Source organism: Vicia villosa, linkage group LG1 (assembly GCF_029867415.1).
Source record: "Vicia villosa cultivar HV-30 ecotype Madison, WI linkage group LG1, Vvil1.0, whole genome shotgun sequence".
Taxonomy (NCBI): Eukaryota; Viridiplantae; Streptophyta; class Magnoliopsida; order Fabales; family Fabaceae; genus Vicia; species Vicia villosa.
In genome coordinates this window covers 123716788-123860966 of record NC_081180.1, presented here as the reverse complement: position 1 = coordinate 123860966, position 144179 = coordinate 123716788, and the positions used below count along the sequence as shown (strand labels likewise).

The following is a 144179-nucleotide window of genomic DNA, read 5'->3' as shown; positions in this document are numbered from 1 at the left end:
ATTACCCAAACACCAGTAATCGGTTACTGAGACTCAAAAACTCAAATTTGTTGTTTTTACTATGGGTAATCGACTACCCACCCTACGGTAACCGATTACTTCGAGTCTGCAACCCAAAATCACCATTTTTACCGCACCTGCATCATTCCAAACCATACCAGAACGTACCATAACGTATTGCAACATCAAACAGCATCAACAAACACAATTTGGCATGTTTATAACTCATTTCAAACATCCAATTACTACCATACACAATCAATGCAAACAATTCAACAATTCTCCCAACCCTAACATCTTGCAATCTAACCATAACCCAATTGACACAAACAACATGCTCAATCTATCCTACTATCTATAATCTCATAATAGAAGATAAACGGAAGAGTCCCCCCTTACCTGAAGGCTGATTCTTTGTTCTTCTTCGCGTCGCACTTCCTCGCTTCTCTGCTCTTTTCACGTTCAGACTTCTCTTCTCTTTTGGTTCTATTCTCACAAATCCTTCTTTTTTCCTATTTTATGAAAATAAGTTTATTATTAGCAATGGGCTTCACAATTGACACCCCCTTCTACTAAAAGCAACACTGGCCCATTAGCCTTATTTTCCATATTTCTCCAATAAATCCAATAAAATGCCAAATAATTCCAATAAATAATTTAATTTAAATTAATTAAGGGAAAACATGGGGTGTTACAGTTTATGTTATAATATGTCAAGTATGTTGAATTGTTATTGTTGTGTTTTTGCATGGATAAGGATACACTTGATTGAGAAGAATTATTAGATGCTTGAGTTTCACAAAGTGATTTTGTGTTATATATATATATATATATATATATATATATATATATATATATATATATATATGAATTGTTGTTGTATGGTAATTTAGAGAGAGGATTACGAGGTTCTTAGTGCATTATGTTAGGATCAGATAGGGGTATTAACACATTGATATTGATGATATGATCATGCATCATTTAAATTGTGTCAAGAGGCATGGTCGCTAGTTTAGAGAAGGAACTAGTGGCTTGTCTCAAGCTCAGAGAATGGGCTTGGAGCTCAAAGAGGGGGCTTATGGGTTCAGGGAGGGGACCTGGTTTTTGAGAGAACAAAATGTTGAGGTTGTACCACATGCATATGCATCAAGTTGCATAGTTGAGTTGCATTACATAATTGATTTGTATGTATAATATATGTTTGTGCGTGATTGTTGAGTTGAGAGTGAGAATATATTTTGCTATGATGTATGCATTTATCTGCAGAAGATGTATCTGTTTTATAGTCTACCTTGCAGTATGTATTGCTTACTTTCTTAATGTGATTTATCACCCCTTTGTTGTTGTTGTTGTGGTCTCTGTTCCTCTTTAGAGTACAGATAAGCAGGTAACTGAGTAGTTGCTTAGAGCTAAAGGATGGAGAGAGGATGTTCTTCCTTTTTGTTTTATGTTATTAGAATTACGTTTCTATGATCTATGATGAAAGAGTGGAATGTTATGCTCTCAGATTGATGCTTATTGTGTTGTTTTGAGGATATTTTTACCGTATTTATTGAGTTTTAATAAAGTGTTTTATAAGACTTATATGAGTTTGCAAAGCATGTTTATCTTTATAATTCCGTTGTGATGATCCCCTAAGTGAAGGTGAGCATGCGATGACATGTTTAATATCTTGTTCATTAAATTATGTGTTACAAAGTAGATAAGTTTGATTATTCTTGACATGCTTTATTTTATAATAATAGGCGTGGGGTTTTTAGGGTGTTACATATAGTGCTTTTCAGTTGGAGAAAAGAAATTTGGATACATTCCTAAAGCTAGGAAAGAGGCCCATTACAAGTTGGAGCAATTAAGAAACTCAATCCTACTAATGAGAACATCCAGAACATCATATAGGCCGAGAAACACCTTGATATAGCTCTCAATAGAGAAAAATTGTGGTGGAGTCAAAGAGGCAGAAGCTCTTGGTTAAATGAATATGATAGAAATACTAAATATTTTCACCTAAAGGTTAGCCAGAGGAAGAAGATAAATTTCATATCTAGTATCCAAGGGACAGATGGTAACATTAATAACAGGGATCTAGATTTACACCATATCTTTCTATCCTACTTCACTAACATCTTCACAAAAAACACCAACCACCATAACGACAATAGTGACATTTACCCGGTCATGGTATAAAACATCTTATTACATGGATGCCGGTTCGAAACTGCGAGATTTCACTTATTCGATTTTAAAAAATGAAATTTAACAAAAACATCTTCATATATATTGGACCAACATAATTTTCACATTTTAGTTGTTTTACCATTTTTACAAATCAATTAATAAATCAGTTAATCTATAAGCGTAAAACCCTTCTACTTGTTTTATATATTTAATTTCTTATTAAAAAAAATGATTGTTTTAATTAATTATTTTTTACTTTAAAAATAAAAAATGGATGAGTTGGGTTCTAGAAATTCAAATAGCATTAAACCGTTAACAAGGTACTAACATTAGTAGCTATATAATTGAATTTTTCCATAAAATTTGAGTCAAGTTCTTACTAATCTGATCAATTTACATTTAAAATAATTATCTTTTACTGATGATAGATCTTTCTATATATTATACTATAAATGCATGAGTGTATTGTGGACAAAATGTTATTCCGAGAAAATAAAATAAGTTAAAATAACAAGTAACAAAAAAGAAGATACTAGCTAGTAAATACAAACGAATAAAACACTGAAATCTCCTCACAGGCAACAAGAAAAGAGAAAGAAAACAAATTCGATGGTTTATTGTTTACACAAAGTAGAATGTCTTTTGTTTGTATCATTATATGAATCGGAAGTTTCGTTAGGTTATTCTTAGAATTTGTATTATTGTTTGTATTCGTATAAATCATATGTATATATTATTCTATGTCTGTTTCAATAATCATCGATGATAACAAAGTCCATGATTTGGAAATGATGACAAACTATGCATGCAACGAAACTACAAAAATGCCGTTACTTGACCCCATTTAAACAAATTTGGAATCATATAATATAAATAATAATTAATAATTTGTCACTTCAATATATATATTGTAGTATGAAGTTGAAGTGTGGTTCGTGTAAACGACAATAACATAGGCTACATGGGTGTATTATAAGTAAGGTAGTGTCTTATATTATTGTTGGTAGTGGACGACATTAAAGTTTTGAATATCTTAATCAATGGGGCCTAATGCTCTATGTTTTTCAAAAGGTAGTGGGACCTATATGAGTCATAGCATAGCATGGCTCAAGACTTACAGCAAATCATCCATATATGGAAATAATGGAATATAAATTCTCAAGTTTGAAACAATTTTTTATTTTATATGTAATTTGAGAAATGGAGTAGTTTTAACCATTGTGTATGAAAAATAATAATTTAACAACTAGCTCTTACTCAAGAAACGTGATGAAAAATAAATTGATAAAGTAGATAGGAGCCCGTGAATCTATAATATAAGAAAATTAATGGTTGTGGAAAAGTCAAAAACACCCTTATTTAGCTTTTTGCCACCACATTAAAATTGTGGTTTTTTGGTCTTTGCACCAAAAAGTTCTTAATTTTATTATTAAAATAATACCACTCTTATATTTTATTAAACTTATCAAATCTCTCTCCATTCTCTATTTTTTTTATCTTTCATCACTTTCTCACTTCTTTCTTCCACAAAAAATATTTTATTATTAATATATATTTTTTATATACGAAAAATGATATTCATGATCGAAATATTTTTTAGTCAAAAATGATATACAGAAAAAATTTATTCAAAAAATCTATTATTGATCTAAATATTTTTATATACGAAAATTTAATATTGATCCAAATATTTTTGTAAATGATACCTAAATAAAAATAATATTTGTATACCGAAAAATTATATTACTTACGAAAATTGGTATTTATAATCTAAATATTTTTTATTTAAAAATGATATATAGAAAAAAAATCTACTATTGATCTAAATATTTTTATATACGAAATTTACTATTGATCCAAATATTTTTGTAAATGATACCTAAACAAAAATATACGAGAAAAAAATCTATTATTAATCTAAATATTTTTATTTACGAAAAATGTTATTTATGATTCAAATATTTTTTATCCAAAAATGGAATAGGCCAAAAAATCTATTATTTTCTAAATATTTTTATATATGAAAATGTGATATTGATCCAAATATTTTTGTAAATGACACATAAACAAAAATAATATTTGTATATGGAAAAAAATCTATTATTTACGAAAAATGGTATTTATGATCCAAATATTTTTATTCCATAATGGTATACGGGAAAATAATTAACTATTGACCTAAATATTTTTATATACGAAATTTACAAAAATGAGGCTTGTATACGCGGAAAAAATCTATTATTGATATAAATATTTTTATATACAATGAATGATATTTATGATCAAATATTTTTGATCCAAAAATTGCATAAGGAAAAAAATATATTATTGATCTAAATATTTTAATATACGAAAATTTAATATTGATCCAAATAATTTTGTAAATGATACTTAAACAAAAATAATATTTGTATATGGAAATAAATGTATTATTTACGAAAAATGGTATTTATGACCCAAATATTTTTTATTCAAAAATGGTATACGGGAAAAAATTTATTATTGATCTAAATATTTTTATATACGAAATTTACTATTGATCCAAATATTTTTGTAAATGATACCTAAACAAAAATAATATTTGTACATGGAAATAAATCTATTATTTACGAAAAATGGTATTTATGACCCAAATATTTTTTATTCAAAAATGGTATACGGGAAAAAATTTATTATTGATTTAAATATTTTTATATACAAAATTTACTATTGATCCAAATATTTTTGTAAATGATACATAAACAAAAATGAAGTTTGTATACAGACAAAAAAATCTATTATTAATCTAAATATTTTTATATACGAGAAATGGTATTTATGATTAAATATTTTTAATCCAAAAATGGTATACGGGAGAAAATCTATTATTGATCTAAATATTTTTATATACGAAATAATCAATTAATTATCTAACTTTTTTCTTTTTTTTTTTAACATTTTTATTTAAAATAAATTATGTATCCAAATTCGTCTAACTGAAAATATTGAATATTAACGGAAACCTGAAGTTACTGATTAAAATATTTTTTATTAACAAGAACATGAAGTTAATTATCACAATATATATATTGAATATTAACGGGAACATGAAGTTACTTATCATAATATTGAATATTAACGGGAACATGAAGTTACCGATCACAATATTAAATATTAACGGGAACATGAAGTTACTGATTAAAATATTTTTTATTAACAGGGACATGAAGTTACTGATCACAATATTGAATATTAACAGAAACTTGAAGTTACTGATTAAAATATTGAATATTAACGGGAACATGAAGTTACTGATCACAGTATTGAATATTAACGGGAACATAAAGTTGCTGATTAAAATATTGAATATTAAGGGAACATGAAGTTACTGATCAAAATAGTGAATATTAACGGGAACATGAAGTTACTGATCAGCATATTAAATATTAACGGGAACCGTAAGTTACTGATTCAAATATTGAATATTAACGGGAACATGAAGTTACTGATCACAATATTAAATATTAACGGGAACATGAAGTTACTGATCACAATATTGAATATTAACGTGAACTTGAAGTTACTGACTAAAATATTTAATATTAATATGAACACGAAGTTATTGATCAAAATATTGAATATTAACGGAAACATGAAGTTACTGATCAAAATAATTTTGAAATTAACGGGAACGAAGTTACTGAGCAAAATATTAAATATTAATGGGAGCATGAAGTTACTGATCAAAATATTGATTATTAACGGGAACGTGAAGTTACAAAAGGCTATTTAGACACAATTTAATTTTGGTGATTTCAATTTTGTTCCTTATTTTTTTTAGACACAATTTAATGTTAATTGTTCTTATTTTTTTCCACAAAATGTTAATTACTTTTAATTTAATTTTTTTCTATTAAAAAATATATATGTGAAACAAATGCGCGTCCCGTACCAGAACCCGTGCGAGCGCACGGGTTTGTTACTAGTTGTATTGGAGATATGGGAAGTAGGTTAATGAGCACTCCTATAGTGCTATATGCAACATGCATAAATTATTTTATAGTAGTATATGAGCAAAAAGGTGTAATCATGGTTGTTGAGACCATGTTTATTAAAAAGTGCTTTTTACGCAATGTTTAATTAGAAGATATCAATCTAGTTTATACACCTCATTTTAAGGCAAAATAAAATATTATATGTAAGATATGATAAACTGATAAGATAGTATAAGATGTATCGAAGAGAACACAAAAGAAAAGAGAAAATGAAGAAAAATTTACAAAATCAACAACAAAACAAACCCAATGACATAAAACAAACCCAAGTTTCTAGAAAGCTCTAACCCAAAAAAGGAACCAAGCTTGATCTCAAGGTATAGCAACACCACCATCAACGTACCATAGACCACGAAAAGAAGAACCAAATCAACAAATCTCAATTTATTATTGGTTAATCCAGATGATAAAATTTTGAAGTCATCCTAAAAAAGTTCATGAGTTCCCTCTAATCTACGCAAAAACCATTTACATGTCAAAAAATACATTTTCTTCAAATTCTTTTATATTTGTCGAAGAACTAAAAAATATAACATCGTTTTTAGCCTTCTAAATGGTTCAAACTACAACATATCAAATCATGACAAAATCACCCCTAGACTTCGCCATACCACCTAAAGAGAGAAAACTCTCCAAAAAAAATACTAGGGTCCCTAGGAAGAACTATCTACCACCTCATACACTTAAAGATATTGTCATCGGTGGCGAACAAATGGGAAGTTAACTCAACCAATCCACCACTGAAAGGACAAGAGATGTCAGCTTGGTCAACAATCATCTTTCCTTTAAACAGATTATCTTTAGAAGCGAACATATCAAGTAAAAGTTTTAAAGAAAAAAAACAGCCACCTTAGATGGAGCCTAGCTACCCCAAATAAGGGGAAGTGAAATCACTAGAAGAATATGAGAGTTTGGACGAGTCAGTACTATGGAAAACACATACAATAACAGATGCGAAACACATATAATAAAGGTAGCGCGTATGTTGTTAGGTAGTGTGTGATTGTATGTTGGTTACCACAACGGGCGTGTGACCGTTGTTATAAATTAGATAGCGCGCTACTTATAACTACGGTTTACGGAAATAACCTTTCTAAAATAATGGAAAAGTCCTAGGTTTGAAACCCAGCAACGCCATTAGTGGGTTTTATTATTTTGGATCGCGCTCATCTTATAACAACTGTTGGATTAACAACCGTTGTGATATAATTTGTGCTTCTTTTAATTTTTTTAATTTTATAGAATTCTCAATTTTGCAACCTGAATATTTCTGAATCGTATCTACCAGAAACAACAATACACCTAAAATTCCATTAGGAACCAAAATTGAAATAGAGCGAAAATTGTATTACATCAATGGCATAATTCTATTAGGAACCAAACCTTGTATATTACATAAAAAATCAGAATTGAGACAAAACAACCAACAATCTACACATCATTACATCAAATTATATTATCTTGTTATCTTGGGGTCTTGTCTCATGGTGTCTTCACTTTACACACCTATAATTTTCAAATAATAATAGTTGTTAGAAATTAAATAACATCATTGGAAATTATAACAAACAATATATTATGAATGAAGAACATAAAATACTTACTTTTTAATTTTTCCATATTCCTTCTTGATGATCGTTACGAATAGCATGCACATCATCTCTATCAACTTCTTCATATGAATTAGCCACTTGTGTTGCGTAAGAAGGAGTGGCAACAATATCAAAGCTTTCATCATCACTATGAGGAATATGTTTTCCTTTGAAAATAATTGACCATTTTCCCGATAAGTCTGCAGAGTCTTTGCATAAAGACTTGTTTTGATTGAGTAGCCATGATGAATGGTTCGATCTTATAAGTTGCCTTTCCAAGGTCAAACCGTCTGAATCTTAACCCATTTGTTTGTACACCATTGTTATTGGAGACCCACTTGCATTTAAATAAAGGCACTTTGAAAGTAATAATCAATCTCAAAAATCTTCTCAATAACGCCATAGAATGCGGTGGTTGCCAAAATAGGATTCTTATCTTTCGAACTAGAAAAATACACAGATTCGGCCTCAACCATAACCCCACTATTTCGCATTGTGCTACGATTATCTTTAGCTTTTGTACAAAAGGAATAATTAGAAATCCCGTATGCTATCCAAGTTATCACAGTAAATTTTGGCATGTACGACAACCATTTAAGTGTCTCGAAGACACCACCATCATTAGAAATCCTCTTATTAAACCAACTTATGAGTTTCTTGTTATATTGTGTCAATAACCACTTGCCATACATCTGGGGATATTTTTTTCTTTATAATTGTTTTGTGCTCTTCTATGTAAGGTTCAACTACACTAAGATTATTCAATATACATAAATGGACTTCAAGAACTACATATTGAATCATTGTCTTAACATTTAAATCTTCAGTACATGTACCATCAAATTTGTCAGCATGACGGGACTTTAGAACTCCAATAGACTCTGTTTCCGACAAATAGTTTGAACAAAACTCAACAGCTTCTTTTGTGGTATACCTTTCAAAGATTGAAGCTTCCAGTCTGTGATGATTCTTTGTATATCCTTTAAATATCTTCATGTATATCTCTATAGGATACATCCACCTTAAATAAATAGGACCACAAAACCTTATTTCTATGACCACCCATTTTCTTCCTTCAGATTAAACAATTTTAACAACACAAACAATCATGTAAAACCAGTGCACTCATTATATAAAGGTGCATCTTTGGCGCTGCATAAATTATCATAAATATGTGCTTTCTAATAAGACATAAAGGATCATATCTTCTAGTCGATCATCCATATATTCATCATCTTCATCCATTTGTGACGATTCATTTCAATTATTATCCACTTCTCCATGCAGCGTCCATGTCGTATAATTTTGACATATTCCATCACAACATAGGTGATTGAATATTTCTTTTTTCGACTGTTTCTCGATATTCCCGGAAATAACACAAGGGCAATAAAAGATACCATTATTATCGGGAATATTATTTTGGATATTCAAGAACTCCTTTTTAATACACTGGACCTAATCTATCAGCTTTCATCCAACTACAATCCATAACAAATTCTAAAATTTATATAAAAGGACTATTGTGAATGGCACACTAATGTTACACACGCAAAACCTAAAGCATATGCAGTAAATCTAAATAAAACATGAAAGCACACTAATCTAAAGTATATTCAGTAATCAGGAACGATTGATTCATGAATGAAACAAGTAACCATTGATTCACCCAAAATATTCAGAAGCATTGGAGAATGGTTACGTACCAGATGTTCAAAGAGAATAGTGAAGATTTCGCTTCCAGAAATGATTCTTCGAAGAGGATGGTGAGGATTACGCTTCTAGAAATGATTTTTCGAAGAGGATGGTGAAGATTTCGCTTCCAGAAATAATTATTCGAAGATTATGGTGAATATTTCGCTTCCAGAAACGATTCTTCGAAGATGATGCTGAAGATTTCGCAATCGATGTGTTCTCATTCACTAGGGCATACTGTGTGTTATGAAAGGAATAAAGTACTTGTTAAGTTTTAATTTTGTGGGAAACAATTTCACAGCAGTTGTAAGAGTCAATCATAGTGAAATATAGAACATATAACCCCGACTTATTGTAACAACTGTAGTTGTTATAATTTCAATTTTTAAATAAAAATAAATGTTAAGGAACGCGCACTTATTTCTACTAAAAAATAGAAAAATGTTGACACTCGGATTCGAAGCTTGTCACCTAAATTATATGACAACGGTTCTTTAAAGGAGCCGTGATGAAATGTTTTTGAGTAATATAATTAAAAAAGCGAGTAAAAATGAGATATGACTACGGTGGATAAATGGTTGTGGTAATATTGTATTACCAAAGGTGTTTTCCGTAGTGGTGAGTTAGAAACATCTAACGGGGCATGATAAGAAGTGGAAACCAAGAAAAGTCCATCCCTAGTAAACTCCCAAATCCAAATATCTTTATCTAAAGAAAAGTATAACCTTGAATGAGAACAAGGAAATTAAAAACAATGGATTCCTCATGAAAGAAGAAGGGTCTTTTCCACTTGACATTCGAAGTAAGGATTTCATCTACCAACCGACCTATCTCTCTCACACTCCCCTTAAAATAGTTAGAGATTGTAACCAACCTAGCGAACCTAATCTTAATATGGATGTTCCCAAACCAAGGGTCTGCCTAAAAAGAAGTATGAAGCCATGATCCCATTTTCTTAGAATACCATCCATAAATCAATCAGGAGGATCTTCTTCTCAGACAAGGAACGGAACTTATTTCCACCAAGAGGAAGTATTTCGGAAGCCCAAAACTCTACCCCTCATCCCCCTCTAAAAGAAGAGACGGCAAAATCACCATATTTAGAAATCAAAATATCTTGTCAAAGACCACAGGCATCCGAGATAATTCATTACCTTCATTTATCCAAAAGAGCTCAATTAAATAGACGGGTGTCCCTAACCCCTAAGCCACCTTTGTTATTAGGTTTACAAGCATTTGCACAATTAGCCTTAGAGACTTTGGAGTCTCTATTCACACCTCCTTGGAGGAACTTTCTTTGGATTTGTTAACTATTCCTCTATAGCTAAATATGTAATTTCAGAAAAGACATAAAGAAGATAGGGATGAATTAAGCACATAATTGAATAGAATAACTCGCCCCTTAAGCTAACATATCGAGCTTTCAAGAATGATGTCTTTTAGATAACAGGTTAACAAAAGGATCCCAAGTTACCTCTCGGCTTAGAATAGACCCTACAGGAATTTCTAGGTATTTAAATGAGAGGGGATCAAGCTTACAATGAAGAAAGTCACCAGTGTAATAAAAAACATGGTCCACATTAACCTTAATTAGGCTACTCTTAAAAAAAATACCTGAAGGCCTGATGCTAGCTCAAAACCCCTTAGAATAACCTTGATACTCCAAAGATTCTCAGTTGATGGATCAGTTAAGATAAGAGTATAATTTGCACACTGAATATGAGAGACCACCAAATTGGAGGCTCTTACCCTAAACGCATAGAGGAGATCCAACTCTACTTCCCTATTGGTCAAACCACTTAGACCTTTATTCGTAAGAAAGAAGAAAAATGAGCTAGGGGATTTCCTTGTTTCAAACCCTTTTGAATACTTATTTCTTAGGTTGGGAATCCTTTCACCAACATTGCAAGATTCTCATCTAACACACAAGCTCTCACCCAATACCTCCACTTATCATTAAACCCAAATTTGAAAAGCATGTAATCCTAAAACTCGATTAATTGAATCATATGTTTTCTCAAAATCTACTTTGAAAATGATACGTGGACTTTTAGATCTCTTAGCCAAATCTCACATGCATTCTTGAACACAAAGTGTGTCTAAAGTGAAAATACAAGAAATAGTCTTAGAAGTAAAAATATAAAAGATGCAACACAACAACATTCATAGAATTACCTAATGGAATAATTAATAAGAACATAACGTTAGACCACCAAAAACTTATGTCTTAAACACATTTGGCATTTTAGCTTTCACCCACAAATAAAAAAGAATCTTGAGTTTATCTAGAAATTAAGAAAAGCATGGTTCTTTAGTGCCAAAAATCCACAAATTTCTCTCTTTTTAGATAACTCATATGCATGTCAACTAGATTACTTGAAAGCATTGAGTCTCCTTACTAATGGAGTGAGGACCGCTTAATTAAAAATAATTAGTGTATATTTCATTCATAAGAATGCTCGTGATCCCCAACCATTTAAGAACGCTAGACCATATCTAGCGAACAAACTCACATTCAAAAAATAAAATATGTATACACTTCTTTTTCTCGCTTATACATGAGCACCCCAACATAGTAGTTCATATTATTCCTCTCCTGACCAAGTTGTCTTTTGTCTGAATCATGTTGTTAACCATATTCCACATGAATAATGAAACTTTAAGCACTAAAGCTTTGTTTTGTAAGGGCTTCATATGGGCATAATCAATTTGGTCTTCGTGTGTCACAATATAATAACCTCTTTTCATTGAGTGGTCAGTCTTTTGGTTTGAAATCCACACTAAATGGTGAGTAACATTATCATGCAAAACAAAGTTACTTAACAAATAGAAACAATCTATTACATGATCTTCCTCACAAGTAAAGAGCATTTCTTTCACCTTCAACCTAAATCTTTGACTCTGAACCCAACCTTCTTATATCCATAATTGAAATAGTACAATTTGTCGACAACTAAAGAAGAAGTCTTAAAAAATATTCAATTCCGAGATGGATTCAAAAAGAAACTGAATCATCTTTATGGATCTAATAATTTTTCAACTCTTTTTGAACAAAATTAAGGTATCATCAATAAACTGGAGGTGGGATATTCCACAAACTAATTTTATCCCAATATCATAACTTGTGAAAAGACCAACACTAATGGAAGCATTTAACATGACATTCAAACCTTATGCCGCCAAAATGGTTAGAAACTGGGAAAGATGGTCCCCTTGTCATCAACCATTTTCCATTGTGAATTCTTCAATTAGGTTTCTAATAACAATAATTGATATTTTATATAACTAAGCACACTCCAAAATCCAATTTCTCAACTTCACGAGGACGCCCATTTTATACGCCATTGCCTCCGGATACCTTCATTATAATAAATTATAAGCCTTCCTAAAATCCAATTTTAACAAGATCGTCTCTTTTTCACCTCATAACACCTCTCACCATTCATTGCATTTAACAATGTCATCCAATATTTTTTTGCCCTTTCATAAAAGTTGACTAGACTTCAGAAATAACAGTACCTATAACTTCCTTCAGACGATTATCTAGAACTTTAGCCAACATTTTAGGCATACACCCAACCAAAGAGATTGATCTATTGGGATTATTATTTTAGGGACTAAGGTTATAAAGTTGAAATTAACACATTTTACTAGCTTGTTATTTGAATATAATTCTGACAAAAATCTCATGAAGTACATTTTTATATCTGTCCAACAATCTTTAATAACATCAAATTTTACCCCATCTGAGACTGGGATTTTGAAATTATCACAATCTCAAAATGCCTTCTTCACCTCTTCCTTTGTAAACAGGTCCACAAGTTGGGCCACTTAGGTTTCTCTAGAAACTTTAAAGCAATATTATCCACCATGTGTTTCTCAAAGTTAACTGAATCATAATGTTTACTAAAATCATTGAACCTAACTTTGTGGATACCCATCACACCTTCCACCCTAGTATCATTAACATCTATGTAATGGATGAAATTGTTCCTTTTCATACATGACACAACTCATGAAAGAATTTAGAATTGGCATCACATTTTTAGCCATAACAATTGAGGTTTTTTTCAATGCATATTGCAATTAACTTTAGAAAGAAATAACATTTGAGACGACAAATTCTCCAAATCTAAATATGATAACCCTTTTGTATTTCTCTTTTTATCTATAGATACATCAGCTGATACTTTGCATCACTCAATCTTGAACTAATATTTCAACAATATTTCATATGCCCCTTCTTCAAACTGTATTTATCAACTTTAGTTTCTCCTTTAGAATATATTATTCTTTCCACCCTCTCATATTAAAGGATTTTCATTTCTCTCTCATTAACTCTATATATCCTTTGAAATCGACTTAGCACTTCAACAAATTAAATGGCTTAGAACCCCAATTTTAAAACGAGGTTTCTTAAAAATATTTAGTTTAATTATATTTCATTATTTTACGGGTATATTTATTTATTAAATTATATTACTTATTTATAAATTATGAACCTAAAATGAATATTGATCAATTTAAGTAATAAAGCTAGATAGATTTTAATGAGATAATTAATTATATATTTGATTAATTAAATGAACTCAAATATAAGTGGATGTTAGAGAGATCCATTTGAAAATAAAAGGAAAATTAATTAGTTATCACACTATTTATAGGCTTAGACTTCATATATACTAAATATGCTATTGCATATTGTCTCTTATTGCAATCTAAATAATATACCTAAGACATATGAAATTTGTTCCAGACTGCTCCAATGGTTAGGCATAGCTCAATCCACTTCTATACCCAGAACGACCTGATAGCTCTGATCCAACCAGCTAAGGGTAAAGGGAAACTCCTTTCCTTCTGCCCCTCTGTCGAGGACGCGTCTACATCTGACCCGAAGACAATGAACCATCGCCGCCCCTGGCCAGACCTCCATCTGTGTCAGCAGCAAGATGTTTGCTCTGCCCCTCAGTTGAGGAGAACCTCACACTAGAGGAATGTACTTGGAAATAGGGAATCATGAGATACGTGGGAATCAAAAGTCACTTCCCATAGACGGTCTCGTTGTTTTGTACCATAAATAGAAATAGATGTGGTCACGAAATCTACAGTGGTGGATAGCTTCCAATGCAACGAAGCGGGGAATGTACCTGCAAGGTTAGCACTCCAACGTTCAAGTCAGTATGTGAATGAGAGAAAGAACATGTCAATTATGTTTGAAAATTGTTACTTGAAATGACGTCATTTGCATATTTAAAGGAGTCGAATAACTAACTCGTTAACTAACTACCATGAGATGCAGATGTCAGTCGGGTGCATTAGAGATATGTGATTTCCTGAGTATGTGGTTGACCCAAAATAGCCTAGAAAAATTTTAAAATATCCTAAAAATAATCGATTCTAGTCTAGAGTTTATATATCAATGCATCTCTAAAAGAAAATAATTTATTTAAGGGTCATGCTAACGAGTGCCCCAGGGGCACTCTTTAAGCATTCTAAATAAAGAAAATATTCTTTCAAAAGTTCACCATTTCAATTTTCGATGCATTAATTACGCATATTTCCAAGAAAAACTTACTTTTTAAAGCTATTAAAGAGTGCCCCTGGGGCACTTGTTAGCATTTCCCTTTATTTAAATAGACGCTTATTTGATCTGTTGTATGTAAAAAAAGAATTATCTCATTTAATGCAAAGAAATTAGATTGTTTTCAAATCAAAAATTATTTTACATAGTAAATTGTTTTGAATAGTTTCTTTAAAAAAAGTACAATAATTTTTTTAAAGTGGGCTATATTATGCTAAACAAATAAAAAAGTATCAAAAAAAGTTCTCTATACAACTAAAATATTATAATAAGTTTTGTATGATTCATACTAAAGAGATATTTAATTTCCTTGTTTTTCTTATTCGTGAAAACTAAAACACAAGTTTTTCAAATATGAATGATGAAGAATTTGTACTCGCGGGACACGCTGAGGAGAAAATAACGTAAAGGACGGTGGCCATGACAGCGCAATAAGATGCAATGGTCACTTTCTTTCTTTCGTTATTATAAAGTAATTATTTGTTGAATAAATTTAGTTCAATTTTCAAATAACCTCAAAATTGTCACTCTTTTTTTTATATGAAATCCTCAAAATTGTCATTTTCATAAAGAGAAACGAAGATAGATACAAAATCTGGAGCCAATAAGTGGTTCAATATTGCTATCATTATGAACAAAAAAAAGTGTACTAGTACGTGATATAGCAGCATACCTGCGGTTCCAAAGTCCCATCAATACGACACATATTTTTTTACCCTAAACAGTATTGCCCGGAGAAAAAAAACATCCAAAAATTTATACTATTTTGAAAAAGAAAGAGTAGATGAAAAATATATTTCAAATTGCAATAATTTTTTAATTTATATTAAAGAAATAAATACTCTTTAATCATATTTATAAAAAAAATATTTTTTTAAATACATCTTATTTATTATTAGAAATGGCAAAGAGACATGTCATCTGTTTAGACCAATTGTGCAAAAAGTCTGAAAAAAAATTGGAGCGGACATAGTTGAGACTACAGAAATAAAACATTGATTTATCTTTAAAAAAATGATGATGGGAGGGTCCGCTGGTAGTGGCAAAGTCAAGAATTTTAGACAGTTTGGACAAAAACTTTACACCATTAATTATTAATTTATTTTAATTTTCACATCCTATTTTTACTAATTTTGCTCTTAATTTTACCCTTAATTTTGTCTAAAAATCAAGTATTAAAATGGGAGAGTACAAAGAAAATAAGAGTTGAACCCAGACTCGTTGGACCTTGGAACCGCCCCTATCCGCTGCCACTGCATATAATAAATTTAAAATTGTAAAATTTTATGTTAAAAAACATAGTTGAGCGCGACGTGTATATTAGAATTTTGGTTTAAAATTGTAATTGTAGTGCGGATAAAACATACATATTTAATCATTTATTAGACTAAATACACAAATTATTAAATAAATCCCAAAAATAAAACAACAAAATTTCTTCATTTTCTATTTCTTTTTACACATAAAACTTGATTTTTTCAATAGACTGAATAATGGAATAAATGTGTCAATCAAAAAGAAAAAATCAAACTAAAACATATTCTTTTGACTAAAAGGCACCATATAATATCTATATAATTTTTTGAATTTTTTGAAATTCATATTCAACCTTTGGGAATCTTGACTCATTGAGTAATACATTATAATTGAATAACAAAGAAAAAACAAACATATAAAAAGTAATGAAAATAAGTTAATATGACCCAAATCTATAGGATTAAATGGTAACCTATGTTCATAATAATTCTTATTGAAATTCTAATTTCAAAGTTAATGAGTTAAAAACAAATGTTTCGTTTTATTATCATAATTACCTATAACCTATTGGAAATTACCACGAAGACACGTGAACAGAAGAATATTTGTATTATTGTGGGGTCATTTTCGAGAATGATTCGATCAGAGTTCACCCGTGACAAGGTAAGGTTAAATTGGTAATTATAAGGTCTAGGCGGCTGATTCAGCTTCTTCGTTTCGTAGTGGCAGCTTTGTTATTTTCATGAAAGAACAAGGGTATTTTGGGAATAATGCTAAACTTTTTAAAATATCCGCAGAAACAGACAAACTTTCCAACTTGAATCCCTCGTCCGCTAGCAACGTCGAAATTATTATAAATTAAACTTTTAAAAAGACTATCACAAGTATAATACCCTTAATACCCTTCCAAAATTTGTCTAAATATAAAAATGTTCTTAATTTTAAATTTGAATATCACTAATTCTTAGAAGATATAATTGTAAATATAAATTCTTTGTAAATATTTTTTTATATGTTTATCCTAGATTTTTATACAAAAAAAAAAAATTATTCGTTTTTTACGGCAAAATTAAATTACAATATAATTTTTAGTAGGTAGTGATGGATTTTATTTACATATTTTTCAATTGATTTTTTTTAATAATTGATTAGTTTTTGTTATATCTATATAAAGTAATCTAAGGTTACTGAAATTGGTATTTCTTGTTGCCTTGTTGATAATAGATCCTTTTCAAAAACTAGTTAAACTAGATTTAATAATATATACTCAATGTATTTATATTCACTCATTGTGATGCCTATAAATAAATTAAACCCCCATTTGAGAAGACTTGAATGTAGTATTAATCCAATTTCGTAAAGGATGGTAAGTTTTAACAAAGGAATATTTAACTATATATTATTTGTGTTATAATAATGTTGAAACAACGCATAAATTATATTTATGTTATTTTATTTGGTTAAACGAAATATATATTAATTGATTCGATTTATATTTTGAGGTCTTCACAATAATAAATCACTATGTTATAAAATAAAATAAAATAAATCAAAATTATAATTAAGATTCTTTTTTTATAAATCACTATAAATTATATTTTGAATTTACCGTAAATATTGTAGCTTTTTCATGACAAAGTGAATAATATAGTTAAGGGTTTAATGGTGATGCACTAACAGTGTAAAAAAGTTTTACACTGTCATCCAATAAGAATATATCATTCTGCCATGTCATCTCATCTCAGTAATTTAAAAATGACAGTGTGACTTGGTAGGATACATGATCGTGATTGGTTGACAATGTAAAATTTTTTTACACTGCTGTCAGTGCATGACCCGTTTTCTCTAGAGTTAAATACATAACGTTTATAATGAATTTAAAAAATATCATTTAAAAGTGGTTACCAGAACAAATAAGTTATTAAAGAGTATAATTTATCATTTATTTAAAATCTAAAAATTATATGAAAAATTAATTTTTTTTAACAGAAGCTTTTTTATGTCTAAAAATAATTCTTTTATTAAAAAAAACCTTTCATTACAAGAACATTGACACTTTTTTAGTAATGTTGTTTTTAACGTAAGCATGATTAATATTCCATTTTTCCTCAAATATAAACAACATTAAACTGAATTACATATAATCATAAATATAAATATACATCCAAAAAAAGTAAGTGAAGGGCATTTCCATAATATCAAACAATGTTAAGGGCATATATCTACCAGTACAAAAACCAATGCCTGAAAATGTACATTATATAATTTAATTACAATGCAAATCCAAAGCCTGTTTCTTGTATTCTTATGCCAACAAACACTCTCATCTTCACACACCATAAAAGGAGGAGAGTTTCCTGGTTTTTTGTCTTCCTCTACTTCCACAAACTCCATCTTTTCTTCCTTACTTCTCTTCCTCCAACAACACCAAAACTAGTGAAACAAACACTCACTAGTTTGTTTTTTAATTAATTAAGGGAACATTATTTTTCTTCTTCCCTTTTTCTTAATTTTGCTATGTCAAACATCACAAGTTGTGATAGTGGTAGCTTCTCTACAGAGAATACCAGAGATCAAGATGGAGTTAAACATCATCAACAACAAAATGAAATTCTTGGTCAATTTCATAGTCCACATTCTCATACTTCAACTACTACTACAACAAATAATAGCAATGGTTCCAACTCTAATTTACAACCACCTCTTAAGAGAAAAAGGAACCTACCAGGAAATCCAGGTAATAAAAAAATTTAATTTAATTATCTTTTTCTTTTATTTTCTTATTCATTCTTAGTTTATTGGGACATGTATTAGTTTTGCAAGAATTTATGTAATTAAATGCTAATCAAATGAAAGTTGAAACATATGTAGTATATTATTTATTTCTTCAACCTTCATATTGATTAATTTTAAAAAAAAATAGTGGTTAATAAATTTCTACTAAAATATGTTGAAAAATGATAAATTCAAATATATGTAAAATTTAATTTTTGGACAATGGCATGCTTGGTTAATTATTAATTAGAGTGTATTTAATTAAAACATTTATAGGCTCCATGAAATTAAAAGATAAGGCTTGATCTAGTATAGATTAGGAAGTCCTAATTATTCTTTAATTATAGAGAAGACAAAGATCTATGTAGTTGGGATATGTTTTAATTAAGGTAGAATATAATTAATATAGCTAAAAATAAACGATGAATTATTGGTTTGTGTAACTAGGAGAAGAAGAAAGAAAAGAAAAAAACCTCAATTATTGTCTTGCTACAATCATTGTTGTCTACTGTTGACTTTTCTTGACTTATATTTTCTTTTTTTTCTTTGTTTCACACATGTATATTTATTTTTTAATTTAATAAATGTGTTTAATTATATTTGTGAAGATCCAAGTGCTGAAGTGATAGCTTTATCACCAACAACACTAATGGCTACAAACAGATTCGTATGTGAAATATGCAACAAAGGTTTTCAAAGAGATCAAAATCTTCAACTGCACCGAAGAGGACACAACTTGCCATGGAAGCTTAAGCAGAGAACAACTAGTGAGATTATAAAGAAGGTTTATGTTTGTCCTGAACCTTCCTGTGTTCACCATAACCCTGCAAGAGCACTTGGTGATCTTACTGGTATTAAAAAGCACTTTTGTAGAAAGCACGGTGAGAAGAAGTGGAAATGTGATAAGTGTTCTAAGAAATATGCTGTTCAATCTGATTGGAAAGCTCATTCTAAAATCTGTGGTACAAGGGAATACAAATGTGACTGTGGAACCATCTTTTCTAGGTATGAAAAACTTGTAGATTTATTTGACTTTTCAATAGTGTTTTTCTTTCTTTCTTTTACTATTGCTTCTTGCACCAGTTGAATTTTCATGCAGTGGCTGTCCTTTTGATATTAAAGTGCCTGCGTGCCGTTTTGGCAGCTAAGAAAAAGATATTGTAGAGTTAATTTTCTTTGACCACACACCCTATGAACTTTCTTTCATCTCATTAGAACTCATTTTTTATTACAACTTTTTCTAGTTTAGGTTTCAATTAGTTGTTCTTATCACTACGTATATATTATTAAATTTATCATGCTTAGTCAAAGATTCCTACGTATATACATGCACTATCTTCATAAGAAATTAAACTACCTTATTATTTTTAATATACAAGTTGCGCTACTATCTCTTTTTAAATGGAAAAATCAATAATCTTCAAACTACATTCATTGATCTATGAGACAAGATTGCAATGCATGGTCTTTCGGTATGTCTCTTTGTCTCTGGTGTTAGGTAACCAAAAATGTGGGAGACAAATGATATGAAATCGTGTTGATTGTTTAGACATATTTTCTCTTGTTTGACTACTTTACTTGAAACGGCTTTGAGGATTGTCTGTCCAGAGTAAAACCTCATGTCGTCAGTCCCAGTCCATCAGTGGAAAACTCAAGTCAAGTTCACCATGCATGTTTCTCAACCGTTTTGATCTTAATATATTTATATTGGTTTATTTTTCTGCAGAAGAGACAGCTTCATTACCCACAGAGCTTTCTGTGATGCATTAGCTGAAGAGAACAACAAAGCCAACGAAGGCTCAGTACAATTATCAAACATGCAACAGCACCAACAAATTCCAAATCTTGTTTCTTCAATATTACCAATGAACCAAAACAACTCACAAATTGTTGGAGCTTCAGAGTTCAACCTTTCAGATCACAAACATCCACTATCATCACCTCACGATCTCATGTCAGTTCCTGTGAAACCCTTCAACAGCAATATATTCACTAGAAGTCTTTCATCGTCAACTTCATCTCCTTCTCTTCAACTGAGTTCAAATAACTCACTCAACAACATCTTGGAAGAAAACGGATCACTCCATTTATCTCCAGCTGCAACCTCACCTCACATGTCAGCTACTGCATTGTTACAAAAAGCTGCTCAAATGGGTGCAACCGTGAGTAATAGCAACACAGGTATGATTATGACAGATAAAACAACCGTTGCTACAAACATGATGGCTCCACCGCTGTTCGGTGTGGTGCAACAACAAGGACATTCTTTCATGAATCACTACATGCAACAGCAACAGCAACAACCTCAGTATATTAATAATAATTTCAATGCAAATGGGATGATAACCGGAGGAGGTGTTAATGGTTCGATGAATGGAGTTGACATGTTTAATGCTATATTGGATCAAAGTAAGGCTTTATCCAAGATCATTGAACAGAACAATCAAACTCAAAGCATGAACAGTGTTGTAGGAGGAGGTGCATCAAGTAATAATATTATGAATATTGGTGGAAGTAAAGGAAGTGGTGGGGGAGATGTAATGACACTGGATTTGTTGGGGATAGGAGGAGGGGGTGCACACGGTAATTTCTATGGAGGGGGTGCACACGGTACACAACAACAACAGCAACAAGCAGAAAGTGCTGCAGCAGCAGTAGCAGCAGATGAGGTTTGGAGAAATTGGTCAACCAAGAATGGAGGGTTTGAAACCTTTTCAGCAACCAGCAACATTTGAAAAGACCACCACCTGATTTGGTTGGGGAACCAAGAAATAGTTAATAATAGTAGTAATATTCAACTTTTTTAGTTAGTGGGTTGCTTTTATTTTTGTTTTTTTTTATTTTTATACTAGTATTTAACTACCCCACACCCCCCTTCTTTTCGACCATGACACATCAAATCATAGATATTAATTGGTCGATTTTGCATTTATGACAAGCTAGTCAGTGTAAGTGTAATGTTGTAGACTCTTTTGGTATATGATAAATTTGTATTCAAATGTTACAATTGGCAAATCATTAATTAAGAATTCTCTGTTCAATACATTACATATATTGGCAAATTAATACACAAATTAAAATGTACTAGTGTTGAGAACCTTCATGAAATGAGAGCCACAAAAAACTAGATAAGTGCTATGATATCCCAACCAATCACAATGCACCGCTTCATTATTTATTTTCTTATAATTGTATAGCATTTTTTGTTTTTAAGAAAGAGGTTACTACTTTAACATAAGAGTATATGTTACGTTATTTATGACATAAAGTGTTGAAAGATGGCAGTGCAAGTGCAAGGAAGGTTTGGGGTATGGAACAGAAATGGCATAGGAATAGTACGGTGTTCGAGCGACGAAGATAAACTGAAAGTGAAAGAGGCGGTAGTGTGGTCACCTGCGAAGGAATTGGCGACGAAATTTGAGCGGCGGCTTCTTGTGGGAATAGGTTCAGCTTCACTTGTAGCTTTAGGTGCAAATTTTTGTGGCATCACGAGTTTTTTGTTAGGTTTGTCTCCACAGAATGGTCGTAAGCTGAAGCTAGACGTGCTTTATCCTATCGGCGGTTACACCCGTTATATTGACACGAGAGAGGGGTTCGGTAATTTATTTTATTTACTTTATTATGTAGATTAAAAAGCTTAGTAGTGCGTTTTATTAACTTTTAATTTGGATGGTATATTAAATTAACAGAATTTATATACCCGAAGAATTGGGTTGGAGATCAGACACTGCTGTATCGAGCTGCTAAAAAAAGAGAAATGGAACTATCATTGGATCCTCCGCCGCTGAATTTACGGCCACGTTCTAATGTCACGGAACCAGTTGTTGCATTTGGTCCCCCGGGTTCCAACGGGGAACTCAATCTAAGTGTAATTGTTTCGCCAGTTGCTCAAGACTTCTCGTAAGTATATCTGTTTGTTAATTGAAATGTCGTTTCACTTTTATCATTTTTATGTGCTTGTGGAAACTTTATTGTTTTTAACTTTTACAAGGATTGAAGCATTTGGAAGCCCGCAGGAGGTGGGGGAAGCTGTAATTCGAACCATAACAGGATCTGGGCAGCGCCCGGACTTAAAGGGAACATTGATAGAATCAAGTTTAAGAGAAGACCCTGCTATAAATGCCAAATATTATGAGCTAGAATTCAAAGTTGAGAGCCCCTCTTTCCGGCGACATAATGTTTGTGTCTGCTGTGCTCGTGGTGGTAAACTTTTTACGTTAAATGCCCAGGCACCTGAATCAGCCTGGCCTGGGATGAAGTCAGATTTCTATGCAATCGCTGATTCGTTCAATCTCACAAGTTAGTGATTCGTGTAAAGCTTTAATAGAAGAAAGAGTGGTAGTTTCTTGAGCCGGGGCCAGGAGTACAAGTTAAATATATATCCAATGCTAAGGTTTTGATTTGCTTAGCTATGTTTGATCTATGTGTGATACCTGGCTGTTGCGAATTCTGAACCCAAAACGTTTGACTCAAAGGTCAACACGCTCAAATAGAAATAAACTTGTGACTTCATATATATTTACTAAATTACATGTTTCTATTCCACTTTCTGAAATAAAATACAGATCTGACATTTCTCATTACAGCTTGATTCTATCTCTTTTTTCGGCAACTATTATACACATTCAATAATTATCTACATATTCGATCTACTATACTGAAACACACCAATCTGTAAAATACTGCTAAAATATAATTACTGTACATAACAGCTCTTTATGCACAAGTAATCTGCCTACGCTTAGACGTCTTCTCGTAGTTCTCTGAAACCATTGCAGTTAAATTAGGGTCTCCATATCCAATCTCTCCGCCAAGTCTGGCAAAACATCGTATTGTAAACAAAACATAAAGACGTGGAGATATGGGACAAAATCAAAGAATAAAGAAACAAACATAACATTTCTGTCTAAGGTGACCAATTTTAAAACCCTTGTGAATCAAGTGTGTATGTGTGCGGGATAAACGAAACATATCTGAAATTTACATACTTTGGGTCAAGCACAAGTTTCTGAACTTCTTTGATTGCAGAACTTGCGGCATAGAGAGATATCTTCCCAACCTGCATAAATGTACAAAAATAAGTTCAGGAGTAAGATCTAAGTATCAGTGAAATATAATTGAAAAGCATTATTTAAAGGAGACATAAATTGTAGGCAAAGTGGTAACAAACAAAAAGAGAACTTGACAATTATGTGCAAGTCTTTTTTTTGCTGACCTCCAAAACTTGAAGCTTTGCTTCATGTTCATTAGGTAAACGGCGAACTTCCTCTGCCAACCTTACAGCCTCCCCCAGGCTTTCAGGAGATAAGAAATCAAGGCCCAATTGAACAGTTGACTGAAAATTTCAAAATATAGAGATGATCACAGGAGAATTCATAATATGTTCAGAAATATTCCGTAACAACTAAAGAGATAATGTTAACAATGATAGACACTAATCAGACGAAAACTTTCATTCTTTGGATGTGGCTCAAGTAACGGATATTAAAAACTATGAAGGTCTCCAGTTAAATTATATAAGGTGAACTCACTTGAACATTTCTTGCTTGAAAAGGGCAACCAGCAGGAACAAATACAGCTTCCCCGAAATTCTGTTCAAATGACCACGGCTCAACTCCTACATAGGAAGACAGTGATTGCGTTAGAAAGAAGATAACAATAAAATAAAAAATAATTAATTTCGGAAATTTTAGTGTACCCGCAATTTAGCACATCAGTACCAAGCTTTTCTTCACAAACAAATATTTTTTCATTAGACCTCATACAATTTTTTTAAGCCAGCAAATGTACTTTTCCATTATTTTTCTGAACAAACATTATTGAAGTGCGTAATGAAGACTGAAGACAGATACTGGCACAACAAAATGCATCAACCCTAAGACAGATACTGGCACAGCAAAATGCATCAACCCAGTAATACAGACGGGGAGAGAGCTTTCAAGTGGAAAAATCCCCCGGGAAAAATTGAGGGCATTCAAGAAAACTACACTGTCCTTGTCCTAAAAAACTGAAGACCACCAATCCTGTCCTAAAAAAATGAAATTGAGAAGGGGGTCTATACTACATTTCATTGAAAATTAATAAAATCAAAGATTATGTGCAGAAAATTATCAAAGCAAGCAAATTGCAATTAATGGTGAGGTATAGATGTATAGAAAGTGAGGATGAAATAGGAAAGCGCTACCTGACCCATGTTGGATGATTTACAAGGGAACTAAACGGTTTCTTTTTATGAGGGGTGACTTAAAAGGTTGAAGTAAGTAATAACCCCCACATTGCGCTCAATTTAAAATAGAAAGGCTAAAATAAGAGTATAGAGCATTTTGAGGGAAATCAAGAGTAAAGGAGCGGGAAAGTGACCTAAAGCTTTGGAAAGATTTTTTAAGACAGGAAGGGGATACTAAGGTTGATTTAGTATTCATGACAAGCAAGCTAGTGTAACGAAGCACTATGCAGGTTCACCTGTGTCAATCATCCAAATTCTATAATTATAAAAGTAAGATCTTACCGAATTCTTCCTTCAACTTTCTTTTATGGAGTCTGTCAAGAAAAATAGCTCCGCCATAAAGAGGCCAGGTAACCTTGAATCCAGAGGAGTACAATTATCATCAGCAATAAAATACCAATATAAGTAAACTAACTAAAGAGTTGGGAGGAAATGTCACTTTAATTGTTTTGTAAGACTTACTATATCATCTGACTTCCCAAATTCCTTCCAATGCATTTTCAAATATTCAGTCACCTTTGGAACATCCTGCCGACGAAAGACATCCCAAAGAACTCCAGGATGTGTTATCTCAGAGGTGACTCCATTTTGTCTTAATGGAATTTCACAATTGCCCATATTCCCTTCAGCACTAGAATAAACTCCATACCCTTGATCCATGGTTGAATCTTTCTGGTCTGATTCCAAATCTAGTCCATTAATTTTTGTACAAAGGGCTGAATCAGGTGAACTCCCTCTTGAACATATATGTGGATCCCCATAAGATTCTTTCCCCTCAGACTCCTTATGAGGTTTCTGCATCTTTTCAATTTTTGTTCTCTGCCAGTCCTTCAGCTTCACTTCACTTGTATGAACCAAAAGGTACACCTGTTGAAAACCAGTAAACTTAATGTCCAAAAAAAAGTATATTTGTTACTTTACTCCAACATCTTACTACTTTCCTTTTCTTTCTTCAAAAAAATCAAAACTTCAACATTTCACTCTAGAAAATATAGTAGGAAAAGGAGACATTGACAAATATATAACTTGGTACTCTACAGAGTTTGGGTATACAATCCGACTGTTTTGGCATTTGAATTTAAACGGCGCTATGTTGTTAATCCAAGATAGTGCCGCATAACACCAACCCCCTAAAATGCTATAGCACATAGCGAGATAATTGATATTGCAAAGACTACTGTTGTAAGGAAACATAAATAGTCAAAAATAGAAAAACGTACAAAATTAAAGAAACCTTCGTATTTAATAATTAAATAACCCTAAAGTACAAAGCAATAAAACTTAAACAGAGAAGAAAAACATAACATAACCAAACCAAAAGTAGGAAGAACATAATGATTATTTGTGAACAAGAACATAACCGAATGAAGAACATAATTTTACTTTTTAAATGGTATGAATTGACATTTATACCTTTGAAAAAACAAGTGTGTAAAAAGGTTTTGAGCAATTTGGCCCCGAAATCCCTAATAGTAGTTGTGATAGCGGTTTTGGGGCTGCTAGGCCATTACACCTGCTATTGTTGATAGCGGCTCGCGGGCCAAAAGCGCCGTGCAAGACCCTACCACCGCTGCCCTATTGCCAACATATCGGCACATTATAAATTGTCACTAAGGGGGCATTTGTTTGAAGAATTCAAAAATAGTTACCAGGAAAGTTATCAATCTAGGAATATAAACATGGAAGTTTAATTCCTGGGTATTTTTTAAAATAAAAGTGTTTGGCATATAATTTGATATTCCTTGGGAAATTGGTAGTTATACTTTTTTCAAAAAAGATTATGGAAATCCACATTCCCACCTTCTCGCATGAGAATAAAACAATGGGAATTACTTTCCTCGGAAGCTTTATACCTACAAATAATTTTTTTTCAACTTTATAAAAAACACGGGTATAACTTTCTAGCCATGTATTCCTCAAAATGTGATTCTTAGACTTGAAAAAGATACTCCCTATGTATAAAAAAAAACACCCCTGAGCACTTAAAATCAAAAACTGCAATAATAAATACACAACTAAGCATAAATTAACAATGAACTATCAAATTAATACAAATTAAAACACTTGAAATTTAAACCCAAATTATAATGAAGTTGCAGCTTGTAAAACAATGCGTCCCCTAAAAAATCAAAAGTGCAAGCGATAAAATGACCATTTCCATATCTTGGGTTAATGAGGATAGAGAAATATACCATGTCACGCATATTGAAGTGGAGTTTTGTCACAGAATCACCTCTGCCAAGTTCACCATTAATCCCGTAAGATATATAGATCTTGGGTCCTACATCATTCTGCAAGGAGTAATGAGGCAACTTAGCTGCAACATTAAGGAGGCCCCACTTCGAGTGAATATACTGAAGTAGAGGCAGCTTGCTGATAAATTCAGGTCTTTGGTACAAAAGAAATTCTTCAGATACTCTAGGTGAAGGCCAATCTTTCAGCTTCAATATCTGTGGCCAACCATTTTCAAGAATACGCCCCTCAGAATATCCTTTCATGAACTGACTAAGCTCAATATCAACCTGTCAAATTCAGCCATAAAGTATAGTAATTTAAAAAAATAATTATCTGGTAAACACGGCAATAGAAAGTTAACATGATTTCAACTGCCAAAAAGAGAAGATCTACAGATGTGTACCTCAGACCCATCTAAGCAATCTATGGCCTTAACCATTCTGTTATCATCTTTCATATTCGCATCTGTAGTCTCTAGAATCCCTCTCCATATGACCAATGGGTCCCAGCTTGAAATTGATGACCTATCAAATACTTGCTTAACGATAATGGGCTCACCAGTTTTCCAGTGCATTCTAAACATGCCAATCCCATCAGTTTTGAGATCTTCCGATGTTGGACAATAAAGATAATTATCATTGCTAGCCTCTCTTTGAGAATATTGGCAAAGTTTGAGAGTATTCAATCCTGTATTTAGTGGACTATCAGCATCACTCATTTTACATCCACTAACCATTTCTTCTACATTTTTTATTAATTTTGCAACCCAGTTCATCTTGAAAATCCGACTTAAATTTAAGGATGCATAACCACAACCACCATACTCCTTAGGGGGGCATGGAACACTTCCATTGTCATTGGATCTCCAGTGAGGAAACTTGCTCAATATGTTTTGATCAGTAGTTCTTGCTTGCTCTGTTTGAGGTTCGTTACTTTGATGTACAGTAGCTTCCCGAAGGTCTCGGCAACAAATAAGGCACAAATCATATGAACAACTTGGACAGCGTCGGTGATAATCAGTGATAGGTATCCTGCATAAATTGCTGCAAGAAAACAAATAGACATAAATAATTAGCTATGTACTACAAACAAATAAAGAACCTCTTTTCATGGTGCTTTGGAACCCGTAAAAACCATCAATTTCAATAAGTGTCATAGATGTACCAGCACATCTGCTCATCAGCATTCAATTTTGTCCTTGGAAGATCTATTTCAGCACCTGAGAAAGATACCAATATTTTCAAATCGTCAAATACTAGTACACTCAAAAATAAAAGTGAAATACAGTTAAATACCAATAGCAGTTCAAGGCTGCAAGCAAACCCAAATAAACTTTAAAATGCATCTTACCACGCAACTTCTTTTCAAGTTCAACTTCAAAACATTGTTCATGGTGAATCTGCTTTACCACGGGAAGCACCGATGAGAGCAACAAGTGAAGATACTGTAACTTATCCATTACAGGTATCTCACGTATCCGAACCTTAACATCAGCACAACCAGAAAATTTACTGACTGGAAAAGGAACAAGCACAGCGTACCCAAAATTTTGAAGGTGTGCATAATCAAAGGTATGCTAGTAACTCTAAAAATACCTTAATTGAATTATCATTGCGTAAGCAAATTTTACAATTGCATATACCACGGCATGCAGGACATAGCCTCTGAACTTCATCCAACGAAATGTTAGAATACCTGCAAAGAAGTAAACCATAAAACCCAGTCACCATCTGAACCAAAGCAGAGGGGTAAAAAATAACCAAAAGAAGGTATCTTCACTAAAATTCATTCGATACTCACAAAGTTGATATACAGCTATCACAATATCCTCTCCTATCACACTTAAGGCACCAAGTAACTCTATCTCTAACATTCTTCCTGCACTGATGACAAGTCTGCCCGCCAGTCTCTTGAGAAGAATCCGAGGTTCCATCAGACTCCTGCAAAGCAATTTTCAAACAACCACCTCTCAAATCAGCAACATGACAAAACCACGTACTCACTACAAACTATCTAACCAAGCATACAAAACTTACAGTAGTAGCATTGGCATCAAGACTCTCGTGCGGCATTTTCCCTGCAGATTCATCACCCGAAGCAGGTGGCGAATCATTAGAGATCCAATTCTCTTCGTAGGGAACAGCATCCTCGTCATCGTCATCAGCATGATCAGGGGAATCATCACCCTCACCAAGCTTCGAATCACGACGGGAAGAAGAGCCCCTTGTAGTGTCAGCACCCTCAGGAGTATATCGAAACTGATTCTTCGAAACCTTATCAAATAGCTTCTTCCCAGATGAAGCAGAACGGTTAGTATTAAATGCAGTAGAAAGAGGAGCATCAAAATCATCACTCTTGCTCTCCAAATAAACATCAGAGTCAGGATACGTTTTCGCTTTCTTGAGATTAGCTCTCATGGCGGAATTCGCCGCTCTTTTCTTCGCCTGAATGTAATGCTTCTCGCAAACTGTCTTATCCGGCATCGACATCGCCGTGCACCTCCATTGTTTCCCGTCCGACCTCTTGCAACGCAAATCGTCTGGAATTCCTACATTCTCATCGATGTTGTTCGATCTCGCGTGATCCATTTCCTTTTCTCACGCTCTGAACAAGAAACTCAAAATTGAATTGTGAATTGAGTGAATGAACTAAACCCTAATTGTTACCATGAACGAAGCACGATAGAGAGAGTGAGAGAAAGAAACCCTAATTTGTTGGAAGAACGTGATTGTTAGTTTTTGTTACGGTGTAAACAATGGGAAATTTTTATGTTGAGTATGCGACGTCGTTTTAGTGTTCCAATGTGCAGAATTGAGTGTGATAAGGAAGGTTGCTGTAAGTGAAAGCGTCACCATTCTTGCTCCTGTAGTATTAGGACCGTTTAGTGATTACTTAGTGGGTGTGCTTCGAGATAGAAAGGTAAAAATATAATAGAATATTTTACTTTATATTTTTAGAACAAATTTTGGATGGAAATTCTTAATAGCTTATAATTATATAGTTAATATTTGTTTCTTTATAAAAAAAAAGGGTTAAAATTCAATTGGCAAATATGATTGACATAAATGTTGTTTTAGAAAAAAGACAATTATGCTTCCAAAATGTTATTGACACACTTACATAGTGTTTCATAGAATGTTCTTATTTTATTTGAAAATATTCTAATATCCTCATTTTAAAATTTTGGTTTTATTTTTAGAATTTCACATTATTGTAATTTTGATCTTAATTCATATTTTATAGCTAAAGAACTGTGATTTTGGATTTAAAAGTAGTGTTTTTTTATTAATAATTTTCGACGTATCCATTAGCTTATGCATAATAAGTAGTTGAAGTGAACGCTAATATTTTTTTATTCAATGTGCCTAATGATTTTTACCAATGAATATTATTCATTTGTCTATAGTCAATGTTTGGTGTAGCCTGAACCTACATGCAACTTGATCTTCAACGAAATGTATCACATTTTATTAGTCTACATCTTTAAATATGAGACTTCATCTCCATTTCAAAAAGTGCTCTATAATCGCTAATATGAGACTTCATCTCCATTTTGGAGAATGCAGTGTATATCTAACCAATTAAGTCTAAAGACCAACCTCGAGATGGTCATGATTTGATAATTGAATGTAACTTGTCCACTATTATGTGTTGTATATTAGCATATTTTTTACATTCTTCGCATCCTTCAACAAAGTTCGTCTTGGTCGAAGTGGGCAAAAACACACATTGTTATTTTTAAAAGTCGTCATTTTTTTCGTGTTTTGTGAGCACCATTTTTCCTCTATGTGCTTCAGCTAACGCTAAGTAGGCTTCATTCTCTCCTAAAGGTCTAGCAAAAGTTCTATCCGGCAATTGCTTGTAAAGCTTGTCATCGAGTATGGTATAAAACAATGCTCTATATTTCAATTTCTATCATTACATGAATAATGGGGTTTACAAAGTCTAAAAAATGTGAGGTTTTACTTTTGTAATTTCTATATAATTGGTTAATCACCAATTGAGAATCCCCTTAAATTACCACATCTGGCACAACCTAAAAAGCAGGGCAATAAGCAACAATTTTTGTTTCTATTTCTCAACACTTTGAGAAAATGGCACCAATAGGGTAATGTTGAGGTCATCAACAATGGCAACAATAATAAAAACCACAACAATAATGATGGTGGTGAAATTCATTATTTCAACAATCCAAAAAAAATAACTCATTTAGGCATGACTCCAAGAAGTGTTAGGATATAGAAATAAAGATCAGGCTCCTCTAGATTATTCATATTAACCCTTTTATAGGTTTAGATCACGAGGACTTGTACATCCATCTAAAAAAGTTGTATAAAATATATGGCACCCTTGGAGTTAGCTGAAGCATAGGAAGATATTGTGTTCTTGAGACTTCTTTCGTACAATGTTAATTGATTGGGCCATTAAAAATGCCCATGGATTGTTTCTTTTTTTAGCTTTCCAATATCATATATAAACAAGGGTCTTATCCTACTCATTTCACACCAAACCTCTAAAGTTCTCTATTTTCTTTGGAATTTATCTTTCTCTCTCTCTCTCTAAAAAAAGATTTCTCGCTTGAATTGTCTTAATGCCTTTGAGTGAAATACTACTTGTGAGGAAGAACTTGTATTTGCGTCGTGTTGTTGTTGTGCCTCTCAAGAGTGCAATATTCTTGAAAAATCGAGTTTGGTTCATGAGATAAACAAGTCTTAAAATCTATATTTTGGTTATTTAGAGCTTTTCCGAAAAAGTTTTGTTTGGTTCTTAAGATTAGCTTGGCAAATCTACAATCGGTTTGTTAACTTAACATGAGTATAAGCTTTCATTTATGTGGTTGAGGATAAGCCTTTGTAAAATTTCAAGATCTGGGTATATCAAGGTTCGTGGACATAATATTTAAAAGCTTAACTTTATAGTCAAAATTTCAAGAAGATATCTTAGGGACAAAAGTAGACTAAAGTTCGCCAAACCTGGATAAATCATTGGCGTCATCTCTCTAAACCATTATCTCTTATTTTCTACGATTTACTTTACTATTTTTATCTTTCTGCTGCTCATTTTTCTCTGATCTTAAAAAGATATTAACAGAACTCATTTTCTAAGTAATAAAACCTTAAAATTAATCGCAAATTTTAAATACCACAATTCACCCACCTCCATTTTGTGCTTGAAATCACTTATCCAACAATCTCCACTTAGGAAGGAGGGGAAACCACACACACTGACTAGAAATGTTCATAAAATAGAAAATCAAAGAAAAATGCAAGATGAGACTTAAAACTTACTAATGGATGAAAATCACAAAGTAGTTTGTGACAAAGTTTCAAGAGGCAATGGCAATGGGGAGGTAAAAATAGTAAAAAGAATGGTTTAACCTCCTTTAAATATGAACTCAATAGATATTTAAAAATAAAGAGTCTATATATTCAAAGTTTAGGAACCAAGGGTCCATAAGGAGGCAAATAGAAAAATGTGTAATCACCACAACATCTAAAATAGCTCATTCTTCGCCAGAGTCATTATTGTTGTCATAGTTCACAGACAATTAGTCAAATCCTATCTCAACCTAGTTTACCATCCCCTAAAGCAAAGTTTCATGTGACATAAGCAAAGGAAGATATATGTCAGAGCAAGTCTCATCATGAATTGACAATAGTCACAGTCAGTGATTGTTGATCCAGACCGAACACTAAAATTTTCCTAAAAAAGGTTTAAATAAAATGTGTGATGTTCGAGGCGCGTGCCCCTAGACCCTCTACCTAGGCCACCTAGTTATTCTCCATCATAGGCCATAGATGCAAACACCACAAAAAGAATATTAGTATGACTAAAAGACTCCCGAAGCAAAGTTACAATTCAACTATGTTGGCCTAGACTTAGGGAACTACTGTTCCAATTTGGATTAGACCCATCAAATGAAAATATGTCCCTAAAACTATATCATAGAATCTTTAAAAAATATCACTCTAATGTCGCTAACTTGAACATGGAGTAATTGTCGGTACACAACCGAACCATCGAGTATATTACATAAACCGTAAACATAAATTGAAGAGATTAATCCTAACAATTCACATGTATAACTTACCATTATCTCAATTACATTTTTCAATTTTAATAATGGAAAAAACTAAGATACAATTCCTTAGGTGTGGTTTATATTTTTTCCAATAAAAATATGATAAGTGAATAATTTCCTCCTACATATGCAATTTCCTCCTATTTTTACTCCTTAAAGGATATTTAAATATATTTGTCATATTTTTATTGAAGAAAAGTATGAACCACGCCAATAAAATTGTATCTAAGTATTCTCCTTTGATAATTGTAATATTAAACTTTAAGAAATACATTCATGTTTACATTATTTAACTTAGATACAAAATTTGAGTTACTTTAAATAAGTCATAAAACTTGCTCGAATAAATAGTCTATTTGCATCTTATATCGTAAAGGTATTAGGATTAAGCAATTTCTCAATCCACCCCTTGATACTCTTAGGCACCTAGCGCAATTACATTTACGCCTCTTGCTTCCGGAGATACATATCAGGAAGCACCTTTTTTTGTCAATAATTTGCTTTTTTTTTTTCGGAGCTACATCTATGGAAGTATTTTAAAATGGTAAATTATGGAAAACATTCATCTTAGTTCAGTTCAGGAAAACTTCCGTAGATGTAGCTCTGGAATGTCTTAACGCCAGAATATTCCGTAGATGTACCTCAGAAAGATTTTGCTATATTTTAAACCAACTATATTTCATTCTAGAACTCCAATTTTTTATGCAACTCCCTTATTTCTTCTTCTTCACAATTACCATATTCTAACATGGTATCATAGCCATTTGGAAATCCACCTACATTAATTTAGTGATCCTTCCATGAATTTTGAAGATTGTAACAAAACAATCGTGGTAGAGATAATTTCAACCGTCGTTATGTTAAATACCAAATATACTACAAACGTGGACATGAAGCTAATTAGTGCTACTATTGTCATTTTTCGGAACCTTACAATGGTTATGAATCTTCTCATTCTAATGTTTGGAATCAATCAGGCTATCGTCCACCTCCTCAACCAAACATGATGTCACATAAACCTGGAAATTCCTTCTACAACAACCAGTACCAATAGTACAACACAGTTAGACCTCAAGCCTTGGTTTCTGGTATAAATACTTCAGGTACCTTTTACAATTAAGCCTGGTTGGTACCTTGACTTTGGGGCCACACATCATGTCATGTCACTCCTAATGCCTTCAACCCTGTTGATGTTGTCTCTTTACCAGGTCCATATTGGGTATAAACAAGGTTTATTTATTACATCATTTAGCTCTATGGCTTTTTCCTCACCTTCTTATCCTAAAATTTTCCTAAAACTAAATAATCTTTTACTTATCCCTTAAATCAACAAGTACCTTGTTATTGTAAGCCAATTTTCTAGGGAGAACTCTGTTTTCTTTGAGTTTCATGATAATGCGTGTTTTTTAAAATGTTAGGATACTTCTAAAATCTTGTTAACGGACTGTCTTGGAAGAGAGGGTCTCTACAAGTTTGACAGCCTTGCTTCTAACGCACCTTAAGTCTTGCATATTTCAAGTCACTCTTCTTCTCCTAACTCTATTATTAGTTTTGATTCTCATTTTTCTTGTAATAACAATACAACTAGTATTGCCATCGGCTCTCCTACTTTTTACCAAATTTGGCCTTGTAGGCTAGTGCATCCTCAACATGATACTCTTAAAAATGTACTTCTAACATGTAACATCAAATTACCTAATAAAAATCTAATGTTTGATGTTTAGGGATGGCAGATAGACTTCCCACTCACTCTTCCAGTACTCTATGCACTAAGCCTCTTTAACTTCTTTTTTTTGTGACTTGTGGGGACCAAATCTTGCCACATCCTCACGTGGTTTTACATACTTCCTAACTTGTGTTGGTGCATACAATAGATATACATTGATATATCCCTTAAAACTCATATCTCAAAATCTAACTACCTTTAAACACTTTAAAACCCTTGTTGAGTTACAATTGAACCACAAAATTAAAGTTATTCAAACCGATGGAGGTGGGAGTTCAATTACTTTAATCAACACCCTACTCAATTTGGCATTACTCTAAAACTCACTTTCCCTAATACTCACCATCAAAATGGGTCAGTAAAACGTAAACTAAGGCACATAGTTGAAATTGGTCTAACTTTCCTTGCCCAAGCTAATCTCCTTGTTTCCTTTTGGGATTATGCTTTCCTAACAACTACATACCTTATCAATAGGCTTCCATCATCTCTTCTATCTATTTTATTTACCTTATATTTCAATTCTTAAAATCCTTTAGGTGTGCTTGTTTTCCTGTCTTGAGACCCTACAATTCTCATAGCTTTATATGCACTCAATAAAGTGAGTTTTTATAGGATACTCTTATACACATAGAGGATACAAATTTCTTGATCCTGGTGGGAAAATATTTCTAGTCAAACTCCTCACTTCAACATAACTCATATCTCTAACCCCCTCAAACTCTACTAATATCACATCTTCTTCACCCACAAACTCGGTTAGTCCCTCATCCCCCCGGGCTCTTTCTTCTGCCCATAGAGTTTATCCTTTAAACACACACCTTATGCTAAATAGAGCCAAAGATGGAATTATACAACCAAAACTCTACCCAACCCTTTTCCTAACACATGTTGAACCAACCTCCTACAAATAAGACTTGGTGATTCCTGAATGGTTCAATGCAATGGAGGCAGAATTCAACGCTCTCTTAACGAATGACACATGGTCCTCGGTTCCTCCCCCTCACATAAATAACTTATTGGCTACAAATGGGTGTTTAAAATTAAAGAAAATTCGGATGGACCATAAATAAATATAAAGCTAGGTTGTTAGCTAAGGGCTTTAATCAAGTTGAGGGTTTTAATTATAATGAGACATTCTTACCAGGGGTTAAAATTATCACTATAAGAACTATCATCGCTCTAGCAGTCACAAAAGGTTGGACAACTCAACAATTGGACATTAACAATGTCTTCAATGGTTTTCTCAATGAAGAAGTGCATATGGTGCAATCTCATGGGTTTGAAAAAGGTAACTATACACTTGTTTCCAAACTCAACAAAGCATATTATGGTCTTAAATAGATTCGTTGGGCTTGGTTTGACAAGTTGAAAGGAGTCATGTTATTTCTTCAATTTACTGCCAGCAAGTATGATCCATCATTGTTCATGTTGCACATTCCTACACAATGCACCCTTGTATTAGTGTATGTGGATAATATCATCATCACATGCACATCAAAAGTTTTCATCCAACAGTTTATCACCAAGCTCAACCTTTCTTTTTATCTCTTGAAGACTTAGGTCGTTTTGATTATTTCTTGGGCATAGAGGTTCTTTATCTATCTAATGGTTTTCTCCTTCTCTCTCAAAGCAAATATATCAAGGATCTTCTAAGCAAAGCTCAAATGTTAAATGCTAAAGGAGTTTATTTCTCTATGACCTCTAGCACTAAGTTTTCCAAAGTTGGCTCCGCAAATGTTAGTGATCCAATTATGTTTAGATCCATTGTTGTTGCCCTCCAATATGCAACAATCACCAGGCCTAAAATTTCCTTAGCATTGAATAAAATGTGTCAATTTATGTCCAATCCTCTTGAAGACCACTGGAAAACAGTTAAGCGAATTTTGAGGTATCTCCATGGGATCCTCAATCATGGTTTATTTCTTGCTTCAACTATAACATCGCTTCTATCACCACCACTAGCTTTTGTGATGGTGACTGGGCCTATAGCCCATATGACAGGAGGTCCACACCAGGGACATGCATGTTTCTTGGCCATAATTTAGTCTCTAAGTGGGCTAAGAAACAAACACTAAGGACTAGGTTCAGTGTTGAAGCAGAGTATAGAAGTTTAACCCGTAACACTATAAAGATTCTATGGCTTCAATCCTTGCTGCATGAACTCAAGGTTACATACTAAGTGCCAAAGATTTTATGTAATAATCCCAGTGGTGTTGCTTTTTCTCACAACCTTGTGCCTCATTATAGAACAAAGCAATCGGAATTAGACATATTCTTTGTTAGAGAAAAAGTGATCAGGACAAATCTTACAGTGACATATATTTCAGCTCATGATGAATAGGCTGACATCTTGACCAAGCTTTTGTCCACTGCAAGATTTTTGACTCTCAAAGAATTGGAAGTGGTTGACATGTTCTCACTGGTCAGCGACTCTAAAATTGAAAGGGGGCCTTGTCAATTTCTCTCCATGAGAAATGCTAGCAACACTCTCTTTTCAACACTCTCCAACACTCACTTTCTTATTGGTTGAAACATGTGTGGGTCCTACCACTTTATGTGGGATTCATTTTCAATGTGAGGGACCCACACATGTTTCAACCAATAAAAGAGTGAGTGTTGAAAAGAGAGTGTTGCTAGCACTCCTCTTTCTCTCCATTCCCTAGGAATTTTGTTGGGAAAACTGTATTCAACAAAAAATATTAACTAACTATCTATCTCCTCTCAAATCTCTTATATTTCATCTTCATCGTGATAAACTTGCATAAACTATCTTAACAACAAACTATTTAAACAACGGGATATAAAATAAGTTAAAACTTTTTATATATTGCTATAAGAATATTTCATTAACTATCTTTAAGAACTTATTAAAAAAAAATTAAAATTATAAACATGTCATACGCAATTTTGATAAAATCTCATCATCACACAATTTATGTTAGTAAATAAGCCAATCCGACACATAGTTGAACATCTTCATATGCGGGTTTGCATGAGATCATTTAGTTGATAATGATTATCTTACAGGAGTGAAATATTGCCATGAACACAAACGGGACTAAATATATCTAGAGCACAGCTTCAAACATAGCATGCTCAAAATAATCTAAAATAATCTTTACAATTTTGATGTACAATAATTAGGTATAGCATTACAACAAAATTGTGGAGCCTCTTTATAAGGCTCTGCAGAAAAGAAGAAGAAAAATCAAACCAATCAAAATGCCTTTGCCTTTTTGTGTTTTTGTCTATCACTGTTTTTACCATTGCTTCCACCTTCCTTTTTTCCACCTTCTTTTTTAAAACCTTTGTGCGGTCTTTTCGATACCTGAAGAAAATAGGAATTCCTCAGCCATATACATAATAACACAAACAGAATACAAAGAAGTAACAACATAACATAAAACACTCTTTTCCATTGTAATCCCTCAAGTCGTCAACAAATTTTCATAGAGAATCATACCCCACTAGCCATCAGAGGGTCGCCGCCTTTTCTTGATTTTCTCTTGGAACCCCCTCTGCGATTATTATTTCCCATTGCATCTCTGGTAAGCTTAACCATTTCCCTTGCCTCTTTAGTTGTTTTGTCGATTAGGTAGTCTGGGACATCCCTAAGGTGTGGAGGAGGGGCGTTCTTGCTCAAAACTTTGTCATGTTTCAACAGGGCTGTTCAAATACAATTCCAATGGTTTAAGTTTAAAAATGCAAAAGTAAATGCTAACAAGATATAAAGTAACAAAATCAACCAATAACATTACCTAGGTCTCTCGGATTAGTTTCAAAGTGGGACTTCAACCTGAAAAGGAAAAACAAAGGTTTGCAGGCATGGATTAGAAAAGGAACAAAATTTAGTCACAAAGCATAACACATTCAATACCAGGGACTCACTTTTCAGAGTTCAAAATCTCATTTCTCAAATCCTGGGCTCGTGATTCACGAACAGCAATTTTAGTTACACTCTTTGCAACATCCTGCAAGACAATGGCAATCATCAACACAGTTTCCAAAGCAGCAAGTCACTCCAATTATGCTTACATATGCATAGCAAAAGCACGGAGAGTTTCAAAATATTCTCTATATATTTTTATATAAAATAAAAACAACTACAAAAACGTGCAAGATGCTAGTAAATCTCAATATTTTCTAGTGTATCTGAGACAGAAAGGACATGATATTCAATAATAAAAGTAATGTATCTTGTTTTTCTGGACACAAACTTTAATAGTGATTTTGGTAGCTAGAATATGAGAAGATATATAGTATATGTCAAGTAGTGCAACTGAGACAGAAAGGACAGTGGTATTCAATAATAAAAGTAATGTTTATTGTTTTTCTGGATACAAACTTTAAGAGTGTGTTTGGTAGCTAGATTAAGAGAAGCTATATCGGATATATCAAGTAAACTATCCTATCCTGTAACACGCCAATGTTTGTCGAGTCAATAAGATACGACAACCTTACCCAGTAGGCTTGCACTAATCCTAAACTATTAATAATCTAAATTTTACCTAGGGAGATGGATTTAAAATAAGTGACACGATTTTTCCCTTTTCACTATAGTTAGTGACCTACTTTCCCTTCTTCTCCATGACAACACACGCGGCCAGATACCTCCCACCATTTCCCCACTTCTAACACCTTGAGACAACACTGTCTGACATCACCTGCGTTGTAAGTAAGGCTCCCTCGACCACCATCTCATATCATTATCTAGTCCACCTCAAACACAAGATAGGATAACAATGATATAAAACTATCTATGGTTTATCTCATGTGCATTAAATAGGAATTTGAAGATCACATTAAGCTCATACCCTTTCCTACTCTTATTTGAATCCTAACATGGAAACCATTTGAGGCTGAAAAATATTGGAACATAATACAAGATGAGATAATTTCATTTTTTAACTAAAGGATTCTTAGTCAGAAATTTATAATAAAGAAAGAACATACTAATTCATTGAAACAGGATCTCATTGGTTGATGCATCTATGAAAAGCCTGATATTTTTGTTGAAAATGGGAAACAATAACTCACCTCAGCCCTATACCGTAAAGATTCTACTGCATTCTTGGTGAGTAATGGAAACTCGGCAATTGAGGGTGAGCCGACGTTGTTTTCATCGTCGCCAACAAAAGATCTTACTTCTTCAAAGGTCTCCATTTCATCTGAAGAAACCTATGAAAAAACAAGGAATGTCTAAATGGCCAGGATTATGTTGCTTGGATCTCAATAGTATGACCCAAAAGAGCAACACAGGCTCGAGAGCGAAAAATCTAACGAGTTTTGTAAAATTTACTCGGTGGAAAAGAAGAGCTTATTTGTCTAACAAACTCACCAAGGTGATAGAAGCACCAGAACTGTATGCTCTTCCAGTACGTCCAATTCGATGTATGTATCCTGCCACACTGCGAGGCATTTCAAAGTTTATAACCTGTTCATCAACAAGAGAAAGCATTAAGTAAATTATTTCAGTGAACATGGCAATCTCCCAATGAAACAAAAATATAAATCAGAGGATTAAATCTACCATAGTATAGTAAACAACTCTCACTATAACGCCATATGCAGATCAATGACTTCAAACATACACACCAGACAAAAACATGTTAGAAAGAGATATAACAGATGACATGCATACCGTGTATACATTTTTAAAGTCAATTCCCCTTCCTACTCCAGATTCAGAATCTAATTTTAGCTTTGGATGTTTTCTAGACTTTCGCGATCCAACAACATTTTCCTTAGGTGCTTCATCCTTCTCAGTTGACTGGCTGATATCTGCTGCAATTAGATAATCAAATAGGCCCGCATTGAATTCCTGATGAAAATAAGTTCATCAAAATCAAGTGATAAAATCTAAAACATAGATCTATAAATAAATGAACAAATAAATAATAATAATAATAATAATAATAATAATAATAATAAAATCAATTTTTAAGAAAATGCAAGGATTTGGTTTGATTTAACATTTTACCACTTTTAATTTACAAAAATGTCAAGTAAAATAAAAATGAAAATGTTTATCCAAAGCCCAAACAAAATTAACCATAAACCTCTCCCGTAGCTTCAGTAGTAGGAACATGCCATACATAGTACTAGGTTAAGTCGAAAAACCTTTGTACCTATACGAAAAGAAAGATGGAAGTGGATAAAAATTACGTACCTCGAGAATATGTAGACGGGAATTTTGAGGCAATTCAGCATTTAAAACAGCAGACTTGATCCCAAACTGGAAGGATACAGATAGGGAATATTAAAAAATGAGAGGAAAAGATGATGAAAACAAAATAACCCCACTTGCAACAATAAATGCTTATGATTGGTGGAAGCAGTGCTGTTGAGGAAACAATTAAAACCAAAAAACATAATTTTCTCAAGTCGGTCAAAACTCCATATAACATCAAGAGCGGACAAATTTATGGCAACAAAATATCCAGATTACAGAAAATGGACTTATTGACTATTACCCATTAAAATGATGCAGTTTGACAATCAATGCAAATTGTTTAAAAAAGTGTACCAAAAGCAATGCAAAACATGTAGTATTATATAAGATTTTTATTGAAAAGAACATGTAAGATCGGATGGATTAAATCTAATTGAAGCAAACAGGTGCACATACAATCAAGAATCATCTATACCAAAATTTCAAGCTGTTAAACATAGGTTCGTGAATGGTTTTATAAGTCCATTCAAAAAGCATAAAAAAAGGAGCACATACAATCAAGAATCATCTATACCAAAATTACATGTCCTCTCACATAAGAACTATTGCAAGCTTTTGGGCATTAACAAAGTCATAAGCCACTCTATATGTGTTAAAAGTCAACTTGTTTCAATGGAGAATGGGCATGATCAGGTTCAAATTCTTGACCATTTTGTCATATAATCTTTAATATCATGTCATTGGCTAACTATCCCAAGTGCATAAACCTGTTAAGAGAAGACTTTGTAATAATGTCTAGCACATACCTTTTCCAAGAAAAGTTTCAATCTGAAACTTGTATCTATGTTATTAGTGAATATCAAAACTTTCTTTTGAACTAACTCCAACTTCAACATAGCAAGGACGTAGAGCAGCTTATCATTGGCAGGACAAGAGATCTGAAGAAAAATATTCAAAGAAAATGGTAAAAAGCACATCAGCTCGAGCACATGAAAATTTTTTGAATCAGAAATCAAAAAGCATAAATGAAAGCTTATTGAAAATTAAAACTTAATTGTAAACTATTTTCCTTCTTAATTAAACCTTTCATTGCCAAAACATATGGTTCTTTTCCTGTTTATCTGATACAAAACAGTTTTCAAATATAGAAAAGACGGCGGTTTCCCTTCTCCAAAAAAAAAAAGAAGAAATGACACACTACATTTGTGTAAAAAATAAAAATTGAACGTAACCACTATTAGCATCAAAATATCAAGAAGACGCGTAAATAAATTTAAAAAATGTCTTACCCAGAACTGCTGAACATTTTTAGGGATGATCTCATCCTTGTGGTTTTCCTTTTCGGACAAAGTCAAAACTATAGCGTTGTGTAAAATCAAATTTTTTAATTTGTGAACATCGTCACTGCAGAAGAAAACATTTCATTAGAAATAATTGCAAATGGAGTGTCATTGATGTCAGATGACAAAAATCCCGCCATACTGGCTGCTATGTAGTGCCATCATAGCAGATTAAGGCGTAAAAACACACAATACTGACCAAGATTTACCATGGCAAATATTTGATAACACTGAAACGGACATGGTTCTATGGAAGACTTATCCTAAAATAATATCACATATCGGTGATTCATAAACAGCAAAAGACTAAGCTAGTATAAATGTACAGATATAGACAGTTCTTCGTTGCAACTTGCAAGTATATAATAGAACCTCCAAAATTGCAAGGAGCATACACGCTATTTGAGCAAAAAGAGTTAAAAAAATATGATAGGAGGATGAAACACAATGACACACCTTAATGTTGCAGACATAAGAAGACACTGGCAACTTCTCGGTATGTGAGGTGTTAAAGCTTTTATGTCATTTTCATACCCTTGTGATAATAGAAGATCTGCCTGAAAAGATTATTTTGGATATCAATCATGTCACTGAATATAAAACAATTGGAACAATGAACAGTTTTTCAACGTCTACTTGAATTGCATTAAAAAATTAAAGACTTGATTACAGTTTAACTCCCTCTATTATAACTAATGTGAGATTCAGGTACCCCAAATAATTTGAGTGAAGTTAATCTCTTAAACAATTTTAATGTCAATCATTAAATCTCTCCATCACTTTCCTTTTACTTAAAAGTTTCAAATTCTACTCTACTAGTAAAAATAAAATTTAAACCTTCTTACTTTCAAAACTTATTAACCAAATATCAAATTTCACTCAACAAAATTTAAAAGTTGTTTAGTTTTTTACCAAACCTTCAAAACATTTCTTAAGTTCAAAACTGTTCGCTTTATTTTGATCTAAAATCCATAATAAAACTCTCAAATAATTTTGATAGAATAAAAAATCAAAGGTTACAAGATTGGAAGAAAGCATTTGACAACAAGATAAAATTTGTTTCACTATTGAATTAATAGACTTGATTGTTTCAAAAAAAAAAAAAACATGAGCCATGAAATTCGCACTTGGTTTAATTAAACCATAGAATTCAAAAGTATAGTTGAGCTATTATTAAAAATAACCAACATTTTAAAAACTGAAAAGCTACAAAACAAATGAAAACCAACAGTAATATATCTGTCAATTTGTGTTATTGGTGGAAAAAAAAACATTGTTCATTGCTCAAACCAAACAAATGCTACGAATGGAAACAAAGAATGTATCTAACTTCACCTCATCAAGAACTAGAGTTTCAAGGGAGTCATTAATGGATGCTGGCAGAAGTATTGAGTTGGACAAACACTTAGCTAGGCAACCAGGAGTGGAAATCAAAACATCAGGAGGTCCAACCAGTGCTGCTTGCTGCAAAACCAAATTTTAGTACCTTACATCAAAATAATAAGTGTTTAATAGAGATGCACCGACAGTGTAAAAAAAATTAACACTTTCATCCAATATGTCATCTCAGTAATATAAAAATAACAGTATCACTTGGTATAATACATGGTCGTGATTAGTTAGTTGAGAGTGTAAAACTTTTTTAAATAATAAAACCATGTTCTAAAACAGATAGAATAGAATACATAATTTCGGCGTGTTCTTAAATATCCGCTATATCTTAAACTAGAAACAGTTACTACAAGAACAAAAATGATACAGAGCGTAACGAACCAAGTCAGTAGCAAGCATTTTGTTATTCAACTGCACAACTTTCAGCTGAACTCTGCATAACTCAAGGAGTGACTTAACTTCCACACATATCTGAAAATATAAAAATCACAGACAGTTGAAACACATTAAGAGAAGAAATTACTGAGAACGATAATAGAAATCGAAACTAACAAACGAACCTGTTGACAGAGTTCAGCAGTATGAACAAGAATAAAAACATTTGGTGCTAGCTTCTTCCTATCACCATTACTAGTAAAAAGCTTCTGAAGCAGAGGGAGAAGGTACGCAAGTGTTTTCCCGGAACCTGTTTGAGCTTGAGCAACCACGTCTTTACCTTCTAGAATATATGGAATCGCGTGTTGTTGAATTGGAGTAGGTTTTTCGATTTTCTTCTTCAGTAAAGCGCGAATGAGGCGTGCGTCTAACCCTAAATCTTCGAAGGTTTTTTCTTCGGGTTCTTTGGTAGCTTCTGCCATGGCGGTTTCGGTTTTCAGAGGGATTGTTTGTTCAGTCATTCGCCGGAGAGGAGTTGCTTCACTTGTAGTTTTTAGTGGAAATTAGGTTTGATTTGATTTGGGCCAACGGAATACTGATTTGGGCTTTTGAGGGAGTGATCCATTTAGCCTGGACGAAGGACATGTGCCGAACAAAAAATTGAGACAATTTCTTTATCCACCCCTACCTTCTTAGGAATCAGTAATCACTACGAAATTCCAAAAACGCCCCTATATGTCAGAAGTGCATCTCCGAAGTTATCAAAAAGGAGGATTTCGAAGATGCATCTCCGAAATTTTTTTTTTATTTAAAAAAAAAGTGTTTTCAAAGATGCATCTCCGATATCACCCTTTCGAAAATGCATCTCTAAAAACACATGCGTTTTGTAGTTTAAATAAAACAGCCTCCCCCCTTTTTATTTTACCCTAAATCACAAATTTTTCAAAACTCTAACCAATTTTTCCTACTACACTTGCACTTTTGAACTCTAAACTCCCTCTACAACATTCAAAGGCTCATTCAAAGACAACATTCAAAGGCTCGCTCTTTCAAAAGCTTCCTCTACAATTTGTAAGTTTTACAATTTTCAACTCTTGCATTGATAATCATATTATGGCTGTTACAATTAGCAAAATGTAGTATGCTTAAGCTATTATGAGTCAATGATAGTGTATAGATGATAAAAACAGGTTTTGAATGGGTTAGAAGAAGAAGTGAGTTTCTGCAAAAAATGGAGTTCGCAGGTTTTTTCGGAAGTGCACTTTCGAAAACACCTCCATGACCAGTTTCGGAAGTGCACTTCCGAAATGTAGTCAGAAATTGTTTTTTTTTTATTTTCTTAATTGCTTCGTCGTCTTACCGGTTTCAATTTTTTCAAGAAAATGTCAGGAAACCAGGCACGACTTAGACAGGGTAGGGAGACTCATACCGCATCGGCTCAACACGAGCGGGAGGCATAGCTAGCATCGACACGGGGACGGGGTCGAGTACGAGTACCTTTCCAAATGGATGAGGCGCCTGCAGGTTCCTCATTTGGATCAAGGAGTCGGTTGGCTCGGGCATCTTTCTCTCGTGAGGTGGTACGTGAGGAGGAGGAGGAGGAGGAGGTGAGACATGAGGAGGAGAAGATACCCGATGTTGACCCTCCGCAGGGGGAGGATGATGCGGAAGAGAGCTACCCGGGAGGGCCTACAGACACTTATGTGTTGATTTACTACCATGAGTACGTCGCTCGACGTGTTTGGGAGGGAGAGGTAGTTTTTTTAATTACACTTTATAATTTAACCATTTTTTTATTTAGATTTTATTCCACTTTCTCCTAACGGTTTAACTAACATTGTTTATTGTTTTTGTTTTTGTTGTGACAGGAACGGCCGGCCATAAAATCCGTGAACCATGCGCGAAAAATATTTTCTCTATTTAAACCACAGGCTCAATGGTTTAATGAAGTTGTAGCTGGGAGCGGGTTTGACGGGTTATGCATGACCGGATATAGTACCATCAGCCACGACATGCAGGGACCTTTTGTCAAGTGGTGGCACAAGGAGGCGTATTCTTTACACCTTCCTGTTGGGGAGTTGTGGACCACCTTACACGACGTGGCCTATCTGCTCCACCTACCGATCAGAGGGAGGTTACTGGACTATTCCCGGATACAAAGGGTTGAGACCATATAGCAGATGGTGGATTGTTTGGGTATGGACCCAAACATGGTGGATTATGAGTGCAGAGCAACGAGTGGGCGCATATCAGGTTCTCTAGCTTGAAAGAGGTGTATGAGAACCACTTGGTGCCGATAACGGAGTCCGAGCAGGAGGATGACGAGCTTTTTACTGAGTATCATCGTGCTTGCGCTCTGCGGTGCTGGTTCATGTTCTTGGTAGGCACTGCACTCTTTATGAACAAAAGTGCAACCTACGTCGACATGACGTATCTTCGTTACTTTATCGATCTGACTACATTTGACCAGTGGAGCTGGGGGGGCAGCCATTATGGTATACCTATACCAGAAGCTGAATGAAGCCTCCTACTGGAGGACCAGACAGTTGACTGAATTTCGCACACTCCTCACAATACGTTTCTTTTTAATTATTTCACATTTAACCGCATTGTTCACGATGACATCCGTTGGACGCCCTTCACTAATTACTGTGATGTTGTCCCATTCGACCGCATCGCATTATATTATGAATGATTGGCATGTGGGACCAACACCATGGTCAGGTATCTATCAAAGCGGTGCATGAGGGATGGGTATGTCACATGGTTATATCATGTGTCACATCCTTTGATGACACCCGACGCTCCTAGAGATCCGCCTAGGCCAACACATGAGGAGATCTTGCAGAACCAGCAGGCCGAGAATGATCATGCCACTAATCTCCTGTCGGTATGCCAGCGGATACAGATATTTGGGCAGGATGCATTGGAGAGGCAATTGTCATTGTGGAGAGGATGGTCAGTGACGCGGCCGGTGCGGCGACGTATAGGAGGCAGAGGAGGTCCCAGGGAGTTAGGGTTAGGCATACTCAGTAGCAGTTGCCTATTTATGTTTTATTCTTTAATTTTATGTATTCGGATTATTATTTTGACACTAAGCACTTACCCGTACAGTAAGTTGCAAAACCTGGGATTCGGACCCAAGTCACAGAGGCAACAACGCTGCAAGCTTACCACCAAATCATGCATGTTTAGTTGTATATAATTGCAAAGTTGTTCTATATATTAATGCTCCATTCTTTTTCAATAATATATATATGTTTAATTTTATTAATGTATTATTTAATAATTTATTAAATAAATAATTTACTAAAATATTGTATATAATTTCAAATTAATAAGTTTAGGAAATAATTTTTATAAAAAAACTGTACATATAAAATGAATAATTTTAAAAAAAAAATGGTACATATTAATATATATACTTTTATAAACTTTATTTTTTTATAAACTTCAATTTTTGTATACTAAACTAAAAAACTGTACATATTATTAAGAATTAAAAAAACGGTACAAAATGAAAGTTTTTTTTTGTTTGTTTATACATATTAATTTTTAATTTTGTTTGTTTTATGTAATATATATTAGAATCATTATAAAAAAATATATAAAAATGATTTATAACACAATTAACTTTTATTTATAACTGAATTTTTAAAAATGATTTTATTTATTGTATATATTAACTAAATAAAATAAATATAGATAATGCAATAATTATAAAAGTAATTATATTTTTCAATTATAAAACTGAGCAGTAATTAATTAAAAAAACTGAACAATAATTATATATAGATAATGCAATAATTAAAAAAATTGAGCAATAATTATATATAGATAATGCAATAATTTAAAAAACTGAGCAAATTCCTAAAAAATATTTAAAAAGTTAATTAAAAAACTAAATAAAAACATTAATTAAAAACTAGAAAGTGTTATAAAAATTCAACTTATAAAAGAATTATCAATTTATAAAAATCAAAAACTTTAAAAGTTCAATTAGAAAAAAAATTCAATTAGTATATATATATATATATATATATATATATATATATATATATATATATATATATATATATATATATATATATATATATATATACTCAACGTTTTTATTTAGTTTTTTAATTAACTTTTTAAAATGTAATCAATTTATAATATATAGAACTCCTTTGCAATTAAATACAACTAAACAAGCATGGTTTGGTGGCGAAGACTAAATTTTTTTTTAATAGGAGGAAAATCAAAACACGCTACTATTGCATGGGGGAGAAAGCTATTTAACCCTTTATTCTAATTTACGTGTTATATTTTGTCAATTCTATTATATTTTGTCGATTAATGTAAAATATGGGATTAATCCTTGTTATGAAAAAAAAAGAAAAACTCATAGCATATTTCGGAGATACATCTCTGGAATTATGGAAAATGTGAAAACGGGTGTTTTCGGAGATGCACTTTCAAAAACACCAAAAAATGGATGTTTTCAAAGATGCATCTCCGAATTCTGAAAAAATTGGAAAAAATGTGACTTCGGAGATGCATCTCCGAAGTCAGGGGTAATATAGGGTTTCCAGCAGGGTTCTCACCCCAGGGGGTGGATAAAGAAATTTTCAAAATTGAACGGTTGAGATTTAAAAGTAAAACTAGTAAGAAACCCGTGCATTCACACGGGTTCTGGTAAGCGACGCGCATTTGTCTTAGATGTATATTTAAATTAATAAATATAATTTTCTGAAAATATTATTAACATTAAATTGTGTCTAAAAAAAAGCAGAAACAAATTGAAAAGCGCCGAAATTAGAGAAATAAATAATTTTCATTAAAATTAACATAAAGAAATATTATAAAATAATATTGTTAGGATTATATGAGCAATTAATTGGTATAATTAGTATAAATAGGTTTTTAGAAAATTTATTAGAACAAAAATGAGTTATTAAAATGGGCCTGGATAAGAAGAAAGGCTCGTTGAATATCACTCCAGGTTCATAGAAGTGTTGTAAAACAAAAGACATGTGTTCCAAAGATCACACGTTTTACTCATTGTGTCCAAGGGTTTAATAAAAAATTATAACGTCCCAAAATGGTATAAAAATGATAATATGTTCATCTTTTAAATTATTGTGCACGGGTTATGGTATGCGATCCGCAATGGTTTAAGACCACAGTTGTTAAATAGCAACAAATAATTGGGAAAAAAAAGAAAATGACCACAAGATTTAATAGTTGAATATTTGGGAAAATATAAAATCATGATCTTTATTACATTTTCAATAATTCATGTGTGGAAAAAAAACTTGACGTATAGTGTTGTATTACTATGATCTCAAAAGAAGTTGAAAAAACATATTTTGACGTATTAAAAAATCAGCATTGTAAAGGCCCAAGTCTATAAATAATTGAGGGTCCAAAGAAATAATACAGTGATGTATTTTAGAGAGAAATAAATGCAAGGTGAAGGCTCAAAGTCAAGAAATTAGCGAAAACCCATCCATAGCATGAAGGCCCAAAAAAGTAAGTAAATGAAGAGACGTTTTTGGTACTCCAAAAATGTTGAGGTTAAAAATATTTAATCCACCCATCTACGTTTAAGTTTGATAGTCGTTTTCTTTTCCAAAACTACAAGTTTCTAGGTAATATTGGAAGTTGAAGCAGCCAAACCCATTCCCTTTCCCAGCATGTCAAAGGATAACGCATCTACTTCCCCAGTCGGAAGGTGGTTCAAATGTTAAAAGAGTTATCGTTCTTGGTTTCAAATATAAGATTTCCTTAGAAACCCATTACTGAAACTTTGTTGTATTGAATTTCTGCATATCCAAATCAGAGATGGATCATGAAGTGGCATGGAGAAGGATGAGGCTTGATCAGTCTTATTTGCAGTGTGAGGAAATGTGTCGATCATCTCTTCTTGTCGAGAAAAAGCATGCGACGGAAAAGGGAAAAGGAAGTTGTTTAAGAAGGTTTAAGAAGGATGGCTCTTCTATAAAACCCCATAGGCATGAAGATGTTGTCAAGGCGAAGGAGGAAAAGAGAAAAGGAGTTGTGTTAAGAAGGTTTTCATGGTCGCGAGCAACACAAGCACGATGGTGATCGTGGTAAAAAATGTGTCGTCATTGTTCTTTCTTCCGATAGTGAAAAGTAACTATTAAAATCTTTTTGGTGTTAATATGAATAGTTCAAAGTGTGTTTTACAACGATGTGGTTGAGTTTAAAAATTAGTTTGAAATGTGTTATATGATTTTGGGATGAAACTTGTAGTTATCATGTTAATATTAATAACGTAATATACATGTGTCGCACAGTTGTGATTCCGAAAGGCATGATGAAGACGAGATGGTCCAATATGATGACGAAGAAGTCAGAGAAGAAGAAATTGGAGGGGAAATAACTTTTTTTGTTAGGAAAAGGAAGATTAAGTCTGGTAGGGTTGTTAAAAGAAATGTATATGTAAGCTATTTGGTTTAGGACTCTGTTTGTATACGAAGTTATTAGGATATATAAATGAACATAACTTTTAAATTGTTATTTGCATCAACTTCCTCAGAAAGTCATTAAGAAGTGTCTAATGACTCAACATGATAGGATTCAAATTGTTGACTTTGATAATGGGGTAAACTATGATTGTGTGATGCACCGTGCAGTTAGACAATATAGTGTGGAGAGGTAAATTGGTCAAGGCTGGTACGAGTTTGCAAAGAGCAGGGACCTTAAAAGAGGAAACAAGGTTGGATTCAGCCTGAAGGCCCCTCCGACAGACAAAATAGTTGTGACTATATTGAACCAGTAAGAATCCCAAAAGAACATGGTCCATGGAAGAAGTTGCTGAAGAAAGATATGTGTGTTTCATGTTCCTATATTTATGTCTACAAAAGTGTTTTGATGTTGTTTCCTGAACTTTAAATTTTATGGTATTAAAATTAAGTTTTAATTTTGTGTGTTTTTATTATTAATATTAGAGAGTTGAGGTTGTAATTTGCAAGTACTTTAGATTTTCATATCCAACCAAGTTTTTTTAACTTTTGAAGCAATGTAACCAGGTTAATGTATTGTTGGGCTTTAATTGTGAACTTTAATACTATACTATTATGGTTTATCTTTAATTTTATGTATTTATCAAGAATTAGTCTTTCATTCAGATTACTTGTTTGCAGTTGCTAAAAACAAATGTATGTTGATTTTTAGCATGGTAGTAATAAACATCAACTATATTGAAAACCATGTTGATTGAAGAAAGTTGCAACAACAAAGGTTTGATTTGGATGTTTCACATGAAGTAGTTGTGAAAGGGTATAGTGTGTTTGAAAATAGCATGAAAAGTTATTGACTTGAGCAAGTACTTGGTTATTGTTAATTTCAACAAAAGATAGTGTTAAAAAGATTTTGTGTTCATAGTGTGTATGTTTAGAAAAGTGCACTGACAAGAAGAAAGGAAAGGTATATTTTAATAAGCGAACATGGATGACTTGTATGGAAGTTTTTGTTGGTAGTGTAGATTAATGGCATGGGTTTGTTTTTAATAGTAACACACATGTAAGAAAATCAATGAAATAATTTTTGACATGGTAAATGGAAAAATATGACACATCTGTAAAAGTCTAAAAAATATAATAGGACCAGGTAGAAGGTAAGGACATGTGAAAAGATTAGTTTGAAAAGTGGTGTAAAAGGTGGACCCCGTTTTCAAAAAATAGAAGCCAAGAAATAGTTAAATAAATGTTTTGTATGGATATTACATGTTATTTGTCTATACTACAAAGAGACTTAGGTGGACCCCGATCTCATTATGAATATGCATGGATTAGCACTGTTCACATGTGAAAGAGCAGCCAAATTGTGTAATGAAATATATTCCTTTGGGCACATAAAGACAAAAGTTTTGAAAACCAATATCTTATTCATATGGGGACACAAAGACATCTTTTATCAAAAGGAATGCTTGTTTTACTGTATCCACGTGAATGACTCATAGGTTGGTGTACAAAGATGGGTAATAAAAAGAAGGCCACCTACAATATGTTATTCAAAGTGACCATGAAAACTAAAAAAATATCACTTATAAATCTCCCCATTTATAACGCAGGTTGTGTAGAGGAAACTCAAAATGGATCTATGTGGAATTCTCAAGTACTAAAACAATATTGACTATTTTATAATCGCAAAAATAGTGTCACAGGTTATTTTTTATTGGTTTTAATTAAGAATGTTCTAATATTGTTATGAGTATACAATAAGTTCGGCCATGTTTTATTGTGTGTATCTTTTATCTTTGTAGTCGTATCCATAAATTGACCCGTCATTTGTTCAAAGCCACGGACATGAAATTTCCAAAAGTTGGACCATCATGAATAACCAAGGTGTTCACCACGAACTGATATATAACCAAATCGAGATTCACCCACTCACTATTAGTGGGTGTAGGGGTGGCAAAACGGGCTGCTCGCTCCCCTAATGCCCGGTAAAAATAAAGTGGGGCGGGCATGCCCACGAAGTTGAAACGGGCGTAAACATCTAGCTCGCCCCGCCAAGGTAGCGGATTGGCGGGCTTGGCCACTTTTTTTTTCTAATGTTTTAAGAAATTAAAAGGCTAATTTTTTTGCATTTCAATAAGAAAGCATCAAACCAACAATCAAAAAGCATAAATGGCAAAAGACTAAAACCATCAAGTATTAACCTTCAACAAGTATTCACCTAAAATAGAAGTAGAACCATCAACAAGTATTCACTTTCAACAAACCAAAATAAATATTAAGTTCAACCATCAATCAACCATTAACTTTTAACCACCAAACAACCAAAGTTTAGGTTCAACCAACCAAAACAATAATAAGTATTAAGTACAACATCAAATTTTAAGTTTAACCAACCAAAAAACCATGATAGCATTGCCTTACAAAACAAGAGTGAAGCATTTTAAATATAAATTATAATCATCAAGGTCAAGAATATTAGATGCACTCTTAGAACAAGTTGGACCCTCTTTTTCATCTTCATTGTCATCATCATTTCCATCTACATTACAAAAACAATGAAATTAATTCAATTGTTAGTAAAATAATATAAACAAATGGTAGATAACTATATTCATACTAAAAATAATTACCATCGCCAAAGGCATGCAACCAACTGCGAGAACAAAGCAATGCTTCAACATTTTCAGACAATAGTCGATTTCTATACTTGTTAAGCACTCTAGAACCAATACTAAAGGAAGATTCCGATGCAACAGTGGTAATAGGAATGCTTAACAAGTCTCGAGCCATTATTGAAAGTTCGGGAAATATTTGTCTAGTGTTCTTCCACCATTGTAGTACATCCAAATGTTTTGTGTAATCAAGATCCAAAGCTGGCTCTTCCAAATACATGTCAAGCTGACTTTGACCATTTTTTCTAGTCGTACTAGATTGTTGTCTACCCAATCTAATTTCCTAAAATTATGACAATTGAATAATAACATAAAGTTAAATGTTATTATCACACTTTCTAAATTACGACAATTGATACTTTATCTAATAAGTTACAATAATAACACAGTTGCTAAAATATATTTAAGTCGTTGAATGTAAAAAAAAAAACAATATATTTACAAACATTGTTGTTGCTATTTTTTTGTTTATTAATTATGCATAAGGCTATACCAATTAGTAAATAATGATTTCATATTATTTGGAAGAAACAAATTTGTAATTCATGAACGAAAAACTTACATCAAATAGGCCTGGCTCAGTTGACATAATTGAAGAGGTAATAGGAGGAGTATTTGAAGCATTGGAAGAAGAAATAGAATATTCTGTAAACAACTTGTACAATTTAAGATTTATGTTTTCCAACTTCAATTGACAATTTAAAGGATCAATCACTTTATAACAATATCCCAATGAGTCCAACTTCATTCTTGGATCTAAGATAGCACCAAACGCAAGAACAACACTATATTCATCCCATTACTTCTCAAACTTCAAAATCATGCTTTCAGCCATTTTTTTTAAAACTCCATCTACATCTTTTTGGTTGTCTATCAAAAGACGTTGAATTTTCCAAATTTGCAAAAAGTACAAATTGGAAGTGGGATAGCTTGTTCCGGACATCAAAGTGGTCATTTCATAAAATGGAAACAAGAACCTACTCATTTTTCATGTCTCACCCACTTTTCTTTTGAAGGATTAGCTGTATAATTTGCATCATAACAATGAAAGTTTTCATATGCACGTTGATATTTAAGAGCACTTTTAAGCATCAAATATGTTGAATTCCATCTTATAGGCACATTTGTAACCAATCCACCTGATATATCAATGTTTCCAACCATATAAATGCATTGCTTAAATTTTACCATCATACTCTCTGAACCCTTCACATGTTTGAAGCTTTCCCTAATATTTTGCAAAGCACCAGAAGCTACTTAAGACCCTCTTGCACAATTAGATTTAAGATATGCGCATAACAACGGACATGAAAGAACTCCCCTTTACATAACAACCAATTTTGCAAGGCTAATTGACTCTTCAAAGTTTGTTGCATGACATCATTTGCAGGAGTATTATCCAAAGTAATGGTAAAAACCTTCTTCTTTATTCCCTAATCTGTTAAAAACTCAGATATTCTTTTACAAAACTCAAAACCAGTGCGAGGAGGAGGCACGTGACAAAAGTTGAGGATTTTACTATTTAACTTCCAATTTTTATTAACATAATGAGCACTTAATGTAATTTAGCCCTCAGTATTAATTAATGCCCATACATCAGAAGTTAAATAAATCCTACAAGGAGTGTTGACCATTTCTATCTTAATCTTTTCCTTTTCCCTTTTGTATATTCTCACAACATCAGCCTTGGCGGTATTTCTACTGATAGGAATGTAATCAGGATTCAAGTACTGAAGCCAAGCTATAAGCTCTTCAAACTCAGCAAATTTGAAAGGAAGATCCCGCTTGATAATTAGTCGAGCACACATTTCACGAGATACCATATTATCAACCTTTCCTTGCATGTCTAATATCATCTGACCAACATCTCCATAATTTACTTTCTTACAAACATCAAGACGGCGCTTTAGAGAAGTTGTCCCATATCATTTTCCACCACATGCGTATGATGTACCACATGCATTGCATTTTTCTCTTTGCCTTCCCTCATTATCCAACCCTTCAATCACAGTAAAAAACTTCCACACTTGAGATTTCAGCTTTCTCTTAGTGTTCTTCGTTTTACTAGGTTCCCCTAACATATTACTATTAGGTTCCACCGACTCACAATCTTGTTCAACAGTTAGGTCCAAATCTACATCTTCATTCTCATCAATTGGAGCTACGAAATCCATATCCAAACTAAGTCCTAAAACACAATAAACACAAATAGAGATAATAAAAAAGTCAATAAAAATAATAACATCAATGATAATAATATTTTCACTAAAAATAAAGATAATAATAAGTCAATAAAAATAATAACAATAATTGGAGCTATGTGGTTTTTCACTATTACAGGAAATATGGTTTTTAACTATTACAGGAAATAGAAATCTTAAATATGTCTTACCACCATATTTAGTTATTCACTTCTAAATAGAAATCATATACATGCTTTACAGGAAATATAAATTTTAGTGGTTTTTCACTACTGACAACATCTAGTTTCATAAAACAAGCTTATATTTTTCAACATATACATTGAAACCAACAATGACATAAATATTCATTGTTTATTTTATTTTGATGTTTGTTAGTTTGAAGTAAAGTAGACGGGTTCTGTTAACAGTCACATTCCAGCTTATATTCTAACTTATATATATTTCAGCTTGTACAACATATATTTAAAAGTCCCAACTTATATTCTAACTTATATATATGTCAGTTTATATATTACAACACACACACACACACACACACACACACACACACATATATATATATATATATATATATATATATATATATATATATATATAACAACAACGACATGAACAATGAAAGAAAACGGCAAAAGCACTGCAGTTACCGAATCAGAGGAGATCGACGGTGAAATTGGAGGCGACGTGATGCTCGCAGTCGTACTAATGGCGTGCCGCTGAAGCAGCAATTCCAATTTGTGAATCGTCGTAGTCGCACATGAGTAGCTGTAGTAGCAGCTGTGTTGTTGTTTGTTCAGTGAGACAGAGAAATTGTTTATGTGAAATGAAATTGAGATCATGGTTAATCAGTATAGGGCTTGGAAGTTGGAACTTGGGCTGGACCATTTTATTTCTTTAGAGATGGATTTTTTTAAAATGGAATTTTTTATAAAAAAAATTAACGGGCTAGCGGGCCAACCCCGTCCCATTATCAATTCAGCCTGCGGGTTTTTCAGTTTTGGCGGGGCGGGCTAAACGGGTAGGCGGACTCAAAGTCCCAACCTGCCATATCTTGGCGGATGACGGGCCCCGACCCATTTTTCCACCCCTAAGTGGGTGGAATTGTATTGAATTTTATTACAATATACCTCCTGAAGTTCTGTTGACAGTCGGTTATTATGGTAACAACAACTATGGTATTTTATCTATTAAGGAGGTAGTGAGACCATAAGATTTATCGCGATTTCACAGTAGATATGTTCTTCATAAGGACATATATGTGTTTGACGTCATTTTTAGCTCGTTCAGCATTGATCTGCCAAAATTAGTTGAGTTGTCTTTCACTTGGCTATTTTAATTTGTGTTTCAACATATCATATACTATAACATCAACAAATAATTTATATTTGGATTGTAAAAATTGCAGGATGAATTTGCAACCGTACTGAGATACAATGGATACGAATATATTATGTTGTGTGGTGACAACGGGAAGAATTCTTCGAAGCCGCTGTTAACATTTGGAGACCCTCGACGCATGAAGTTAGGATATGGATGGAATAAGTTATGCAAAGCCAATAACTTCAAAGCCGGAGATAGACTTCAATTTAAATTTGATGTTACTTCTTTGTACAAAACATGTTATGTATATTTATATCCGTACACATAAGAAATATTTGCGTGTTTGACATGGCATTCCAAATAATGTTTATTTCAATAAGTCTTTATGGTATGAAGATAAAAGAGTTTTTGATATTCATGTTTTTCAATTGACAGTGTACATCAGTCTCAAAATTGAAACACACCGTGAACATGTACTCATAATTGTGGCAGTAGAGTATATAGAGAGGCAGGGTTTTAGTTGTGTAGTTCCAATGTTGCCTGCACAACTCATAAACTCTATGGCTGCAATGTAAACTCCAATTGCTCCTCTACATGCTCCATCAATAAAACCATATTTTGTGGTTTGTCCATTGATAGCTCATGTTATTGTTCCTATTATAGAACCTCATGAAGTTCATAACACAACATATTCATTCACTTTTTTAAGAACATATATATAAATGCAGGGTTTTAATTGTGTAGTTACAATGTTGCTTGCAAAGCCAATAAGTAAATATGACATACTTCGCACATAGTTTGGTCATATGAGGGAAACACTCCCTAATCATTTGCGGGACTCATATCGGCCATAGTTTGGTCAAAAACATCTCCATGAACAAAAGCATAAACAATCCCTAATATGTATGGATCCACCCAGTCGCTTGAGAAATCCTTATCGGTCTTTTTGGTCAAGGTTGACACAATATCAATTATCTAAGCATGTTGTGAAAATAAACAAATGAAGATGCAATATAGTTTGTAAGCTCAAACACTGTCACCCTCGAGAGAAAACACTAGCAAGAAAGAAAACCTCTAAGGAAAGAGGATATAAGATCAAACACATACTATATTCAAAACCATATAAAAAGGGAACAAGAACAAAAGAAGAATGTTGAAGCTTGGGACTCAGATGAAGAAGAAATCAAACATGCAACACCAATGCCAATGAACAAAGTTGACTGAACTTGATCTAACATTAGAACAAGAACGCTTTCAAAATAGTACGATAAAGGATGCATAAATACTCTTTTTTCAGGTTGTTAAAAAAAGGTAAAAATGACACTTTAAATTCCCTCTATACCCTATTCGAGTGTTAAGGACCGTACAATTACACCACGCCACCAACAATTGAGATCTCTTCGAAAATGGTTCAAAAAACATTTGAGCACTTTAAATAAGAGGAAATTCCATTACTGCCTAGCTTAGAGACACATATCAATCATTCCCATCGAATCGTTACCTCTTAGAAAAAGACATTTAATACACCTATTTCCAAGTTAAGGTTTCTTGGGCGGGTAAGAATATGCCTCACAAACCCTCGCCTTGCAGAGCATAAACAAGGTTTTAGGGGACAACTATTTCGGGTTGCTCGCAAGACCCAAAATAAAAAGGCTCAATAGTCAAATAGCAAAGCACTGAATGTAGAACAAATAATCCTTGACACGAATGCCATGCCAACTACCTATATCAATCTGACGTCTGGCCGTGTCTCATGCCATTCCATTCACATTCTGTTGCCAACAACTTTTCATAATTGAAGAGGAAAGCGCACAACTTCACAAATATTCAAACCCTTTCTCGTTCAAACATTACTTTCCACTCACATATTAACTTGAGTGTTAATTGTTAACCTTGTAGGTCAACATCATCTCCACCACATCAAAAATTCAGAACCACAGATCACCACAACAAATGTTGAATTTATACTTTTTTTATTCAACTATAAATTATTTATTTATTTTATTTTCGGTCAATAAAATTAGAGTTAATAAACTTTTTGGTCATTTTAAATATCTAAGACTTCCACACCAACGAAGATAAGATTGAACCTTAACAAGTAGCACCAAAGTGTACCAAAACCAATTTTTGATTGAGGACAACTTTAATGTGTATTTAATTAAACTCAATCAATTTAGGATATGCATCTAATAATAATTTTTGGCTAAAAAAAATAGAAAAATGGTGAGGTGAGGATCTAGGGATCCCAAATTCAAAAGCATTTTCCGCTCTCTCGCCCATTCTCTCGAGAATGCGTTTTAACATCTAATTCAGCTTTTACATTCACAAGCTCACTCGTTTTGGTCTCACATGAGAAAGTAGATTTTCCATCTCACACATATGGTACGTTTCTGGTTCCTTATTCTTTTTTAGTTTCTCCATTTACCATCTCTTTCTTTATACATCACTCACCACCCACCGTCACAGATACCAAATCACCGCTAGTCGGTTCGATTCTCGATAACCGTCAAGCTATCACTTCGTCGCCGGAGCTTCGTTCGCCTTGCGACACTCGCATTTCCATGTTGCCAGCGCTCAATTCGATGAAAAAGTCTAGGGTTAGGGTTTTTTCTGAGGACGATGCGAGAATTGCAACCCTCACTTCCGCCGTTGACCGGTCCGACCTAATCAACAACCACGCCGAATCGCACGTGTCAGGTAGAGTAACCTAAGTAGTGAAATTTCGTGGTTTCTGATGGTAAGTCTGTTATCTGAGTTTGGTGATTGTGTAGGTTCTGAGAGAGATAGTGGAATGGTGAGAAGTCTAGGACACGATTTCGAAGACGGGGATTTGGTTTGGGGAAAGGTGAAATCGTATCCGTGGTGGCCTGGATTCATATACAATGAGGCTTTTGCATCATCTTCAGCGCGGCTTTTGAAGAAGGAAGGGTTTGTGTTGGTGGCTTTCTTTGGTGATAGCAGTTACGGTTGGTTTGATCCAACTCAACTTATCCCCTTTGATGTGAATTTTGATGAGAAATCGAAGCAGTTAAGCTCAAAAGCTTTCTCCAATGCAGTGGAAGATGCAGTTGATGAAGCAAGTAGGAGAAGTGCTCTTGGCCTGATGTGTAGATGTAGGTATCCTGATAATTTTGCTTCAACCAGTGTTGAAGGGTACTTTTCTGTTCAAGTGCCAGATTATGACTCTGGAGTCTATTCTGAAGCTCAGATCAGGAAGGCGAAAAATGATTTTAGACCTTCCGAAACACTTCGTTTCATCAAGCTATTGTCTGTTGCTCCACATGGTGGCGATGACAGAAGCTGTAACTTTGCTAAGAGTAAGGCCGTTGTTTTTGCTTTTCGACGAGCAGTGTTTGGGCTGCATGATGAGACTCATGCTGAGGCTGTTGGAGCGGAACCAGTGCGTCATTCTAATCATCAGGCTAGTTCTCTTGTTCAGCCTGTTGTTCAGAACCGGAAGGAGAAGACTGGTTTTGGACCCCCTGAAATACTTGCTTTTATGAAGCAATTGGCCATTGCTTGTCATTGCATCGATCGCAAAAGCTGTAACTTTGTTAAGAATAAGGCTGCTGCGCTTGCTCTTCGACAATCAATGTTTAAGATGCATAAAGAGACTAATGTTGAGGCTGTTGGAGCGCAACCATTGTGCCCTTCTAACCCTAAGGCTAATCCGATTGTTCAGCAATTAAATCATCCTGCTAGTGGTATATGCTCTTTCTCATCTTCTGTTTTAATTTTGGATATCATCATATGTTTTTTTAGTGAATACCGACATTTTGCCTTCCTTACACTATCACCAATATGCTACTTCAAAGTTTTTATTAGGTTTTAATAAAGGAGTAGATTAAGATTTTGTCGGACTACTAACATTAGGCTTTTAAGAGATTATTATATACATAATGTACTAGAACCCTGTAACAAACTGTCTAACACGGTTGAAAACAGTTGTAATCACCCTAATAAATTGATTGGCATGTGTCGATCCCAGGCTTATTCTACTATAGCAAGTCATCAAAGAGGATTTATAAATAAATCTAATTTAGTGTAATGGTTCATTCAATCTAATAAGCTTAATGTTTCATTCATTCTAATAAGCATACAATTTCTAATAGATTCTAAGAGAATCATGAGCAACACTAAGTACTCTATCATGGTATCAATTGAGCCTTGCAACGATTCAGTGTATCGTCCATTAACTCAGACGCAAGGCTCACACCTATGCCACCACCAACACCCTTGATGTTACTACATTCTTCTTCCTCACATCCTTCGTTTTTTTGCTATCTATGAGAAGCTCGATGCTGAGAACTAGCTAGTATGGTGCCAGCAAGTCGAGCTAAATATCAAAGCTCACAAGCTCCATCATTATCTTGATAACAATTGCAAATATAGAATCAACTCAATCTCCAAAGAATTTGAAGTTTGTAAGCAACATGACCAACTCCTGGTTGCTTGGATTCAATCCACAATCTCCAAGGATATACTATGTCGCGTCATAGGATACAAACACTATTTTGATGTTGGCGGGGGTTTTGATCTTGGTGACAGAAGATCAACTTCTGGTGCTTGTATCTTCATGGGTCCTAGCTTGGTCTCATGGCGAGCTAAGAGACAACGTCATCTAAAGGTCTAGTACTAAAGCAGATTACATAAGCCTTGCATTTCCTACCTCAAAATGCTTTGGGTCTAATCACTTCTTACTGAGTTTGGTATCCCACACCTCATTGCTGCCATTTTGTGTGACAATGTGAGCACCATTGGCATTGCACACAATCCTGTTCTTCTTGCCGGTACCAAGCACATGGTAATGGACTTATTCTCCGTGAGAGAAAATGTGCTCAACAAGCAAGTAACTTAGAGTCACTCAAGTAACCGATCATTCTCAACGTGCTGGCATTCTCACCAAAGCTTTGCCTCCTTCAAGATTTGATGATCTTAGGTTGTGTGTGACTCTAGTCACACTCTTTTTAGCTTGAGGGGGACTATTGAAAAAGTAGATCAAGACTAACATACAACAAGCCCATAAGAGCTTACTCTAGGTCTAATGTACTGTAGTAGAACCCTGTAACAAATTGTCTGACACAGTTAGAAAGAGTTGAACCACCCTAACAAACTGACTGACATATGTCTGTCAGTCCCAGGCTTAACCTGCTATAGTAGCATGTTATAAAAAAGATCTACAAGAAGACTATAGATAAATTTAACCCAGTGTAATGATTCATTCAAATAAAATGTTTCTCATTGATTCCAAGAGAATCACGGGCAACATTGAGAATTCTAACTGATTTGGTTCGATTACGATAGGGATGTTGGTAAAATTTGGTTAGATTAGTTTTCAAGTGAAAGGCAGTATGTTCAAGTTTTTTTTTGATTTTCTTATTTAATCATCTAATCAGTTAGATCTTTATATTCTAGTAAGGATAGGAGGAAATCTTAACTATTGTAAAGAATCTCTGTTTTAGCATACAGAATTTGCGTAACTGTCTTCTTGTTTTCAGTACTTCGTATTCAAATCTATGGATACAGTTAACAGGTTGAAAACAATGTGGTAGCTTTAAATTAACCGTGGAAACAAAAAACTGAAAACTGAATTTATTTTCTCAAAGCATTCACTAAAAGGTTGCGAATTTACATTCACATTGATCGATCAAAATAGGTTTTCCCTTTCCCTTTTGTTCACGTATTAACTGCTAAAGGCTACCTTAATCTTTTAGCCTTTCTTATTTCCTCTTTCTCTTTGAGATGCCATAAGCCCATAACCATGCTATTGGAATATATACAATTTAAGAATTTGTTTTAAGTTTCAAATTGAATCAATAAATAAAAAAATGACACAACACATTATGATCATCTTATCAGTTTGATCTTTATATTCTAGTAAAACATAGGATGAAATCTTAATCATAGTAAAGAATCTCTGTTTTAGCACACAGAATTTGCTTAATTGTCATGTTGTTTTCAGTATTTCCATTCAAATCTCTGGATACAGTTAACAGATTGAAAACAATGTGGTAGTTTTTAATTAATAGTGAAAACAAAAATTGAAACTGAATATTTTCTCAAAGCATTTGCAAAAAAGGTTGTGAATTTTATATTCACATAGGATAGATCTAAATAGCTTTTCTCTTTCCTTTTTGTTCATTCACTACAAAGGTTGTGTATTTACATTCATATAGGATAAGATCAAAATAGATTTTCTTTTTTTCTTTTTGTTCTTGTGTTAACTGCCAAAGCCTATCTTAACCTTTTAGCCTGTTTTAATTCCTCTTTCTCTTTGAGATACCATATACTCATTTAAAACCATGCTATTGGAATTTATATCTATCTATATAACACTACAATTTGTTTAAGTTTCAATTTAAATCATAAATAAAAAATGATATAACAAATAAAAAAATAATATAAAATATAACACATTTTGATTATCTTTATTCAATTTTGCCCCCGAATGTGATGGGTACTCTTATGTTCACGTGCCAGACTATGACCCTGGAATCTATTCCAAAGCTCAGACCAGGAAGGAAACAGTTGCTTTCATCAAGCAGTTGGCCGTTGCTCCATACGGCGGTGATCATCAAAGCTGTAGCTTCTCTAAGAACAAGGCTGCCGTGTTTGCTCTTCGACAGGCAGTGTTTAAGCTGCATGATGGGACTGGTGTCAAAGCTTTTGAAAAGCAGTTACTGCTCCCTTCTATTTCCCAGGCTAATCGGCTTGTTCAGCCTCTGCGATATTCTGCTAGCGGCGGTATATGCTCTTTCCCATCTTCTACTTTATTTTTGGATATCATTATGTGTTTTTTTTTACAAGCTGACTTTTTTTTACAGTTTTTCAAAAATTTCTTTATTATGTTTGGTCCCCTTTAATTTTCTTCTTTAATCATCTAATAAGTAGTTAAATATTTACATAATAGTAAAGATAGAAGGAAATCTTAGTTAGTGTAACGAATCTCTGTTAGCATACACAAGTTGTGTAACTGTCACATTGTGTTTCCTATACAAATCTATGGATACATGTAACAGACTGAACAAATGTGGCAGTTTTGAATTAAAAGGTGAAAATGAACACAGAAAATCCCCCCCTCAAAGTATTCATTCACTAATGGAACCACGTAGGACACACCATAATAGATTTTTCTGTTCATTTACGTTCACTTTTAACCTTTTAAAAAAGGCTACCTTAGCATTATTAAAAAAAATGGATGGTGCTCACTACTACATCTAGTGATCACACCTTATGGAAACTCCAAAACGCCCTTCCTATACTTTGGATTTCAAAATCCGAACGCTCTTCCTATACTTTGGATTTCAAAATCCGAACGCTCCAAATCTACAACAAAATGACTTGATGACGGAGGCACCCCATTATTGTACAAAATTGGTATGGATTCCCATCTCCGTATCATAAGTTCGGATTTCAATATTCGAATTAATCCCATGACAAAAAATTTCACCTTTGACAATAAGTTAGAAAAATTGTCATTTTTAAATAAACCTTACGTTATGAGTCGTTTATAAATCAATCCAACAATAAATCATACACATTTATCATTCAATAAAAAGATCAAAATAGAATACCAAAACATCAAATACATAATGTTATAATCAATCTAACTACAATCCTTAATATAAAATTTCAAAATATACAAAATAAAATCCCATTATTATGTATATCTCGTGCCCCTGTTCTTCCTATGTCGTTGATATTGCAACACATGATGTACAATGGCCATTTGAGGAGTACCTTCCTCATATTCACATTAATAGCCACAATATGGTGACATATCAGTAATACATCAATGACATGGTATGTCCTTGTCTGTTTCTCCTCTAAGATCTCTTAATGAGTTGATCTCGGGGATCCTTTTTGCGTCTGGTGTCATGTAAGGACGTGACACTATATAAAACCATTAGATGTAGCCGTATACCATACTTCATGGACGAGAAGCTGATACACAACATACATCTTATGACTCTAAATGATCAAAGTATGCTGCAAAAATCTCATCAACAACCATGCGGAGTACAATGACATCCTCTAGTGTCATCTAAGTCCTACCGAGCTTTTCTTGGTTCAACTCCCAAATAAGTCACCGTCATATCCATTGCCTTATGTTTGGTGATTCTGGAATAGTTTAACAATTTTTCATGGATCAAAAGATGTAGAAGGCATGAAACATCAAGTGTGATCAACATCTCAACGATCAGAAGATGAAATGACGACGTCTCTGCGTGTCATCTCTCCACAAAAGCAGACAATAAGTCATGGTTAATACAAACCATAATCAGTCTTGCATAAATCCTGCAACCCATATAGCCGCATGACATCTTGAAACCATGACTCATCAGGCTGCGTCAGCTTTGCAATCTTTCTACCATGACTGATATAGTTTAATGCATCATAGTACTACAAAAAATAAATTCATTGTTAAATATTATAACACAAATGTTTAAAAGAGTAATTAAAAGATTTATGTTATTTTTCCGTCCCAAGTGTGCCTAGCAACATGGTTTGGATATAGAGGAAGCAATGAGAGGTCTGAGTGGCCTCCTAAGAAACCATATGGGGTTTCAAGGCAGAAGGGGCTTTAGGGCAACATCAGACACATGAAGTTGGGAAGACGATGAACCTGGCAAATAGACATGCCATGCCTGCCCTGTTTAGGTCTGTCTTGTAAAAGCCCGCTAAAAAATGGGAAGGGGTGGGGCGAGCTTTGTTGAGAGTGCGAGCCTAAAACCCTGCCCCACCTTGTAAAAAATGAGTGCAGGGCTGGGCGGACCCACAAGCATTGTATCTTTTAAGCTTAAAAATTACAAATTTTCATGTCAACGTATGCGTCTGCAAAATCTCGCAAAAAAATGGGGCGGGACGAGACATACATATTATAGGGTGCGTGTCTAAAATCTTGACCCATCCTACAAAAATGTGTGGACAAAACGAGCATGCCCGACGGATCGAAACCATTTTACCACCCCTAAGTCGACCTCAGTTTGCACTCTACACAACCACTCAATGGTGTTTTTAATCCAAGCATCTTATATTTTTTTACACCAAATTATCATCCACAATATCAACTAATTGTTTTCATCACTTATGTTCAACTTTTCTTTTTTAAGAATAAGAAATATTATGTGAATCAAATATCTGGAACATAACCCTAACTAGTTTTCTTTTTATCATCAAATAGGTGATATGTTGCTTTATATCCTAACTCCGTGCCAAACCTCTACCACAATTGCACCTACCCTCAATCTCGACAAAGGGATTACAAAATTCTAACAATTCAAAATTACAAACTTTAGCATATAGAACTTCAAATCTTTAATTAAATGATATAGTAATTCAAAATAAAACAACTAATTAAATGATAAATAAATTATAAATACAAATTAATTAGATGATTTGATAATTCAATTAAATGACTTGATAATTCACTCAAATGATTTGACAAACAAAAATAATTTCAAATTTTAAAAGTTTCATTGACTTTCATGCTCAAAACCATCATTATTAATTACGCCACCTGTAATGCAAAATTCAATCATTTTAAAAATTGTAACATACACAATCCATTCAAAATATTGTAAACTTTTGTTCATGCTTCAAGTTGTTGCATTTCATCCACTTGTATTTGTAAATTTACTTTGAATTTTCTTATCCAATTTTAGATTTATATCAACGCTTCAAAAACTATTGTGTAATTCAAACAATTATGAAATTGATTAGTATCTGGTTATTTGTATTAAAAGTTGACTCGAATGAAATTATAGACATATGTATGGCCAATTATCTCTAGCTAGCTATACAAGGAAAGACTCAATACTTTGTAGACTTCTTTTTTCCCAATGCAAAATATCAAACGAAGCATATTTGTATTTGTTACGAGCCCACACCAGACAATATATGACATAAACATATGATTATACAATTTGGGTTGAGCTTAACTCAACCTATAAAAATCCGCTTGCAAGGTAAGGATTGCCTCCATATTAAGGTCGCATATTGTCTAAAGGCCAACACAGTTAGGCAATAAGACATCTCCCCTGCCAACAACACCAAAGGCCAACACAATCGATGTTTGACGAGTTTGGTATGTCAGTTCAGCCAACTCCTCTTAATGAGCGACCTCATCCTTGCTTGAAAAACATATGTAGTCTTCCTCAGGAATGAAGGATTGAAACTCCCTCCTTCGTCAAGGGCCAAGACGATCCAGAAGTAAAGGAATCAATGCAACCACATTCGATGTTGTACAAACACTAGTAACACGTGTCTTGATTGAGCGTTTGATGTTGAATAGACATCCCTCCCCCTTAAGTTACCTCGACAACATGCCTAGTAACTTGGCTCTCTAGTTACGATTTTGACGACAAACATAGAGTACTTTCTACCACAGCTTGATCCAGAGAATCTCAAACTTCCACTAAAATCGAGATAGGAATGGTAACCATGATCAAACTCAAAGGGCCCCATACGCAGGATTCTCCCAAAAGCTTACATGACATCAACAACTGCAAGAAAGGGGGCAACCTTATAGCCCAAAATCATCGAAGAAGGCTACCAATTTTCTTTTCATGTAAATTTCTATATGGGACAAATCATCCAATCTATTGACATAAGACCTAATATCTGCCAAGGAATGACTATCGCGAGAACCTGTTTGAACACTGATGAGGCGTCTAAGAACATATGTTGCAAATATATGCACGAGCCACCTTAGTAAGGGGGCTAATCAGGAAGTACATGTCCTTGAAGTGCTTCACACTTTTCGAAAAAACCTCGAACATTTTGGTACTCTGCCTAAGGAAGATTAAACGTTACCCCTGAGCAGAATCAACAAAATTTTGTTGGGCTTTAAAAATGTGTAAAAGTATTAAAGACAATACACCTTTCTTGTATTAACACCAATATTAGAAAATTTTAATATAAACCTAGCTCACTGAGTATAATTATGAAGATGCGATAACTAGGTTGTTCTAAATGCACATTTCAAAGTCATTGAATGGGAGATATAAGCCTATCAAAGAAAACAGGCATTCGTGAAGAGCAATGACATAACCCTCATAATTTTTGCAAATCCTCTTATGCTCTTTGGGAGGAAACACTCCCTAGTCTGATTGGGGACACACTTCACTAAAGGCGTGATATAGGCCTCATTTGCCGATGAAGATGGAAACAATATGCTAAGTCTCATGATCCACCACTTAACAAAGTTATCTTCTGTTGCTTTTCGGGTTTCGTGTTGAAGGTTGTCCATGTGAAAAATACAAGGTCAACGCAAAGAAAAACTTCGCGTCTTACCGAAAGTAGTATATAACAATACAATTCACCAAAGCACAAATCATAAAGATTTGAAACCCATGGCTCTCCTCTATATATACCTTAATAAAACAAGCATATGTGAAAAGAAAAGAGTTCAGACTCAATCATTCCCTTGAGAAGATGAACTTGATGGCCCAGACATTGTATGGAGATTAAAGAAGGCTGCAAAAGTAAGAGAAAAGCTTTCCAAGAGTCATAGATGGCGATAAGAACATGATAACTCCAGAACTCCTTATATATTTTTTAGGGAAGGCAAACCGTTCGATCCCCGACGTTGAGAAGTGCAAACCGCATCACCAACAATTGAGATTTTGCCGTACAAAGTTCAAGAGCACTCAAAAATCCTAGTATTAAAACGAATCATTACTGTTAGACATAAGGATACATGTTGAGAGATACATGGGAAACATTGCTAATCACAAGAAGGAATTCGATGCAAAGACATCGACATCCTATCAAGACTCTTCTGTATCCTTCCACTTGATCATGAACTGAAAACAAATTTGGTAAAGCCCTTGCTCTACGACGTAGGAAAAAGAGCTTAGGGGCAATTGTTCTGGGTTGTCTGTAAGGCCAACAAAGAAGGCCTACTAAGAAGCGTTGAAGAGGAAGGCACATTGAACATGTGGACCCTTGTCTCTGCGTGGGCACACAATCATGCCCTCAATCACATCTCTCAAAGAAGGCCTACTAAGAAGCGTTGAAGAGGAAGGCACATTGAACATGTGGACCCTTGTCTCTGCGTGGGCACACAATCATGCCCTCAATCACATCTCTCAGTGTTGATATCTAAATCTAATCAAACAGTTATCCACACAAGGCATCAAGTTACACGTGAACATTTTTAACCGCCATGCTATGTAAAGATCAAATTACGCCATTTCAAATATTCAATTTATTCCCTCTCATAATACTTTTGACTTTGTAATTAACTTCGGCGTTGAAGGCCTAATCTTGCAGGCTCACCCCTTCTTCATTATAGCAGAAACTTGCTCCTATGTATGAAAACCTCGTTTCACTACTTCATTATATATTTATGATTCCCTATTAGAATATTAGAATATTATGCGTTATGTCATTTCACGCATGACTAGAGATATATTGGTAATACTAATGTCGACATTTTCATTCAAGTCACGTTTTAGTATTGATGGGCCGAATACTTATCAATTTAGTAGTTGTTTGAATTCCAGTAAAGTTGATTTGTGCCTAAGATTGGATAAGGAAACACAAGGCGATTGATTTCTGAATACAGATGTATGAATTACATCAACTCGAAATCAATATAAAAAGTTACTCCATCCGTTTTAAAATGACTGTCATTTTTGAGAAAAAAATTGTTCTAAAATGAATGTCATTTTCACTTTTCAATATAGTAATTATTATTATTTTTTCAATTGTGTCTTTTAATTATTGCTCTGCACACTACTTCCATCACATTAATAAGATTAATTTAATAAAAGTGCAATGTAATGTCACAACACTATTGCATTGTTAATCTGCGTAAAAATCTTAAAGAACGGTCATTTTAAACTGGAGGGAGTACAACTTTTTTTTACATCATAATCCTGCATGAATTCTGTGTATGTTGCCATTTTTTATATATTGTTGGATTAAATATGATTGATATTGGAGTTGATGAAAAATGACATGGCATTATGAATGAAGAAGACAATCTAAAGTTAAATTTAATTTGATTTATACAAGTTGAAAATAAATTCAACATTTTAACTTTGTGTTTATTATATTTTCAAATGGTGAGCCAATAATGAAGGTCAATGAAATTGTTTGAATTTATAATTTGTTAATTTTGTTTATCAAGTCATTTGAGTGAACTATCAAGTAATTTAAGTAGACTATCAAGTCATCTATTTAATCTGTATTTAGAATTTTGTTAACTTGTATTTTGGATTGCATTCACGTGAACTAGTTTGTAATTTGAAGTTGTGTGTGTTGAAGTTTGTAACAATAGATTGTTGTAACTTTAGATTATTGTACTCTTATGATTGAAATTATTTTAATGCTTAAGGTAGCAACATAAGTTTTATTTTTAAAAAAAGCCCCGTATTTTTTTTAATAGCAGCCACAAAAATGATTTTCATTTGTGAAAGATAATTATCATGCCAAAACATTTTTTCTCTTATCTTTAAGTCGGGGTTAATATTAGTCTCTTAACTAAAAACCAATTCATATTAGTCCTTTAGTTTAATTAACTTGCTCCAAATTAGTCTTTTGTCATCAAAATCGGGTAGTCAAAGTCAATACTTGAGTCCATCTGACATTGGCATTAATTAAGAAGTGCTCACGTATAAATTCCATCCAATTTTCGTAACGATATACCGTGAAACCAACGGCTTAACCAAGCATCTTTACAACAAAGCAAGTTTATAAGGGTTTATTAGAACATACTTCAAGAAATAACAAAAACAAAGAAGTAAATTAGGTAAAAACCTCACCTAAATTGAAACTTTACCTTAATCCCAATCAAAATCATTTTTGCACTTGTTACATCTACAATACTTGTTAAATCTATAATAGAAGATGAAAGCTTGCTAAATGTACACGATCCTATGCTGCGTGATTTCAACAAATGGCCCATGATCTATGTGCTTACTAGAGTGCAATAAGGGTGACCACCTCACCTTTGATGGATTCAAGTGTGCTTAGGGTTAGTGGAAGTGGTGAAAGCCTACTCGGGGTCGTGAGACTATCTTATTGTGTGTGTGTGTTGAAAACCTTGGTTACAGAGAATCAAGTAATTTACAGAGGATTACCTAGACCTTGGTTAGAAAGCCAAGAGACGATTTCCTAATCCTCCTGTAAACGTGGAGCTGAAGAGAGCAAGTCATCCCTCAATCGTGCGAGGAACAATTTTCCCCTTTCTCATATTGCCTGGCAATTTCTCATATGGCACCTTATAAACTGCATGTATTACACGAGACATGTCGTTTGTTTTGGGCTTAAGCTCAATGGGCAACCTCCAATATTCTTTGGGCAACCACTTTGCTTTGTACGCTTTGGGCAACCTGCTTCTTTTAAGCGCTCACCTCCCATATTTCCATCATAAATCATTTTCCTTTTAGGCCCAACAAACTATTTTAGTCCATTGTCCAAGGTCGAAGTAATTTAACTAGAGCATATTTTCGTCCTAAATACTTTGCGGTTCCCCAGAAGATACTTGGGACGAGTCCCTAAAGAAAAGTTAGAGGCGAATCCCTCTAGGAATACTTTAGGAGGCGAGATTGTTGGGTATTACTTTGATACATACCCTATTTGGCAATCATGCTTTTCGGGTTTCGAAGCATTCATTGCAATTAATTTCACGTTGTTTGGATTTGTCGTAGTTTGTCCCTTAGCTCTCACAGTTTATGTTGTCTCAGGTGTGTCAGGTTTTCGCTTGAGGCAAATCCCTTAAGGTTAGAGTTTCCTATGCTCTGTTCCTTCTGTGAAGGTCCTACGTATATTGTCTTATAGGGTGACAATGATCATTCATTGTAAATTCATTATATATTGCTTTGTACGACGACAAAGATCATTTAGTGATGGTCCAACGTGTATTGTCTTGTAGGGTGTCAAAGATTCTTCAGTGAAGGTCTATCGTATATTGCCTCATAGATACAAAGATCCTTTACTGAAGGTCTAGCATATATTGCCTTAAAAGGCAATAAGGGTCCTTTAGTGAAGGTCCAACATATATTCTCTTATAGGGCAACAAAGATTCTTCAGTGAAGGTCTATCGTACGACAATATGAATCCTTCAGTGAAGGACCAATGTGTTTTGTCTCGTAAGACGACAATGATCCTTCAATGAAAGTTCAACTTATATTGCCTCGTAGGGCGACAAGGATCTTTTAGGGAAGGTCCAACGTGTATTACCTTATAGGCGGTGAAGATCCTTCAATGAACGCCCACATGTAAATATCTAATAGTCAAGAAGGCAAAGTGCTTCATTTAAAACTCCGCCCTTACTAGGGAAAAATGAAGAATCTCAGCTTCCGTGATAAGAATGGCCAATGCAATGTGACAGAATGAAGGAGTCTCAGTTGGCGCGTGATGTAAATTGGAATGCCTATAGTATTTGTGACACTTTTTGATAAGTTCTACATTATCTTTCATCAGGGTAAGCTAACAATAGGTTGCCCTCAACTTGTGAGCGAAGGGTCACTGCTGATTTGGCTACCCCATGTTCCTAGTGGATTTCTACAAGGACCAGGATGGGCTCATTCTCCCCCATACATCTTAGTATGGGGATGATTTTCCCAGTTTATAAAGTTTCCCGAACACCACGGTGTATTTTGCTGCTAGCTTTCAAATCTTCTTCGCCTCTGACTCTTCATAAGGTAACTCGTCTGTGGTTAGGTATTATACTATGGGCGCCATCCAACTTAAGGGCTGGGCGACTTCAATGATATTTATTTATTTCGTTTTAATATTGGGAGCAACTAAATTCTCTTGTATGACCGTCTGATTATGATTGAGTTTCTTAGTGCTAGCGAGCTTTGAGAGGAAACCCGCTCGAGAGTTTTGTCCCCAGGGTACATATAATATTACTCTAAAGATTTTAAAACGATTAGATAAGTTTCGTACCTTTACGAGATATCTGATCAGTTAGGCCTGTTTCGCCTGATACTCTCCAGAGACCTTGCTTGCAATCATTTGCGAGTCACTCCTGGCTTTAAGACTCGAAGCACTCATTTCTAAGGCGAGGTTCATACCAGCGACGAAGGACTCATACTCAACTTGATTGTTGTTGACTTTGAATTTGAATTTGAATTTGAGACATTGCTCTAATAAGAGCTTGGATGGACCTTCAAACTCTATATCGACACCATTGCCCTTTAAATTCGAGGCGTTGTCCGCATGTAGTGTTAGTGATTATAAGATCTCATCGCCCACGAGTGAGCTGAATTCCACCAAGAAACCTAACAATAGAGATTTTATACTTCTTTTGGGCACGAAATGGATATTGTACTTGATTAGCTTAACTGACAAAGATACAATCTTATCTGCCATATCAGGTTTCTTCATGTTTTGGCGAATGACGTAATTGGTTTTGACCATTAGACGATGGCCCTTGAAATAGTCTGATTTCCTTGCACTGGTCACGACCACCAACACTAACTTCTCAATTTTATGATATTTCTCCTCACGAAATAGACTAGTTATTCCCCTATGTCTTTCTCTTGAACGAGTAAGCTCATCTCCCTTTCGTTGACAAATACATATCAGTACAAAGGCGTGTCCGCCTCAGGGTGCGTTAGAATGAGTTGTATCACTAAGGAGATTTCTATGAACGCCCACTCACAGTCGTTCGTCCACTCAAACTTCTTGTTCTTCTATAGAGTGACGAAGAAGTGCAACACTTTGTCACATGCACATGAAAGAAAGCGTGATAGGGCGACCAAGAAGCCGATTAAATGCTGAACCTCCTTGACGCTGGATGGGCTTCTCATGTCAATGACCGCCTAACATTTGTTAGGATTATCCTTGATCCCTTTTCTAATTACCATAAATTCCCGGAATTTTCTCGCCTGAACCTTGAAGGAGCACTTGGAAGGGTTTAGATGCATGTTGTATCTTTATACTGATTTCAAGATGTCCTCCAAGTCTTTACAATGACTTCCTATTGTCGATGTAGACCTTAAGACTGCGTCATATTTGGTCAAAGAATATCGCATCCACTAGCCTTTGATAGGTGGTGCCTGCATTTTTCAATCCAAACAACATGACATTGTAGTAGTGATTGCCATGGTTGGACATGAACATCGTCTTAGGCGCATCTTTATTTGGTTATAACAAGAGTAGGCCTCCATGAAGCTTAGAGTCATGTGATCGGAAGACCCGTCAACCAGTCAGTCAATGTTGGGTAATGGATACAAATCTTTAGTGCACGATGCGTTCAAATTAGTGAAATCGACACACATGTGCCATTTATTTGACCCCTTTCGAAACAAGACCACACCTATGTTTTTCAACTCCTCAACCTCTTCATCGATCGCCACCTTATTCTCCTCGCCTAATTTGCGCTTTCTCCGCGCCACATGCTTCACAAGGGCATACTACCTTGGCCTATTTCCCAACCAAGTTCGAAGGGGTCCATGCAAATAAATCAATGTTCCTTTTGACCATGGATATCAAATCTTCCTCTTGAGTTTCAATCAAGGAGGTACCTAACTTGGTGGTTTAGAAATCTTGTGTCTCGATATGGACCTCGTTTATATTCTCCGTGGGTGTGAAACTTTCTTTCTCGTGGTCTATCTTAGGATACAAGTTTATAGAATTTTCTTCTTACGCGTCTGGTTGTAAACGAAGAATGCGACCATCTTCGCCCTCCTTATCTTGTGGCTATCCTGATAACATTCTTGGGCGACCTCCTGATCACCTTGGATTATCCTGGCACACTTGTTGAGAAACAAATACTTCATACTTAGGTAGATATAAGGTCGATAAGGTGGCAACCAAGATATTCAAGGCAAGGCCACCCACGATGATGTTGTATGAAAATCAACGTCTACCACAAGATATTTGACCCTGATCATCTTTGCATTCTCATTTATCTCGAATACGGTCTTGAGGATTATGTGGCCCTTTACATGCACGAGTTTGCCTGAGAGCCCAATTAGCAAATCTTGTAACACCTGGATGTCATATGGATCTAATCGAAGCTTTTCAAATGCGTCATAGGATATGACATCTGTTGAGCTCATTGAGTCAATCAATACACTCTTTATAACCCAATCGTCACATTGCACCGTGACGACCGTGTGATTGTTTCCATGAGGATGTATATCTGTGGTACCCTTTACAAAGAAAATGATTCCAGGTTCTGACTTCTTTCTCGAATTGTGTGGGGGATGGCAATTACGTCATCCAATGACATGACCTGTCAAGCGTATCTCCAACTAAAGGAGCTTGATTCTCTGCCAACACGAAATCCCTATGTTATGGTGTGAATGAATGTGGCCATTCTAGTGGGTGTTACAATGCCCTCCCTTCTCATTATGTTTGGGAGATAACCGAAACGACTTGTGTGCTAAAGATGAGTGTGACCCAAGTTAGTTTTTACGAACCCCACATGGGGTGCAAATTGCACTTGCTAAATGTATAGTAGAAATGTGAAAGCCAACTCGCGTAGAATGCAAGAGGCACTGTTGCGTGACTTCAGTGGATGGCCAATGATCTTCGTGCTTACTAAAGTGCAATAAGGGTGTCCACCTAACCTTTGAGTGATCCTAGTGTGCTTAGGGTGAATGGAAATGGTGAAAGCTTACTCATGCAGGAATCGTGAGATACTCTTTCTCCATGTGTCTGTCGAAAATTCGTGATCCCCCTTTCTATCCTCAAATTATGACATTTATAGAGAATTATCTAGACATGGGCTAGAAAGCAAGGAAATAGTTTTCCCACTCCTCTCGAAAGCATGGAACAGAAGAGACAAAGTCATCCCTCAATCTTTAGGGGAATTATTTCTCCCAAGACATCTACAAAACCACATGTGTTACATTAGACATGTCGTTGGTTTTGGGCGTAAGCCCCAATTGGACGAACTCCAACGTTCTTTGGGCGACCACCTTGCTTCGCAAGCTTTGGACGACCCACTTCGTCCAAGCGCTCCCCCACCTTTATTTCCATCTGATCATTTTCTTTTTAGGCCAAGTAAACAATCCCCGTCTAGTTTCCTTCTCAGTCTCTTACGTGATGTAAATAATTTGTTGGCTCCATTCCCATCTGAATTAGTTCCAAGCAATATATAATGCCATTTTTTAGGTATAAGATCACCATCTTTTCAATATTCAATTTAGATGAGAAATTGTGAAAAATTAAAAATTAGGGTTTAAATTCAAATTCAAATTGTTAGAGAATAAAGAAGAGTAATAGCATAAAAGGAAGAAAAGAAGGTACCTGAATTTTGGAAGAAGATTGATGATTAAGACCCTAAGTTTAGTATCCATTATGCTACATAGTAAATGGATGATTGGAAGAATCTTAATTTTGTTCGACAATAGAAAAGTTATAAAGGCTAGGAAAAAAACAAGAAGTCAAAATGGAAATGCCGACGCATAAGCTATACTCCCTCTCTTTTTTATTACAAGTGAGTTTTAATTTTTAAGATTTATTGATTAATTGATATATATGTGACTTATATCTTGTGTATTTTAACGCCATTTAAATGAAATTGAATGCATCAAACTAATTTAGAGTAAGTTATTTTTAAATTAAAGAATTAATAAGATTTTTTTTTTTAATTATAAGATTAATAATCATGATCTAAAGATAAGAGATAAAAATTTATTTTGTTCTTTTTTTAAACCTTATATTTTTAGGAGAATTTATTATGACACCCTTTTTTTATCTTGACATCTTGTTTTAAATTATCATTTTTCAAAGATTTTGAAATTTTTATTGCATTTTTTTAAGCTTCTATCGAATTTTTACAAATAAACAATTTTTCTATTAAAGTTACGTTTTTTTACCAACATTTTTGAAATATCAGATAAAATATCATTTTTTTACATGCATTTTAATCGTTATTTTTTGAAAAATACAATATCCTATGTGTATTTTCATTGAAATTAAAATTTTTAAAAAATATTGATAAACGCATGTAGGATATTATATTTTTTAAAAATACCGATAAAAACATGTTTATTTCCCAATTAAAAAAAAAATCTAGACAGTGCATTTTTTTTGTTTTTTTTATTTATTTTTGGACTTTTTGACTTATGAAAATTTTCATTTGAGAGAGGAAATTTTTCAACATATTATTTTATTTAAAAAAATGGCGAGTATCAAGTTAAAATCAAAGGGTGGCGAAGCAAATTCCCATTTTGTCCTCCATTTTTAGGCCAACAAAACTAACCTATATTTTATTGGTTTAGTATGGTTGGGGTCCACTAAATAATAATTCTGAAAATCTAACCAACACTTTAGTTTGTTTGAATTTTTCGATTGAAGATCTAACATAACTTTTACACTCCTATGAATACCATATCATATCCATTCATCTTTTTTAGGTTTCTTCATGATTTTATACTATATGAGGTGCTCGTGAAGATTCAATTTCTTTCCTTCCCGGGCTTTCTTCATACCGCAATTTTAACAATAAGAGGCCACTATATATGAGAATCCAGGAAAGAAGTTCTCAAAGTCTCTCGTTCATAGATTCACATAATTTTGTCTCCCTTAAGTTTAAACCCTAACTTTCTTTTCATTTTTTCAAATATTTAATTAAAACTAAAGCTAACATGGAACTTCTTTAAAATATATTATATTGAACAAGCAATAAAAAGTTGGATACAATACACTATCTTAAGATAAAGATATATACAAAAAAAAGAAAGAGAAATTGAGTATAAAAATAGATGAAGTATACATAGATTTTAAATTAAAAATTAAGTTACAATTGTTATCATGAATTTGAAATACATTATCTTAAGATAAACATCAATGTTTTTTTAAATTTTCACATAAATTCATACAAACTGGAATCTAAATTAAATTTCACTTTTCAATTAGGTTTAAGTTTTATTTCGAAATATATTAAATATTATAGAAATTAATTAATATTTATTATGCATTAAAATTCTTAACTTATATTAATAATTGAATATTTATATTTATATTATATTTATATTAATTTGTATTTATTACGCATTAAAAATTATTTGTAATTGTATTTATTTATAATAGAAAGTTTTATTTTAAAATATACTAATAAATAATAAATATAGTAAAAATTAATTAATTAATATTTATTATGCATTAAAAATTAAATTCTAAATATCTAAAACTTATTTAATTAATTTAATTCTTCTAAATCATATTAAAAATTATATTATTTCTTATTGAAGCTTAATGTTAATTATTAAGTTAGATGTAATATAGATATATGAAAACTCATAATTGATTTATATTTATGTTCATGAATTAAAAATGAATTATTTTAAATTGAAGATCAAAATTTTAAATAAATAAAACTTAAGATAATCTTCAATTACATTACAAGCATCTTTTAAACATTGTATTTGAAGTAATTTTTAAATTAAATTTTGAAATTAATTGTATTTTAAATTATAGATTTATCTATTTAAAACAAAATTTGTAACAATATTGAAGAAGGTTCAAAGAAACTTAATAGCAGTTTTAGTGTTCCCAAAAATATTAAGTTGAAATTAAAAATTAAAAATTTTACATTTTCATACCGAACTCTTAAATTAAATATAGAAGTGATACCTATGGATATGAACTTGAGAAATAGTTTAGAAATATGTATATTAATCATTCCAATTTATTCATAATTTCTCTTTTTTCTTCTGATGGTTATGGCTATTGTGCTTTATTCTCTAGTTTCTTCGAATCATCCGGTGGCGGAGACAGAAACTTTGGGTGCCGAGAACACTTCAAAATCTGTTAAGGCTAAGGACAATGTCATGAAGCATAAGTATCTATTTAAGCATCAAAATGAAGCCAGTGACTCTTACCAATTGGCTTTTGTGAAGGAAGAGATGCCAGATGCAGGTTCTGCAGATTCAACTATAAAATCCAAAGTAGCTTCTAAAGATCAGGTTCAAGTTCAACCAAATGACAATGGTTTTGTATCAGAAGAAATTACTTTAGATTCAAAGCATAATCTTCATGAGAAGGGAAAAGATTCTTCAAAAGAAAAGACCAAGAGAACTGAACCTATAGCTGTTGCTAATAAAAGGCTTGTGGTTATGGCATTGCCTAGCTTAATTGATGAGACATCTCGTTTTATCCATCTAGATAGTAAAACTCGTCTTGATGTTAAACATGGTGGAAATGCAATACTATCAAGGCCTCGTGATGAACTTCTGATTACAATCGATGAATTAAAGAATCGTAAAGTTAGTGTTGATGGTGTGCCGAAGAAGATAAATGTTCAAAAGCGATCTGCAGATGATTTGAATTCCGAGACTTCTGCTGTTATAAAAAAGAGAAAGAGTTCAAATTTACAACCTACATTAGACCATGTAAAGAAGCCTTCAACTTCTGAAAAATCTACACATCCCTCAAACAAGGTGGATCTTTCGGCCAGTAAGCAGCCGCGCATGTGTAGAGAGCTTCTTCATGAATTGAAAACAATTGCTTTAGATCATTTTCATGGTATTAATGGAAGAACGCCTTCATTTGTTATCAAGTTCGTTTTGCGGTACAGATCTCATGTTTACCAGAAAAGTTTGGTTTTATCGTCACCATCAACAAAGAATGCTGTGGATGAAGTTCATGCTACTAATGATCATGCTAGTGCTTCACCGATAGTTAAGCCTGTAGGACAGATTATTCAGGCTGATGATTCAAGCAAAGTTGCGCGAAAAAGGGCTCTCACTAACCCCGAAGAAGAAATTGATGCGAAAAGATTGAAGAAAATCAAGGAGTTAAAGGCACCGGATGCAGAGAAGAAGCCAGCCACACTGGCTCCACCTGAGATTGATAAACCAAACTCGACCGGGGAAGTTAAGCAGCTAACTAAGCTGTTTGAACCGACTGAGCTGGCCATCTATTTTCCTCCTATGGCACCTCTTCCATCTATTGCAGAGTTGAAGGCAAGGTTTGGTCGTTTTGGGCGTATACACAAATCAAGTCTCCGTGTCTTTTCAAATTTGTCTGCTTGTCGAGTTGTTTTCATGCATAAGGACAATGCAGAAGCAGCATATAAATTTTCTGTAGCAAATCAATCCTTATTTGGAATTGCTGGTGTGAGGTATTTCCTCAGGGAATTGGAACTTTCGTCGCATAATATCTCTGAAGTTGCTAAGGCTAGTGAAGATATTGATCATGCCATTGAAACAAAGCACATTAAGGATCCTGCACAGCAACCTCTTTCAGAGCCAATAAACCAGCTCAAATCCATCCTGAAGAAATCTACCGGTAATAAGTTAGGCCGGGGAACTGGTAAACTGAGCAATAGTAAAGAGACTCAACGTGTAAAATTCACGTTAGCTGGCGAAGAAACTACTAAGGGAGAGCAACTAGTCGATGGTTCACATCCTAGTGTTGCTATGGATTTTAACACTAAAAACGTTCAAAAGGTCAATTCTCAACTATCTTCGGCTTTGCCTATTCAAAAGGTCAATTTTCAACCTTCTTTGGCTGAAAATACACCACATTATTTGCATAATTCTGATGTTGCATCGGGAAATACTACCGATTTTATAAACACGGATGTGTCTGCTACCACAACTATCGTTGATATATCAAAGAAAATGATGTACCTTTTGACAAGGTGCCATGATCTTGTGACCAACTTGAAGGATTTAGGCCAGGTGCCCTACCGTCCACTTTGACGAAATGTGGCGACGAGGTTGATTGTGAAGAAGTTTGGATTTGTGATGTGTAAATGTACTCTGTATTGAAAATGAGATCTTATTACAAATGATTTTCCATGATTGAACTTTACTACCTCTCATGTTCTTTTTCATGGAAATAGATTCAAAATATTAATATGAACTATTTCAGCGTTTAATATCAAATTTGAAACTTGTTATGTTTCATGTCAATATTTAGTAATGCTTTAAGATTTTAGAACTTATTCAAATGGGTGATTCTCTTGACAAATTTTGGTTTTAACTTTGTAGTATCTTTACATATTAGACATTATTTGACATTGTTCTTGTTTTCTTGTGTGTGACTTTGATGAATGGTTATGCCATAGTTAGATTTTTTTCAATGATTTTAGTTTTCGCTGTTGATCTTTGGTGTTTGTTCTCCTTTGCTAAACCAAAAGAAATATTTATATTAGTAGGCTACACCTCATAAAAGTAAAATATTTTAGTAGACATGATACTGTTTTGTTGTAGAAGTAGAATGATCGATGAACGGTGAAATAAGATCTTGGCACAATAGAATAAGTTTTCGATGTGACAGAGAAAAAGCTGATTTGCAAGGTTAATATTCTAACATTTAAGTCAATGAAAAAATGAGAAGTAACGTCAGAGTGAGATGAATTTTAATATCTAAAATGATGCACTTTTCCCTTTATATAGTGGGAGCGGTTAAAAACTGTTATCGTGAGCGTTCACCTGTTCTACGCACTTTTACACTTGGTGCTACTTTTGAGCCTTTTGCTTTGAGTCTTGTGAACGACTCAAAGTAGTTGTCCCCAAAGCCTTTGTCACTACTTTGCAGGACGAGGGTTTGTTGTGTACGCACTAGCCCGACTGCTTGGCCTGAGTAGACGAAGAGTCTTGATGAGATGTCACTATCACTGGAAAAAGACACGTTAAATGTATTTCGTGTAAGAGGTAAAGTTTTACAGGGTGTCTTTGACGCATGTCTTATGCTAGTTAGTATTGACGCTTCATCTATCTTAGGATACTCAAGTACTTTGAACAATCTTTGATGAAATCTCGATCGTTGGTAGTGTGCTAGCATTTCCTAACGTAGTGGATTGAGCGTTCCTTCGTGACCGAGGCACCCATAAAGCGTTCTTCAAGCATCATTTTTTTTCTTTTTGCCATTTGCCAACTACAAAAGCTCTTATTCTTCATCTCATCAACTATGCTGTTTCTAGTGAGCTCTTTAACACTGTTTTTTATGATTAGGTTCACTTGTGATTCATGTTTCATGGTATCTGAGATGCATAAGCAATCAACCAATTTCCTTAAGGTAAAGTTTATATCTTTCTTCTTGCGTTCACTTCCTTATATGTTAGGGTTTCTGGAGAGTAGGATTATATTATCTCTGATGTTCAAATTTCTGTTATTGGTATATTTGAATAGAGTGTCGTTTCTTCATACTTTCTTTTTGTGTGTTAACAATATTCTTCAGAATAGAGGGATCATGAGGCCGATAAAGTCCTTTGCGGATAAAGTCCTTTGTGGATAAAGTCCCTTGGTCCTCCATGTAACGTCTAAGGCCGAAGAGGGTGGGGAGTGGTCGCCAAATTCACATCGAAATTAGAGGGGTCATGGGGCTGTGCAAGGAAGGGAATGCATGATTGAAGGATGACTTATAAGGAATAATTGATAGTATCTATACCAACAAGATGCACCTCCTTTTCGATTGCCTAACAAATAAGAACCCCATAGTTAAAGAGGCTTGACTTGAAGTAGTATTTGGATGGGTGACCTTTTGGGAAGTTTCTCGAAAAGTCTGTGAGTAAGGACAAATCATGCTGAAAAGAACCATGTTGGTTTGTTGAGTCAGTATGTAATCTAGAAAGCAGTCTGGGGCGTTATAAATGGTATCAAAGCTGGCCTCTCCCAATATGATGTGGTTCAGGGACAAACCAAGCGGAAATTGGTGGGCATGTAACACCCAAGACCGATGAGGGCAAAGAGCGGTGGCCGAATTCACATATGAATGAGAGGGTTCAGAGGCGGTGCTGGGAAGAGACTACTCGGTTGAAGGAAGACTTATTAGGATTGATTGATACTATTTGTACCAACCAGATGCATCTTCTTTTATGTTGGATAACAAATAAGAACTCCATAGTTAAGGAGACTTGACTAGGAGTAGTATTTGGATGGGTGACCTTCTAGAAAGTTTCCTAAAAAACGCTTGAGTAAGGACAAAACATGCTGAAAAGACTCGTGTTGGTTTGTGGGTTTAGTCGGTAATCCTGAAAGCAGTCTGGGGAATTACACTCCTCCTACTTACCAGAGTTCAATGTGGTTATCAAGGCCATGAAGATTACAACAGATAGAGGTTGGTCCAAACTTTGGATTGAAACGAATTCGATCATTATTGTCCAAGCTTTCTAGAAGAATTTTTGTTACCTTAGTAAGTTAAGCATCAATGGTTTAGTTGTACATCTTATTTTTTTGCACATAAACATCTTTACATATCTCACATTTATAAATAAGGAAACTCTTGTATTGATTTTATGGCCAACTTGGATATCACTTGTAACTATTCATCATTTTTGAGTCAATTCCTAGGGGCATTAGAAAGGATTTATAATGCTTCTTTTTTAATTTTGCTTTTTTTAATTGGTCATTGTTGAGCTCTCTCCTTTATAATACTTCTTTTTGTTTAATATATAAGGCTTTATTCAATAACCTGAGATGACATAAAAATTATAATTTTAGCTATACTTTTTTTGGTTCTTGTTAACAACATATATTTCAATTTTTTTAATATTTAAAAAACATTGTTCCCTCTCATTCACATTTTAAAAATATTTTAACTTTTAGATTTATTAAATGATTAACCTATATGATTTATATATAGATTAGATACATTATTAATTCAATGAATATGAAAAATAAATTTTTATTTCTTATAATAAGAATTAAATAGAGTATTTTAAACTCATTTATTATAAATTAAATGAATAATTTTAATATTTATTGTTAGAAATTTTTACAAAACATAAATCACATTGTTTTTTTTTAAACATTTAAATTTTTTTTTACTATAAATTACTCAATTATATTATTGAGAAAAATCACGTAAAATATAAAATATTTAAATATTTTAAATAAATGTTTCATTTTGTCAAAAAAAATTAATGTTTCATTAAAACTTTATAAAAAAATTATATCAAAAATAAAAATATTTTTAAAAATCGTTTAAAGAACTACAACAAACATATCTATAATCTAGTCAAATAAAACAAATTTGTCTATACTTTAATTGATTTTCACTTATATTTTCAAAAAAAATATTAGATAAGATTTAAAGAGCATATTTTTTAGCTAATCTAGTTTTAATTTTGTTAACAAAAAAAATATATTAAGTATTATATATACATGTAAACCACGTTGTTGTGTGCACATGATCTCATGCCATGTGTGTTTGTCCCTTGAAGAAGAAGTTAAAGCAACCCAACCCAAACCCACCTCACCTGAGAAGATAGATAGATTGATATATCTTTCTATTCTCTTCTCCCCCAAAATCAATAAATTCTCAAACCCTAATTTTCAATTTTGTTTTTCTCAACCCTAAATGTCTCACACCTCTCAAACCCTAATGCCTCTCGATTCCGAAGAACCGCCTTCGTCAACCCCAATTCCCTCTCCTCCCAATCCATCCCCGAATTCTACACCCACCGCTCTTCATATTTCTTTCAACCAAGACTCCGGTTGCTTCGCCGTTGGAACCGATCAAGGCTTCAGAATCTATAACTGCGACCCTTTTAGGGAAATATTCCGACGCGATTTCGGTCATGGAGGCGGAATCGGTTTGGTTCATATGTTGTTTCGATGCAATATTCTTGCTTTTGTCGGCGGGGGAGCGGACCCTCGGTATCCGGCTGATAGGGTGATGATCTGGGACGATCATCAGTCGCGGTGTATTGGAGAGTTGTCGTTTCGGTCGGAGGTGAAAGGGATTCGTTTGAGGAGGGATAGGATTGTGGTTGTTTTGGGGCATAAGATTTTTGTTTATAATTTCTCTGATCTTAAGGTTCTTCATCAAATTGAGACTATTGCAAACCCTAAGGGTCTCTGTGAGGTTTCACATCATTTGGAAAATATGGTGTTGGCTTGTCCTGGGTTGCAGAAAGGGCAGATTAGGGTTGAACATTATGCTTCCAAGAGAACCAAGTTCATCATGGCGCATGATTCTAGAATTGCTTGTTTTAATATAACCCAAGATGGGCTTTTACTTGCTACTGCAAGCTCCAAGGGGACTCTCATTAGGATTTTCAATACCTTGGATGGTTCTTTGCTCCAAGAGGTTGATTTGACTTTTTGCATTTTCATACTCCCTAAAAATTTCTATTTTAAGTTTTTGAAAAGTGCTAGCATTTTCCTATATAGAAATATGATTGTTAGTTTGTTGTTTTGTTTTGTTTTTCTTTTGGGAGTGTTTGGTTTATTTTTTAGAATCTGTTTTTCAGTTCTGTTGCTAGTGTTTGAAATACTGTTAGAACTTTAGGTTGATGTTCATTTGGGGATGGTTGTTTTAAAATGTTGGTTAGGTTTTTTGTTTGCTTATTTATATGACGAGTTCAATTGTTTTTTAAGTTTGAATGGTAATAATGATTTCAGGTAAGGAGAGGTGCTGACCGAGCTGAGATATATAGCCTTGCCTTTTCTCCCACTGCTCAGTGGTTAGCTGTCTCGAGTGACAAGGGAACTGTTCATGTATTCAACCTGAAGGTTGATTCAGGATTGTTGGGGCACGAAAGATCACATTCTACATCAGAGTCTAGTCCTACTAGTCCATCGGCAGCTTTGTCTCTCTCATTTATTAGAGGTTTGTGCCTTTGTCCACTTTGGGTTATTCATTCATCAATTATAGTGTGTGGATATTAGGTTTTTGTACAGTAACTATAGAACAACCAGAGCTAGCAACACGTGTATCTGTAGTAGTAGTAGTACAGCGATTTGTTTGGTCTGGAAATTTAGATTTTTTTTTGTAGAACAAGCTGCTGCTCACAGTCTTAATTCTGTCTGTTTTTGTAGGTGTATTGCCCAAGTATTTTAGCTCGGAATGGTCCGTGGCTCAATTTCGCTTGCAAGAGGGTTTACAGTATAATGTTGCCTTTGGCCATCAGAAAAATACAGTTGTAATACTCGGCATGGATGGCAGGTAATAGATCATATATGTGCCTTTTTTATCTTGTATTGCCTTCATATTTTTTCTAGGTGTTCCTTAGAGATATTAGAAACATTCAGATAGAACTAGCATGGTGAATGCATGATTTGAAAATTGAACTTTTATAATTTACTTCTATACCTATAGATTACTCTCTAAAATTGATAGAAGCTAATGGCATCATTAGGGTTTGTGCCAGGTTTTATTTTCACAGATAAATCAGATTAATTGGTAGAGTCATTGTGAATATAAAGAATTGTGCTACTTTTTTCTTTTAGGTTTTTAGGTTCAAATGCTGCTTCAATATTATATCAGCATTGAACAAATAGCTGCATGATTATATTTTAACATTGTTTATATTTGTAGTTTCTATGTACCTTATGTTTTGAAATACAATTTATAAAAGAATACTAAGTTTAAAACTTTACTCCTGTCCCTGATCAAGCAACAAAAAGTTTAGACATGTGTAGACTCATTTGTCTAATTGCACTTAATTCATTTAATACATGCTTTGGGTTTTTGTAAAGATACAGTGAAAAACATATGCTTACTTTTATATTGGTTTTTTATAACCTAAGATTTGGGACCAAAGTAAATCTTAAAAAGGCCAAAGATTAGAGACGAAAGAAGGGAGTATATCTTGAAATAAATATATAAAATTGGGGTCAAGTTTTAGATGATTAACTCTTACCATATTGATGCATCGTATTCGTAGTTCATGACTTGCTCTTGTATATCTTGAAACTAATATAAAATTGGGGTTAAATTTTAGATGATCAACTCTTACCATATTGATTCATCGTATTTGTAGTTCATGACTTACTCTTTTTCTTGTGAATTAAAACATCTGATGCAATTGTTTATTGAACTGTTAATGCAGCTTCTATCGATGTCAGTTTGATTCTGCAACCGGTGGGGAGATGACACAACTTGAATATTACAATTTCCTAAAGCCAGAAGAGACATTCTAGTTTATGATTGCATGATTCTGTATATATCTTTGTTGGCACTTGCTGTGAATACCATTTCCATTTCTATTCCCTGCCTTATTTATAATAACTTTATTGTAAATAGAGGTTATGTGCAAAGCCACCAATGTCATCCAATTCCCTCTGTTGCCGTGTACAGTATATGTTTAAGCTCAGTTATGTCAATCCAAATTATTGCCCCCAGGTTTACAGTCTTAAAATAATTGTGTTAGGAATGCTCGTTTTGTTATGCAAACTATTTTCAGAAAATTATAGGTTTTCGCATGCAGTGGTTCCTTTATTAATGGATCATTGATTTACTAGGGTGGGATTGCTTCTTCCATTCCACCCTAAGTGGAGGAGAATAACCTTTAAAAAAAATCTAAAATCATCTTACGAATCTGGTAGTGTATTTTCGTTTGCACTCATTTTATATCAAATACATGCTTAAATGAACCATACTTTTTTTATCCGAAAATAGTCTGGAGACACATTTCAACCATTCTTGATGAGACAGACATTTTGTCTCAAATTACACTAATGCAATAGACTATGTATTATAACTATTATCATTATAATCTTTTTATAAATAAAATCGTACACTTAATGCATAAGAAGAAAATGTCATATATGAATTAATCAATTCATAATACAATCAAAATAACAAATAATCGACGATAATAATAGAGAATTTCTTATTAGACCTTTTAGTCCTCCTGGTCACCCGCGCTGAAATCCCAAAAATGCCCCTTTATTTTGGAAATGCATTTCCGAAGTCTACTTTTTATAAAATAAAGGTGGTTTCAGAGATGCACTTCTGGAAACATTTTTTTTTGTAAAAAAAAGGTGTTTTCGGAAGTGCATCTCCGAATTCACTCCCCTTGGAAGATTTCGGATATATACTTCCGAAATCTTCTCTAATACAGAATCCATCAAACAAACAACAACGCTTCGATTTTTTTACAAAACGTGGAAATTACAAACATCACATAACATAAAATTAAAGTTACATATTCTTAAACCCGGGTAGGTGAGGATGAGTCAACATTTTGGTAACGTCGGCTCCCGATCTTTGAAGTTTCGCATCCAACTCGAGCGGACCCTTCGAAGAAAATCGGTCGAAAGTTGACCACAAAACCGCTAATTGTGTCATTGTTGTTTTGTGGCTTAATGTTGGTGAAAAGGATTGGAGTTGTATTTATAGACTTATTGGAGTAATAATGACACTTGGCATAGTCTCGATCTGTAAGACGGCATCGACCGCATTTATCAAAGCATTATCTCGGTCGATAACAATGACACTTGGCATAGTCTTTTGATCGACCAACAAAGACTTACATATTCCCAAAGCCCATGTAAAGTTATCTTCTTTCTCACATTCCAAAAAAGCAAATCCAACCGAAAATGTCTTGTCCTTCGACGTCACACCGACAATCTCGAGAAGCAGAAGCCTATACTTGTTGGTCTTGTACGTCGAATCCATTACAAGAATGATTGGAAATGTGTTGAACAACTTGATACTTTCAGGATGAGTCTAAAATATATCACGCACTGTAACTTTGTCCTCACGCGTTCGGAAGCTTGAAATGTATTGGTTATACCCCAAAAGTTTCAAAAGTTGTTTCATTTCCGACCTCGTGCCCATTTTCAAGACTTTCAGATTGTGTCGTTCATTGTATACTTGCTTGATATTTAAAACACTATCCGGTTTTTTTCGCTTCAAATTGGCAAGTATGTTTCTCGGTGCCACTTTGATTGTCGATAAGTCCGAAATAATATTCTTCTCTTCGCGGGATAACCGACACGCAATTGGATGCCCGTGTAGCTTGGTTTCCAAGGCATGATTATGAAGCCCACAAATGACGCTAAAACGCCACAAATCATCAATCCTACAAGTCACGCGCAACCTAAACGGACACCCACACTTTCTCGATCCCGTGTCTTCGTGTTTTAACACCCGGTTTGTTGGTACATACTTCCCACTTCTCTCGTAATTCAACACGACAAAATCTTTCCGTTTACTACTTTCATTGTCGGACCTTAATATGACAATGCCAAATCCAAGTTTAGTAGCTTCACTTCGAACCCAATCAAGCAAATTTTCACGACTAGCGAGCTCATATCATTCGTAAATTGTTGTCGAACATCCACCGCAACGATCATGGTTTTAACATCGTTAACCGACTCTTTATCAACGTTAACCTCTTCCGGAACTTCTAAGTCATCGACGACAATGTTGTCCGGATGCACCATACCTAACATATGCAAAAATATACTAAAACTGTTAAAACTATTTTTTTTAAATTTCTGCCAGGGCTTATTTCGGAAGTACATTTCCGAAATTTGTTAGGTGATTTATTTCGGAAATGCACTTCCAAACCATCGCAGTTTTCAATCCTCTAAATCATCAACAATGTAGTGTAATATGAGATAAAATGAATGATGTTTACCTCAAATTGTAGCTTTCTATGCTCCCTTTAGTATGATCAACCGTTTGAAACTTGATTTTGAGATGAAAAATGGATTGAGATTGATTGAGTTTTGGAGAGGGTTTGTGGTGAAAATGAAGAAGAAATAGTGAAGGAGGGAAAACTGCATTGTATATATGGACATCTTATTTCGAAAATACACTTCCGAAATAATACCTGAAACCTTTTTTTTGAATTTTCAGTGATTTCGGAGATGCATCTCTGAAAACACCACAAAAAAGGTGTTTTCGGAAGTGCATATCCGAAATTTGAAAAAATCTGGAAAAAAATTACTTCGGAAATGCATTTCCGAAGTAAGGGTATTTTTGGATTTTTGCTGGAGGTTCTCCCCATAGGGGGTTCTGTAAAGAAAATCTCTAATAATATCCATTATCACTAATACAGATATTATATTGTTGTGTATATCAAACACCCATGTTTTTTCGTTGCATTGTGTATAGCAGTGTCGCCTGTGCCTCAGTAAGAATAACAACTACAATGTTTCTTCTAGGAGAGCCTTTTAAAAAGACTCCTCTGTCTATACATGCTCGTGTAAGATTCATAATACGACAACATGTTGGCAACACATCAACAACATGATCTGCCTTAGTCTGTTCCTCCTTTAATATCTCTTGATCAGCTGGTCTAGGTGGATCTCCCGGAGCATCAAGTGTCATATAAGGATGTGACACTCTGAAATAACACTATGCACGACTCCAGTCGCTAGGAGCTACGGTACCCCGTGCTTCATTCGATACGAAATGGTTAAAGAAATCATCATACATGACATCTACATCTCTGCGAACCATAATAGGAGGAGCAGAATCAGAGGGGCCTCTTGGAACAAATTGCATATATTCGAACTGACGCACTCAGGCAGATGCCGATGTATCAGACGTGACCCATAAGCCAACAATCAATAGTAGAAGGCTATGTCATTTTGGGATGCACCTGACAGTGGTCGTGGTACCGTTGGAAGTGTATATTATCTGCTACTGTGCGATCAAGATACACTCTAAAGAGCTCGGATGCTTGATTCCCTCTGAGTGGGATGGGAGCACAAGCAAGAGGCATATCTGTAGTATAGGTATCAACATGTGACCAACCTGATATGCTTGGAAAGTGCTGATTGACCCATGTCTGAAAAGGGAACATATGAATTATTAGTAATGGCATACAATAAATGTTATGAAAATGGTACAAAAATAGTCAAATGTAAATATATTACCGTCAACAACATGCAACTAGCTGCTATCTGTTAGATCTTCCACAAAGAACCACGGCTAACTTGGAATACATCTAAACCAAACAAGCGACCCACATAGGTGCACTCATGAATCCACTTCAGCTCAGTGAAGTATCTGAGATAAACCACATCCACGTAATAGGCACTCTTGCCCATAAATGTTGATGTGCCAACCAAGTACAATAGGTATGCTCTTAATGCATATGTTTTATGATGTGTAACCTACTAATCATCACCATCGGCCTGCTCCGCTGCTGTCAATTGTTGTGCATACATACTCTCCAAAAATCCAAACCTAACATGACACCCCCGGGTGTCTTCTATCTCCTTTAAGGAATCTCTTGGGTCATCTTCCAAATATGTCACCATCATCTCTAATGCCTCATCTGTAATAATTCTATCCTGGTTTAATAGTCTTCCCATGTTAGGAAGATGTAGCAGCACATCGTCCAGTATGATGGACATCTCACCATATGGAAGATGAAAAGATGTCTCAGAGTGTCATTTCTCAACGAACTCTAGCAGCATACCATACTAAATAGTAGAATAATTGGTCTTGCATAAGTCTTGGAACTCAGATAGCTGCATCACAATCTTTCGAACATGGTTTATGCATTTTAAATTATCACGGTCCTACAGAAAAATAACTCATCGTCATAAACATTGAATATTATAACACATGTGTTTCAAAGATAAGAGGCATGGTTCAGATATAGAGGCAACAACGATAATTCGTATGGGCCTCCTCCAAACCCTTTAGGAGCGACATCAACTCGGACCGGTGGGGCTTCCAGCACAACAAGAGGTGACACATGCCTACTCCGACAAGCGAAGCCAGAGATACATGAACTCCAGAAATTGATGCATTCACATCAATCGTACTATAACTGAATGGTGTCTACGAGAGTCAAGCTCTTTCCCTACCAATGCATGTTGTGACACTCACATGAGCTTCAATATAGCTTGGTTACCAGCCATAATGCTTATAATTAAACCACACAAGAATTATCCATATGAATCATAATGCAAATCAAGGTAAAAATGCAAAATACCAAATACGGAAATGCATTTCCAGATTTATGGAAAATCAAATTTTGAATGAATACAGAAGTGCATTTCCATATTAGCCTGTGTAAAAAATTTATTTGATTGTTGAAGGTTGGTGGACTACTCCTGCAAAAGCCCGGGTCTGATTTTAGTGAAACTCTCAAGAAGAAACTATTGGGGACCCAAGTAGTATAAGTGGTTAAGTCAAACCTGGATAAATCTCTAGCGCACTCTCTCTAAACTCTTCTCGCTTTAATTTAGGTTGATTATTTTATTTTTGTTGCGCATATCTCTCTGTCTCTATCTTTCTTCCATCTAATTTTTATTTGCTAACAAAAATGGTTTTAAAAGTAAAAATATTCTTAATTAATCAAATTTTTTGAATATCACAATTCACCTCCCCCTTCATGTTTGGAGTCACTTGGTCAACAGGTGGCATAAAAGTCTAACTCCTATTATAATAAGATTAATCGTCCTAGGAGGAAGGAATGACTTCAAAGGATTCGCTAAACATGTCATTGTCCTTCAGTGGAGAAGGGTATACTTTGTGAAAAGAGAAGATGAGAATCTTCATAGAGGGGATGGATTATGATGTTTGAAAAGTTGTGAAAATGGTTTATTTGTTCCCATACATCAAATTAATGGTGTAATGGTTAACAAAGATACAAATGATTGGACCAAAGAAGAAAAACAAAAAAAAAATGCAACACAGTTTGAAAGTTAAAACTATTTGAGGTAAAAGGTATGTTTGTTTCATATCACCACCGCTCTTGGTCTTTATGAGTTTTTGTATGTTTCTCACCGCAAGGCTGCAAAAAAATGTGGGACACCCTTCAAGTTACCCATGAAGAAATATTTGAGGTAAAAGAGACTAGAATGAACCAATTAATCCATGAGTACAAACTCTTTAGAATGAAACTTGAAGAAAAACATTTATGATATATAAAAACGATTCATTCACGTTGTCAATCACATAAAAACTACAGACAAAGTATTTCAAAATAAGAATTTGATTTAAAATTTCTTAGATGCCTAAGCTGTAGTTGGCAATCTAAAATCATTGTAATTTTTAAATTTAAAAAAATGAAAAATTGATTTTAAATTGGCTAAATTACCCCCGTAGTCCTTTAAGTTATTTAATTGTAACACTTTGGTCCCTTATGTTGATTTTGCTACAACTAGGTCCTTTATGTTGGCTAACATCTTCAGCGTTGCCCTTGTCCATAAATTCTGTTCCAAAAAATGTGATGTGACACAAACGGTACTTAGGTGTCACTTAACCTTGCTGACTGTGTCTGTTAACTAACCTGATCTTTCATTTTCTTATTTTATAATAATCCTAAAACTAATGATAATGCTAAGAGTGTATGACTTGTTAAATTAAAAAGTACAAACCTATTCTAATATTATAAAACGTAAAATGCAGAGCAAAACAAGTTTCATCCTATTCATATTCAAAAACTCATTCATCCTCTTTCATGGAACAACATATTTGAGTGAGAAATTAGGAACAACATGAAATTGTAAGACACTCATTCCATTTAATGAAATTACCATTCCTTTTTTTGCACGAAATTACAAATCATTTTTTTGCTGCTCTTGAAGCGTCGGACTTCATAGTTTTTGAATCTTCTGAACTTTTTTCATTCCAATCTCGCTCCGTTTGAAGTTTTCGTATATTTTGGTTGAGAACCCATGCTTAGAGCGTCGTTGTGCATCTTTTACATGTTTGAATCGAACGTTTTGGTTGGGGTTTGTTGGGTTGGGGTTTGTTAGGTTAGGGTTTGGTTTCTGAGGGTTTCAATATGGAAGTTTGGTAAGGTTTTACGAAATTCTGAGGTCATATTCGGACTCACCATGAAAAAAGAGAGGGGGTCGGTTTAGATTTCGTTTGGTTCTGAGGTATCGGAGTTAGGGTTCCGCCGGAGAAGATGGTTGTTACCACTGTGAACTGTCGGCGTCTTCATCTTCTCCGACGAGTTTGTTCGTTTTCTGGGAAAAGGTTTTGCAGAGCGTTGTATTTTCTAAAACAAGAAAGGTTAACTCACTTAACCTTGTAAAGTTTCAGCCATATTTTTCTCTTTAAGTGAGTTAAAGACACAGTCAGCAAGGTTAAGTGACACCTAAGTACCATTTGTGCCACATCACGCTTTTTGGAACAGAATCTGGACAAGGGCAACACTGAAGACGTTAGCCAACATAAAGGACCTAGTTGTAGAGAAATCAACCTAAGAGACCAAAGTGTTACAATTAAATAACTTAAAGGACCACGGGGGTAATTTAGCCATTTAAATTTCTTTAATGTTTATACCGTTGGAAGCCTAAAATTATTGTGATTTTTAAATCTAGAAACTTGTCTTGAATTTTTTTAAGTGATAATTATTTTAAGGTTGATGGTCATTGGGGATGTGGCATTGTTGTGGTTGTCTACGATGTAGACTTAATTGAAGGAAAGTTTGAGTATGAAGAAAGTTTGACGAAGAATATGTAGAAACGCTTGAATTTGAGTGTTTATGGCTATGGATTTCGGAAGTAAAAAAAAATTGGAATTATAAAGAATAGGATGTTAGATCAAGAAATGGAGGGACTAAATTTATTTAGTCAAAATAGTTGAATAAAAATGTATTTAAACCAATAAATTATTTCACAATTTATCTCAAACAATCACAAAAATAATAGAAAGTAGACATTTTTCTTTTGGAAGTATGTCTTCCATATGAGCTTAACGAATATGTATATTTATTCTTTACGTGATTTATAATGTAAATAACTAAGAAAAAAGAAAATCTACTGTACATTACAATCCAAATGATCTTAAACCAAGCATTGACAAAAAAATTTTGCAATTCAAGCACCTCTTGTAGGACCTGTATTGGTTGCACCATTAAGCATATGGACTGCATTTGGGAAAGAGCTAATGATTTTAAACTGAATCGACCTCAATTCAACAGCAAATTCCAATGCCTGGTTCATGTTTCGTCGAGCACCTGCTAGCGCCTCGACAACCTCTGCATTTGTCAAGTAAGACGCGCTTATGTGATTCAATATTCGATCATGCCTTTCTTGGAATCTCACTACTCTTTCTTCGGCTTCTTCCAAAGCCTCCCTAATGATTTTCAGTTTTTCCAAAGTCACTTGCTTCCTCTGCCATGTCTTGAGGTTTGGCACACAAAGTATGAATGATGCAGAGAAGCCTATTATGGCGAAAACGATATTGCCAATGTCCATCACACGTTATGTTTATGCTTTTGATGGATATATGAGTAAAACAATGCAAAATTTTATACTTTGCTTCGATTTGAGGTTACTACATTTCTTCTCAAAGACATTACAAGAGATTGTTTTGATTAGTTTCAAACCAAGGGGGAACACAAATAAAAAAGAAGAAAAATGTTGCTTGTCACTTAAGTTTTGAAAGCTTTGCTGTTAGTCTACCTCGAGAAGTCCTCAAATCGGGTTTCGCTTTTCTACCTTTCCTTTTTCTTCGCTTTCCAGGGCTTTGCTGCTTTGTTGGACTTCTATCATGTTGCATTCTTTCTAGACGCTGGCGACGGATCTCAGGATCAGCCCAACCTTTTCCCCATTCGGAGAATGAGGAAAATGGTTTGTCAGTTTTTGTTTCAAGCAACATATCTGCCTCAGGGTAAACATAGAAAGATTCTTCAGCCGTGGACTTCACAAACTCCAAACCTAGTTCGGTTAGTTCCGGGTATTTTATCTGAACATTGGTCTGCAATTGGGTAGTGGAAAACTTGAAGTCAGATCGCAGTTGAATTACCAACGCGCATGGAACAAGGATCATATGTGCAGATAAAGATCATCATGTTAAATTATTTCCATGTAGGGTCACTGCGCAAATATTTATGTAATTTCTTAATTTTTAGTGGTAACAAATCCAACTCTTTCAACCACTAAAGTTATGAACAGGCTATTTTAATATCAATAAGTAAGGATAGCTTAATTTTTTTGTTGAAGCAAGTATACCTTGTTATCTCCCTCTCTAATATATCCTTTAGCTTCCAAAATTCGAGTAAGACCTCTCCACCACAATATATCAGTTGTTACAAATTTTTGAAACTGCATATGACCATCATATATGGAAGCAAATTAAAATTTGTTACATAAATTAGTAACAGTATAAAGCATTCAATCAGCATAACAACTCGGTGCGAGCAGATAATTATACGTAGGTTTACCTGCTCCCTTATATTTCTAACTAATGTCATAAGACTTGGCCGCTCTCCTTGTCTTCTATCCTTGGAATCAAAATGGATATCATCATTATATGAGGAATCCATGGAATAGTTACGTGCCTGAAAAATTAGCATCGATGACACATCAGTTTCTTTCTTCTTACCATGCAATATAGGAAATGCAATCACTCGACCATGCACTACAATTTCATTTTGCAAAACTTGAGCTTCTAAAACTACAAACTTTAGATCCAGAAACTCGACAAAACCAAGCATTTGTTTAACTAATTTATCATTTTGAAGGTTTACCCACAAACACAAAACACAGATGGAGTAGGACGAGGTACATATGTTTGAAAAGTATGCTGTGAAGGACCAGAGGTCAATATTTGGGTATAAAGTCACTCACATAAATATGAAACTAAAGTATTCGACATACATTATGGGACCCTATAGTTTGCAGTAAAATACAAGCCTCCTCTTTTAGATTCTTCCTTTGAGGTGGTCCATTAGTGCACACATCACATCTGCACAAAAGGACCCATCATGAAAATAAATCATTTGATTACAGATAAAAATAGATAAGCTAATGCGATAAACAAGGTAATTCATTTGATACAGGCTACTTTTTGAATTTAAAATACTTAAATGATTTCAAGTTTCTCTAATTTAAGAATATATTTTCAGTTCAACCAATGCTTAAACTGTTAAACATGATAAAACCGCAAGGTATTGAGACCAAACTTCACATACATGAGACATTTCTGATGGCTGAAATCCTCTCCAAAGTATTCTACAAGTGTCTTTGCTCGACAACATGAAATATTCATCCCATATCTGCACACCGACAATAAAGTTTAGTACTAACGTTAAATCCAAATACAAGAAAAAGATATATTCATCATAGCAAACCTGAAACAATCAGACAACATGATATTCGCTTGTTTTGTCATTTCTTCACTTCTACGACTTGGCAAAAGTGATGGCTTCCTTGCTAGATTTGCATATAGAACTGGTTGAAATGGGGGACAAATACAAGAGCAAAAGAATAAAATAATAAGCAACCTACTTATTATGTGAATCAAAGGAGAAACATAAGTTCAAAGTTCAAAAGAGAATGACGCGAAGGAGAAAGGAAAACTACATCACGAGGTAAAAATCATACTCCAGTATAACTAAACTTACTGCAATCTGCTAATTTCCCATCTCGACCAGCCCGTCCAGCTTCTTGGTAGTAGGCTTCCAAACTCTAAGAAAATTACATATACAATTAATTGAGGTATATCCTAATGAAAAATATTTGACAGCTTAGGAAGTGAGAGTATAAAACATGGAATGAAGTATGAACAAGAAAATACAGATAAACTTGTTCTATAATCGAGTATGTCAGGAAAAATGTATTTGAAAAAAAGACCTGCGGCCAACCATAGTGAATGATTCTTCTAACATTTGATTTGTCAATTCCCATTCCAAATGCTATCGTTGCAACAACAACCTGAAGATGATAAAAGCACAACGGGTGTAACCTAAATTTCTGAATCCAGCATATCAAATTTAGGTGTTAAAAGGTGACAGACAAAAACTGATAATTGGCAATGTGAATTCAAATAAAAAATATCAGTCCTTTCTTTAAACATCCCGTTCCCCCAGAAAAACAAAAAGAGTAGTTGTGTTGATAATATTGAATTGAGACGTCTAGAATATTCTGTTCAGAATTCAGATCCATACCTCTAAAGTATTTTCATGAAACTCTTTATGAGTCCTTCTTAGATGCAACTTGGGCAGCTGGAGAAAGAAATTGAGGTTAAAGATGGCAGGAGAATATGCAGCAAACATTTCTTATATCATAATGTAAAAAGAAAGTATTGAGCTTGGTTCAATGAAATCTACAGTGGAGCATGCCAGAATATTATAAAATAAGAACTGAAAGAAAAATATGTCATAACAAGTTTTAAACTCTTCTGCTTCCTCGTTAAGACATGATCATCCCGATTCATTAAAAGTGTAAGCATCCATCTAATTAAACAAGCTTGAATATAATTATAATGCATACCCCGGCATTATAAGCAGCAGCCTTCACACCAGACTTGCATAGATACTTCGCAATTCTCACTGTTTCTTTTCTTGTGGGTACATATATAATTGTTGGTCCTAGTTCCAAATGCCCCTTAAGCATTTTGAGTCTTTTTTCTGGATTTGTAGGTGGATCAATTGTCTCAGATGACTCACATTGCTTCGGAGGAGGTTGGACACAAAATTCACCACATGCAACTAAAAAGAACCAATATATACAATTAGGGATCTTAGATGTTACTACTAGTACTGAATTTGCTTTTAGTTTCTAAACTAAATATGATCAATTAATTGTAATTAACTGAGAGATAGGAAAAAATCAGTACCATCCAAGTCATCTGCACTTTGAAAGACATCAACATCATTTTCCAGGAACTCGATCGTCAATTTTCTTCTTTTCTTATGATTGCCGGTGTTTCGTGAGTGCATTGCATTACTATCTTTATCATCATAGTCGTCTTCATCGCCGTCCACATCATAAGAAGAAATACTGTCCGTATCAGACATTTCACCAGAATCAGAGCAAATGGAAACATCATCGGCATCATATGAGGTGAAAGCTTTTTTATTTCCACCATATACTTTAATCAGCTCATGAAAATCTTTCTCATAAGAAGCCCATGATGTTCTACTATTCTTTACCTGTATGAAGCACAGTGAAATTGACGTGTTATGGAGTCACAAGAAAGATAGGTATACAAATCGTCATCATCAAACTCACCTTGAAGCGTAAATTAGGTCGAAAAAATGATGTGAGAACAACATTTGTATCTTTTGACATGCGTAGCGATTTTAAAATGTCTTCTTGAACTCTCTTTGTAGCTGTAGCTGTCAATGCCATTATAGGTATATCAAATTTCAGGGATTTTAGCTTGCCAGTAGTGAAATTTTCCCTCAATGCAGATAGTCGGCTGAAACAAGAGAAGACATTAAAAACATACCATACTTACAACAGTAGAAAAAATACACTAAGAAATTGAGAACTATGCAAAACCAAAGGAGAAAAGTAATATATTTGATAATCGAAAAAGTTAACAACAATTGGTCTTAGTTTCTTTAATAAAATTAAACACACAAATCACACGCTGTCATGATTTAAGATGTTATATGCACGCTAATTGATACATAAACAGTGAATAAATAAAAAGGGATAAAAGTAACAGACCTGTAAGCAGGACGGAAATCATGACCCCATTTAGAAACACAGTGCACCTCATCAATTGCAAACAAAGCTATACCACGGCTTTCTGCAAGCTTCTGCAGAGGTTGAATCAATCTACATTGGATTGTATTACAGTTACCAAACATAAGAAGAACAAAAAGACAGAAAAACAAAGATTTCTTAGACACAGACAAGCTTCAAGGCCCCTAAAGCATTAACCATACCTTAGGACTGTCTCTGGGCAAACATACACTATACTATACATGCCTCTCATTGCTTTCTTTTCAACAGTATTATCAGGCTGCCCAGATCCAAGAAAACAGGCACTGATTCCATGTTTTGTTAGCTTTAAGCATTGATCATGCATTAGGCTTATTAAAGGCGAAATCACAACTACGACTTTCCCAGTTAACAAAGCCGGAATCTGAAAGCACAGAGATTTCCCTGCCAAACATTAACACTATGAATGGATGCACAACAACTACACAGAAATTCTATTTAAATTTAATTAAGGACAACAAAATTCGACAACTTCTAAAAGATTAACACAGTTCCCACAAGTGGTTAACACAGTTCAACAAGTAATTCACCACTTATTAACCGCAAGTATAAATGTGATTAACCTATATTTTGAAATGCTTAAATTAACATGAAGCTGGAACACCTAAAATTATGGCCAAGGTTCAAATTAGAGGTTAACTCCTGATATACCCATTAACTACTTATTGAAGTGTCTTAACCATATACCTGAACTGCATTAACCATTTAAAAAAATTGTCGAACTTTCTAGTTTCAATTGTCACTTTAATAACATTTCTGTAAAGATAAAGAGCAAAACCAGATCCAGTTGCAGCCAGGACAAGACAGTCTTTATGAGCAATCCAAGCAGAGAGAGCTTCCTTCTGAAAACTTTTCAAGGACGAAAAACCAAAATGCTTTTGCAACAAAATGCTAGCTCTTTGCTCCCAATCCGACGCAACACCGCGATCAATATCCATTCCCATTTGAGGTAAAGCCTCCTTATACTCTTCCGCATCATCATCATTATCATCATCAATAACAACAATAGCATTTTTTCTTTTGCCATTGACTTTATCAGTGGATTGAAAATAATGGTTGATTGTTCTCGGCTTCGGAACTTGAAAGGAAGATGAAAAAGTTCGTTTTTTGAGAGCATTCCCTTTACTAGTGGATGGTTCACGATCATTGCTTTTACTAGTACTAGTGTTAGGATTGAAGATATGTTCCACAATGCTTGGAATCGATAGACCTACTACTTTAATGGCTTCGAGAATTTTGGAATGGTCAAAACCCATTTCAACCAATTCTGAAATGACTTGTTCGGAGGATTTGTTGTTGGAATCCATCGCATTGCTTGATAAGAAAAAATAGGCTAGAAATTGAAATTGAGAATTAGAAAAATGAAAAATCCCCTTTTGTTTTGGGCAAAAAATTGTAGGGTTTATAGAAATAGCGAAAGAGAAAATTGGGAAAATGAGATAGAGTAATATACATACCTGATCTGAAACTTTTCTATTGATATGATTCGCAAGTGACAATCCCGCCAAATAGGTTAGCTTTTTTCAGATTCCAAACATTACAAAAGAGTTTTTTTTTTTTTTTTTTTTTAATTTTTTTTTTTTTATAAAAAATATGAGGGTTTTATAACGTGAAACTATTGCAATTTATTTATTTTTAATAAAAGGAAAATATTAAAAAAAAAAAAAAAGGAAAGACTAAATCAAAACCCTCTCCTTTATAAAATAAATTTGAAGAAACTCAATTAATTTTTTTTTCAAAGTCACTTCTAATTGTTAAACGGATAGGGGCAGTAAAAAAAGAAGGGTTTAATATACTTCACCCTCTGCCAATATAGCGAGTTTCGGTTTGACCCCCTTGAATATATTTTTTTAGCAAACGCCCCTTATAAAACTCAAAACCTGGATTTACCAAACCCTTTTACCACATTTGCTGGCTGGGCTTTGACTTTGCTGACTGTTTCTTCACTTCCACTTCTTCCCATACCAGAAACACAGTGCATTCCAAATTTGAAACGATTAACCGAGGAAGCTACGAAGATTTTGCCCATCGGAAGCTCCGTCGCGAAGACCATCGGCTGAACGCACTACTTCCAAGAACGTGATGCCTCCGCCGCGAGTTCTCACCTGCGCGAATCCTCTTGTTGGCCATAGCACTGTGTACTTCACAATCATTTTATGCCTGAAAATAAAAACACAAGATTCCATCACAGACTTTAGCACCATGCAAGTTAAGTTGTTAATCACAGATATAAACATGATTGAAATGCCATATTAGAAAAAAGTAGGAAAGAACAAGGGAACAGGTAGATATTATACTTTCATGTTAAAAGAGGTGAGCTTTTTTCCTACTGTTCCCTAGTTTCTTAGGCTTCAATGTGAAAATTTTGATCTGTGTCTCTCAACTCAACCCTCTAAAATCTAGCTTTGTCCAGTGCTATGAGTACTTTGCAGGGTTGAGATTTAAAATACAGTGGACCAAAAGTTCTCTCTACCTATGCATCTTAATCAAAGTTTATTCATATATATCTCTGAATTATTAAAATGAGTTAACTACTACCACTCATAACATGTTATGGATCAACTTCACTATTTACTTTATTTCAATTGTGAAGGATTGAATGCAACAGTTGGTTGGGTATGTATGCATGTCCCCTTGATGTGTTTGATATATATATGAAGCAAAAGAGCCAACCAAAACTCAAGTTTTAAACTCTTGTATATTTTCACCTACTAACCTTTTGTTTTCTGGGAAGAAAAATGGCAGTCATTGAAACAAACACAAAAAGCTCTTTGCATCTTCGCAGCAACAACTTACCCTCCGCACCTCACCCTCTTGTATCACAAATTTGAGGATAATTTGCATAGATTGAAAAGTTCTGAAGGCACCTGTTCAGTGTCATCATCCTCGGTAGGCAACAAACTTAATGGCATGCAGAACTTGCATGACTGCATTGATATGTTGCTTCAATTGCCAATTGGACAACAAACCTTATCACAGGAGTGCAATGAAAAATGTGTCGATGACCTACTAGAAGTATCACTTAGGATCTTGGATATCTGCAGTATAGCTAAGGAATGCCTTTTGCTATAAAAGGAAAACACGCACGAACTACAATCAGTCATCAGAAGAAAGAGAGGAGTTGTAACCGGATGCTCTTTCAGGATGCTCTTTCTCTAAATATTTATTTATGGGCTGCATTGGATGATTAATTATTTGAAGGTTATACTTTCTGATTCAAATGTTCCTGGTGAGGGAGAACATAAAATAATGGAATACATCCGGTTACAACGTAATGTTCCTGGTTTCAATCCGAATACTCGTCACTGTTTGTATGGATTGGTGCGTTTTGTTTTGTCCTAATTTTAATTTTCATCTTGTCTGTCTAAGGTGCTTTTATCCTTTCCTTGATTTTTTGCATGATATTTTATGATCTTTAAACCAGGATGCTGATTTGATTATGCTCTCGTTAGCTAGAAATCCTGGCAGAGTTTTCATAATGAACTGCATGTTTCTTATTTTCTCAGGTCAAGTTAGGGCAGCCTGGATACAAGGAAAGGTATTATGTTGAAAAGTTTGGTGTATCAAGTTTGGAGGAGATAGATAAAATTAAGAAAGATGTAGTAAGTTCTATCAATTTTTCTTACTTACAAGTAATCAACCTTGTCAAATTATTTTCTGTTCTTGGATCACATTACATGCTCATATATTGGACTGACTCTAATATTTTGTTAGAGATATTTTGTAAGGAGTTAAACCTTTCGAAAATCTTATGTTTTTACTTAATAACTTCAGCTTTTTGAGTAGCTGTTTCATACTACGGTAACGAAACATCCATGACCAAGAGGTATGGAGTTTGAACCTTGCCGCCCCATTCTTCAACTAAAAAGCTGAATTTTAGTAAGATATAGGTGTGTTTCTGCATGTTCACGTTTAAAGTCCAAAGAGCTATTTCATGGGGGGGCTATGTTATACATATAAGATAAATATCATTCATGTTTCTTCAGCTAAAAGCCTGGGGTTTTAGGATAGATGATTCATGAAATGCGTGCATGTGCGTTTACGTAATTTCCATCACATTTTCTCGTTTGTTCTGTTAAAATGGAAATCTACAAGCATAATTCTCCCCTTCTAAACTGGTATCTTTGACAGTGACACATCTTAGATGGTCTTGAAATTGTGTTATTATTCCCAGTCTTTGTTCCAAAGGAGAGGAGTAAGTCTGTTCATGTGAATATGTTGCTATTGTATGGGCATCTGTAGATACTGGTGTTAATGAAGTTCAATAGAGCAACCAATAACAATTTTTTGCTGGATACATCTTTCACAAAATCCAATGTAGGATTCGGGTTTTGCTTCATGCAAATTCTTTCACAAATTCTTACTGTTTTTTGAGAGAGTTTGCTTGGTTTTGTTGTTCTAATGGCCATTTTCAGAGAGTGAAGGAAGTAGAGAGGTAGTAGTGGTGGTGGTGGTGGTGATGGTGATGGTGGAAATGATGATAGGAGTGATGTTGTTCTAATGGCCATGTCATCAAGTAGCTTTTGCCACATCACCAATTAAATCTAAGCCCAGTCAGCAAATATGGTAAAAGGGTTTCGTAAATCCAGGTTTTAGATTTTATAAGGGGCATTTAATAAAAAAAAACTTCAGGGGGCGTAAACCAAAACTCGCTATATTGGTAGGGGGTGAAGTATATTAAACCCAAAAAAGAAAGAGGTGTCTTAGGTGATCAGAATAAACAATCCTGACGTGATCAGTATTCAGGAAACCAAGATGGTTGAAGTGGAAGGGAGGATATGTGAGATCGTGTGGGGGTCAAGAGATTGTGAGTTTAGCTACAAAGCAGCAGTGAAGAGATCAAAAGGGCTGCTCTTGATGTGGAACTCTAAAAAATTCACAAAGAAAGCTGAAAAGATAGATGACCATTTCATAGCAGTGGAAGGTTTATGGGGCCTCGAGAGGCTGCCCGTTTCCATCGTGAACGTATACACCCCTTGTGATGCTATTGGTAAGAGAAGATTCTGGAAGAAGCTAGGCGACCTTATAAAATCAAAACCAGATGCAAGGTGGTGTGTGTTCGGTGATTTCAATGCAATTAAAGTAGAATTGGAAAGAAAATGTGTGGGAGTGTTCTCTAGACGAGAGGAGATAGAAGATTTTGAAATATTTATTACAGATTCTGATCTTATCGATCTCCCTTTAAGAGGAAGACGTTTTACGTGGTCGAAACTCGATGGATCGTCAATGAGCCGAATTGACAGATTTCTATTCTCATAAAATTGGTTATTACAATGGTCTGCTTGTTCCCAATGGTGCCTTAAAAAGGGGCTGTCCGATCACTGTCCTATAATGATTTTTGAGAGAAGGTTGAATTGGGGGCCGAAACCTTTCCGATTGTTCAAATGTTGGAGTGAGATAGAAGGATACCATAAGTTTGTGGAAGAAACATGGAAATATCTTGAAGTACAAGGATGAGGCGGGTATGTTTTAAGAGAGAAGTTTAAGATGATAAGGAGACAGATCAAGGATTGGAATAAGAGTCATTTGGAAAATTTAGAAGTCAAAATTGTTGAGGCAAAAAAGAAAGTCAACGAATTAGAACTTAAAAGCGAAGCAAGAGAGCTAACTATGAAGGAGATAGTTTCAAAGAGAGAGACGTCAGAACAACTTTTCTCTTTGTCAAGAATGAATGCTGGCATCTTGTGGCAAAAGTCAAGATTGAAATGGTTGAAAGAAAGAGACGCTAACTCGAAATTCTTCCACCGGTGTGTGGCAAGTAGAAGAAAAATCAACGAGATCACTTGTATCGAGTCTCAAGGTGCAAAATTAACAGGAGTGCAGGAGGTTAAACAGGAAATTTACGAACATTACGCAGAGGTTTTCAGAAACAGAAAGAAGGGAAGATTGTGGCAGCTCCAAGAGTCCCGGTCTTGACGAAATCCATTTTGGGTTCATCAAAGAATTCTGGGTGGTGATTAAAGAGGATATCATTAGATTCATTTCAGAATTCCACTCAAATGGTCGACTAGTTCGGGGAGTTAATAGTTCATTCATAACTTAAATTCCAAAAGTTGAGAATCTGGTAAAGTTGAATGAGTTTAGACTTATTTCGTTGATTGGCTGTATGTATAAAGTGCTAGTAAAATTATTAGCGAACATGTTAAAGAAAGTGGTGCATAAGGTAATATCAGAAGTCCAATTCGCTTTCTTGGAGGGACGAGAAATGTTAGATTGTATTTTGATAGCGAATGAGGTATTTGATGACGCTAAGAGGGAGGGGAAAGAAGCGGTGATCTTTAAAGAGGATTTTGAAAAGGCATATGACTCGGTGGATTGAAAATTCCTTGACTATATGATGTAAAGAATGAGTTTTAATGGAAAATGGAGAGTGTGGATCTCTGAATGTTTGCGAACAGCTTCAGTATCAGTGTTGGTTAACGGGAGTCCTACAAAAGAATTTATGATGGAAAGAGGATTGAGACAAGGGGACCCACTATTGTAACACCCCGAATTTAATTAAATTACTTAATTAAATTATTGAAGGATTTAAATATTTGATTTAGTCGAATTTGGATTGTCGGTGTTATTTAAGGGCGTATTTGGAATTATATAAATTGAAGTCGGATAGTCGGAAAATAATATTAAGAATAATATTATTTATAAGTCGGAATTATTATATTGAAGAAATTATTATTATAAGTGATATAATTGATTATTTGAGTTATATCTCTTATTGGGCCTAAATTAGTTTGTGAAGGATAATAAAAAGGAAGTGAAAGACTAAGCCCAATTAGAATGATAAAATTAGGGTTTTAGAGGTGAGAAAGAGTAGTTGTCATTTTTGGAGAAAATAAGAATAGAAGAGAAAGAGGCAAGTTTTGGAGAAGATGAACAAAGCTTGAAGATTTCCATCCATGGTGCCCAATCGGAAGTGTGAATCGGAGACCCATTGAGTTGCTTCAATTGATAAGGTAAGGGTGGGGTTCTCTTCCTATAATGGGGCTCATGAAACCTTGTATGTTGGGGATTAAGGGATTAGTTTATTTCATTTGCTGTGTTAAAATGGTGCTGGATATGATGAAATTGTTATGTTCATGTTGCTGTTAATTGAAATTGAGAAGTGTTGTTTGCTGCTGTGCGTTAAAAATAGAAACTAAGTTTGAAAAGAAAATGATGTGATGTTGTGCTGTGCTTATGGAAAATGAAAAGAAAAATAAGGAGAACATAATTCGGAATGGACAGCAAGTGGGCCTGGGACTGTCGGCATGTATACTTAAGCTTCATATTTTCATTTCCATTTTTATGCTTTTGCCGTGAATTTGTTTTTCTTTTGTTTCATGTTGGCTAATTGTTACTTAATACATAAATATATAATGAAATTAATACACCAGCCATGATGTATTTATCTTCATGATATTAATGAATGTTGGGACGGTAGAAGCGACGATCGACACCCACTAGCTATGCACTTGCCATCTCTTTTCCTAGCTGTATGATGTTTAATTCATGTTCATTCTATTATATAATATGTAATGTGATAACATAATGGAATGAGACCAAATTTTAAAAGTATGAATAATAATTAGAAACACTTTAGTAAAGTGTATAACAGTAGTATATATAGAAATAATAAAATTCAAAACAATCTCGTTTAACCGAAATAGTCGGATTAAGTGGTATAATTAGTTGTCCGGAATTTGATGAAAATTTACGTGGTTGCTAAATTTAATTAGTACATTAACATGGTGGTGTTATTTTGTTGAAATTGTGATATTTTACGAATCGACTGAAATTGTGCTTGGTTTAAATATTCTTTATAAATAAATTATAATAATTTAATAGAATTGTCAATAGAGTTGTTAGAGTTGTCAATAGAGTTGTTAGAGTCGACAATAAGTTGTCAGAGTTGTTTTGAATTATTAAGAGTCATATTTTTCATTTGTTTTGAGTAATTCTAACATGTTTAGAGTTGTCAGTGTATAACGTCGGTGTTTGTTTTTTTTCATTGGAACCTTAACAATTCGTATCTTTTGAACCGTAACTCCGTTTGAGTCTCCGTTCGAGGCGTTAGAAAGCTAGCGTGATATTCTTTTCAATAAAAATGGTCTTTAACAATAGAATGCTAGAAATTGGAACTGGAGTAGAAATAGAAGTTAATTAAATTAATATAGTGTGATTATTAATTGGTTGATTAAATTAATAGTTGAATCAATTTCAATGTGTTTAATTGATTAGAATATAATTTGGAATTAGATTAACTATTTGGTTTGTCGATAAATTACGATATTTTGAGAATTTATCCGTAATTGTGTTTTGATTGAATATGTATGTTGAGAAATATATATTATTATGTCAATGATGTTGTTTTGATATTGATTCTCTGTGGGTAGTTGGATAGCATTAATTTTAATGATTAATTGCTTGATTTTAAATGTGTATGTTCATATATAATGGGCAAAATGAGAATTAACATGAGATAGTATGGTTACTAGTGTTAATTGGATTTTGTGAATCGTAATTGATTAATTGACCTTTTATATGTGAATGATATGTATGTGTTGTGAATGTTGTGTACAATTGGTGGATAATTCATCGAGTTGAATTATTGTGATATGCTAAATATTAAGATGGTAGAGATGATCTTAATTGCATATGTTTGATTAACATTGTACATACATTCATATCATGGATGCCTTGAAACAAAGGTGGTTTGCTTTGAAACATAAGCGTGGCTTGGATTCTAGAGTGAATCGGAAAGCGGTAAACTATATGTTTACATTTGGTGGCTTTGGTCTTGTCCGGATCTGAAGCGTGGCTAGATTCGATATGAATCGGAAGCGGTGGAACTTTGGGTCCACATTGGGTACCACATGCATAGAGTCACATGTCTTGCATTGAGTCACATTGAGGTTAAGTGATGTTTGAATATATGCATTTATGTGATTGTCATGTGTACATGAGATGTGATAATTGATATTGGTGATGTTTTGATATATAATTGGTTAAACGTGTGAATATGTGATAATGATGGATTGTGTATATATTTGGGATAATAGTATTGAATCTTTTGAGTATTATACTATTGAATTTTGTGCTTACTTGAATATGTGAAATTTATTAGATGATACTATTTACATAATTATGACTTGTTGTGCGATGAAAAGTATGAGAGATTAATGAGATGTGGAAGTATGATGTGTATGGTAACTGTTGATACTTGCGATGTAATGATTTTATATGCCTGAATCCTAATATATAATTTATCATGCGCTCACTTATATGATTTGATATCTCACCCTTTTCTCTTGTTTCGCCGTTGCCTTTATATTGGTAACGTGCAGGTATTCAAGTACGAAGACTTAGTTGTCGTTACTCGAGTCGGTTGTCGCTCTGATACGTAGCACTCTGGGGGGAACGATTTATGTCATTCATGATGTTGTTGTTTAATTGTTTCATTTTGGTTGGACAAAATGATAAGTTAACTAAAGATATTTTATTGAATACTTGTTTAAGTGATTCCGCTGTGTTTTAATAAAATAAGTTATTCTGTTTCAAAGGTGCTATGTATCCGCTTTATGCGACGAGGTGATTTATTTTGTTTTGATTATGTGACGCCTCATTTGTTTATTGAGAAACTTTGAAAACTCTGATTTTATACATAATTGCTGGGTAGAAATGGGGTGTTACAGTAGTGGTATCAGAGCCTGGTTGGTCCATCTGGCCAAGTTGTTGAGTCTGTTGAGTTGTGCGACAATTGAATGTTGTCAGTGTTTTAGTCTTTAGTACATGACACGTGTGTGAAACACTGTCAGTACTTGTTGTTTTGTTGCAGGAATTGGTTTGATTCCAAGTGGGGGAGAAGTTTTGCTTCTCGAAGATATTTTTGTTGTAAGAGATGGTCCGGTATGCTGTCGACAAGCGACAAATACAAGTGTTGTTGAGAATTTTGGATGTTACCCATATTTGAAGGCGACGTGAAGTTAAGAATAATTTTGGAAGACGGAATTTAGAAAGTGGCGATGTTCAGCACGGTTGAGGACCGTGAAGTTATCAGTGCGTTTAACCTTTGCGTCTGATGCCAGTGTTTGGCAAGTGTTAAAGTGATGAGGTTACGGTGGAACTTATATTGGACTCGCATAAGTGATTGACGAACGTAGTCGATGCGTGAAGTGTTGTGAATTGCGAACCCGAGTTGGAACTCGAGGATGCGCGTAACTTGAGTTTCGGATACCTGAATTGAACTCCATTTGAAGCGTCAGAAAGATAACGAGATGAAGTATATTATAAGAATGATTGTTGCAGCCGTTTAGATTTGATTTTAATGTGATGATGTTTGGATGGGGTGCAGTTTGTCGTCGAAGTTATTTGAGGAGTTTGGGAGATAACATCAAAATTGTCGATGCTTGACGTTGATGTTTACAATTCGAATAACGTCAGAGATTTGTATCTTGGGTTTCGAGTATCAGTTGGACGTACCGTTTGAGCCTACGGAGAGGTGAAGTTGTATTCTACCTTATGGAAATGTGTAAGCCTGTTGAATAAGAATGGTTATTACTGCAAATGTCTGAAGAGAAGTTAAGTAGAACTTGTTGTTGATGATTTAGATGAGAGAACGAGATGTTCGGTATTAAAGATGATTTGAGTATTGATGACTCTTAAGGAAGAGTGAAGTAGTAGTGAAGAAAAAGTCAGACCTAAGGATGATAGAAGTCGTATTTGGGATGCCAAAAGTGGCGGCGTGTATAAAAGAAGGAGTGTATGGAATTTTCTATCGCCAGTTTATCGGGAGGAGGACTTCGGTTGAGACGAAACAAACTGTGTGATGCTACTCATGTTATTGGATTTAAGAGGAAATTCGGAAAGGGCGCTGTTATGATGTAACAACGATTTATACTCCACAATGGTTGTCGAATACTAAATTGACAAATTAGGGAACTGATCACCCTCAATCTATTGTTAATAGTAGACGAAACTCGTGTTGGATGTTATAGATTTGTCTTGTTGTCTTAATAGTGTGGAAAGAGTATTTATATTTTATCGTGAAGTTATTCGCTCATCAGTTGGTGTAGCTTGGTAAGAGGAATGGTTGAGTAAGAATCGGATGAATTAACAATTGGTGTGGTGCGTTTTATGCAAGCGAGTGTCACAAGGTGAAAGATTGGAAATAACAAGTGAAAACAACGATGTGAGGACGAGTATAAAGGAAAGTCTGTTTTGGATTGAAAATTTGTGAACCATATAAGTTAACAAAATTTTATCGAGAATGTTGACTTAAAGGAGAATTATCAGAATTGAGCAGCGGAAGCTTATGTGGCACTATTATTGTAAGACTTGAGGAAGTATGAAACTATATGCCAGAAGTCGGTAAAGATGAGTTATCTTGATGCTTGGATTGACGGACTGTTGGAATACGTGTGATGCGCCAGGAATACAACATTGAGTCGTTGATTATTGCAAAACTGGTAAGAACTGTATTGTGTTTGTGTTCATTGGAATCATTGTTGTGACGAAGATGTAGTGGTCGAAGTGTTACTAAGCGCGATTTGGAGATTTGAGATTTGGATACGAGGTTTGTATTTGGATCGTGTTGAGCAAATTTTCGAGGACGAAAATATTCTAAGTGGGGGAGAGTTGTAACACCCCGAATTTAATTAAATTACTTAATTAAATTATTGAAGGATTTAAATATTTGATTTAGTCGAATTTGGATTGTCGGTGTTATTTAAGGGCGTATTTGGAATTATATAAATTGAAGTCGGATAGTCGGAAAATAATATTAAGAATAATATTATTTATAAGTCGGAATTATTATATTGAAGAAATTATTATTATAAGTGATATAATTGATTATTTGAGTTATATCTCTTATTGGGCCTAAATTAGTTTGTGAAGGATAATAAAAAGGAAGTGAAAGACTAAGCCCAATTAGAATGATAAAATTAGGGTTTTAGAGGTGAGAAAGAGTAGTTGTCATTTTTGGAGAAAATAAGAATAGAAGAGAAAGAGGCAAGTTTTGGAGAAGATGAACAAAGCTTGAAGATTTCCATCCATGGTGCCCAATCGGAAGTGTGAATCGGAGACCCATTGAGTTGCTTCAATTGATAAGGTAAGGGTGGGGTTCTCTTCCTATAATGGGGCTCATGAAACCTTGTATGTTGGGGATTAAGGGATTAGTTTATTTCATTTGCTGTGTTAAAATGGTGCTGGATATGATGAAATTGTTATGTTCATGTTGCTGTTAATTGAAATTGAGAAGTGTTGTTTGCTGCTGTGCGTTAAAAATAGAAACTAAGTTTGAAAAGAAAATGATGTGATGTTGTGCTGTGCTTATGGAAAATGAAAAGAAAAATAAGGAGAACATAATTCGGAATGGACAGCAAGTGGGCCTGGGACTGTCGGCATGTATACTTAAGCTTCATATTTTCATTTCCATTTTTATGCTTTTGCCGTGAATTTGTTTTTCTTTTGTTTCATGTTGGCTAATTGTTACTTAATACATAAATATATAATGAAATTAATACACCAGCCATGATGTATTTATCTTCATGATATTAATGAATGTTGGGACGGTAGAAGCGACGATCGACACCCACTAGCTATGCACTTGCCATCTCTTTTCCTAGCTGTATGATGTTTAATTCATGTTCATTCTATTATATAATATGTAATGTGATAACATAATGGAATGAGACCAAATTTTAAAAGTATGAATAATAATTAGAAACACTTTAGTAAAGTGTATAACAGTAGTATATATAGAAATAATAAAATTCAAAACAATCTCGTTTAACCGAAATAGTCGGATTAAGTGGTATAATTAGTTGTCCGGAATTTGATGAAAATTTACGTGGTTGCTAAATTTAATTAGTACATTAACATGGTGGTGTTATTTTGTTGAAATTGTGATATTTTACGAATCGACTGAAATTGTGCTTGGTTTAAATATTCTTTATAAATAAATTATAATAATTTAATAGAATTGTCAATAGAGTTGTTAGAGTTGTCAATAGAGTTGTTAGAGTCGACAATAAGTTGTCAGAGTTGTTTTGAATTATTAAGAGTCATATTTTTCATTTGTTTTGAGTAATTCTAACATGTTTAGAGTTGTCAGTGTATAACGTCGGTGTTTGTTTTTTTTCATTGGAACCTTAACAATTCGTATCTTTTGAACCGTAACTCCGTTTGAGTCTCCGTTCGAGGCGTTAGAAAGCTAGCGTGATATTCTTTTCAATAAAAATGGTCTTTAACAATAGAATGCTAGAAATTGGAACTGGAGTAGAAATAGAAGTTAATTAAATTAATATAGTGTGATTATTAATTGGTTGATTAAATTAATAGTTGAATCAATTTCAATGTGTTTAATTGATTAGAATATAATTTGGAATTAGATTAACTATTTGGTTTGTCGATAAATTACGATATTTTGAGAATTTATCCGTAATTGTGTTTTGATTGAATATGTATGTTGAGAAATATATATTATTATGTCAATGATGTTGTTTTGATATTGATTCTCTGTGGGTAGTTGGATAGCATTAATTTTAATGATTAATTGCTTGATTTTAAATGTGTATGTTCATATATAATGGGCAAAATGAGAATTAACATGAGATAGTATGGTTACTAGTGTTAATTGGATTTTGTGAATCGTAATTGATTAATTGACCTTTTATATGTGAATGATATGTATGTGTTGTGAATGTTGTGTACAATTGGTGGATAATTCATCGAGTTGAATTATTGTGATATGCTAAATATTAAGATGGTAGAGATGATCTTAATTGCATATGTTTGATTAACATTGTACATACATTCATATCATGGATGCCTTGAAACAAAGGTGGTTTGCTTTGAAACATAAGCGTGGCTTGGATTCTAGAGTGAATCGGAAAGCGGTAAACTATATGTTTACATTTGGTGGCTTTGGTCTTGTCCGGATCTGAAGCGTGGCTAGATTCGATATGAATCGGAAGCGGTGGAACTTTGGGTCCACATTGGGTACCACATGCATAGAGTCACATGTCTTGCATTGAGTCACATTGAGGTTAAGTGATGTTTGAATATATGCATTTATGTGATTGTCATGTGTACATGAGATGTGATAATTGATATTGGTGATGTTTTGATATATAATTGGTTAAACGTGTGAATATGTGATAATGATGGATTGTGTATATATTTGGGATAATAGTATTGAATCTTTTGAGTATTATACTATTGAATTTTGTGCTTACTTGAATATGTGAAATTTATTAGATGATACTATTTACATAATTATGACTTGTTGTGCGATGAAAAGTATGAGAGATTAATGAGATGTGGAAGTATGATGTGTATGGTAACTGTTGATACTTGCGATGTAATGATTTTATATGCCTGAATCCTAATATATAATTTATCATGCGCTCACTTATATGATTTGATATCTCACCCTTTTCTCTTGTTTCGCCGTTGCCTTTATATTGGTAACGTGCAGGTATTCAAGTACGAAGACTTAGTTGTCGTTACTCGAGTCGGTTGTCGCTCTGATACGTAGCACTCTGGGGGGAACGATTTATGTCATTCATGATGTTGTTGTTTAATTGTTTCATTTTGGTTGGACAAAATGATAAGTTAACTAAAGATATTTTATTGAATACTTGTTTAAGTGATTCCGCTGTGTTTTAATAAAATAAGTTATTCTGTTTCAAAGGTGCTATGTATCCGCTTTATGCGACGAGGTGATTTATTTTGTTTTGATTATGTGACGCCTCATTTGTTTATTGAGAAACTTTGAAAACTCTGATTTTATACATAATTGCTGGGTAGAAATGGGGTGTTACAGTAGTGGTATCAGAGCCTGGTTGGTCCATCTGGCCAAGTTGTTGAGTCTGTTGAGTTGTGCGACAATTGAATGTTGTCAGTGTTTTAGTCTTTAGTACATGACACGTGTGTGAAACACTGTCAGTACTTGTTGTTTTGTTGCAGGAATTGGTTTGATTCCAAGTGGGGGAGAAGTTTTGCTTCTCGAAGATATTTTTGTTGTAAGAGATGGTCCGGTATGCTGTCGACAAGCGACAAATACAAGTGTTGTTGAGAATTTTGGATGTTACCCAGATTTGAAGGCGACGTGAAGTTAAGAATAATTTTGGAAGACGGAATTTAGAAAGTGGCGATGTTCAGCACGGTTGAGGACCGTGAAGTTATCAGTGCGTTTAACCTTTGCGTCTGATGCCAGTGTTTGGCAAGTGTTAAAGTGATGAGGTTACGGTGGAACTTATATTGGACTCGCATAAGTGATTGACGAACGTAGTCGATGCGTGAAGTGTTGTGAATTGCGAACCCGAGTTGGAACTCGAGGATGCGCGTAACTTGAGTTTCGGATACCTGAATTGAACTCCATTTGAAGCGTCAGAAAGATAACGAGATGAAGTATATTATAAGAATGATTGTTGCAGCCGTTTAGATTTGATTTTAATGTGATGATGTTTGGATGGGGTGCAGTTTGTCGTCGAAGTTATTTGAGGAGTTTGGGAGATAACATCAAAATTGTCGATGCTTGACGTTGATGTTTACAATTCGAATAACGTCAGAGATTTGTATCTTGGGTTTCGAGTATCAGTTGGACGTACCGTTTGAGCCTACGGAGAGGTGAAGTTGTATTCTACCTTATGGAAATGTGTAAGCCTGTTGAATAAGAATGGTTATTACTGCAAATGTCTGAAGAGAAGTTAAGTAGAACTTGTTGTTGATGATTTAGATGAGAGAACGAGATGTTCGGTATTAAAGATGATTTGAGTATTGATGACTCTTAAGGAAGAGTGAAGTAGTAGTGAAGAAAAAGTCAGACCTAAGGATGATAGAAGTCGTATTTGGGATGCCAAAAGTGGCGGCGTGTATAAAAGAAGGAGTGTATGGAATTTTCTATCGCCAGTTTATCGGGAGGAGGACTTCGGTTGAGACGAAACAAACTGTGTGATGCTACTCATGTTATTGGATTTAAGAGGAAATTCGGAAAGGGCGCTGTTATGATGTAACAACGATTTATACTCCACAATGGTTGTCGAATACTAAATTGACAAATTAGGGAACTGATCACCCTCAATCTATTGTTAATAGTAGACGAAACTCGTGTTGGATGTTATAGATTTGTCTTGTTGTCTTAATAGTGTGGAAAGAGTATTTATATTTTATCGTGAAGTTATTCGCTCATCAGTTGGTGTAGCTTGGTAAGAGGAATGGTTGAGTAAGAATCGGATGAATTAACAATTGGTGTGGTGCGTTTTATGCAAGCGAGTGTCACAAGGTGAAAGATTGGAAATAACAAGTGAAAACAACGATGTGAGGACGAGTATAAAGGAAAGTCTGTTTTGGATTGAAAATTTGTGAACCATATAAGTTAACAAAATTTTATCGAGAATGTTGACTTAAAGGAGAATTATCAGAATTGAGCAGCGGAAGCTTATGTGGCACTATTATTGTAAGACTTGAGGAAGTATGAAACTATATGCCAGAAGTCGGTAAAGATGAGTTATCTTGATGCTTGGATTGACGGACTGTTGGAATACGTGTGATGCGCCAGGAATACAACATTGAGTCGTTGATTATTGCAAAACTGGTAAGAACTGTATTGTGTTTGTGTTCATTGGAATCATTGTTGTGACGAAGATGTAGTGGTCGAAGTGTTACTAAGCGCGATTTGGAGATTTGAGATTTGGATACGAGGTTTGTATTTGGATCGTGTTGAGCAAATTTTCGAGGACGAAAATATTCTAAGTGGGGGAGAGTTGTAACACCCCGAATTTAATTAAATTACTTAATTAAATTATTGAAGGATTTAAATATTTGATTTAGTCGAATTTGGATTGTCGGTGTTATTTAAGGGCGTATTTGGAATTATATAAATTGAAGTCGGATAGTCGGAAAATAATATTAAGAATAATATTATTTATAAGTCGGAATTATTATATTGAAGAAATTATTATTATAAGTGATATAATTGATTATTTGAGTTATATCTCTTATTGGGCCTAAATTAGTTTGTGAAGGATAATAAAAAGGAAGTGAAAGACTAAGCCCAATTAGAATGATAAAATTAGGGTTTTAGAGGTGAGAAAGAGTAGTTGTCATTTTTGGAGAAAATAAGAATAGAAGAGAAAGAGGCAAGTTTTGGAGAAGATGAACAAAGCTTGAAGATTTCCATCCATGGTGCCCAATCGGAAGTGTGAATCGGAGACCCATTGAGTTGCTTCAATTGATAAGGTAAGGGTGGGGTTCTCTTCCTATAATGGGGCTCATGAAACCTTGTATGTTGGGGATTAAGGGATTAGTTTATTTCATTTGCTGTGTTAAAATGGTGCTGGATATGATGAAATTGTTATGTTCATGTTGCTGTTAATTGAAATTGAGAAGTGTTGTTTGCTGCTGTGCGTTAAAAATAGAAACTAAGTTTGAAAAGAAAATGATGTGATGTTGTGCTGTGCTTATGGAAAATGAAAAGAAAAATAAGGAGAACATAATTCGGAATGGACAGCAAGTGGGCCTGGGACTGTCGGCATGTATACTTAAGCTTCATATTTTCATTTCCATTTTTATGCTTTTGCCGTGAATTTGTTTTTCTTTTGTTTCATGTTGGCTAATTGTTACTTAATACATAAATATATAATGAAATTAATACACCAGCCATGATGTATTTATCTTCATGATATTAATGAATGTTGGGACGGTAGAAGTGACGATCGACACCCACTAGCTATGCACTTGCCATCTCTTTTCCTAGCTGTATGATGTTTAATTCATGTTCATTCTATTATATAATATGTAATGTGATAACATAATGGAATGAGACCAAATTTTAAAAGTATGAATAATAATTAGAAACACTTTAGTAAAGTGTATAACAGTAGTATATATAGAAATAATAAAATTCAAAACAATCTCGTTTAACCGAAATAGTCGGATTAAGTGGTATAATTAGTTGTCCGGAATTTGATGAAAATTTACGTGGTTGCTAAATTTAATTAGTACATTAACATGGTGGTGTTATTTTGTTGAAATTGTGATATTTTACGAATCGACTGAAATTGTGCTTGGTTTAAATATTCTTTATAAATAAATTATAATAATTTAATAGAATTGTCAATAGAGTTGTTAGAGTTGTCAATAGAGTTGTTAGAGTCGACAATAAGTTGTCAGAGTTGTTTTGAATTATTAAGAGTCATATTTTTCATTTGTTTTGAGTAATTCTGACATGTTTAGAGTTGTCAGTGTATAACGTCGGTGTTTGTTTTTTTTCATTGGAACCTTAACAATTCGTATCTTTTGAACCGTAACTCCGTTTGAGTCTCCGTTCGAGGCGTTAGAAAGCTAGCGTGATATTCTTTTCAATAAAAATGGTCTTTAACAATAGAATGCTAGAAATTGGAACTGGAGTAGAAATAGAAGTTAATTAAATTAATATAGTGTGATTATTAATTGGTTGATTAAATTAATAGTTGAATCAATTTCAATGTGTTTAATTGATTAGAATATAATTTGGAATTAGATTAACTATTTGGTTTGTCGATAAATTACGATATTTTGAGAATTTATCCGTAATTGTGTTTTGATTGAATATGTATGTTGAGAAATATATATTATTATGTCAATGATGTTGTTTTGATATTGATTCTCTGTGGGTAGTTGGATAGCATTAATTTTAATGATTAATTGCTTGATTTTAAATGTGTATGTTCATATATAATGGGCAAAATGAGAATTAACATGAGATAGTATGGTTACTAGTGTTAATTGGATTTTGTGAATCGTAATTGATTAATTGACCTTTTATATGTGAATGATATGTATGTGTTGTGAATGTTGTGTACAATTGGTGGATAATTCATCGAGTTGAATTATTGTGATATGCTAAATATTAAGATGGTAGAGATGATCTTAATTGCATATGTTTGATTAACATTGTACATACATTCATATCATGGATGCCTTGAAACAAAGGTGGTTTGCTTTGAAACATAAGCGTGGCTTGGATTCTAGAGTGAATCGGAAAGCGGTAAACTATATGTTTACATTTGGTGGCTTTGGTCTTTTCCGGATCTGAAGCGTGGCTAGATTCGATATGAATCGGAAGCGGTGGAACTTTGGGTCCACATTGGGTACCACATGCATAGAGTCACATGTCTTGCATTGAGTCACATTGAGGTTAAGTGATGTTTGAATATATGCATTTATGTGATTGTCATGTGTACATGAGATGTGATAATTGATATTGGTGATGTTTTGATATATAATTGGTTAAACGTGTGAATATGTGATAATGATGGATTGTGTATATATTTGGGATAATAGTATTGAATCTTTTGAGTATTATACTATTGAATTTTGTGCTTACTTGAATATGTGAAATTTATTAGATGATACTATTTACATAATTATGACTTGTTGTGCGATGAAAAGTATGAGAGATTAATGAGATGTGGAAGTATGATGTGTATGGTAACTGTTGATACTTGCGATGTAATGATTTTATATGCCTGAATCCTAATATATAATTTATCATGCGCTCACTTATATGATTTGATATCTCACCCTTTTCTCTTGTTTCGCCGTTGCCTTTATATTGGTAACGTGCAGGTATTCAAGTACGAAGACTTAGTTGTCGTTACTCGAGTCGGTTGTCGCTCTGATACGTAGCACTCTGGGGGGAACGATTTATGTCATTCATGATGTTGTTGTTTAATTGTTTCATTTTGGTTGGACAAAATGATAAGTTAACTAAAGATATTTTATTGAATACTTGTTTAAGTGATTCCGCTGTGTTTTAATAAAATAAGTTATTCTGTTTCAAAGGTGTTATGTATCCGCTTTATGCGACGAGGTGATTTATTTTGTTTTGATTATGTGACGCCTCATTTGTTTATTGAGAAACTTTGAAAACTCTGATTTTATACATAATTGCTGGGTAGAAATGGGGTGTTAGGAAATTTACGAACATTACGCAGAGGTTTTCAGAAACAGAAAGAAGGGAAGATTGTGGCAACTCCAAGAGTCCCGGTCTTGACCAAATCCATTTTGGGTTCATCAAAGAATTCTGGGTGGTGATTAAAGAGGATATCATTAGATTCATTTCAGAATTCCACTCAAATGGTCGACTAGTTCGGGGAGTTAATAGTTCATTCATAACTTAAATTCCAAAAGTTGAGAATCTGGTAAAGTTGAATGAGTTTAGACTTATTTCGTTGATTGGCTGTATGTATAAAGTGCTAGTAAAATTATTAGCGAACATGTTAAAGAAAGTGGTGCATAAGGTAATATCAGAAGTCCAATTCGCTTTCTTGGAGGGACGAGAAATGTTAGATTGTATTTTGATAGCGAATGAGGTATTTGATGACGCTAAGAGGGAGGGGAAAGAAGCGGTGATCTTTAAAGAGGATTTTGAAAAGGCATATGACTCGGTGGATTGAAAATTCCTTGACTATATGATGTAAAGAATGAGTTTTAATGGAAAATGGAGAGTGTGGATCTCTGAATGTTTGCGAACAGCTTCAGTATCAGTGTTGGTTAACGGGAGTCCTACAAAAGAATTTATGATGGAAAGAGGATTGAGACAAGGGGACCCACTATCTCCTTTCTTGTTTCTATTAGTGGCAGAAGGTCTTAATGCTATGTTGGTCAAAAGCGTCCGATAAAATTTGTTTGATGGATATCAGTTTGACAATGGTGGTGATGAGGTGTCACATATCCAATATGAGGATGACACAATTTTAGTGGGAACGAGAAGCTGGAAGAACATTTGGGCAATCAAGGAAAATCTTCATCTATTTGAGTTGGTATCCGGGTTGAAAGTGAATTTTCATAAGAGCCCGCTATTTGGTATTAATATAAACCAGTCTTGGCTGGAGGAGGTAGCAGATGTATTAAACTGCAAAGTTGGCACAACACCGTTTAAATATTTTGGACTTCCAGTAGGATGTAATCATCGAAGGAAAGGTACTTGGAAACCGGTAGTGGATACAGTGAGAAGTAGGTTGTCCTCTTGGAACAATAAGCATCTTTCATCAGGCGGTCGAATCATCCTTTTGAAGTCTGTATCAACCTGCCCTAAAAATTAAAGATTTAGAGTCGCCACCTATTCTGAAGGGCGAATAGGAAACCCTACGCAGTTGAGAGATTCGGGGTAAGTTATTATAATCAGGTCGAGGGAAGGTGTTAGGAACCCTCAACCCTTTCCTATGGCTTTGAATCTAAGGTAACAGTTTTATGGCAAAATCATAGAGGTTAATAGCTAAAGAAGTGAAAAGGGCAAAGATGAGATTTATGGGGAAGGGGGACTCGCCTTGGTTATCCAAGTGCCTACGTATCTCCTTAGGGAGAATCAGAGTCAACGTAGTTCGGGCACAGGATTGTACGCCTTTGAATTAGTATGAAGGTTTGAAGGCTTTTTGAATGGCCTATCGTAGTTTTGAATTTGATTTGAAAGGCATTTTGAGTTGCCTGATTGAAAAGGATGAAAATCCGTAGTATCGTGGTGTAGTGTTTTTTTTAGATGTTTTGGGCGTACAACCCTGGTTTGATATGTCACCGTTAGATGCGATGACCAATAGATTTGGTCATTATAGCTAACGGATTATGGGGCATTACTGATTACTCAGATCGATAGATTGATCGTCGCGGGCAGCAAATTAAATATATTTTAATTTCTATATATTTTTTATCTCTCGTCTAATGCGACTAATAGATTTAGTCGGGTCGAGAAGAGAATTAATTGATGGTTAAGGTTATTTGCCAAATGGGCAGTGGGATTGGGCGAACCCTAATACTTACACCTTTATAGGGTTCTTGTTATTTTGTAATTACAGTTGATTAAAATTAATTAACTCGAATTAATCGAGAAAATAATCGGGATAATCCTATATACTAGCCTAATCCTAATTTACTCTAATCCTAATTATAATTAATTAATTAAACTAAACACAATTAATTTAATTTAAATAATTAAACAAAACAAATAAATAAATAATACTAATAAAAAAAGTGTATAGGAACCTGGCTCCGATTTTGTGTTATGCACCTAGGGAAGCTCCATGATGGACTTGCATATTAATGTGTGTTAGATCTGGAACATGAGAATCTATGAGGCTCAGACCTGAGGTCGCACCATGCACCTCCTTATACGCCACGTACTGAAACAAAGAAGTTGCTATCTCATAACAATAACAAAAATAAGAGGGAGCAAGGGATCGAACCCCCTCCCTCAGACTTTTCGCTCATGCCTTTTGCCAACCCAGCTACGCTTCGTTCTTGCTTTTAATGCGCCTTAGTTAGTTAATATAGAAAGCTTCATTACCCAACCAAACACGCGCGTGAAACTTTGAACGGACGTGTAGGATTGTGCCACGCCCTTCGTCTTCCTCGTTCACGTCTAAAAACCAGACTTCTACCTATAGTTCCACCACGTCACTACAACCCTGCGCCATTGAATCTTGGTATACGAACCAAATAAATCTAAAATAGAAACATGAATCGACTATAAATTGGCCGCCGAATCTAATGGTGGTCTCCATTGGTCCTAATTTCGCCCCTAACGGGAACCCCCAAATCGAGACCTCAAACCCTAGCCATGGCAGATTCCCAATTATGCAACAAAAACCAAATTAAAGTGACTCGAAAGTGTAGCAACCTGCCTAAAAATTTATAACTTAGAGTCGCCACCTATTCTAAAGGGCGAATAGGAAACCCTACACAGATACGAGATTCAGAGTAAGTTATTATAATCAGGCTGAGGGAAGGTGTTAGGCACCCCCAGCCCTTTCCTAAAGGCTAATAATTCAAAGATCAGGGTTTCATGGCAGGGTTCATAAAGAAATATGGCAAACAGAATTATAATGACATGATTAGAATTTTGAAGAGGGGGGACTCGCCTTGTTGCCAAGTGCCTACGTACCTCCTTAGGGAGGATCAGAGTCTACGTAGTTCGGGGAAGGTTATACGCCATTAGAATTGAATTTGATTAGAGGTGTATTTTTTAGAGGCTTTTTGAATGGCCTATCGTAGTTTGATGATTTTTGTAGTTTTGAATGGATTTTAGAATTATTTTAGGATTCGGGCGTACAACCCTGATTTGGCACAATTAACCGCAATGATCAATAGGTTTGATCACCATAGTTAAGAGATTAGGGATTTTGCACCATTACCAATTCAAATCGATTGATTCGATTATCACTAATAATGAATTAATGTGTTTTATTATTATTTTCTACGAATTTTATTTTGTATTGTTACCCCTCATAATCGATTAACACGATTACAAATAATAACAAATTAAATTTAGAACAAGGCAAGATTAATCATCACAATCAATAAGATGATTGCAACCATTTAATCGAATATAGTTTGAATTTTATTTTAATTAAATAGTATTTTAATTAAAATCATTGTTAACCATAGCGATCAATCGATTTAATCGGCACGAATAACAAATTGAAATTTTTTAATATAATCATTATATATTTATTTTATAATAAAAAATAATTATAATACAATTAATATATATTAAAAATAAGTATTTTAATTAAAATAAAACAAAATAATTAAAATTTATTAAGTTTATTAAGGTTATGATTCAGTGTGGTTATTGTGAGGGTTTATAGTATGAGCATTAATCCTAGGGCGCTGGATCTAAGAGGTGGTTGGATTAAGGGTCCAGATCTGAGGGTTTACGAAACAGGCTATGGTATGGCATACACAGGATCCAGAGTTGTTAATTTCAGAAAAAATATATGTTGGAGGGAGGGCTCGAACCTGCGACCCTCCACTCCCATACGCATCACACAACCAACGCACCACGCATGCATATGCGTTTAGAGTACGCTTCACAACGATAATAAAAAAACCAAGACACGTTTGGACAAACGCGCGCGAAATTTCAAAAGACCCAATCTGATGATGACACGCCATCATCTTCTCCACTTACCCTGCAAGTTTCAAAAAAAAAAATAGCTACGAAATAGCTACGGTTTTGGGTTCGTAGCAACTGCATTGAAAAATAACGAATAGCTCATCCAAGGACATAAATTTTTCGCGAGTCTCTCATTCTCTTCGTCCCAATCCCGTGAGTTTGATCATGCTATTAATTTCACCTAATTTAACCCCTAAAAGAAACCCCTAAATTACAAACCCTAGACCTTGGATCGGCCTTCAATGGCAAAACACGTTACAGGCACATAAACTCCAAATAACCAGTCCAGAAACGATTATAGCATCAAGACAAACCAAAATATGCAACTAAAACCTTATGAGGTTGCATGAATTGTCCCAATCGAGACAGTTTTCAGAATTACTTACCTTGACTTATAGGAGGAAAATCTGGGGGTGCTGAAGCAGAGAAACAATCCTAACACGTTCCAAATCCCTTGAGGGAGCTTTTGAGACCTTCGAATCTTGTTGAAACCTCTGAGTTCTCAAAAACCAATTTCAAGTTCTTGAGTGACTTTTTCGGTTCTTGCAAGTGTCTCTCTCTCCAGAATTTCGTCCCCTAATCCTATGCTTTAGGTTATGTACTTATAGTAGAGTAGAATTAGGTTAAAGTTTGGTCCAAAACCCCACTAGAATCCAATCTTGCTTCTTTGAGAAATTGGTTTGTTTCTTGCATAAAAAGTTTCCTTTCTTGCCAAAATCATGTATCAATCTTTTCCCATTTGATTTGTCACAAAATTATATCATATTTTGCCATTAATACTGATTGGATTTGGCTTATATCAATATTTTACCATAATATTTGATTTTATACTTAATTAAATCATAAAAATGAAATAAAAAAAATATATTAAATCAATTAATATGCTAAATTTCGTGCCCTTTTGTTTTTGGACAAGCTAAAGGCTTGTGGATCAAGTTTGCATCAAAAAACCATAGGCCCCTTTGCAAAATTTCTCAATTTGAACCCTCCTTTTTCATATTTGGCCCACCAAAATCACCTAACTTTGATCAAGCATATCTCACTCAATTTTTAAGCTATGAGGGAGATCTAATACTTTTTAGAAACCTCAAGAGGTCCTCTACAAGCCACTTTGGAACATATTTTTCATTTTAGGCTTTTATCTTGATCATATTCTCTTTGGGAAAAAACTGTTTTTGAAGGATGCCTGAAAGTGACCTGTAATCTTTTGCCTTGTATCTCTCAAATGAAGCATTTCTAACCTTGGCTTGTGAGACACAAAGTTGTAGAGAATCCAATTTCCTTCAAAATAGGCTTTGAGTGGGGCATTTTTGATGTTTCATGTGAAAGTTATGCCCAGTCAAAGTTGGATTGACTTTCTCCTGAAGAAACCCTAATTTGAACCTTTTTGTATTTGTTCATCTCTGAGTTTCTATTAATGGAATCATGATCAATTCTTGATCAAATGATGATTATGCATCCTACCCTTGATGTTTGCCTAATGATCATGGTTTGAATCATGCTTTGATTGTAATTGACCCTCCAGTTTGAATCAGTTGACTGTGAATTATCTTGATCATTTGAGTGAGCAAGGTTTTGGAGTTTGCTTTTAAACCTTGTTATGAGAGAAGTGTGGGAGGTAAATTTTGGGGTATGACAGCTGCCCCTATTTAATTACCTTGGATCGAATGACAAGAGTGTATGGACCTCGCGTCGTTCAGATCGAAGAGTTATTAAATACTGGAAGACCCCTAAATTTATCCCGTGTTTGAGTTATGCGAAAGAACCGCCCTGCTAACGCCTGAGTCTTACATAGCGGGAGCTATTCTCTTAGTGAGTTTCTGTAATTCATGAACCCCAGGGGATTACTTGCCATAGTTCTGACAAGTCTGCCTGTATCAAAACGATTCTTCGCGAGGGTTATCGCGAATACTCCTGCACCAACGATTCTTCGCGAGGGTTATCGCGAATGTTCTTGCACCAATAAGTTCTTCGCGAGGGTTTATCGCGAATGTTCTTGCACCAATAGGTTCTTCGCGAGGGTTATCGCGAATATTCTTGCACCAATAAGTTCTTCGTGAGGGTTATCGCGAATATTCTTGCACCAATAGGTTCTTCGCGAGGGTTATCGCGAATATTCCTGCACCAATAGATTCTTCGCGAGGGTTATCGCGAATGTTCTTGCACCAATAAGTTCTTCGCGAGGGTTATCGCGAATGTTCTTGCACCAATAGGTTCTTCGCGAGGGTTATCGCGAATATTCCTGCACCAATAGGTTCTTCGCGAGGGTTATCGCGAATGTACCTGCACCAATGGACTGCTTACCCTGGTTTGGGTAAGGCTACCTGCATAGACGTCTGTTTGTGAATGCGTATGCATCATGTTTATGCATTGTGCGCATGCCCCTGTTGTTTTTATAATGTATATGTATGAATGTTTACACATGTATATGTTGCATGTATGTTAATGAATGTGTGCAATAATTCCTAGTCTCATCTCCTTATCACCCATTGCCTTTGTTTAAATTTTTTTTTTGAGGTGTTGGGGAGTCCTAGCTCGGATTGTATTCGAATAACTTATTGCCCCTGTCTTTTGTGAAAGAACCATATGTATCAGCGTGGGGCGTATGTAGCCTTTCGGAGATTTCATAATCTTTGTTTTTGTTTTTGTATTGAAAGTTTGTAAGTTTCTCATATTAAATCCAGGTTTAAGTTTGAAAATAGTTTGTCTTTTGCAGATGGTATTGAAATAAGAAAATGAAGCGCAGTATGCAAAAAGGGAAATTTTATTGATATTGCCTTGAATTGGCGAGTGTACAGAAATGCGAAGAAAGAAAATGACAAATAGAAATGATATTAATACTGCTGTTGCTCTTTTTTGTTATCGAGGGCCCCAATAATCCTTCGACCTCAGAAGTAGATGATTGCACGACCCCCATCCTTCATAGTTTGTATTCGGCTTATGTCCAGTATCCTGCTTTTGCTAGGCATAATACTTCTTGACCGCATCCGAGTTGATTGGGTGCGGCAGCTCATCCCCATCCATTGTAGTGAGGATTAATGCCCCTCCTGAGAACACCGTTTTTACAATATATGGGCCTTCGTAGTTAGGTGTCCATTTCCCACGAGCGTCAAGTCGAGGTAATAGTATCTTCTTGAGGACAATGTCACCTTCTTTGTAAGTTCGAGGTCGGACCTTCTTATCGAACGCTTTCTTCATCCTCTTCTGATAGAGTTGTCCGTGACACAAAGCTGTCAGTCGCTTTTCTTCAATGAGATTAAGCTGATCAAAACGAGTTTTTACCCATTCTGATTCTTCTAACTTTGTGTCAGCTATGACTCTTAATGACGGGATCTCCACTTCAATTGGGAGGACTGCTTCCATACCGTAGACTAGGGAGAATGGGGTTGCCCCTGTAGATGTGCGCACCGAGGTCCTGTAACCGTGTAGGGCGAAGGGAAGCATTTCGTGCCAATCCTTGTATGTTTTCACCATCTTTTGTATTATCTTTTTGATATTTTTGTTTACAGCTTCGACAGCGCCGTTCATTTTAGGCCTGTATGGTGAAGAATTGTGGTGTTCCATCTTGAACTCCTCGCACAGCTCCCTCATCATGTTATTGTTCAGATTCGACCCATTATCGGTGATAATCCTGCTTGGAACCCCATACCGACATATGATATTATGCTTGATGAACCGAGTGACTACTTGTCTCGTCACGTTGGTGTAAGAGGCAGCTTCAACCCATTTGGTGAAGTAGTCTATGGCAACCAATATGAATCGGTGCCCATTTGAAGCTTTCGGTTCTATCATTCCTATCATGTCAATTCCCCACATTGCAAATGGCCATGGTGAACTCAAGACGTTCAACGGATTTGGCGGTACGTGTACCTTGTTAGCGTAAATCTGGCACTTGTGACATGTCCTTGCATATTGGAAACAGTCGGCCTCCATTGTTAACCAGTAATACCCTGCTCGCAGTATTTTTCTAGCCATTGAATGTCCGTTCGCATGAGTTCCGAAGGTTCCTTCATGTACCTCCCTGATAATCTCCCTGGCCTCGTTTTTATCCACACACCTTAATAACACCGAGTCGTAGTTCCTTTTGTACAGGATGTTTCCACTTAGGAAGAACTTGGATGTTAGTCTTCTTAGTGTCTTCTTATCAATTGTTGAGGCGTTCTCCGGGTATTCCCGTTTCTCCAGGTACCTTTTAATGTCATGGTACCATGGTTCGTTGTCGGACTGCTCCTCAATCGCAAGACAATAGGCAGGTTCGTCGAAGTGTCTAACAGTTATCCGTGGTTCATGGTTTGGCCAGGTCACCTTGAACATAGAGGAGAGCGTTGCTAGTGTGTCGGCTATTTGATTTTCTTCCCTCGGGATATGAGTAAAAGTGATAGTATCAAATTCAGCCGTTAACTCCAGTATAAGGTCTCGGTATGGGATTAGTTTTGCATCTCGAGTGTCCCATTCTTTGTTGACTTGGTGGATTACCAATGCTGAGTCTCCGTATACATCAAGGAGTTTGATCCTTAGGTCGATTGCAGCTTCTAACCCCAATATGCATGCTTCGTATTCTGCAATGTTGTTGGTGCAGTCGAAACATAGTCTTGCAGTGAAGGGTAAGTGCCGGTCATCGGGAGATGTCAATACTGCCCCTATGCCATGTCCTAGTGCATTTGAGGCACCGTCGAACATGAGTTTCCATACCAAACCCGGTTCGGGTCCCTCGTCGGGTCCTGGTATTTCATAGTCTCTTACTAGCATAATATCCTCATCGGGGAAGTCGAACTTCATAGATTGGTATTCCTCGAGGGGTTGGTGAGCAAGATGTTCTGCCAATACACTCCCTTTTATTGCTTTTTGAGTTACATACTGTATGTCGTATTCGGACAACAACATTTGCCACCTTGCAATTCTACCCGTGAGTGCCTGTTTTTCGAACACGTATTTTAAAGGATCCATTCTCGATATTAGCCACGTGGAATGATTCAGCATATATTGCCTTAGACGTTTGGAGGCCCATGCTAGGGCACAACATGTCTTTTCCAATGGTGAATACCGAGATTCGCAATCCGTGAATTTCTTACTGAGGTAGTAGATAGCGTGTTCTTTCTTGCCTGTTTCATCTTGTTGCCCCAGTACACACCCCATAGATCTTTCGAGTACTGTGAGGTACATGATCAGCGGTCTTCCGGGTACGGGAGGTAAAAGTATCGGTGGTTCTTGTAAGTAGTTCTTTATAGTTTCGAAGGCTACTTGACAATCGTCGTTCCACTTGATAGGTTGATCCTTCCTGAGTAGTTTGAATATAGGCTCGCATGTAGCTGTTAGATATGAAATGAACCTTGAGATGTAATTCAATCGGCCCAGGAAACCTCGTACCTCTTTTTCTGTCTTCGGAACGGGCATCGCTTGTATGGCTTTTACTTTGTCAGGATCAACCTGTAACTCGGTGAACTGACTTTTTATTTTTATTTCGCAAACAATGTTGCGGTGAGCATGAGTCGCCACCGACTTTTATTTTGTCCAATGTTAGGAAAGGTAAAAAGTACAGAAAAAGACCTCTTTTAAAAAGAAACGGGCTCGGGGGGTAAATTATGAAAAGGGAAGGTGTAAGCACCCTTTTCATCCGTAGTTATCTACGGGCTCTTAGTTTGCTTAGCTCATGTTTGTTTTTGTTTGTTTGAAAAGAGTTTTTGGAATAAAAGGACTTTAGCTTAAAAGCGTAGCCTTTGTTTTTGAAAGGAGTGTGAAAGCAGTTTTGGATTTGAGCAAGCAATCTAAGAGCACTACCCTAATAGTTGGTCTTTTTCTATGCTTTTTAAAGTTCCTAGGACTATCCATACTATATAGGAGTAGGTAGTCCTTGTTATATTGGACGTGCGGGTCATCGAAGGATCATCGTATGGTCGTTGAAGGCAACAAGTAGAGGTACCCTTAGCAAATTTCGAAGGGACGCTCGTCACTTTTTCGTAGGCAACAATCGAGGGTCATCGAGGGACTTAGTGACGATTTTATATCGAGGGACCTTTGCTAATGGATACCTCTACATTCGAGGGACACGACCTTTTAATCGAAGGCAACCGAGAGGGGCGTACCCTAAGGGTGAGTGCGTGCAAGTGTGTTGGATTCAATTATATTTTATCTTGGAATTAGCGGGCTAGCGTTCAGTTAATTTATCTTGCCATACATGCCTAGTTACTAACAGTTAAAAATATACAGAAATTTAAAGTGCGGAAATTAAGTCCTACGCTATTACATGGCTTCGGGAAGGGGATTACAAATTGCCAAACGGGGATGAAAAATCGTTACAAACCCAAAATAAAAATTAAAAGATTAATATGTACAAATTATAGAAGGTGAATGTCCATAAAGATAATCCAAACGCCTCAAGATTAATACCTCACAATCAAAATAAAATGTTAGTAACACAAAATAATATATATGAGAAAAATGATAAAATTATGAACAAAAAGTTAATCAAAATTGACAAAAAGAAAAAAATCTAGAAACTCAAATTAAATTTTAACAAAACTTAAATAAAATTAAAACAATATCTTTTTTTTTTGGTATTTTCAATCAAGTAAAAAAAACTAACTTAAATTATTTTTAAAAAAAAAAACTTAATGACTCAATTAATTCCAATAAACTTGACGGTTTAACTAAAATTAAAGAGAATGAATTGTTTCTATATTATTTTTTTCATGTATCAATTTTGTGTTATTTCATTGATTAAATAAACTAATAACTAACTAAGTAGAAAAAACATGCATCTTCATAAAGTATATATCCTACTTGATCAAATTAAATTAGAAATAAAAAGAAAGACTAGCCTAACGATTAAAAACAACTTAATTTGATTAATCCTATCACCAAAGAGTGAAAATGATAACACAAAAGCTCAAAGCTGTATTAACCCAAAATTAGAATCATGATTTAAATATATGATGTGAATTTCAATAAAATAGTAATAACCATGATTCCAATATATGATGTGAATTTCAATAAAATAGTAATAACCATGATTCCCAGGCGGTACGCCCTTTCTTTTATATATTAAAAAAAAATTAAACAGAACCAAACAAATAACGACACACGACACCTTTCATAAAATAAAAATGAGAAAAATGAATAAAACCAAGACAAACACATATACGTATTAAACAGAAGAAAGAAAAAAAAATAACACAGGAAAGAAGAAAATACATTCCTCTCTCTTTAGACCCAAACTTGCAGAAACTTAATAAAATCCAGATCTATGAAACAAACAAACATGTCGACACTAACTCAAAGTAAATGGAACAAAACGAAGAATACCGAATCGAAGTTGGAGCGGATACATTATTAGCGGTTGGGCGTGTGCGGTTCTGTCGGAGAGGAACAGCGGCTGGACGGATGGATTTGCGGATGGGACGCAGTTGTGAGCTTTGAGGGATGGTCGTGGTGGGTGGTGCCGTCGTTGGCTGCCTGATGCGAGGTCGCGATTGGCTTACGGTCTCGGAACTGTTGGCGGTGTTGTGGAGGCTGATCGGAGATGATAGCTGAGCGACTAACACGTGCCGGGTGTGCGCGGTCTCGGAGGACTCTCATCGGAAATAGCTTTTTCCGTTTCAGCGTCGTCACCGTAATGGAATCGTCAAAATCGTCTTGATGCTGATTGTTGTTGTTCCTGAAAAAGATAACAGACACAAAAAAAAAAAAACGGTGGTTTGTCATTAAACTATTTTGTTCAAAACAAACTTTGGGAACATTGATGTTGTTGTTCTTTGTTTGATTGAAAAAAATGTTGGGAAAATTTGAACTATGTATAAAATGTGAATATTGTTATATGTACAAAGGATGGCTCTTGTGTATGAGAATGAGGGTTTGTTCGGGTGTCGTTACTGTACGTGGAAAGAGTTTGTTAGCTTTTGGGATTGGTTTCTGTATGTGTTAGCGGTGTATGTGAAAGACAGTGTTAGTGTGAGGCAAGGTTTTCGTGTAGAGATCGTGTGAATGGTCCCCTTTCTGTTTCTTTCTCGGTGATCTTATAGCCTCACAAATATGCCACAACTAGTATTGGACAAACAAAATAACTAACATTATGAGCTTTGTCCCCCGTGTTAATTTCTTTTAATTTTTCATGATTCTTGTCTTGGGGTTGTTTTGGAAAGAAAATAAAAGTGTTTTTTTTTGTTGGTTTTTGTGGTGATTTTTGAATGAAAAGTGAAATAAAATAAAAGATAAAAAAAAACAATATTTAAAATCATGCTTAATTAAAAATAGAAAATTAAATTAAATGATTAAAAAAAAACTTATTTTTTTTGTGATTTTATTATTTTAATATAAATGACAATTAAATTAAATCTATAGTTAGAAACAAATAAAAAAGAGAAAATGTTAGAAGTGAGATTCGAACCCGAGACCCTGTACCTGCAAACCTTGCTTGCTTACCAATTGTGCTATATTATTTATTCGAAATTAAAAGGCAATTGAAAGTTTATGAAGCATCAGTCAACATTTTGCTATTTATTAAAATATAACAATTTAAGAGTAAACTATTATATTTTAAAAATAGACTTTAAATCGAATATTTATAAAATTTAAGATGTCAATGTAAATGAACCCGAGATTTTATAAAAATCCAATTTTTGAAATAGTTTTGAATTTTTGAAAAGTGTGGGCAAATTTTGGGGTATGACAGCTGCCCCTGTTCAATCTTCTTAAACCTGAGGATGTAGATTGGCTTGTGTGCCTATCGGAATCTGAAGGTGGAAGAGGATTGAACACTAGAATACCCAGAAATTTTCCCTTGTTGATGGAGGGACTTTTTTATGAGATGGGCTTAAAGATGCCATCCGGAGGTTGACAGAGAACTGTCTGAGATGGGCTTAGAGATGCCACCTAACTGAGATGCTTGTCAGCAACCTGGGGGGTCATGCTTCCCATGGCGCGTATATGATAGATCTTCAGAATGTTTGGGGTTCAAGCTTCCAAACGTATATCTGGAATAGAGATTCATAGATGTTCAAGGTTCGAGCTTCCGAAACATCTACCATAGAATTCAGATCAATCTGGGTTCAGGCTTTCGAAACATATCTGCCGTAGATTTCAGAACATCCGGGGTTCAGGCTTCCGGAACGTTTCCGTTGTAGAATTCAGATTATCCAGGGTTCAAGCTTCCGGAACATATCTGTTGTAGAATTCAGATCATTCGGGGTTCAAGCTTCCGAAACATATCTGCCGTAGATTTTAGACCATCCGGGGTTCAGGCTTCCGGAATGTTTCTGTCGTAGATTTCAGATTATCCGGGGTTCAAGCTTCCGGAACATATCTGTTGTAGAATTCAGATCATTCGGGGTTCAAGCTTCCGAAACATATCTGTCGTAGATTTCAGAGCATCCGGGGTTCAGGCTTCCGGAACGTTTCCGTTGTAGAATTCAGATTATCCAGGGTTCAAGCTTCCGGAACATATCTGTTGTAGAATTCAGATCATTCGGGGTTCAAGCTTCCGAAACATATCTGCCGTAGATTTTAGAACATCCGGGGTTCAGGCTTCCGGAATGTTTCTGTCGTAGATTTCAGATTATCCGGGGTTCAAGCTTCCAGAACATATCTGTTGTAGAATTCAGATCATTCGGGGTTCAAGCTTCCGAAACATATCTGCCGTAGATTTCAGAACATCCGGGGTTTATGCTTCCGGAACGTTTCTGTCGTAGATTTCAGATTATCCGGGGTTCAAACTTCCGGAACGTATCTGTTGTAGAATTCAGATCATTCGGGGTTCAAGCTTCCGAAACATATCTGCCGTAGATTTCAGAACATCCGGGGTTCATGCTTCCAGAACGTTTTTGTCGTAGATTTCAGATCATCTGGGGTACAAGCTTCCGGAACATATCTGCTGTAGAATTCAGATCATTCGGGGTTCAAGCTTCCGAAACATATCTGTCGTAGTTTTTTTTAGAACATCCGGGGTTCATGCTTCCGGAATATATCTGTTGAGAATCTGGGGTTCAAGCTTCCAGACTGTATATTTGATAGAAATTGGTTTTGTAAATGATATTTTCATGATCGGTTGGTCGACCTGAAAGGAAAAGTTAGCTTTTGTGCAATGTCATGATGCATGTAATGTATTGTATGTTTTTTGAAATGAATGAGAGTGTTATGCATATGCCACGAGGTATATGATGCATGAATGCAATAGACGACAGCAGATTGCAACAGTGTTTTGCGGGGAAAATAAATCCCTGGCTCTTCAGCATCTTTGAGAGATTCTTTGAATCTCGACTTGACTTCCCCAGATGGATTGGATAATCATATGTCATGCCCTTTGTACGTATTGGCGTTTTAGCCAACTGAGCCCATCGTAGGAGATATTTTTGCTTCTCGGAGTACTTCTAAAGCATGCCTGTCGGGAGGGCTTCTTGAGATATGTGCTGCTATAAGTAACATGCCCCAGTATCATGAACTTAGGAACAATGCCCCTGATTAATCCGGGTTGGAGGTAATTTTCAACTATGCTTGGGTGAATGCCCCTGATTGTTCAACACTTTTGAGAGATTCTTCAAATCTTGACCTGATTGCCCCAGATTGACTAAACTATTACTCAACGAAGTATCCAACTGCTTTTGTGCCCCTGAGGGTGATCAGAATTTGAGATATTCTCGCTCGAACCCAACGAAGTTCTGAAGACAACTTGTCCTTTGAAAGGATTAAAATTTTCATCAGCAGCTCATGATGGAAGCTTTCCTGGTGTCAAATACTTGTTCATATGCAAGGAATGTTTAGTATGAGAAATATAATTCTAATGCAAGGTGCATGTTTGTCTTGAAATTTAAAGAAGAATTTTTTTTGAAAGGATGTCAAAACATCAATTTTTTTTGTGAAATGTGGTGTGATACCAACTCAAGTGTTTTAGCAAAACTCCTAGGAGTCGGTTTACCGTATTCTCGTTACAGTATGCTTTCGAATTAACCCTGCTTCAATTAGGACTTTTGAGGGTTGTAACGTGGCCAGGTTCACGATTTTTAGAAAAAAGGATTTTTAGGCTCAAAATTTTATTGGTGCCCACCCCCTTCGTGATGTTCTTCGACCTAAGTTCAGTTAACTCAATGCGAGCATTCATCCTTCAAGAGGAGTTTGAGATGATTGAGGAATCAATGAGGTGTCTGGACATGGCAGTCACTTTACCTTTCGTATTTTGTGTTTGATCACACGACTTGTTCTTTGAATTTATAGTCACACGACTTTGCCCATTTTGTTGAGGATTTTTTTTATATTTCCCTAACTTTTGCCTGGACAAACTCTTTTGAATTTTGGGTTTGAAGTCCAGCGGGATGCCATAACTTTTGCCTAAGTCATATGTTTTCCAGTTTTTTTTTTTTTGACTTGGCGGACTTTCTTTCTCTTTTTCTATTTGATTCATTTTTTCTCCTTTTTTCTTTTGAACAAGTCGTATGATCCTGAGACGTCTTTGATTTGTTAGAAATATTGTGATTGCCTCATTTCTTGGTTGAAGAGGGATAACCATTTTGGTATTGAATTTCCTCAACCTTTTGAAAGATAACCATTGTTGTATCTTTAGATGCATGCTCCTGATGAATTTTGAATGCTCAATCAGATTAACTAAACACTACCCTGCCCCTAGGTTAAATGTGAGGGTTTTTTCGTATAGAAAAGAAACTCCTACTTCAAGGCTCAAAGGGGTTGACAAGGGATTAACTTCCTTATATCTCCAGTGTTTAGGGATTTGAAACAATGCCTGTACATCATCAACAGGGTTTTACTCGAAAGCATACCATTTGAGATTATAGGTATTATAGGTTCGTCATTCTCCCTTCAGAGTCATAATGCTTTATCATTGAGATTTTGGTATCACAAGCAAATAAAAACATATTAGAGCGAGAGCGAATGGATTTTTTCAAGACAAACATATTCAATGCATCATTATTATAGTTCAAAAACAAACAAGTATGACATATAAGCAGTATTGAATCAAAACAAGAAAGACTACGCATGAAAATGCATGAGAAATTACGAATTGCCAACATTGAGGAGATTTTCTCCGTATGGACTTATTGCTTCTGAAGGTCCATTGAGTCGAAGGAGAACTTCAAATCTGGCTTCCAGGTACAAATGATGATAACCTTTGTGTCGATCAGGCTTTGAACCTTGTCTCGGAGTGGCTGACGATCATCAATCGAATGGTCAAGTGCCATGAGTTATAAGTTTCCAGCTTTAGGGATTTGCGGAAGAAGATGAGAAACTTTGTTCTCTAGGGACCTGTTATGCAATGATATGCATGTAAATGCTTCAATGATATGCATGTAAATGCTTATGCAATGTTTTCAAGAATCTTTATGGAATTTATTCTGCAACATTGAAATGTAGTTGCAGCTTTGTTGAAGATCTTCGACTTCCATCTTTGGACGTCCTTCTTTAAGAATCAAGCTCACGATATCTAGTGGGTCATAGCCTCTGATTCGGGATACCTCTGAATTTGAAGGTACATGGCTAGAGGAAAATAAATCCTCTTACCCCTTGATAGGTATGGTGCCTATAAACTGAAGACATATGGCTAGAGGAAAATAAATCCTCTTGCCCTTTGTTAGGAATCTGGCTCTTGAGGATGGCACTTGGAATTGCACGCCCTAAATACTTGAGATCCTTGAAAAGGGTTAGTTAGATAAAGAGTTCAAGTTGTTAGCGTACAAAAAAATCCTGCAAGGAAACCAAGCGGTTAGGGTATAAACAAATCCTGCGAGAAAACCAAACGGTTAGTGTATAAACAAATCCTGCAAGGAAACCAAACGGTTAGATAATGAATACAAGCAAGTCACACAAGTAGCCTTAGGTTTAAAGGCTTGCATGAAGTTCAAAGGTAAGTACCCTCCCTTCTTGAGTTTAGTTGGTTCAACCTGTCCTAAAAAGTAATCGGGTTCTATGGTGCTCATATCCCCGATCTTTCTCGCGGGCATTATCTCAACATGGCACTCAATCGGCCAGCCAAAAACATCCCTAGAGTCCAATCTCAATGAGTGTAGCATCGAGTATCAACCGGCTTCAGTCAGGAATCCAAAGCCAGCTATCTCGCTACTTCTTATAAGCCAAAGTCAAGTTCAACTAAGGTTCTAAAGGCGAATTAGTGCCCATGACACCACGCGGTAGCCAAATGTCTCCTCAATCATGTTCAAGGGCCATCAGGACAAACCAAAGCATCGCACTAACGGTGGCCACCAGTTCAACCATAACGATACATGTCGTACAGCCTCCCTGGTCTCATGCCACATACCTAAGGTACACTAGATCCGGGTGTAGGATCTTTCACACAGCAGAATACCCAAACAACCTTTTAAAATAAAGCACACAAACAAACAATTAAAAACATTTTATGATGAACTAAGCCTTAAGGTAAACCCCTCTTAAATAATCCCCAGCAGAGTCGCCAGTTCTGTAACTCGGTGAACTGACTTTTTATTTTTATTTCGCAAACAATGTTGCGGTGAGCATGAGTCGCCACCGACTTTTATTTTGTCCAATGTTAGGAAAGGTAAAAAGTACAGAAAAAGACCTCTTTTAAAAAGAAACGGGCTCGGGGGGTAAATTATGAAAAGGGAAGGTGTAAGCACCCTTTTCATCCGTAGTTATCTACGGGCTCTTAGTTTGCTTAGCTCATGTTTGTTTTTGTTTGTTTGAAAAGAGTTTTTGGAATAAAAGGACTTTAGCTTAAAAGCGTAGCCTTTGTTTTTGAAAGGAGTGTGAAAGCAGTTTTGGATTTGAGCAAGCAATCTAAGAGCACTACCCTAATAGTTGGTCTTTTTCTATGCTTTTTAAAGTTCCTAGGACTATCCATACTATATAGGAGTAGGTAGTCCTTGTTATATTGGACGTGCGGGTCATCGAAGGATCATCGTATGGTCGTTGAAGGCAACAAGTAGAGGTACCCTTAGCAAATTTCGAAGGGACGCTCGTCACTTTTTCGTAGGCAACAATCGAGGGTCATCGAGGGACTTAGTGACGATTTTATATCGAGGGACCTTTGCTAATGGATACCTCTACATTCGAGGGACACGACCTTTTAATCGAAGGCAACCGAGAGGGGCGTACCCTAAGGGTGAGTGCGTGCAAGTGTGTTGGATTCAATTATATTTTATCTTGGAATTAGCGGGCTAGCGTTCAGTTAATTTATCTTGCCATACATGCCTAGTTACTAACAGTTAAAAATATACAGAAATTTAAAGTGCGGAAATTAAGTCCTACGCTATTACATGGCTTCGGGAAGGGGATTACAAATTGCCAAACGGGGATGAAAAATCGTTACAAACCCAAAATAAAAATTAAAAGATTAATATGTACAAATTATAGAAGGTGAATGTCCATAAAGATAATCCAAACGCCTCAAGATTAATACCTCACAATCAAAATAAAATGTTAGTAACACAAAATAATATATATGAGAAAAATGATAAAATTATGAACAAAAAGTTAATCAAAATTGACAAAAAGAAAAAAATCTAGAAACTCAAATTAAATTTTAACAAAACTTAAATAAAATTAAAACAATATCTTTTTTTTTTGGTATTTTCAATCAGGTAAAAAAAACTAACTTAAATTATTTTTAAAAAAAAAACTTAATGACTCAATTAATTCCAATAAACTTGACGGTTTAACTAAAATTAAAGAGAATGAATTGTTTCTATATTATTTTTTTCATGTATCAATTTTGTGTTATTTCATTGATTAAATAAACTAATAACTAACTAAGTAGAAAAAACATGCATCTTCATAAAGTATATATCCTACTTGATCAAATTAAATTAGAAATAAAAAGAAAGACTAGCCTAACGATTAAAAACAACTTAATTTGATTAATCCTATCACCAAAGAGTGAAAATAATAACACAAAAGCTCAAAGCTGTATTAACCCAAAATTAGAATCATGATTTAAATATATGATGTGAATTTCAATAAAATAGTAATAACCATGATTCCAATATATGATGTGAATTTCAATAAAATAGTAATAACCATGATTCCCAGGCGGTACACCCTTTCTTTTATATATTAAAAAAAAAAATTAAACAGAACCAAACAAATAACGACACACGACACCTTTTATAAAATAAAAATGAGAAAAATGAATAAAACCAAGACAAACACATATACGTATTAAACAGAAGAAAGAAAAAAAAAATAACACAGGAAAGAAGAAAATACATTCCTCTCTCTTTAGACCCAAACTTGCAGAAACTTAATAAAATCCAGATCTATGAAACAAACAAACATGTCGACACTAACTCAAAGTAAATGGAACAAAACGAAGAATACCGAATCGAAGTTGGAGCGGATACATTATTAGCGGTTGGGCGTGTGCGGTTATGTCGGAGAGGAACAGCGGCTGGACGGATGGATTTGCGGATGGGACGCAGTTGTGAGCTTTGAGGGATGGTCGTGGTGGGTGGTGCCGTCGTTGGCTGCCTGATGCGAGGTCGCGATTGGCTTACGGTCTCGGAACTGTTGGCGGTGTTGTGGAGGCTGATCGGAGATGATAGCTGAGCGACTAACACGTGCCGGGTGTGCGCGGTCTCGGAGGACTCTCATCGGAAATAGCTTTTTCCGTTTCAGCGTCGTCACCGTAATGGAATCGTCAAAATCGTCTTGATGCTGATTGTTGTTGTTCCTGAAAAAGATAACAGACACAAAAAAAAAAGCGGTGGTTTGTCATTAAACTATTTTGTTCAAAACAAACTTTGGGAACATTGATGTTGTTGTTCTTTGTTTGATTGAAAAAAATGTTGGGAAAATTTGAACTATGTATAAAATGTGAATATTGTTATATGTACAAAGGATGGCTCTTGTGTATGAGAATGAGGGTTTGTTCGGGTGTCGTTACTGTACGTGGAAAGAGTTTGTAAGCTTTTGGGATTGGTTTCTGTATGTGTTAGTGGTGTATGTGAAAGACAGTGTTAGTGTGAGGCAAGGTTTTCGTGTAGAGATCGTGTGAATGGTCCCCTTTCTGTTTCTTTCTCGGTGATCTTATAGCCTCACAAATATGCCACAACTAGTATTGGACAAACAAAATAACTAACATTATGAGCTTTGTCCCCCGTGTTAATTTCTTTTAATTTTTCATGATTCTTGTCTTGGGGTTGTTTTGGAAAGAAAATAAAAGTGTTTTTTTTTTGTTGGTTTTTGTGGTGATTTTTGAATGAAAAGTGAAATAAAATAAAAGATAAAAAAAAACAATATTTAAAATCATGCTTAATTAAAAATAGAAAATTAAATTAAATGATTAAAAAAAAACTTATTTTTTTTGTGATTTTATTATTTTAATATAAATGACAATTAAATTAAATCTATAGTTAGAAACAAATAAAAAAGAGAAAATGTTAGAAGTGAGATTCGAACCCGAGACCCTGTACCTGCAAACCTTGCTTGCTTACCAATTGTGCTATATTATTTATTCGAAATTAAAAGGCAATTGAAAGTTTATGAAGCATCAGTCAACATTTTGCTATTTATTAAAATATAACAATTTAAGAGTAAACTATTATATTTTAAAAATAGACTTTAAATCGAATATTTATAAAATTTAAGATGTCAATGTAAATGAACCCGAGATTTTATAAAAATCCAATTTTTGAAATAGTTTTGAATTTTTGAAAAGTGTGGGCAAATTTTGGGGTATGACACAACCTCTATACCTCGTTGGCTTACAATGAATCCCAACAGCTTTCCCGACCTTACACCAAACGTACACTTGTTCGGGTTTAACCTTAGCTTGTACTTCTTTAAGCGCTCGAACAACTTATGTAGATTTGTGATATGCTCTTCTTCTGTGCCAGATTTGGCAATCATATCATCTACATATACTACGACCTCTTTGTGAATCATATCATGGAATAATGTGACCATGGCTCTTTGATATTTTGCCCCTGCATTTCTCAATCCAAAGGGCATCACTTTGTAGCAGAAGGTGCCCCAAGATGTCATGAAGGTGGTCTTTTCCATATCCTCAGGGGCCATCTTGATTTGATTATATCCGGAGAACCCATCCATAAAGGAGAACACCGAAGCTTGTGTTGTATTATCCACCAAGATATCTATATGTGGTAGTGGGAAATCATCTTTTGGACTTGCTTTATTTAGATCCCTGTAATCTACACACATGCGCACTTTCCCGTCTTTCTTAGGAACTGGCACTATGTTTGCAATCCATGGTGGGTAGTCAACCACAGCAAGAAACCCGGCATCGAACTGTTTGAGCACCTCTTCCCTAATCTTACTATCCATATCTGGTCGAACCCTTCTGCGCTTTTGCCTGACCGGCGCACATCCTTCTTTGAGAGGTAACCTGTGTACTACGATGTCCGTATCCAACCCCGGCATGTCACGGTATGACCAAGCAAAAATCTCTGCATACTCGTGGAGGAGCTTGATTAGCGTTGCTTTTACATCCTTACCTAGCGTTTCCCCAATCTTAATGTTCTTGGGTTCTTCATCCGTTCCCAAGTTTATGATTTCGATGGCCTCTTGTGGAGGGAGCATGCTCTTGGACTCCTTATCCATTAACCTTGACAACTCTTCCGGAAGTTCATCGTCTTCCTCATCCTCTTCTTCGGCCTGATTAGTGAGAGCCTCGAGTTTGTATAGAGTCTCAGCAGTATTATTATCGGTGGTGTCAGAAGGTGATCTGCACATGTTTTATGTTTTGCTTTCTTTTAGTATGCAGATATGAACGTGCTCTTTTTTTTTTGTGCAAGAAATTTATTTGTCATTTTCGGAAAGGAAAAGAAATAAATGCGGGAAGAGACAATGTTTTCAATACCAAAATGCAAAGACAATTTTATTAATAAACTTCGAACTCGAAAACAAATGGGGCCCTTACAAACTAACTCTATGCTTCGGGCGAGGCATGAGCATTATTGTTTTTTTTTATTTAAAAAAAGAAATAAAACACACCAAAACAAATTACTTTGAAATGAAAACTATCTCCGGTATCTCCAGGCTTGTCCAATTCTGAAGCTGTTCTCCGGGCCTGATTTCTCGAATGAAGTTGGACGTCCCTTCTCGAGAATCCTTGTTGGACACCATAGCCACATGTTCATACCCGCCAGTCACAAAAGTTTGCATTATCGGGGGAAATGGTTTGTTCCTCCTTCTTAATGCTTGTGACCTTGGTGGGTTGGTATCCTAACCCTGAGCGGTCTTTCTTTTCCAAAACCTCTGGTAGCTTGCCCCAGCCTTTAGCATCTGCGTCTTGTAGATCCTTCTATGATGTTACCGCCCTTCTTATCTTCTCTACCGGTAGTGTGATAGCGGTTTGCAATTTCTAGAGCTTGAAATGCGGGTACCCAATGCTTCGCCTCCAGCCTCAATATATCTGTATGAGTTTAGATTGCTGACAAATATATCCTCTTCTCCATTGATGGTCACTATGGAGTTCCCGTTCACAAACTTTAGTTTCTGATGGAGGGTGGAGGTGACTGCCCCAGCTGTGTGGATCCAAGGGCGTCCTAGTAGGCAGGTATAAGATGGCTCAATTTCCATCACTTGGAAATTGATGCAGAAGGTATGAGGACCAATTACAACAGGCAGATCCACTTCTCCCAACACTGGACTCTGTGATCCATCGAAAGCTTTTTACCACCAGACGACTTGGTCTAACTACCAGTCCTTCTAAGGCTATCTTGTCAAGTGTTGCTTTTGGCATCACGTTTAGAGATGACCCTGTGTCAATCAAAACTCTAGCCAGATGAGCCTTCCCCACATTGCATGGAGATATGCAAGGCTTTATTGTGTGACTTTCCTTGTAGGGGTAGCTCATTGTCACTGAAACCCAGGCATGCTCCAGCAGTTAGATTGGCCACCATCCCATCAAATTGATTGACTGTAATGTCCTTAGTTACATGGGCAGCGTTTAGGATCTTCATCAAGGCATCTCGATGCTTCTCGGAGTGTATCAATAGTGATAAGAGCGATATCTTAGATGGTGTCTGTTGCAACTGATCCACCACCCTATAATCACTCTTCTTAATCAGAGCGAGAAACTCCTCAGCATCTTTATTAGAAGTTTCTTTATCCTTAGGTTCAGCCTCGTCACTTGGTCTCGTAACAACTTGTTCTCCAGATTGTGTCAAGTTTTCACTAGACGTTGGTTTGTACTTGCGCAGTTTTGAATATGCGCCCACTACGGGTCATGCCCCCAGATCCAACGATGCTTGATACTGCAGTATTAGTATCAGTCTCATATTCCCATGGTACCGCTTTCATCTTGTCCAAAGGATATGGTCCTCTGATTGGGATGATCTTGGTACGCTTTTGCGTAGGTATCATCAATGGTGGTCTAGAGCATGGGATGATTAATGGCTTTCTTGCTCCTTGTGTAGGTATCATTAAAGGCTCGTTTCTTTCCACCATCGCCACATATTCCTCTTCAGGGTGTTCCTCCAGTTGGATCAATCCTTGATCCATGAGCCTTTGCAAGGTGTTTTTGAAAGCTTCGTTATGTTCTAGGATAAACCCCTTTATAAGAAGATACCTCTTAAGTGCATCTATGGGGGGAGTTCCGTTGTTGAACCAACTCTTGCTCATTGACAACTTCTATTGCATTGACTGCGCCATCATGGTGTGGCATTGGATTTGTTTTCACATTGGGTTTGTCAAAGGCGATTGCCCCTGACTCAATCAGATCTTGAACTATGTGTCTAAAAGCCCAACATTTCTCCAAGGTATGTCCGGGAGAATTGACATGATATTCACATCTCTCATTCGGCTTGTAGTTTGGTGTGATTTTCCCTGGAGGAATAGGCGCCAGCGGTTTGACTTCCACTAAGGACTCATTTATTAAGTACTTCAGTATCTCCTTTTTGGAAGTGGGGTAGCGGGGTCGAACCTCCTTTGGGGCCCTTGAAACCTATTTTGTTGTGGTGGGAGTGGCATAGTAGGCCTAACTTCCTGATGCACCACCGCATTGGTTTTCTCCTTCCTTTTTCTTTGAGAAGTTGGGGGTAGGCCTCTTTGCCTGATAAGATCCAGATGATGCCCCTTGTATCTTCCCATTTTTGATTCCGTTCTCAATCCTTTCACCGATGACTACTAAGTCTGAAAACCCTGACGACACACTTCCAACCATCTTATCGTAGTATGGCCCTTGCAGTGTAGCCATAAACATATCCACCAGTTCTTTCTCCAACAAGGGAGGTTGTACTCGGGAAGCCATTTCCCTCCATCTCTGGGCATATTCTTTGAATGATTCCTCCTTCTTTTGTGACAAATTTTGGAGTTGCATCCGATTGGGTGCCATGTCCAAATTGTACTTGTATTGTTTCAGGAATGTATTAGCAAGGTCAGTCCAGCTTCGGATGTGAGACTTCTCTAATTGCATATACCAGTCTACAGATGCTCCGCTTAGGCTGTCCTGGAAGAAGTGTATCATCAGCTTCTGATCATGAGCATAAGCAGCCATTTTCCGCACATACATGCGCAAGTGATTCCTCGGACATGTGAGCCCCTTGTATTTTTCAAAGTTAGGAACTTTGAACTTGTGTGGAATAGTCAGATCTGGGACTAAACTCATCTCGAAGGTATCCACATCGAAGGCATCATATCCATCCACAGCCTTTAACCCTTTCCTCCAGCGCCTTGATTTGTCCGCTATCTCTAGAGTCATCCCCAGAGTTAGGGGGAGTCAGCTTGGGTTGAGGGACCTGATTTGTATCCTCATTGTCCCCATATTGCAAGTCCAAGTAGTCTTCATCCTTAAGGGGGTTACTGACAGGAATGCGAACTGTGCGAGACGTCCCTTCTTTCTGAGCAGTAGGAATAAACCCTTCTCGAGAAGCCTCTCCCTCTTCATGGGTCGTAGTAACCCTTTTAGATGCGTGAGCATTGGTTTTGTGAGGGTCATGGCCTCGAACATACCCTAACAATGGG

At 34.8% G+C, this 144179-nt stretch overlaps 7 protein-coding genes across 7 annotated transcripts; 4 read left to right on the top strand and 3 right to left on the bottom strand.

The window, feature by feature from the left end:
• The first annotated feature begins 18616 nt into the window (after positions 1 to 18616).
• LOC131644083 (zinc finger protein GAI-ASSOCIATED FACTOR 1-like) lies at positions 18617 to 22152 on the top strand. Its single transcript, XM_058914474.1, has 3 exons — positions 18617 to 19071; positions 19718 to 20114; positions 20836 to 22152. The coding sequence occupies exons 1-3, from the start codon at positions 18852 to 18854 to the stop codon at positions 21842 to 21844; spliced, it is 1626 nt and encodes a 541-aa protein (XP_058770457.1). The 5' UTR covers positions 18617 to 18851; the 3' UTR covers positions 21845 to 22152.
• A 152-nt stretch (positions 22153 to 22304) lies between these two features.
• LOC131644084 (psbP domain-containing protein 7, chloroplastic) lies at positions 22305 to 23692 on the top strand. Its single transcript, XM_058914475.1, has 3 exons — positions 22305 to 22706; positions 22799 to 23009; positions 23101 to 23692. Exons 1-3 carry the CDS (start codon positions 22388 to 22390, stop codon positions 23411 to 23413), a joined length of 843 nt encoding a protein of 280 aa, XP_058770458.1. The 5' UTR covers positions 22305 to 22387; the 3' UTR covers positions 23414 to 23692.
• Positions 23600 to 30467, bottom strand: LOC131644082 (E3 ubiquitin-protein ligase JMJ24). The gene is made up of 13 exons (XM_058914473.1): positions 29607 to 30467; positions 29371 to 29510; positions 29166 to 29265; positions 28921 to 29053; positions 28735 to 28789; positions 27974 to 28613; positions 27528 to 27857; positions 25798 to 26202; positions 25618 to 25690; positions 24641 to 24726; positions 24325 to 24444; positions 24098 to 24168; positions 23600 to 23925 (listed from the first exon to the last, which is right to left on the bottom strand). Exons 1-13 carry the CDS (start codon positions 30156 to 30158, stop codon positions 23826 to 23828), a joined length of 2805 nt encoding a protein of 934 aa, XP_058770456.1. The 5' UTR covers positions 30159 to 30467; the 3' UTR covers positions 23600 to 23825.
• A 7892-nt stretch (positions 30468 to 38359) lies between these two features.
• On the bottom strand, positions 38360 to 45221 carry LOC131644081 (DEAD-box ATP-dependent RNA helicase 16). Its single transcript, XM_058914471.1, has 14 exons — positions 44843 to 45221; positions 44664 to 44753; positions 44226 to 44354; positions 43347 to 43447; positions 42840 to 42954; positions 42357 to 42488; positions 41548 to 41613; positions 41020 to 41199; positions 40717 to 40812; positions 40416 to 40556; positions 39267 to 39349; positions 39137 to 39174; positions 38842 to 39044; positions 38360 to 38706 (listed from the first exon to the last, which is right to left on the bottom strand). Exons 1-14 carry the CDS (start codon positions 45176 to 45178, stop codon positions 38596 to 38598), a joined length of 1821 nt encoding a protein of 606 aa, XP_058770454.1. The 5' UTR covers positions 45179 to 45221; the 3' UTR covers positions 38360 to 38595.
• A 14250-nt stretch (positions 45222 to 59471) lies between these two features.
• LOC131644080 (PWWP domain-containing protein 1-like) lies at positions 59472 to 81110 on the top strand. Its single transcript, XM_058914470.1, has 5 exons — positions 59472 to 59708; positions 59793 to 60023; positions 60098 to 61030; positions 63807 to 64070; positions 78990 to 81110. The coding sequence occupies exons 2-5, from the start codon at positions 59888 to 59890 to the stop codon at positions 80945 to 80947; spliced, it is 3291 nt and encodes a 1096-aa protein (XP_058770453.1). The 5' UTR covers positions 59472 to 59708; positions 59793 to 59887; the 3' UTR covers positions 80948 to 81110.
• A 3271-nt stretch (positions 81111 to 84381) lies between these two features.
• LOC131644079 (autophagy-related protein 18a) lies at positions 84382 to 87319 on the top strand. Its single transcript, XM_058914469.1, has 4 exons — positions 84382 to 85283; positions 85598 to 85805; positions 86015 to 86141; positions 87028 to 87319. Exons 1-4 carry the CDS (start codon positions 84552 to 84554, stop codon positions 87116 to 87118), a joined length of 1158 nt encoding a protein of 385 aa, XP_058770452.1. The 5' UTR covers positions 84382 to 84551; the 3' UTR covers positions 87119 to 87319.
• Positions 87320 to 95103: 7784 nt separating this feature from the next.
• On the bottom strand, positions 95104 to 100912 carry LOC131644077 (ATP-dependent DNA helicase Q-like SIM). The gene is made up of 16 exons (XM_058914468.1): positions 100822 to 100912; positions 100143 to 100697; positions 99529 to 99748; positions 99308 to 99418; positions 98864 to 99053; positions 98469 to 98784; positions 98123 to 98340; positions 97798 to 97854; positions 97484 to 97564; positions 97255 to 97318; positions 96982 to 97081; positions 96823 to 96906; positions 96509 to 96596; positions 96073 to 96189; positions 95861 to 95953; positions 95104 to 95606 (listed from the first exon to the last, which is right to left on the bottom strand). The coding sequence occupies exons 2-16, from the start codon at positions 100669 to 100671 to the stop codon at positions 95277 to 95279; spliced, it is 2598 nt and encodes an 865-aa protein (XP_058770451.1). The 5' UTR covers positions 100672 to 100697; positions 100822 to 100912; the 3' UTR covers positions 95104 to 95276.
• Positions 100913 to 144179: the final 43267 nt, after the last annotated feature.

Bases quoted from the DNA above. Each gene is read 5' to 3' on its own strand.
- LOC131644079 (XM_058914469.1), top strand. From the start codon at position 84,552: ATGTCTCACACCTCTCAAACCCTAATGCCTCTCGATTCCGAAGAACCG. The intron at 85,284-85,597 runs GTTGATTTGACT...TAATGATTTCAG, and splicing joins ATGGTTCTTTGCTCCAAGAG to GTAAGGAGAGGTGCTGACCG. The intron at 85,806-86,014 runs GTTTGTGCCTTT...CTGTTTTTGTAG, and splicing joins GTCTCTCTCATTTATTAGAG to GTGTATTGCCCAAGTATTTT.
- LOC131644082 (XM_058914473.1), bottom strand. From the start codon at position 30,158: ATGGATCACGCGAGATCGAACAACATCGATGAGAATGTAGGAATTCCA. The intron at 28,614-28,734 runs GTACATCTATGA...GTTTTCTTGCAG, and splicing joins GCTGATGAGCAGATGTGCTG to CAATTTATGCAGGATACCTA. The intron at 25,691-25,797 runs GTAAGTCTTACA...TCTGGATTCAAG, and splicing joins TTGGGAAGTCAGATGATATA to GTTACCTGGCCTCTTTATGG.
- LOC131644084 (XM_058914475.1), top strand. From the start codon at position 22,388: ATGGCAGTGCAAGTGCAAGGAAGGTTTGGGGTATGGAACAGAAATGGC. The intron at 22,707-22,798 runs GTAATTTATTTT...TTAAATTAACAG, and splicing joins TGACACGAGAGAGGGGTTCG to AATTTATATACCCGAAGAAT. The intron at 23,010-23,100 runs GTAAGTATATCT...AACTTTTACAAG, and splicing joins CCAGTTGCTCAAGACTTCTC to GATTGAAGCATTTGGAAGCC.
- LOC131644081 (XM_058914471.1), bottom strand. From the start codon at position 45,178: ATGACTGAACAAACAATCCCTCTGAAAACCGAAACCGCCATGGCAGAA. The intron at 44,355-44,663 runs GTTCGTTACGCT...TTGGTTTTGCAG, and splicing joins AAATGCTTGCTACTGACTTG to CAAGCAGCACTGGTTGGACC. The intron at 43,448-44,225 runs GTGAAGTTAGAT...TAATCTTTTCAG, and splicing joins AAACTCTAGTTCTTGATGAG to GCAGATCTTCTATTATCACA.
- LOC131644080 (XM_058914470.1), top strand. From the start codon at position 59,888: ATGTTGCCAGCGCTCAATTCGATGAAAAAGTCTAGGGTTAGGGTTTTT. The intron at 60,024-60,097 runs GTAGAGTAACCT...GTGATTGTGTAG, and splicing joins CGCCGAATCGCACGTGTCAG to GTTCTGAGAGAGATAGTGGA. The intron at 64,071-78,989 runs GTATATGCTCTT...TTTATTCTCTAG, and splicing joins GCGATATTCTGCTAGCGGCG to TTTCTTCGAATCATCCGGTG.
- LOC131644083 (XM_058914474.1), top strand. From the start codon at position 18,852: ATGTCAAACATCACAAGTTGTGATAGTGGTAGCTTCTCTACAGAGAAT. The intron at 19,072-19,717 runs GTAATAAAAAAA...ATATTTGTGAAG, and splicing joins GAACCTACCAGGAAATCCAG to ATCCAAGTGCTGAAGTGATA. The intron at 20,115-20,835 runs GTATGAAAAACT...ATTTTTCTGCAG, and splicing joins TGTGGAACCATCTTTTCTAG to AAGAGACAGCTTCATTACCC.
- LOC131644077 (XM_058914468.1), bottom strand. From the start codon at position 100,671: ATGGATTCCAACAACAAATCCTCCGAACAAGTCATTTCAGAATTGGTT. The intron at 98,341-98,468 runs GTACTGATTTTT...GGTTCTTTTTAG, and splicing joins AAGTGCAGATGACTTGGATG to TTGCATGTGGTGAATTTTGT. The intron at 95,607-95,860 runs GTATACTTGCTT...ACCCAATTGCAG, and splicing joins TTAGAGAGGGAGATAACAAG to ACCAATGTTCAGATAAAATA.